Source organism: Sander vitreus, chromosome 9 (genome assembly GCF_031162955.1).
Source record: "Sander vitreus isolate 19-12246 chromosome 9, sanVit1, whole genome shotgun sequence".
Lineage (NCBI taxonomy): Eukaryota > Metazoa > Chordata > Actinopteri > Perciformes > Percidae > Sander > Sander vitreus.
Window position 1 is genome coordinate 29,715,630 of NC_135863.1, and position 136,199 is coordinate 29,851,828.

General features: G+C 42.9%; 10 protein-coding genes across 14 annotated transcripts; 3 read left to right on the forward strand and 7 right to left on the reverse strand.

Annotated features, from left to right (window-relative positions):
* Positions 1–15,815: 15,815 nt before the first annotated feature.
* Positions 15,816–19,988, reverse strand: ahsg1 (alpha-2-HS-glycoprotein 1). Its single transcript, XM_078258092.1, has 6 exons — positions 19,941–19,988; positions 19,708–19,792; positions 18,722–18,891; positions 18,229–18,345; positions 16,652–16,729; positions 15,816–16,431 (listed from the first exon to the last, which is right to left on the reverse strand). Exons 1-6 carry the CDS (start codon positions 19,986–19,988, stop codon positions 15,919–15,921), a joined length of 1,011 nt encoding a protein of 336 aa, XP_078114218.1. The 3' UTR covers positions 15,816–15,918.
* Positions 19,989–20,432: 444 nt separating this feature from the next.
* Positions 20,433–21,884, reverse strand: LOC144522846 (antihemorrhagic factor cHLP-B-like). Its single transcript, XM_078258093.1, has 2 exons — positions 21,687–21,884; positions 20,433–20,555 (listed from the first exon to the last, which is right to left on the reverse strand). The coding sequence occupies exons 1-2, from the start codon at positions 21,882–21,884 to the stop codon at positions 20,433–20,435; spliced, it is 321 nt and encodes a 106-aa protein (XP_078114219.1).
* Positions 21,885–29,779: 7,895 nt separating this feature from the next.
* LOC144523757 (leucine-rich repeat-containing protein 24-like) lies at positions 29,780–44,060 on the reverse strand. Its single transcript, XM_078259585.1, has 8 exons — positions 43,593–44,060; positions 40,521–40,705; positions 39,843–39,929; positions 39,186–39,377; positions 38,850–39,018; positions 38,115–38,377; positions 34,010–34,585; positions 29,780–33,159 (listed from the first exon to the last, which is right to left on the reverse strand). Exons 2-8 carry the CDS (start codon positions 40,686–40,688, stop codon positions 32,737–32,739), a joined length of 1,878 nt encoding a protein of 625 aa, XP_078115711.1. The 5' UTR covers positions 40,689–40,705; positions 43,593–44,060; the 3' UTR covers positions 29,780–32,736.
* Positions 44,061–54,225: 10,165 nt separating this feature from the next.
* dohh (deoxyhypusine hydroxylase/monooxygenase) lies at positions 54,226–62,654 on the forward strand. 3 transcript variants are annotated; one of them, XM_078259586.1, is made up of 6 exons: positions 54,226–54,326; positions 55,108–55,309; positions 57,142–57,309; positions 58,365–58,441; positions 59,823–60,078; positions 61,847–62,654. In XM_078259586.1, exons 2-6 carry the CDS (start codon positions 55,204–55,206, stop codon positions 62,155–62,157), a joined length of 918 nt encoding a protein of 305 aa, XP_078115712.1. In that variant the 5' UTR covers positions 54,226–54,326; positions 55,108–55,203; the 3' UTR covers positions 62,158–62,654. The 3 variants fall into 3 exon arrangements, with proteins under 3 accessions (XP_078115712.1, XP_078115714.1, XP_078115713.1); XM_078259588.1 differs by having other exon boundaries at positions 55,203–55,309; XM_078259587.1 differs by having other exon boundaries at positions 54,231–54,326; positions 55,134–55,309.
* Positions 62,655–62,753: 99 nt separating this feature from the next.
* Positions 62,754–71,116, forward strand: rsph4a (radial spoke head component 4A). Its single transcript, XM_078259589.1, has 7 exons — positions 62,754–63,561; positions 66,013–66,235; positions 66,896–67,165; positions 68,830–69,279; positions 70,107–70,251; positions 70,597–70,714; positions 70,823–71,116. Exons 1-7 carry the CDS (start codon positions 63,473–63,475, stop codon positions 71,052–71,054), a joined length of 1,527 nt encoding a protein of 508 aa, XP_078115715.1. The 5' UTR covers positions 62,754–63,472; the 3' UTR covers positions 71,055–71,116.
* A 2,502-nt stretch (positions 71,117–73,618) lies between these two features.
* On the forward strand, positions 73,619–87,624 carry lonp1 (lon peptidase 1, mitochondrial). Its single transcript, XM_078259590.1, has 21 exons — positions 73,619–74,202; positions 74,883–74,971; positions 75,314–75,433; positions 75,526–75,691; positions 76,651–76,764; positions 76,878–76,939; positions 77,402–77,531; positions 78,026–78,109; positions 78,191–78,259; positions 78,759–78,910; positions 79,244–79,382; positions 79,470–79,648; positions 80,136–80,223; positions 81,891–82,013; positions 83,124–83,240; positions 83,428–83,568; positions 83,951–84,116; positions 84,245–84,331; positions 84,457–84,584; positions 84,832–84,996; positions 87,013–87,624. Exons 1-21 carry the CDS (start codon positions 73,681–73,683, stop codon positions 87,166–87,168), a joined length of 2,997 nt encoding a protein of 998 aa, XP_078115716.1. The 5' UTR covers positions 73,619–73,680; the 3' UTR covers positions 87,169–87,624.
* Positions 87,625–95,256: 7,632 nt separating this feature from the next.
* faslg (Fas ligand (TNF superfamily, member 6)) lies at positions 95,257–97,575 on the reverse strand. The gene is made up of 4 exons (XM_078259591.1): positions 97,201–97,575; positions 96,563–96,605; positions 96,391–96,450; positions 95,257–96,299 (listed from the first exon to the last, which is right to left on the reverse strand). Exons 1-4 carry the CDS (start codon positions 97,483–97,485, stop codon positions 95,887–95,889), a joined length of 801 nt encoding a protein of 266 aa, XP_078115717.1. The 5' UTR covers positions 97,486–97,575; the 3' UTR covers positions 95,257–95,886.
* Positions 97,576–101,947: 4,372 nt separating this feature from the next.
* Positions 101,948–106,749, reverse strand: LOC144523762 (uncharacterized). Of its 2 annotated transcripts, none has more exons than XM_078259594.1 (5): positions 106,571–106,749; positions 105,370–105,410; positions 105,215–105,289; positions 104,934–105,123; positions 101,948–103,265 (listed from the first exon to the last, which is right to left on the reverse strand). In XM_078259594.1, exons 1-5 carry the CDS (start codon positions 106,719–106,721, stop codon positions 102,703–102,705), a joined length of 1,020 nt encoding a protein of 339 aa, XP_078115720.1. In that variant the 5' UTR covers positions 106,722–106,749; the 3' UTR covers positions 101,948–102,702. The 2 variants fall into 2 exon arrangements, with proteins under 2 accessions (XP_078115720.1, XP_078115719.1); XM_078259593.1 differs by having other exon boundaries at positions 104,934–105,144.
* Positions 106,750–108,990: 2,241 nt separating this feature from the next.
* Positions 108,991–113,706, reverse strand: caiap (CARD- and ANK-containing Inflammasome Adaptor Protein). Its single transcript, XM_078259597.1, has 4 exons — positions 112,138–113,706; positions 111,802–111,985; positions 110,746–110,968; positions 108,991–110,655 (listed from the first exon to the last, which is right to left on the reverse strand). The coding sequence occupies exons 1-4, from the start codon at positions 113,315–113,317 to the stop codon at positions 109,906–109,908; spliced, it is 2,337 nt and encodes a 778-aa protein (XP_078115723.1). The 5' UTR covers positions 113,318–113,706; the 3' UTR covers positions 108,991–109,905.
* Positions 113,707–116,911: 3,205 nt separating this feature from the next.
* On the reverse strand, positions 116,912–119,028 carry jun (Jun proto-oncogene, AP-1 transcription factor subunit). 2 transcript variants are annotated; one of them, XM_078259596.1, is made up of 2 exons: positions 118,837–119,027; positions 116,912–118,587 (listed from the first exon to the last, which is right to left on the reverse strand). In XM_078259596.1, the coding sequence occupies exon 2, from the start codon at positions 118,534–118,536 to the stop codon at positions 117,655–117,657; it is 882 nt and encodes a 293-aa protein (XP_078115722.1). In that variant the 5' UTR covers positions 118,537–118,587; positions 118,837–119,027; the 3' UTR covers positions 116,912–117,654. The 2 variants fall into 2 exon arrangements, with proteins under 2 accessions (XP_078115722.1, XP_078115721.1); XM_078259595.1 differs by having other exon boundaries at positions 116,912–119,028.
* Positions 119,029–136,199: the final 17,171 nt, after the last annotated feature.

Below are 136,199 nucleotides of genomic sequence, written 5' to 3' on the forward strand. Positions count from 1 at the left end.
TCAATGAAAGTAGTTGTTTTGTTGTACTTGCGAAGCGCGTTGTATGGGATCATCCATCCATGTTATTTTTGGGTAATTAAAATTAGGTAGTTAAAAAGAAACCCATATTTCTGAGATAGACATTTTGAGAATGGGTCAAATTTGACCCGAAGACAACACAAGGGTTTGTACCCCACCACAGCCTAAACACACTACCCCCATTCAAAATGAATGAAAAGACCTGTGTGAATGCGGCTTGAGAGGTGAATCCAATGTTGAAGCTCCTTAAAGCTGCATTCTCTGTACTTTACAGCAGGGGGCGACTCCACTGGCTCCATAAAGAAGTCTGTTTCTATAGAAGGCTATGAGAAAATGAGCTTACTTCTCACTTTAGTAAACATTTTCATAATGAGTTTATGGTCTCAATTGCTAGTTTCAAGTCTTCTTCAACACAGCATGATGTTCATTTATTTCCTCTGCGCTGAGGCAGGCAGGAAAGATTGTAGCTGATCCCTCTCACCCTGGACACATACTGTTCTTTCTGATTCTGTCCATTTTTTCATCTTGAACTTTGACCCTCTGTGTGTATGTCTTGTTCTGCCAACCAAGCTAGCTAGCTACCGCTAGGGTTACCTGTTAACTTAAGGGAAAGTTTACAGATTTTCTGTTCTGCTGTACATGCAGATTAATGTCTCCAGTACCCTTTTAGCATTTAGCTTAGCACAGCTCCATTGAAACCAAACGCAACAGTGGCTTGGCCAACCTAGCTCCATCCTCTCGTCCAAACATGTTCATTTCTGGCTCCAAAATACCAAGATGGCCAAAACGCAAACTCCCGTCTCCCAGTCCACAAACCACTTGGTGACGTCACTGATGCTGCCTCTAGTTTGGTAGGCCATGGATGACACACAAACACATTCTTAGATAGCTCTTTAAAAAAAAACACTTCAGTACACTGAGATGTATGATAGAGACACAGGTATGTAGAATAAAAAGTACAATTCCATTGACTACAATCATGACTACGTACCCAATTTGTATAATTTGATATTATTTTTGTTTTAAAGCTGATTTAATTCATCAGTTTATAGCAGTTTTTTTTTTTAGATGTATCGATTCATTGATGATTACACTTTAACATGGAAACAAGTCTAATACTCCTATGGTACATTCCAGCACTGGGTTGCACCAGCTATGTGTACGTTCAAACTTGGACTAGTTTTAATGTTGGCCCGACGAGGATGCCGTCGGAGGACAAGGAGCAGCGGATGTGGGGCGCGGATGTGGGGCGGAGGTCGCTCAAGACGGTGTGGTCACCGAAGCAAGCAGCCATCTTCAGACGCTAACAAAACAGCGGTTGGGTGAGTCAGTTTAACAAAGCACAATCCCTCTAGAAGTAGGAAAGACACACTCATATAGGCCAGTTTAGGTCTCACGTTAAATGCAACATGCAGGGAAAGGAGACACTACCATTAATGAGCTAGGTTAGCCTTTAGTAGCTATGTGTCTTTGTTACACGAGCCCAGCTTAGCTTTAGCCTTGTAGCAATTAATATAATAATGATGATAATAATAAACACTGCGTCAAGAATTGTACAGATTGGATTCCTGACAATATTCTGGTTGGTTGACTTTACGCCACTGTAACTAAGATGAACCTCACGTCTCTGTGGTGCAACCAAACATCGATACAGCTTTAGTGTCAAACTAGCTGGTTTCAACGTTCATTGTACATCGTTTAGTGTGGACTTTACCTTAAAAGAGAACTTACTATACACAAATGCTGCTTTAAAAAAATATATTAAGAAAGCTTTATGTATGAGCTGATCAAATTCAAGCCATTCTGAGCCGTGATGTCTGCACAAGGCAGGTCAATGAAAGAAGTTTCATCACAGAAATTTACACCATGACTGTTTATTTGACATGTTTAGTAATATGTCCTATTTCTCGTATACATTAGAGACTGTTACAGAATTTTTCTGGTAGACTGTCAAACAGTTATGGTTGCCTAAGTGTTGTGTGGTGTATCTCAGTCCTCGCCTCTGGGGCTGGGGCGGTGCCAAGGACGAGGCCAGGGGCAAATGGGGTGGAGAGCTGGGTCCGATCCACGGCAGTGATGGAAGGCATGGAAGTGGTGCTTGGAACCGAATGGGGGCCTATGATGCTGCTTTTCTTGGTCAGGATGGCCGGCATGATGGTGGCCACCGTAGCCATCGCTGTCATGATGGTGGTCAATGCGGGCATCGCTGTCATGATGGTGGTCAATGCGGGCATCGCTGTCATGATGTTGGCCAACGTGGCCATCTCTGGCATGGGGAGGAGGGCCACCGTGGCCATCGCTGTCATGATGGTGGCCAACGCGGGCATCGCTGTCATGATGTCGGCCACCGTGGCCATCTCCGGCATGGGGAGGAGGGCCACCGTGGCCACCGCCTCCATGTAGACCAAGGAGAGGTCTGCCAGCGCCTATATAGGGAGGATGGCCACCCACATGCCTGCATACGGGCTCTTGCTCACCAGGGCCAAGGGCAGTTGTGTTCTGTTCAGAACAGAGCCAACAGAGTTATTTGAAGTGTATTTCTTCATAGTATATTTGTATATAACTGCACATTTCGAAAAAATATGGGTAAAGGACTAATGAACAATGTAAAGTATAGCAAGACATTCCAAAAGAAGAACTGGAGTTTTGGAAAAATAACTACATCAGTCTCAGCATGAAGTAGATTAAGTGAATGCATATGATTAGGATGTGGACTCACCGATGGGGGATAGAATTCACACTCAACTGACTGGAGTCCGGTTGACCTGAAGTAAGTTGACTTGCAGAAAGCATGATGCTTTGAAGAGAGGAGAGAGAGAAACTGATGAACTCAACATCACACTCAGTCGTATTGTTACTTGTCCTTCAAAACAACTCTGATCCTGGACTCACACTACTGTACAGATCCGTCAGACTTTGTAACGATAAGTAATATGATAAATGTTAAGTAAGAAAAAACATGATTGTCAATGTTTTTTTACGTACTTTGACAAAAAAAACTCAACTCAAGGTCCACATTCTAGCTTTTTTCAGAGATTTCAACCACACATCATGATCTTCATCAACTGATGGAGAGTTCACATGACAAGTAATAGGTGACATGATAATGTTTGGAGATGGTCACCTCTGTCTCCGTTCAAAGATGGTCTCTGGTATCACATGTGAAAGTTCTGATCTTTCTCCAGCTGTCACACACACACAGCTCCGCAAGTCAGTGCATCTAATTTCAACATGTTCGGCTTGGAGGACTGGCCGATCAGCTTCGCCTCTACCAACATCTGCATGATTCTTCATTTACAGATCGCAGAGAGTCAAACAGCCTTAAATAAGTGGTCTGGGAGAGACACCACACAGAGAAAAGAAGAAGCATTTTACTTTGTGTGGAAAAACTTGAGAGATCGTTTTGTCAAAGCTAAAAAAACCTCTTCATGGGAAGAGTGTTCTTAACAGTGTTAGAGGCAGACATTAGTTTAGATTTGGAGATAAACGACGGTACGGCGGTGTTTATCATGAATGTGTTTCCTGCTGATGCCAGGCAACCTGCTTTCCTTATTACCTCCGCTCTCTACTTCTCTGCTACTTCTTGCTTATTCACAGACTATTTTGTTTTTAGGCCCCCTGGTGTTTTGGAGAATACTGCAATGATCAATGCGTAAAGGATAAACATCTCCGTGCATGCTCGTAGTTCGTGCACCGTCTCCAGAGGCCCGCGCCTTGGTGGCCAGGCGAGTATAAATGAGGTTTAAGAGACCAAGAGAACCAAAGGCAACCAGAGCTCACTCATCAAATCTCCCCATGAAAGTAAAGCTCAACATATCATAGTCTCTTTTAAATTCAGTACATAACATGTCAAATTGTGGCTGTGAATTTTTCCAAAGCTTTTGTGTGTGTGTGTGTGTATTCTTGTTTAACTATATTCGTGGGGTCCAAAAACCGGGAATACAGTATACTTGTGGGATCCCGACAGCTTTGTAGGGCCAAAATGCTGGACCCCACAACTTTAAAGGGCTGTTTGAGGATTAAGACTTGGTTTTAGGATTAGGGTTAGAATTAGGTTATGGTTAGGGTGAGGGTAAGGGTTAAGGTTAGGCATTTAGTTGTGATGGTTAAGGTTAGGGTAAGGGGCTAGGGAATGCATTATGTCAATGACAGGTCCCCCACAAAGATAGTGAAACGCACTGTATGTGTGTGTGTGTGTGTGTGTGTGTGTGTGTGTGTGTACTTACAGCTCTGTCGGGGCAGAGGGGTTTGCATGCCTCTGGATTGATTCTGCTTCCCATTGGACAATTAGTCTCCACAAGGGCAAACTCAGCATAGTAGGCCATCCCTGCAGAGAACATGTACTGAGCCAGGACGAGAAAGAGAAGGTGAGATGGGAGATTACAGACATTACTGAGCAGCATTAATTCACAAACATATATACAAACTAGGGCTGTCAACGCATTAACGCATGCGCTGAATAAAGCGTTATATTTTTATGCAAAGTAATCATTTTATCAAGTTTGACCCCAACCTCTTCCCGTTAATCACAGCCCGTGACTGTGATTAACTTTTTTCAGTTTTTTTTTTCTCGATTGACAGCCCTAATACAAACATTTATTTTGTGATGTTTAGGCTGCTAGAACCCGTCTCTCTGTTATATAATGACACAAAACAGAAGAGTGTGTGTGTGTGTGTGTGTGTGTGTGTGTGTGTGTGTGTGTGTGTGTGTGTGTGTGTGTGTGTGTGTGTGTGTGTGTGTGTGTGTGTGTGTGTGTGTGTGAGAGAGATTCTCTCTACCCCAAGTCTGATCCGTCCCACTTCCTTCAGGATGTAGTAGTGCTGGTTGGTGGTGTTCTGGTTGAATTTGCTCACAGCTTCATTAACATACTTCAGACCTTCAGTGCTGTTCAGTGGTTGCAGTGTGGGACAGTCAGGACAAATCCTCACCATCTCCAGGTTGGGTTTTTTCTACAATACACCCACACACACACACACACACACACACACACAGTTCTTGTTATGAGAGGCGTGCTCTGTGGCGCTTCCAGTTTAGTGCTAATTATTTAAATCATGATATCCCTGTACAGAACATTGCTCTCACTGTACACCAGAGCATATAAATATATATGTATATATATATATATATATATATACAGTCAGGTCCATAAATATTGGGACATTGACACAATTCTAATCTTTTTGGCTCTATACACCACCACAATGGAGTTGAAATGAAACAAACAAGATGTGCTTTAACTGCAGACTTTCAGCTTTAATTTGAGGGTATTTACATCCAAATCAGGTGAACGGTGTAAGAATTACAACAGTTTGTATATGTGCCTCCCACTTTTTAAAGGGACCAAAAGTAATGGGACAGATTAACAATCATAAATCAAACTTTCACTTTTTAATACTTGGTTGCAAATCCTTTGCATTCAATTACAGCCTGAAGTCTGGAACGCATAGACATCACCAGACGCTGGGTTTCATCCCTGGTGATGCTCTGCCAGGCCTCTACTGCAACTGTCTTCAGTTCCTGCTTGTTCTTGGGGCATTTTCCCTTCAGTTTTGTCTTCAGCAAGTGAAATGCATGCTCAATCGGATTCAGGTCAGGTGATTGACTTGGCCATTGCATAACATTCCACTTCTTTCCCTTAAAAAAACTCTTTGGTTGCTTTCGCAGTATGCTTCGGGTCATTGTCCATCTGCACTGTCCAATGAGTTCTGAAGCATTTGGCTGAATATGAGCAGATAATATTGCCCGAAACACTTCAGAATTCATCCTGTTGCTTTTGTCAGCAGTCACATCATCAATAAATACAAGAGAACCAGTTCCATTGGCAGCCATACATGCCCACGCCATGACACTACCACCACCATACTTCACTGATGAGGTGGTATGCTTTGGATCATGAGCAGTTCCTTTCCTTCTCCATACTCTTCTCTTCCCATCACTCTGGTACAAGTTGATCTTTGTCTCATCTGTCCATAGGATGTTGTTCCAGAAATGTGAAGGCTTTTTTAGATGTTGTTTGGCAAACTCTAATCTGGCCTTCCTGTTTTTGAGGCTCACCAATGGTTTACATCTTGTAGTGAACCCTCTGTATTCACTCTGGTGAAGTCTTCTCTTGATTGTTGACTTTGACACACATACACCTACCTCCTGGAGAGTGTTCTTGATCTGGCCAACTGTTGTGAAGGGTGTTTTCTTCACCAGGGAAAGTATTCTTCGGTCATCCACCACAGTTGTTTTCCGTGGTCTTCCGGGTCTTTTGGTGTTGCTGAGCTCACCGGTGCGTTCTTTCTTTTTAAGAATGTTCCAAACAGTTGATTTGGCCACACCTAATGTTTTTGCTATCTCTCTGATGGGTTTGTTTAGATTTTTCAGCCTAATGATGGCTTGCTTCACTGATAGTGACAGCTCTTTGGATCTCATATTGAGAGTTGACAGCAACAGATTCCAAATGTAAATAGCACACTTGAAATGAACTCTGGACCTTTTATCTGCTCCTTGTAAATGGGATAATGACGGAATAACACACACCTGGCCATGGAACAGCTGAGCAGCCAATTGTCCCATTACTTTTGGTCCCTTAGAAAGTGGGAGGCACATATACAAACTGTTGTAATTCCTACACCGTTCACCTGATTTGGATGTAAATACCCTCAAATTAAAGCTGAAAGTCTGCAGTTAAAGCACATCTTGTTTGTTTCATTTCAACTCCATTGTGGTGGTGTATAGAGCCAAAAAGATTAGAATTGTGTCAATGTCCCAATATTTATGGACCTGACTGTATATACTGTATATATTAATGCTTGGTGTAAATAGGCCTAGCCACAGTTAATCTGATTTGCATCAAGAGCAGCCAGATATGGTTTGAGACACTGCAAACAAGCTTTCTTCCCCCAGGAGTAGGGCGGGCCGTAGAGGAAATATTAGTTTAATAGACTCATGTTGTCAGCTCAACCAAAAGATCAGATTGATTCTAAAAGCCTCCATCTAACAAAACATCCAAGTATATCATTGGCTGCTTCAACCATATTTTTTGACCATGCCTGATGAAGATCTCTGTTAGACCGAGGTATTGCTCTATCAAATTAAATGGTCTGGGAGGGAGCTGTCAGCACAGTGCTCAGATTTTTGGATGGACCTCTGCTGCAGTCATATCACACTTTGTCTGCAGTCCTCCCCAGGCCATCAGTAAAGTAAGCAGTAACCATTTGCCATAGCCTAACCTTAACCATGCTACAGATGCCAGGTGCAGATATCGTAGAAATGAATGATTGTAAAAAGGTACACTGGATGTGACAAAAAGAAAAACCCCATCCAAGGTCCAGGGTTTCTGCAAAAGTGTCCATTATCAATGTTCTGTTTGGCAATAAAGTCTGATACATGACAGAGAAGCCCACCTTGTCGTGTGTCACACTCATACTTGGTGATGTTGGTGTCAGTATTTCTAATGCTCATCTTTACGGTACAGTTAGCCATCACCGCCTACAGAGAAACAGAGACAGACAACATTTCACTGTAGAACCTCACTTCTTCTCCATTACAGACAAGATGTCAAAATCAGTTTGTCCACCATCTGGCTGTAGATGAATGTGACACAGGGCTAATAGAGACAGAGCACATCACGTCATACTCTGAACGCCACGCCCACCGTGGAGGAAAACAACTCTCCGTTCTCCAACTTTTTTTATAAGCTGCCGACCCGAAAAACTGAGCTTTTATGAAGACAAAAGTGGAAACAGATGTGAGGAATCAGCAGGGACAATGGGGAGACTGGGGGATCCTGACACTAATCTAACGTTATGTCCGACGTTAACGTTTGCAGCAAGCATGTTGTTACCAAGTCAAATATCCCAATGTCAGTTTTAGGCTAACTATATGTCGGTAAGTTAAACTAAAACACGTAACGGTCGACATATCGTAAGCTTAGTGTCTCCCCATTCTCTCTGCTGATTCCTCACGTCTGTGTCCACTTTTGTCTTCATAAAAGCTCAGTTTGATCATGTCAGCAGCGTATAACAACTTAAGTAATGGGCTCTAACTGTATAAAAGAAATGGATTAAGCAAACGTTTGTTTAGCATTTACCCGCTGACCCTCTCCACGGATCTCACAGTCCTCAAAATGTTTGGGGTTGATGACGTGGCACACTGTCTCCAGAAGCTTCAACTGCAGCTCGCGGTTACAGCCTCCGTCCACCTGCAAACAACAGAGTAAGAGCGTAATCACATTTATTGAGGCGTTATGATTAGCCTGCTTTAATTTCCCCACACCTCCCTGCTGCAAGCATCATGTCCTGTCAGGCAAAGCTGAAATCATGTAAACATATGGTTCTTCTGCCCGATTTAAGACCAGATAATAAAATGAGGCATCTGGAAATGACTTTATTACATTTAAATGCTGACAATTGTTAACTGAAAAGAAACCTGTAGTAGCAGTAAAGCCTGACCACATTGCTATGTCCGATTGCCAAATTTCAAATTTGCTTAAATAACTTTTGCTTTGTCTCAGCGTGCAGTCCAGGCTGTGCATGTACACGTGCACGTCGGACAAACAGTACAAAACAAAATAAGACAAACACAGAGATATGACTTGTTTTCTGGTTGTTTTTTGATTACCCATTTCAATTATACCGTATATTTGCTATATATTGTACTATTTTTTATTATATATTATACTCATACTACTGTATATTCATACAATACTATATTTAATTTGACATTTTACATATCATTCACACACACAAACATTTCCCTGTGAGCTGTATTTTAAGAATATGAATAAAGTCTTCCAAAATGGAAATACTCCGTTGGACTAATTAGCCAACCTGATCTCACAGAATTCTGTGAAATGAACACGGCCCCTTGAGTTAAGTATAAGGTCGTGGGTGGGCTTACGTTGCCTTGACATGCGGGACAACAATGGCACGGTTGGGTTTAGGAAAAAAAGAACGAGATGGTTGGGTTTAGTAAAAGAAGAAAGTGACGGTTGGGTTTAGGAAACGTGCCACGCGGGACACGATCCCCAGTCTCCTAGGTGAAAGTCCTGTGTTGTTTGACCCATCCACCAACCCAACCAACCTCCCTATGCGGATTTTCGGCCTTTCATACTACTCGCTACCGTAGTCGCTCTCAATGCTACATCATCTTCTCATTGACTTTACATTGGCATTGTTTTCCGTGGTGGCCACACAGAATTTTCCAGTTTCCAGTTGTTAACAGTTTGTGATCATTTCACGGAATTCTGTGAGACCAGGCTGAATTAGAAGAGAAAATGTGCTCAGTCACTGCTCTTTTCTGGTTTCCATACCGTTTCCACTTTGTTGCCTTGGATCTCTTGGAGTCTGAACTTGTAGCCGTGGCCATGGTTCTCGTTGATGCGGACCAGAGCAGTGCAACTGAAACACACTTTTTATCCTGTCAACCTTTTTCTGGCACTATACAAACAGCAAGCTTAAAATATGTCAGGAAATGTCAGCTGCATCCCAGCTTCATTTCATGAACATGGTCTACATAAGAGCACCAGTACAATGAATGAGTCATTTTGGCTCGGACATGATGGGACAAGATTGTAAGATTTAAACAAATTGAAAAAATTAAAGATATTTTAATTTGTTTAAAATCCGCTGCCAATTCTACGGAAGTCTCCGTCCGCCCTGCTCATGTCCAAACATGGGCAGGTACCAACATTTAAAGTGACTTCTTTTACAAAAGGCTTTATAGTTTATCAAATAAATAGTATTATTTTTTAATCAATGATAGCTCATAGACTACATTCTAATCTAACAAATCTATAAGTCTTAGAAACTGTAAATATGTTTAATATCTTTCTAAGCCATTTCTCTTGTGTTGTTCTTTCACATAACTAAGACTATAGAAGTGTGAGGCTACGTCCCATTATTCCAAGGCACATGCTGTGTGTCCACAGTGTTTGCAGACTGTAGTTGCAGTTTTGCCTGAAGCGTTTTGGAGGAGCAACACTTAGGTTTTAATTTGTGATCTCCCTGCAGGGGAAATGGTCTCTAACATGTTCAGTTTGAACTTCAACTTTACTCTGCAAACAAAAGTGTATTGGGAGCCTGAAAATAAACAACAAGAACTTTGCTATTAAAATGTGAAAAGGTGAAGTGAAAAACATGCTGCTGTTACTTACATCTATTCTGAATAAAACCAAAGGATGCAGCCAATGGCCAAGTGTGACTTTGCTCAAGATGCAAAGATTGCAAATATTATACTGTCAGCTATTCCATCAATCAATAGATAATCTCTCTCAAGGGTTAAAGACGACACAAGGGTTAACAAACAGCCATATATATGGGCTCTTTCAGTTTAACGGGAGAGAGGAGCAAGAGGGGTTAGGATGGTGACCAGCCTCTGACGAGCTGTTACAATCTCCATCTTCAGCGAGAGAGGACATTATTTCTTCAGCTTCTTCTTGCGTTGTCACCCCGGCAGGAGGTGTGCTAACAGGGCTTGCAGCAGGTGAATCGGTCGTGCTATTAACGTCATCGCTACACAATTTTTTAGTAAAACCAAAAGCAATTAAACTGCCTTGTTTTCTTTTTGCCATGGCTGTATGATGCTAACTACAGAATAGATTTCAAGGACTTTGCACGCCGATTAATGGCCTCAACGTTTATATTTTTTCTACGAATCTGTGAGTTAACATGTATTAAACATGAGTTGAATTTGCACCGAAGCGCCACCACGCCTTGATGCTCATGACAAGAATAGCATGTATAGTTATCTTTATTGAAGTGAATTAGGTTTAAATCGCCGTCATGCATGAATTAATATTGTCGCAATTTTACACATAATAATCCACGATGATCACATTACACAAAACTGAAATTGCACGTCAAAATGACACACTGTTAATATTTTTAGAGACCCCTCCAAAATTTCACAAATCACGTTTTCAGGGGAGCCCATGTCTTATTAAGGTTCGCCCCCTGCAGCTTCTCTTCAAAGAGCAAACCTCAGGAGGCCATCATGTGAAATATATATATAATGTGTTGTTCACTCATGCATTTGTAAATGATGTACGACTGAAATTGTATGTGTTAGGCAACCATAGTTCAGGTGTAGGTAGCTGTTCATTCAGTAATTGACACTATCATGGTATAGGATGCAGTGCTTTTGAGACATTTTTGGTGTTTTAAGCCCCCAACAGGCAACGCTGCCTTCAAGTCAACGGTTGCAGTGCTGCCTTCAAGTCGACATTGGGAGCTGGGCATGTAGCCAGTGTGTTCACACTTTACACAAACTACACAAACACTCTAACCCACACAGTGGGGGCACATGCACATATACTTTAGTAATCTTATCAGTTATTTGTTTTTTGAAATGTCCATGTAAGCAGGACACCCTGGTTAGTTTTTCTGGGTAAGGGGTTACAGATTAGGCACATTTCAACAGAGAACAGAGAGCAGCAGCAGCAGCACACTGCCAGCCAGCATGTCTGCAGCGATAAAGACACTGTGTTTGTGTTGAACTTGAAGGAATACTACACTTTATATTATATTTGTATTGAGACAGGCAGGAACTCTGAGCAGACTTTTAAAACGTTGTCTTTAGGGTGCTGGAGGGTTGAATGCAGCTGTTAGTGACCCTGAAAGATCTTCTGAGACATGGACCCATGGCATCCTTTGAGGACTTTGATGTTGATTTTGGTGGCTGCCTTATCAAGGTCCATTTTGTTAAACATTTGATTTTGCGTCCTGTACGCCTCCAGGACGCTGAGGCGGGCAGGAAAGATTGTAGCCGATCCCTCTCACCTCGGACACACACTGTTCTTTCTGATTCTGTCCGTGTTTTCATCTTAAACTTTGACCCTCTCAATGGCCTTCATTTATCAACCTAATGTAGAAACCAGCGCACATATAGTGCAGAAATCATCTTACGACAGGCTTCACGTGTGATTCATGAATGGTATCACACCAATCAGAGCGTAAAAATGGTCGTACATTGATAAATGCAGCGGCTGGAAACGATCTCAATTTAAATATCACGCCCCAATATAGTCTTGGTTTTGAGGCCTCACCCCTACAATTTACGACATGGCGAGACGTAAACCAGCTAAGAAGCGGAACTTTTCAGAGGTGGAGATTAAAACCCTGATATCTCAGGTTCATTTGCACTAACGTGTGTACTATTTGGCAGCCTGAAAACTGTTATTAAAGGCTGTAGGAAGAATGCGGAATGGAAAGAGATCACTGATGCAGTCAACAGTGTTGCCGTAGTAAATCGGACTCCAGCTGAAGTTTATTTAATTTATACATCCTTGACATATGTATGCTATAGTCCTAACAGTAATATACAGGCTTATATTGCAATCTCTTAGGCCTACATGGTTTATGTATATTTAAATAAACACACAGTAGCAGAGTTTATGCAGTGTCTTTTTATTTTACTCGTGTTTTTTTCATGAGTCAGAGCCAGGCAACAGCTGTGAGGGAGAGCGCGAATAAATGAAAATGTTGTGCATCGTCATGTTTCCTGTATTGAATATCATTGCCAAACATAACACTATACCTTTTAAAAGTGAGGAATAATATCCTGTCTCCTTCGTATAGCCCCAGTTGGGGCTGTGCTGGACACTGCTCTCTGGGTATTGGGGTCATCTGGCCCGTGCGCGTACGTGTACACTATTGTACCGGCGCATAAAGGTCTTCTAAAAGAGCCAGATCTGCCATTGCTGATAAGTGATCAACTGATGACTTTTCCTTCTCCTGTTAAACTTTTTATATGCTGCACCGCAAGTCCACACTGACTCGACAACTTGCATACACAAGTTCAGACCAGACGTGAGATTTTATCGCAGCCTACGCTCACGTTCAAATTGATAAATGCCTTGCTTTGCGTAGGAATCGTCGTACGCCCATCCTACGCCTGTTTTAGGTCGTGCGCACGTTTCATAAATGAGGGCCAATGTGTGTATGTCTTGTTCTGCCAACCAAGCTAGCTAGCTACCGCTAGGGTTACCTGGTAACTTAAGGGAACGTTTACAGATTTTCTGTTCTGCTGTACATGCAGATGAATGTGTCCAGTACCCCGAGGTCTGCATTTATCTGCCGGTAAATCTCCACTGGATGACTCACTTCAGAAGGGTTGAAAATAAGCAACTTTCCCTTTTAGCATTTAGCTTAGCACAGCTCCATTGAAACCAAACGCTACCAGTACACTGAGATGTATGATAGAGACACAGGTATCAGAATCAGAATCAGAAAAGCTTTATTGCCAAGTACGTTAAAAAAACTATCCTTGTGACGTGAGGTTTTGGTCCTGATGGACCTCAGCCTCCTGCCAGAGGGGAGTGTCTCAAAGAGTTTGTGTCCGGGGTGGGAGGGGTCGGCCACAATCTTTTCAGCACGCTTCAGAGTCCTGGTGGCATAAAGGTCCTGGAGCGGCGGCAGATTGCAGCCACTCACCTTCTCTGCTGACCGAATGACACGCTGCAGTCTGCCCTTGTCCTTGGCTGTGCTAGCAGCGTACCAGATGGTGATGGAGGATGTGAGGATGGACTCAATGATGGCTGTGTAGAAGTGCACCATCATTGTCTTTGGCAGGTTGAATTTCTTCAGCTGCCACAGGAAGTACATCCTCTGTTGTGCTTTCTTGACGAGGGAGCTGATGTTCAGCTCCCACTTGAGGTCCTGGGAGATTATAGTTCCCAGGAAGCGGAAAGACTCCACAATGTTAATTGTGGAGTCACAGAGGGTGATGGGGGCAGGTGGGGCTGAATTCTTCCTGAAGTCCACAACCATCTCCACTGTCTTTAGAGCATTGAGCTCTAGATTGTTTTGCTTTGTATGTAGAATAACAAGTACAATTCCATTGACTTCAATCATGACTACGTACCCAATTTGTATAATTTGATATTAGTTTTAAAGCTGATTTAATTCATTAGTTTATATTATTTTTTTTTTTTTTTAGATGTATCGATTCATTGATGATTACACTTTAACATGGAAAAAAGTCTAATACTCCTATGGTACATTCCAGCACTGGGTTGCACCAGCTATGTGTACGTTCAAACTTGGACTAGTTTTAATGTTGGCCCGACGAGGACGGCATCGGAGGACAAGGAGCAGCGGACGTGGAGCGGAGGTCGCTCAAGACGGTGTGGTCACCGAAGCAAGCAGCCATCTTCAGACACTAACAAAACAGCGGCTGGGTGGGTCAGTTTAACAAAGCACAACCCCTCCAGAAGTAGGAAAGACATACATACATTTTTCGTCATACATTTCATACAATTATACACCACATTCCTTGTTTCAGTTTAACTTAATTCCCACATTTCCTCCTTCGAGTTTAATATTGTTTTGTTTCATCGTTTGTTCATTCATTCATTCATACAGCAGGCTAAGCTAGTGTTGTAGGGGTGAACTAGCCAGCTAGCAAACTGCACACAATGGCAGATAATGCTAATATTGTCGACCTGATTTTGGCAAAGCCTTCCTTACGAGGAGAAACTTAGAATTAAACAGCAGGGCAGATCAACACCTAAGATTGATTTAGTGCAAAAGATAGGGCAAAGTAACAGGTCTTTTCAGCTCTCCTGGTATGACAAAGTTAGCTGGCTGACTGGAAGTGCTGTGACAAAGAAAATGTACTGCTGGCCATGCCTCTTGCTGAAACCATCTCACAGATATTATAAATTATTATAATAATAATTATTATTATATTATATTATTATTATTGTATATTATTATTATTATATTATTATTATTATATATATTATTATAAATAAATGGACAATTTTTATGATGTAGGCCGAAAATGAGCTTCCCTTCTTTGAAAGACGAGCAGCCGCCACTTACCATTAATGAGCTAGGTTAGCATTTAGTAGCTATGTATCTTTGTTATATGAGCCCAGCTTAGCTTTAGCCTTGTAGCAATTAATATAATAATGATGATAATAAACACTGCATCACCCAACTTTTGTATTCATGAAAACAGCCAAAATTTCAAAGTGGCTTGATTCAACCAGTTCATGTGTCGAGTTTGTTATTACCCATTGTGCTTTGTTGAATGGTCTCAGTGTTTTATTTCATATGAATACTAGTTTACTAGAGGAGTAACTTATTATTTAAAGTAATGCAGTAATGCAGGAAGTGTGCATTTAGATTCCATGCTTATTGTGTTTCCACAACAATGTTAGTGAGTAAATCTACTGAAATGGCCACCATAACAGTGGAATGTGATGTGTAAGAAAAGCAGCAGAGAAAGCAGAGGAAGTCATTTATGTCATGGCAGTAAAAAAACAATGGGCATCTGTACATCTTTGCCAAGTGCGAACCAGTGCAGAAGGCATCAGTAAAATGTTAAGGAGGGTCATGCTTCTTTTCCCAAATGTATTGCTGGCGAAGGGAGGGTCAAGTCTATTTTGATGAAAGATCCCAAAACTCCTCCGGTGACCCCTTAAATAAATAACAAACAGTCCCTTAGTTGACTTTATGCCACTGTAACGGTCTTTGGTGTTTTTTGCCCCCAACGTCTCCTCCCAGGCAGCTCGGCAATGGTTGTGTTTAGGGTTAAGGTTAGCGTTAGCTGCCTGGAAGGCGCCGTTGGAGGCAAAAAACACTATCGAGCCACTGTAACTAAAATGAACCTCGCGTCTCTGTGGTGAAACCAAACATTAACACAGCTTTAGTATCAAACTAGCTGGTTTCAACATACATCGTTTAGTGTGGACTTTACCTTAAAAGAACTTACTGTACACAAAGGCTGCTTTAAAAAAAAATATATTAAGAAAGCTTTATGTATGAGCTGAAGGCAGGTCAATGAAAGAAATTTACACCTTGACTGTTTATTTGACATGTTTAGTAATATGTTCTATTTCTTGTATACATTAGAGACTGTTACAGAATTTTTCTGGTAGACTGTTATGGTTGTCTAAGCGGTGTATCTCAGTCCTCGCCTCTGGGGCTGGGGCGGCGCCAAGTACGAGGCCAGGGGCAAATGGGGTGGAGAGCTGGGTCCGATCCACGGCAGCGATGGAAGCGATGCCAGGCATGGAATTGGTGTTTGGAACCGAATGGGGGCCTATGATGCTGCTTTTCTTGGTCAGGATGGCCGGCATGATGGTGGCCACCGTAGCCATCGCTGTCATGATGGTGGTCAATGCGGGCATCGCTGTCATGATGTTGGCCAACGTGGCCATCTCTGGCATGGGGAGGAGGGCCAACGTGGCCAACTCTGGCATGGGGAGGAGGGCCACCGTGGCCATCTCTGGCATGGGGAGGAGGGCCACCGTGGCCATCTCTGGCATGGGGAGGAGGGCCACCGCCTACAAGGGGAGGATGGCCATCGCCGCCACGGGGACCAAGGAGAGGTCTGCCACTGCCTGCATGGGGATGATGGCCACCCACATGATGCCTGCATACGGGCTCTTGCTCACCAGGGCCAAGGGCAGTTGTGTTCTGTTCAGAACAGAGCCAACAGAGTTAGTTGAAGTGTATTTCTTCATAGTATATTTGTATATAACTGCACATTTCGAAAAAATATGAGTAAAGGACTAATGAACAATGTAAAGTATAGCAAGACATTCCAAAAGAAGAACTGGAGTTTTGGAAAGATAGTCAGATCAGTCTCAGCATGAAGTAGATTAAGTGAATGCATATGATTAGGATGTGGACTCACCGATGGGGGATAGAATTCACACTCAACTGACTGGAGTCCGGTTGACCTGAAGTAAGTTGACTTGCAGAAAGCATGATGCTTTGAAGAGAGGAGAGAGAGAAACTGATGAACTCAACATCACACTCAGTCGTATTGTTACTTGTCCTTCAAAACAACTCTGATCCTGGACTCACACTACTGTACAGATCCGTCAGACTTTGTAACGATAAGTAATATGATAAATGTTAAGTAAGAAAAAACATGATTGTCAATGTTTTTTTACGTACTTTGACAAAAAAAACTCAACTCAAGGTCCACATTCTAGCTTTTTTCAGAGATTTCAACCACACATCATGATCTTCATCAACTGATGGAGAGTTCACATGACAAGTAATAGGTGACATGATAATGTTTGGAGATGGTCACCTCTGTCTCCGTTCAAAGATGGTCTCTGGTATCACATGTGAAAGTTCTGATCTTTCTCCAGCTGTCACACACACACAGCTCCGCAAGTCAGTGCATCTAATTTCAACATGTTCGGCTTGGAGGACTGGCCGATCAGCTTTCGCTCTACCAACATCTGCATGATTCTTCATTTACAGATCGCAGAGAGTCAAACAGCCTTAAATAAGTGGTCTGGGGAGAGACACCACACAGAGAAAAGAAGAAGCATTTTACTTTGTGTGGAAAACCTTGAGAGATCGTTTTGTCAAAGCTAAAAAAACCTCTTCATGGGAAGAGTGTTCTTAACAGTGTTAGAGGCAGACATTAGTTTAGATTTGGAGATAAACGACGGTACGGCGGTGTTTATCATGAATGTGTTTCCTGCTGATGCCAGGCAACCTGCTTTCCTTATTACCTCCGCTCTCTACTTCTCTGCTACTTCTTGCTTATTCACAGACTATTTTGTTTTTAGGCCCCCTGGTGTTTTGGAGAATACTGCAATGATCAATGCGTAAAGGATAAACATCTCCGTGCATGCTCGTAGTTCGTGCACCGTCTCCAGAGGCCCGCGCCTCGGTGGCCAGGCGAGTATAAATGAGGTTTAAGAGACCAAGAGAACCAAAGGCAACCAGAGCTCACTCATCAAATCTCCCCATGAAAGTAAAGCTCAACATATCATAGTCTCTTTTAAATTCAGTACATAACATGTCAAATTGTGGCTGTGAATTTTTCCAAAGCTTTTGTGTGTGTGTGTGTGTGTATTCTTGTTTAACTATATTCGTGGGGTCCAAAAACCGGGAATACAGTATACTTGTGGGATCCCGACAGCTTTGTAGGGCCAAAATGCTGGACCCCACAAATTTAAAGGGCTGTTTGAGGGTTAAGACTTGGTTTTAGGATTAGGGTTAGAATTAGGTTATGGTTAGGATGAGGGTAAGGGTTAAGGTTAGGCATTTAGTTGTGATGGTTAAGGTTAGGGTAAGGGGCTAGGGAATGCATTATGTCAATGACAGGTCCCCACAAAGATAGTGAAACGCACTGTGTGTGTGTGTGTGTGTGTGTGTGTGTGTGTGTGTGTGTGTGTGTGTGTGTGTGTGTGTGTGTGTGTGTGTGTGTGTGTGTGTGTGTGTGTGTGTGTGTGTGTGTGTACTTACAGCTCTGTCGGGGCAGAGGGGTTTGCATGCCTCTGGATTGATTCTGCTTCCCATTGGACAATTAGTCTCCACAAGGGCAAACTCAGCATAGTAGGCCATCCCTGCAGAGAACATGTACTGAGCCAGGACGAGAAAGAGAAGGTGAGATGGGAGATTACAGACATTACTGAGCAGCATTAATTCACAAACATATATACAAACTAGGGCTGTCAACGCATTAACGCATGCGCTGAATAAAGCGTTATATTTTTATGCAAAGTAATCATTTTATCAAGTTTGACCCCAACCTCTTCCCGTTAATCACAGCCCGTGACTGTGATTAACTTTTTTCAGTTTTTTTTTTCTCGATTGACAGCCCTAATACAAACATTTATTTTGTGATGTTTAGGCTGCTAGAACCCGTCTCTCTGTTATATAATGACACAAAACAGAAGAGTGTGTGTGTGTGTGTGTGTGTGTGTGTGTGTGTGTGTGTGAGAGAGATTCTCTCTACCCCAAGTCTGATCCGTCCCACTTCCTTCAGGATGTAGTAGTGCTGGTTGGTGGTGTTCTGGTTGAATTTGCTCACAGCTTCATTAACATACTTCAGACCTTCAGTGCTGTTCAGTGGTTGCAGTGTGGGACAGTCAGGACAAATCCTCACCATCTCCAGGTTGGTTTTTTCTACAATACACACACACACACACACACACACACACACACACACACACACACACACACACACACACACACACACACACACACACACACAGTTCTTGTTATGAGAGAGCGTGCTCTGTGACACTTCCAGTTTAGTGCTAATTATTTAAATCATGATATCCCTGTACAGAACATTGCTCTCACTGTACACCAGAGCATATATATATATATATATATATATTAATGCTTGGTGTAAATAGGCCTAGCCACAGTTAATCTGATTTGCATCAAGAGCAGCCAGATATGGTTTGAGACACTGCAAACAAGCTTTCTTCCCCCAGGAGTAGGGCGGGCCGTAGAGGAAATATTAGTTTAATAGACTCATGTTGTCAGCTCAACAAAAAGATCAGATTGATTCTAAAAGCCTCCATCTAACAAAACATCCAAGTATATCATTGGCTGCTTCAACCATATTTTTGACCATGCCTGATGAAGATCTCTGTTAGACCGAGGTGTTGCTCTATCAAATTAAATGGTCTGGGACGGAGCTGTCAGCACAGTGCTCAGATTTTTGGATGGACCTCTGCTGCAGTCATATCACACTTTGTCTGCAGTCCTCCCCAGGCCATCAGTAAAGTAAGCAGTAACCATTTGCCATAGCCTAACCTTAACCATGCTACAGATGCCAGGTGCAGATATCGTAGAAATGAATGATTGTAAAAAGGTACACTGGATGTGACAAAAAGAAAAACCCCATCCAAGGTCCAGGGTTTCTGCAAAAGTGTCCATTATCAATGTTCTGTTTGGCAATAAAGTCTGATACATGACAGAGAAGCCCACCTTGTCGTGTGTCACACTCATACTTGGTGATGTTGGTGTCAGTATTTCTAATGCTCATCTTTACGGTACAGTTAGCCATCACCGCCTACAGAGAAACAGAGACAGACAACATTTCACTGTAGAACCTCACTTCTTCTCCATTACAGACAAGATGTCAAAATCAGTTTGTCCACCATCTGGCTGTAGATGAATGTGACACAGGGCTAATAGAGACAGAGCACATCACGTCATACTCTGAACGCCACGCCCACCGTGGAGGAAAACAACTCTCCGTTCTCCATTGACTTGTATTGCGTGAAGGTTTCCTCCTCCACAATGTAAGAACCCAGAACTTTTTTTATAAGCTGCCGACCCGAAAAACTGAGCTTTTATGAAGACAAAAGTGGAAACAGATGTGAGGAATCAGCAGGGACAATGGGGAGACTGGGGGATCCTGACACTAATCTAACGTTATGTCCGACGTTAACGTTTGCAGCAAGCATGTTGTTACCAAGTCAAATATCCCAATGTCAGTTTTAGGCTAACTATATGTCGGTAAGTTAAACTAAAACACGTAACGGTCGACATATCGTAAGCTTAGTGTCTCCCCATTCTCTCTGCTGATTCCTCACGTCTGTGTCCACTTTTGTCTTCATAAAAGCTCAGTTTGATCATGTCAGCAGCGTATAACAACTTAAGTAATGGGCTCTGACTGTATAAAAGAAATGGATTAAGCAAACGTTTGTTTAGCATTTACCCGCTGAGCCCTCTCCACGGATCTCACAGTCCTCAAAATGTTTGGGGTTGATGACGTGGCACACTGTCTCCAGAAGCTTCAACTGCAGCTCGCGGTTACAGCCTCCGTCCACCTGCAAACAACAGAGTAAGAGCGTAATCACATTTATTGAGGCGTTATGATTAGCCTGCTTTAATTTCCCCACACCTCCCTGCTGCAAGCATCATGTCCTGTCAGGCAAAGCTGAAATCATGTAAACATATGGTTCTTCTGCCCGATTTAAGACCAGATAATAAAATGAGGCATCTGGAAATGACTTTATTACATTTAAATGCTGACAATTGTTAACTGAAAAGAAACCTGTAGTAGCAGTAAAGCCTGACCACATTGCTATGTCCGATTGCCAAATTTCAAATTTGCTTAAATAACTTTTGCTTTGTCTCAGCGTGCAGTCCAGGCTGTGCATGTACACGTGCACGTCGGACAAACAGTACAAAACAAAATAAGACAAACACAGAGATATGACTTGTTTTCTGGTTGTTTTTTGATTACCCATTTCAATTATACCGTATATTTGCTATATATTGTACTATTTTTTATTATATATTATACTCATACTACTGTATATTCATACAATACTATATTTAATTTGACATTTTACATATCATTCACACACACAAACATTTCCCTGTGAGCTGTATTTTAAGAATATGAATAAAGTCTTCCAAAATGGAAATACTCCGTTGGACTAATTAGCCAACCTGATCTCACAGAATTCTGTGAAATGAACACGGCCCCTTGAGTTAAGTATAAGGTCGTGGGTGGGCTTACGTTGCCTTGACATGCGGGACAACAATGGCACGGTTGGGTTTAGGAAAAAAAGAACGAGATGGTTGGGTTTAGTAAAAGAAGAAAGCGACGGTTGGGTTTAGGAAACGTGCCACGCGGGACACGATCCCCAGTCTCCTAGGTGAAAGTCCTGTGTTGTTTGACCCATCCACCAACCCAACCAACCTCCCTATGCAGATTTTCGGCCTTTCATACTACTCGCTACCGTAGTCGCTCTCAATGCTACATCATCTTCTCATTGACTTTACATTGGCATTGTTTTCCGTGGTGGCCACACAGAATTTTCCCAGTTTCCAGTGCCACCACCACGTAATGCGGTGTTAACAGTTTGTGATCATTTCACGGAATTCTGTGAGACCAGGCTGAATTAGAAGAGAAAATGTGCTCAGTCACTGCTCTTTTCTGGTTTCCATACCGTTTCCACTTTGTTGCCTTGGATCTCTTGGAGTCTGAACTTGTAGCCGTGGCCATGGTTCTCGTTGATGCGATGCATAGTCAGCCGTGCAGCCACAGCTCCACTGTCCTTGCTGCATGTCACCAGCTCCAGAGCCGGAGCAGCGCTGACCAGCAGCATGGCCGAGGACAGCAGCACCACGATGTGAAATCCCTTCATGGTGCAAAATAGAGAGGTAGAGGATGGGGACAGGGTTATATAGACCTGGACAGGGAGGTGGAGTGCAAAACAAGAGGAGGGATAAAGGATAAATGTGATAAGAAACTGAAGAGGCATAGCATGAGGACAGAACCGCAGAGCTGCCAAAGTAAAGAACAAACAGAGACTTTAACCAGAGCAGTGCAACTGAAACACACTTTTTATCCTGTCAACCTTTTTCTGGCACTATACAAACAGCAAGCTTAATTAAAGGAAATGTCAGCTGCATCCCAGCTTCATTTCATGAACATGGTCTACATAAGAGCAGCAGTACAATGAATGAGTCATTTTGGCTCGGACATGATGGGACAAGATTGTAAGATTTAAACAAATTGAAAAAATTAAAGATATTTTAATTTGTTTAAAATCCGCTGCCAATTCTACGGAAGTCTCCGTCCGCCCTGCTCATGTCCAAACATGGGCAGGTACCAACATTTAAAGTGACTTCTTTTACAAAAGGCTTTATAGTTTATCAAATAAATAGTATTATTTTTTAATCAATGATAGCTCATAGACTACATTCTAATCTAACAAATCTATAAGTCTTAGAAACTGTAAATATGTTTAATATCTTTCTAAGCCATTTCTCTTGTGTTGTTCTTTCACATAACTAAGACTATAGAAGTGTGAGGCTACATTAGTAGCAAGTATAACATCTTGCATCTTGAGCAAAGTCACACTTGGCCATTGGCTGCATCCTTTGGTTTTATTCAGAATAGATGCAAGTAACAGCTGCATGTTTTTCATTTCACCTTTTCACATTTAAATAGCAAAGTTCATGTTGTTTATTTCCAGGCTGCAACTCCCAATACACTTTTGTTTGCAGAGTAAAGTTGAAGTTCAAACAGAACATGTTAGAAACTGTTTCCCCTGCAGGGAAATCACGGACTAAAAACCTAAGTGTTGCTCCTCCAAGACGCCTCAGGCAAAACTGCACCTATAGTCTGCAAACACTGTGGACACACACCACTTTGTTCAAATGCTAACACGCTGCTGGCAAAACGGTTAACCCTTGTGTCGTCTTTAAAGATATAAATGATGTTTGTGTATCAATAGATGATGGCTCTGTGCACAGCTGGAAGTCCCTTGTCTAGATCTGAAACAGAAAAATATAGTAATACATGCTCAACTATTCCAGCTTCTCTTCAAAGAGCAAACCTCAGGAGGCCATCATGTGAAATACTGTATATCATGTGTTGTTCACTCATGCATTTGTAAATGATGTATGACTGAAATTGTATATTTTTAGCTAACCATAGTTCAGGTGTAGGTAGCTATTCACTCAGTAATTGACACTATCATGGTATAGGATGTAGTGCTTTTGAGACATTTTTACTCCAATCAGAGGAGCTCTAACTGACAGGCACGAATTATCTGGGAGGAGGGAGAACAGCACGACAGCAGTTACAGTTTAATGGTTTAGAAAATTGGCCATTTTGTTTAAAGATGAGAGGGAAATAAGCTTGGACACATCCACACATGATTGTGTTAAGTATTTCAGCCCTCTCACTCTCAAAAGAATTTACTGTTTACTGCCCACAAAATACATAATTATATAAATGCCTTGTCAGAAAGAGGTACTCTGGTTCATAAGTATTGTAAATGGACTGCATAGCACTTTTCTAGTCTTAACGACTACTCAGAGACGTACAGGCACCATTCACACACTGGAGGCCGAGGCTGCCATACACGGTGCCACCTGCTCGTCAGATAAACATCACTCACATTCACACAGCGATGGAGCAGCACAGGAGGTTGAGATATGGGGTCCAGGTTTATAGGACTGCCTAGTTGACTCTAATCAAGTTGATGGCATGTAGCCAGTGTGTTCACACTATACACAAACTACACAAACACACTCTGAACCACACAGTGGGGGCACATGCACATATACTTTAGTAATCTTATCAGTTATTTGTTTTTTGAAATGTCCATGTAAGCAGGACACCCTGGTTGGTTTTTCTGGGTAAGGGGTTACAGATTAGGCACATTTCAACAGAGAACAGAGAGTAGCAGCAGCAGCACACTGCCAGCCAGCATGTCTGCAGCGATAAAGACACTGTGTTTGTGTTGAACCTGAAGGAATACTACACTTTATATTATATTTGTATTGAGACAGGCAGGAACTCTGAGCAGACTTTTAAAACGTTGTCTTTAGGGTGCTGGAGGGTTGAATGCAGCTGTTAGTGACCCTGAAAGATCTTCTGGGACATGGACCCATGGCATCCTTTGAGGACTTTGATGTTGATTTTGGCGGCTGCCTTATCAAGGTCTATCTTGGTTAAACATTTGATTTTGCGTGCAGGTCTTTGGCCAAAACTAATATGAACCTGGATCTTTAAACACAAAAAATATCTATAGGAAAGTTAGCAGTAGGGCAAGGATCAGCATGTCAAAACAAAAAGCCTTCACACCTAAATGACTTTCAAAATGACCCATATGTTCTACCATCTGCTATGTTTATGGTTAAGGTTTGGTTTGGTTAAGGCAACTAAACTACATGGTTAAGTTGAGTTTCAAAGTTTGATTTTGGCAAAAACAATCATCATCATACCTTGAGGTGGGTTTGTTTTGTCAAGGCAAAGGTTAGGAAAAGAGCTGTGGTTAAAAGACATTGTGACACCACTGTCACCAACCCCCAGAGTACCTACATGGACTCATCTACTGTTCAAATGTGTTCTGTGATTGGTCAGTGTGAGGAAAGCTGCTCAGAGTAAAATGTTACATGATGTCACAGTGTAAGTTTTATCTTCCTTGTATCAATACGTGTTTTGGTCGGCGCTCCTAATTATAGAACTAGCAGTCACCAGCAGATAGCAGTGTTCCTCACACAGCGACAGAGACCCACACTACCACGAAGAACAGATGTTTGAAAATGTCTTATCACATGGAGAGAAAATCCAGGGTCAATCCCAGTACCCACACAACATTCACATGGTGGAACATGTCATCAAGGAATTGTCATGTTTGATTAAGTGTGACTATAATCTATTGCTCAGATGGCATTTTTTATAATGTACATACAAACCACATATAAACAACTTATAATGAACCATTTCATGGCAAATTGACAATAATGCTTAGTAGCAGTACAAGGTTTATTCACACACTTCAGTTACATGGTAACATATGTTAGTTCACCCAAGTTCCCGCGATGACAGCGACAGCTCCTCTACTTTAAACATAGTAAATGTAGTGGTGTGTGTGTGTGTGTGTGTGTGTGTGTGTGTGTGTGAGTGTGAGTGTGAGTGCAGGTCTCCAGGTGTTCAGCCTTGCACTCTGTTGGCTCTTGAACGCCCCTCAATAAGACACAAAAGGTCATTGCTAAAGAGGCTGGCTGTTCACAGAGCTCTGTGTCCAAGCACATTAATAGAGAGGTGATGGGAAGGAAAAGATGTGGTAGAAAAACGTGTACAAGCAATAGGGATAACCGCACCCTGGAGAGGATTGTGAAACAAAACCCATTCAAAAATGTGGGGGAGATTCACAAAGAGTGGACTGCAGCTGGAGTCAGAGCTTCAAGAACCACCACGCACAGATGTAAGCAAGACATGGGTTTCAGCTGTCGCATTCCTTGTGTCAAGCCACTCCTGAACAAGACACAGCGTCAGAAGCGTCTCGCCTGGGCTAAAGACAAAAGGACTGGACTGCTGCTGAGTGGTCCAAAGTTATGTTCTCTGATGAAAGTACATTTTGCATTTCCTTTGGAAATCAAGGTCCCAGAGTCTGGAGGAAGAGAGGAGAGGCACATAAACCACATTGCTTGAAGTCCAGTGTAAAGTTTCCACAGTCAGTGATGGTTTGGGGTGCCATGTCATCTGCTGGTGTTGGTCCACTGTGTTTTCTGAGGTCCAGGGTCAACGCAGCCGTCTACCAGGAAGTTTTAGAGCACTTCATGCTTCCTGCTGCTGACCAACTTTATGGAGATGCAGATTTAATTTTCCAACAGGACTTGGCACCTGCACACAGTGCCAAAGCTACCAGTACCTGGTTTAAGGACCATGGTATCCCTGTTATTAATTGGCCAGCAAACTCGCCTGACCTTAACCCTATAGAAAATCTATGGGGTATTGTGAAGAGGAAGATGCGATGCGACAGACCCAACAATACAGAAGAGCTGAAGGCCACTATCAGAGCAACCTGGGCTCTCATAACACCTGAGCAGTCCCACAGACTGATCGACTCTATGCCACGCCGCATTGCTGCAGTAATTCAGGCAAAAGGAGCCCCAACTAAGTATTGAGTGCTGTACATGCTCATACTTTTCATGTTCATACTTTTCAGTTGGCCAACATTTCTAAAAATCCTTTTTTGTATTGGTCTTAAGTAATATTCTAATTTTCGGAGATACTGAATTTGGGATTTTCATTAGTTGTCAGTTATAATCATCACAATTAAAATAAATGAACATTTGAATTTCAACAGGGGGTCCAGGACCCCTAAGGTTACTGCAGGGGGGGCCTCCAAATTGTTAATTCTTTGAAAGATTTTTCAAAAATTAAAATGTGAATCCAACATATTATTAGTAATTATCTTTGTAGTATTACCTATTTAAAGCTAATACTTGCACTTACTACTTGTTGTCTGGAGTTTGCACCTTCAAGGTTGAATGCACTTAATTGTAAGTCGCTTTGGATTAAAGCGTCAGCTAAATGACATGTAATGTAATGTAATTAGCCTATTTGTAAAGAAAAAACTCACTGATGCTTGGCCTACTGGCCTATAGGTATGGTAGTCACTAAGGTAGTCATCCACATATACAGTTCATCCTAAGGATTCACTGGGCCACATTTAACAATAAAAGATCATTTATAAAATCATGCCAACAATTATTATTTTAATAGCTTAATATTCTATCCACTAAAAAGATGTGTATAAAGGCTTAAGGCGGCCCTACAGTTTAATATGCAACTTATTTTATACAATATACATAGTGGGGGGGTCCCTGATCTGTCTCTCTTTCAGTTAAGGGGTCCTTAGCTTAAAAAACGTTGAAGACCCCTGCATTAGGGAGATCGTAGCTATCAGCTCTGTTCATGCGCAGCACAGAAATAAACAAGCTTTGCCATTTGCAAGACGCTCACTTTGGTCTTCTCTCTATCGATTCACAGATTCCCAGTTTCCTGGCTTATATCTGGCTACGCAGTGCTTGCTAGCCTGTGTTACCATTGCTGCAGGTCGAGATATCCCCTAGGTCTGCTGACGGTATCACCTGCGGCTTATAAAGCACAGAATGGCCCTGGACCAAATTACATGCCAGATTTATGAGTTCCCAATGAAGCTTCCAGAACCCTCAGATCTTCCGGGACAGGTCTGTTGTGTGTTCCCAGAACTAGGACCAAACAAAGTGAAGCAGCGTTTAGTTCTCCTGCAACCTCACCTGTGGAACAAACTCCCTGAATCCCTAAATCAGGGCTGAAAACATTCTTGTTTATTTGTCCTGTGTGGCGCTAGTGACGGTTCTCTCTGACCAATCAGCTGTCTGCGGTGAACTCCCCCTTCTAGTATCGGCTCAGCCCACTTGGAACCTCGACCGAGGTGATACCAAAAAAAAGGACCACAACTTTTGCTATTTGAAAACCGAGCCGTACCATGCAGTGGAAGTGGGGCAAAAGTGTGAAGTGGAGCCTGACGTTGTATCATTCCTTTAGTCTGATAGGTGCTAATTTATTATTATGTAACCAAGGACTGCAACATCCAATCCTGTGCATTTGAAAAATGTCCACATGTCTGACAGTAACAGGGACTTCTACCAGGGGCCTGTATCACGGTGCAATATTAGTGTTATAGCCAGCTCATCTTTGATCTTAACTCAGGTTTATCGATATCATGATGTAGGCTCACTTTAAACTGGGGTAGATCACCATGGTAACCAGATGTTACCCTATGCTCAGGGGCATCGGACTGGAGGTTAAAGGGGGACTGATCATACAGGGCCCTTATGTGTTAAAAGTGAATAGATGTGAATGTGTGGAGGGGCCTATGTACAGGGTCCAGAATGTTGCGCTACACCCCTGCCTATGCTGCACGGTTCCAGAACATGTTAAGATCATAGAATCATACACCAAAAGAATATGCAGTGGTTTTGATTCTTTGCCAAGAGGTGTAGAAATATAGTACAGGGGGTGACTCTTCCCCTAGGGAGAGAGTGTTGGGGATTCCCTGTTACGGGGAAGTGAACTGACATACAATATGGTTGGCTGCTGATAAATATTGTTTTAATAATAAGGTAAAGAAAGTGTCTTTAGAATTTTGCACCTGATACACTCAGCAAAACATGTGCAGGAAGGGTTTAGACTGGATATTGATATCCTTGTGATTCACGTGGAATGTATTTACACAAAAATATCCTGGATGGTGGCCGGGTTGGCTCGATGGGTAGAGCAGGTGCACATATATTGACCGACCTGTGGTGGTTTCCTGCATGTCTTCCCCCTCTCTCTCATCTAACTGTCCTATCAATTAAAGGTGGAAAAGCCCCAAAAAAATAATCTTTAAAAAAAATTATATATATATATATACAGTGGGGCAAAAAAGTATTTAGTCAGCCACCAATTGTGCAAGTTCTCCCACTTAAAAAGATGAGAGAGGCCTGTAATTTTCATCATAGGTACACTTCAACTATGAGACACAAAATGAGAAAAAAAAATCCAGAAAATCACATTGTAGGATTTTTAATGAATTTATTTGAAAATTATGGTGGAAAATAAGTATTTGGTCACTAACAAAAGTTCATCTCAATACTTTGTTATATACCCTTTGTTGGCAATGACAGAGGTCAAATGTTTTCTGTAAGTCTTCACAAGGTTTTCACACACTGTTGCTGGTATTTTGGCCCATTCCTCCATGTAGATCTCCTCTAGAACAGTGATGTTTTGGGGCTGTCGCTGGGCAACACGGACTTTCAACTACCTCCAAATATTTTCTATGGGGTTGAGATCTGGAGACTGGCTAGGCCACTCCAGGACCTTGAAATGCTTCTTACAAAGCCACTCCTTCGTTGCCCGGGCGGTGTGTTTGGGATCATTGTCATGCTGAAAGACCCAGCCACGTTTCAGCTTCAATGCCCTTGTTGATGGAAGGAGGTTTTCACTCAAAATCTCACGATACATGGCCCCATTCATTCTTTCCTTTACACGGATCAGTCGTCCTGGTCCCTTTGCAGAAAAACAGCCCCAAAGCATGATGTTTTCACCCCCATGCTTCACAGTAGGTATGGTGTTCTTTGGATGCAACTCAGCATTCTTTCCCCTCCAAACACGACGAGTTGAGTTTTTACCAAAAAGTTATTTTCCAGAGGAATTTGAAAATAAATTCATTAAAAATCCTACAATGTGATTTTCTGGATTTGTTTTTCTCATTTTGTGTCTCATAGTTGAAGTGTACCTATGATGAAAATTACAGGCCTCTATCATCTTTTAAAGTGGGAGAACTTGCACAATTGGTGGCTGACTAAATACTTTTTTGCCCCACTGTATATATATATATATATATATATATCCTGGATGGACACCAGATATTATTTAAGGAGGAAGACTGAGCAAAGGATCCATTTGAAGGAAAAAAAGACTTCCTTCTTAGACAATGAGATGGACAAAGATTTTATTTTCTTTGTACAATTGGTTTAAAAATGGGAAAATGTCACATACACAAAAAGAAATGGAATAACTCCAATCTGAACTTTGGACGCTTTTGTCATGGGCTGTCTGGAATGGGATAAAAATACAAAGGAAAATAAATATATTTTAGTTAAATGTGGTATATGCACATCATTTAATTAGTTAGTTTATTAAAACAATGTGTGCATATATATATATATATATATATATATATATATAAATTACTTGACAACCATATCCCTGGTATAATCTGAGAAAATAAAAAGTTCTAGTAAAGTCGTCATTCAGGATCCTGACATGGACAAAAGCTAACCTGGTAGTTAAGGGAAGGGTGATATTTAGAATATAAATATTGAATATTTGTATGCTCAATGTTTGTGATTTTGAATTAAACACATGCCCGATGTAGCCTTTTTATTGGAAAAAATCATCCATGCACTCACAGTGATTTGTTTTTGCAGTTCGGTCGGATATACCTTATTAGGCATTCATTTTTCTTCTATTCTTCAAGCCTTAATTTCAGTCTGTTTTGAAGTGAATTGAGTTTAATCATCTTGACGCCCAAGAAATCAGATCATGTTGCTGAGTATTTAATAAGTCCTATGGCAGCACTGAGAGTACTGCAAATCCAAAAAAACATCTTCACCAGTTCGACTACACTTGCACAGCATTTAAAAAAAAAACTCTCCAAATACAGAAAACACAACCATAACAGAAACACACTGCAAGTAGCGCACACATGTGATACACATGGCTGGGATCGGTCAGTGGTACTGGAAAATTAGCTGAAATGTCGTTACATTGTTTGGTTTGTTGTAACATTGTGATCGCATAATTCAGATATTAAAAAAGGTTTTAGGGCCCTATTTTAACAATCTAAGCGCACGCCATGAAGCACGTGGCGCAGGTGCGTTTAGGGCGTGAACATATCCACTTTTGCTAGTTTAACGGCGGGAAAAAAGGGTCCGTGCGCCGGGCGCTTGGTTCAAAAGGGTTGTACTTAGTGTCTTCATTAATCATAGGTGTTTTTTGGGTGTAGCATGCAATAAGAGGTGGGGCAGTGGATATGACACGTGCCTTTGGTGCGGGAGACCTGGGTTCAGTTCCCACTGCAATACATCCACAAATGTGTCCCTGAGCAAGACACTTAACTCCTAGTTCCTCCAGAGGTGTACGACCTCTGGCATATGTAGCAGTTGTATGTCTCTTTGGATAAAAGTGTCAGCTAAATGTAATGTAAACCAATCAGAGTGTCCTCTCCCATTCCTTTTAAAAGTCAGGCGCGTTTGTGCCTTGGCGCATTGCTATTATGATGCCAGATTTGCACCATAATGTTTTTTTATCTTCTGCATGTTTGTGTGCTGCTGCACAACCCTGTGTGTGTGTAACAAGCATAGTAGCCTAGGCACATTTTACTAATGAGCTGTTAAAATAACAATGAAATGCTGCTTTGTCGACTTTAGACCAGGTTTTTGTTGGTCAATGGCCCCATCACTTTCCGCTGCCTCAAGATAGTAATACGCCAAGAATGCACCTGAACACACCTCCCTGTAAGACCAGGGCGCAAAGATGGGCGCAGGTGCATTTGCTATTTAAACGACGTGGGCGCTGGATGGTGTATTTGCAGTGTGTTTCTGTATTTGGTTGTGTTTTCTGTATTTGCAGTGTGTTTCTGTATTTGGTTGTGTTTTTTTTTTTGTTTTCTTAAAGCTAGAGTGCAGAGCTACATATAAATGAACGTCCGTTACTTTCAAGCCATGGCGAAACTAGTTCACACGATGCTGATGAAGCCCATCGCTGCCAGGGAAAGCTCTCTGTGTTTCTCAGTACACTGGAGTTGTGGTGTGTGGTATCTGTGGCTACATTCCCACGCTGCTGGAAGAATGCCGATGCAGTGTATCTGTACTCAGAACGAGTACTAAACAGGAGGGCAAGACTGGATGTATCACGTAACATTACCTGTAGTTTTTACTTGAGCTAGGCTATAAAGAAAACACAGTTGTACTGGAAGCGGTGCACAGAAGCGTCTTCATGGTTACCACGCTTGCAGCGTCTGATGTTTATTTGCAGGGCGCTTGGCTGCCTGTCTCTTCACATGAGGAGCGACGTCTGATCCCGTGGATCCAAGCGGGTACTCCACAGTTCTTCACAGCGTAGCTGCTTATTCTGGCTCTCTGATTTATTACACGGTACTTCAGTCTTCCTGTACTACCCAATACCTTGACAAGCAGGTGGGGGGTTGTCATTGATCCCACTGCTTTTCTTAAGCACGTTGACTGTGATTGTGTATTTACTCTCACTGCCAGAGGAAGGAGACAGACATTCTGCACTCCAGCTTTAATTTGCAGAATTTTGAGCTCTCAGAGCCACCGTACTATGTAGTCATGCCAACAATTTATGTTGGCCTCACTTTTAATATTTAAATGCTATTTCTTTCTACAGTTTCTTATCTTTTTCAGGTGTGGGACTATATTCTATACTGTTGGCCGTGCTGAATCCTTTCTGCCCCTGCAACAGTCCCAATGTGTTAACAGTTTCATGATTTAAAAAAGACAGAATCTTCAGAAAGTTCCATTCTCTGTGGTGATTTAAGCCATTCCCCAAACATTTAAATAAATAATTACAAAATTCAGCTGTTGCTGTCCCACCCCCACTGTACTGCCTTCAGATGCTCAACAGCCTGTCCAGACATTAACAACAACAACAACAGTTGTAAAACACACTTTGGTTCCTACATGCTCATGAAATGGAAGATTCCATGATGTCCCCCTTTCGTTATACTCATTCTGCAAACTGGAGCCTTCAGAGTTCTTGAGCGGACAGATGTTAACTCCTGCACAGCAATGATGCTGAAAGGTTTCTGGTGTGAAAGTAGCTCTGATAAATGCTGAGCCAGATGTTCATGTACAGGACAGTTCTGTGCAGCTCAGCTTCTACCTGAGCCCAGTTAAATGGGTCTTTGACTGTAGGGCATTTGAATAACAGTCTACCCACCAGCCTACTGACCACTGCTGTTTTAGCGTGCAAGGTCACAGTATGTTCATTCAAAAGTCTCAAGTGCTGTTGATGTAGTAAACCCGATTGTGAGCTGTGCCAGGTATGTAACAATTCTCCAATAAGAGTCCGTCACTGTGGGGGAGTAATAGAAAGGATTCACACACAAAGCCTCTGTGTTGCAGTGGATTCTCTCCGCTTCAGCAGTGGATCTCGTAGGCGATCTGAGAGTCCATGAACAGACCTGTGTGATTAAGAAACATCCCTTCTGCCTCTGAAGTAATCACAGGCTCAGCTTCCCCTCCCTCCCCCGCCATTCTCCTCATGGTCCGTATGTCGCCCTCCTGCTGCTGCTGCTGCTGCTGCTGCAGCTTTTTGTTGGGGGCCAGAGTGGGGCTGGTGGTCTGGCCCGGCCCCGAGGACAGGGTGTGGCTAGAGGTGTCAGATGGAGCCGAGCAGCCCAGGTTAGTGGTGGAGACAGCTGTGGGGGGGGCAGGAGGCAGCACGGGCTTGGCCCTGTTGAGGACGTACATCTCATGGCCGCGCTCGTCCCGGTACTCCTCCAGCTGGGCGAAGGTGGTGGGGCCGTCAGAGTAGTCATTCACGTACAGGATGCTCTCCTCCTGCAGGTTACAGTTCACCTTCATCACCTTTATAGTACAGCAATATACAATACAATGGAAGAATTAGAGGTTGTAATACTTTACAACTGCACTGAATGGCACACGTTTTCAATGTAATCAGTGTAATTCGTGGAGCAAGATGATGCTGTGGATGGCAGCCTCTTGTGTGGTGCTCTCTGGTACTTTTCTGCTCTCCCTCTCTGATTATATTCACCAGGGAGGAACCTTTGAACATCCAACAAGTAACTTGTCAAACTTTTTCACTCACCGTGAATGTTCTACAGCGATTTTAGAGGGAGGAGCAGCAGCTGTTTATGGGATTTGTAGCAGACGCTCACAGGGGAATGGTGCCGGAGCGCTGGTTAAACTGTGAAAGGGATTTTAAACTGGGCTCCAGTCACGTTGCTCTCCGGCAAATTAAATTTTAGAACTGCCGCTTCTCAACAGAGGATGAACAGACTTTTCCAGATCTACTTACGAGGCTGCAGGGTGGACATTTGAATTCAGCGACACACAGGCTAATACTGTTGTAGTTTTTACTGGCTACCATCACATGCTACTAAAGGCTCCATATTACTGACTGTTTTTTTATTTTTTTACTTTAGGGACTCCTACTTTACAGCAGTTTATTATCAGATAATAATTAATACATCAGTTCCAAAGGAAAGGTTTAGAGTTTTAACTTGCCTAACCTGCTTTCATCTGTGTAGTGTGTCAGAAAACAATTTGTCGTGTAACACATTCTGTGTTGCTCCAAAAATAAATCTACCTCAAGCAGTTCCTCTCGTTTACCAGGTTGGAAAATAAAACACTGTTGACACCATTTACTCTAGTCCAGACTGACACACACCTTCTCGGCTCCATCAGCGTCCTTGTCTGGCTGCTGCTGGCGGCTGTAGATCATGGCGAGCAGCAGCAGAGCGGTCAGGGCGAGCAGCGAGATGCCCACAGCGATGGCCGTCTGCGTGGCTGCTCCCAGAGCGCTGAAGGCCATGCTGCCCAGAGCGTAGAGCGGCTCGCGGCTCACATCGGAGCCCACAGCGGGGCCGTGGCTCCTTAGCCGGGGCCAGGCCGGCGAGTACGGAGACGACACCTGGGACCACGAGGCCCAGATGGAGGAGGAAGAGGAGGAAGAGGAAGTGGAAGAGTTGATGGCTAGCTGAAAGGTCACTCTAGCCACACCGCCAGCGTTCCAGGCTTCACACTCGTAGAAACCTGCGTGAGCCACAGTCACGTTGCTGAGGAACAGCATGCCGCTGCCGGTGTCGGGGTCGAAGCGCTCGCCCGCAGCCTTCTGCAGACTGACACGGCCTTCCTCGGACGGCTCCTCTGCCACCCCCACTGCCCCTCCTCCAGCACCCAGCTCCTGCACCAGGCCTCTGGGAGAGAGCACCACCTTCCCCTGGGATGCCTTTCTCCACGTCACCTGGAAGAGCATTCAGAGTTTCACGATCAGCTGTCTTGCTTCTCATCACATAAAGAATCCAAAGGTAGACATGACATGACATCTGCTACCAACCTGATTAAACATGCCATCATGGTTTTACTGTTGAATCTACTTTCATCATCTGTTTTTGAATTCACATTTGCTGAAATGTATGGACATTGTTACATTCAAAACGGCACAATTTATGTTTAAAGTTAAAGAAAATAATTTACCATACGCGCAATGTTTAATGAAAGAGACGGGGGATATCATCTAAGAGGACACTGTATGTTCAAACAGCCTCTTGTGCGAACTGCTGTTAAAAGTATGTGTGTTCCAGTTTGTGGAATGGACTGAACAATGACATCAAACATTACATAATATCAGTAAGTTCAAAAATACATTAAAGAAATCAATACTTGACCAATACAGAATAGAATAGACCGAAACATAGGAATGGAATTGTAATGTAAAGGTATTGTTGTATATTGTTGTATTGTAAGTTATTGTAAGACCTGAAAGATTGTATGCTGTATTTGCATATCTATTTGTTTTGTAATACTGTAATATGATATTGTGAAGTAGGGGCAGGACCTGCCTGCTCCTTCTCCAACTTATACTTTTTTATTATTTTGTTTTTTGTCTTTGGTAAATTCTGATTGTTTGCATAGAATTACTTTTTTTGCAGCATTGTTGATTGTTCGAGATAAACAAAAAAATGAAATGAAATGACATTTTGTTCACTAAAATAAAGAGAACTAAAATGTTTTTGTCTCAAATTAAAATAGATAAGATCATCAAAAGGAAATGAAACACTTTACACAGTATAGGCTGATTGTATATAGACGGATTACTGAACCTGGGCATCAGGGTCAGGACGCTCTTGATGGACAGGTTCTGTCAGTGGCCATATGAACATTGAAACAGTGTTGCTTATTATTATAATCATTCCTACGGTGGCCGACAGGGGCAAACACCCTGCAACTTAAGAAAACACACGCAAATAGACAAAACACAAGCAAATTAAGAAAACAACTTCATTCATTTGACAACACATGCGCAGCATTCAGCAAACGAGCTGCAAATACACACAACACAACCAAATACATAAACGCGATGCAAATATGAAACGACGCAAAAAGAAAAGCACGCAAACCCAGAAAACAAATGCAACAAAAAAACGCAGCATCCAGATTACACAACGGAAGTTCTCCAGACCTCTAGAGGGAGCAGCTGGTGGAACAGCTGGATTTTCAACCCCACGGAGAGAGCGCTGTGCCTTTTTTATTAGAGTCAGGTATGACTACAGCCTGGAGAACTCCATAGACTGTATATTAAATTCATATTATTATTATTAATACCATAATATAATATAGTAATAATATACAGTCTATGCTCCCGTCTCAAGCCCTCCTGGCTGGTGCCGTCCCCGAGCTTCGGCTTTTCAAAATAAAAGCTGGCATCTGGCCCGCTATGTTTTCGTACTTGGGTGTGTTGGATGTTTGTGAACTCAACAGTAGGCCTACGGCAATCATGCTAATGAATACAATAACTTTTTCAGCAGATGTCTTACTTACAACACGATGGAGTTAGCAAAGCAGTTTTGTGTTTATATGTGCCGGCGAGATTTATTCAGTTTGATAAATCCCACGGTAATTCGGCTGGTTTACTAAACAGGGAGGGACTAGAAATCCTGTCTGTTTTTTGTATTTCAAGAGCAAATTGCTCCACAATATGAATACAGACTGATCACTTATTTTGTGTAACCGTTGTTGTATAATCACAATACTACACTTCAGGAGGCCTATACTATACTTCAGTGATGCGCCTTTCGGACCTCGAAATTAAACCCTCTGATGTAATATGGCTTAAACAAACGTCAACGTTAAACGCTGATGCAGTTTTAAATGTTTTATCACCACGAGTTTACAGACGTCTCTGCTGATTGAGTATCACCTGTGACCTGAGCCGAGACACCAAACGAGAGAAAACAAATCATAAACATAAACTTAATATTTACAGCCTATGCAGTTGCTCTCTCTCTCTCTCTCTCTCTCTCTCTCTCTCTCTCTCTCTCTCACACGTGGGGTCTAAAATCCAGCTGTTCCACTTAGCTGCTCCCCCTAGAGGTCTGGAGAACTTCCGTTTTTCTTCTTCACGTTTATGTATTTGGTTGTGTTGTGTGTATTTGCAGCGTGTTTATGTATTTGGTTGTGTTGTGTGTATTTGCAGCGCGTTTGCTGAATGCTGCTCACGTGTTGTCAAATTATTGAAGTTGTTTTCTTAATTTGCTTGTGTTTTGTCTATTTGCGTGTGTTTTCTTAAGTTGCAGGGCGTTTGCCCTTGTCGGCCACCGTACATTCCTTCTGTCCATACTGACTATTAATAATCCTTCATATGCACTTACACAAATTCACAGTCCTTGTTCTGTGTAAAAATTTATTCAAAGTTTATGTTAAAGTGCCCATATTATGAAAAAACAATGATGTCACAAGCCGAAACGAGCTGGCTAACCGCAACCGTTAGCTCGTAGCGTTAGCATACTAACGCTAGCATGCTACCTCGTTCTCACTAGCAAAGCACTGCAACAACACACACAAGTTCACCATAATCTACAAAATAACTACTTACATGTGCGCCCTCATTTAGAAGTCTCCCAGCTAATCCTGCCTTGTTAGAGAAACAGCCTTTCTTTTACTGTCTATGGAGCTAGCTAGCTGACATGATCTACATCTGAGCTACTGCCCATGTGCGAGTGCAATCAAAGATAGTACAGAAGAAGAAGAAAAAAAGAGGTCTCACTCTGTAGCTAAAACAGAGACCAGGTGAAAAGAGGATCTGCAGCAGTGAGAGAGAGCCGTGCAGTACAACAAAAATATGGTGTTTTTTGAAAATTAAAACATGTAAACCTATTCTGGTACAACCTTAAAATACAATTATGAACCTGAAAATGAGCATAATATGGGCGCTTTAAGACTCAGTAGTCTAAGTCAGTCAAATCAAGGGGAGCTCTCTCACAGTTCCTGATGATTGTCTCTTTTTGTCTTTCCTTGCTGAGCTACAGCAGAGGGATGGAAACACTTCAGATAAGCTTTGAAGTAGGGGTGCACGATTCAGAAAATGTCACGATTAGATTTTTCATGATTCTCGATTCAAAAAACGATTCACAGTATGTCAATGTAGTTACTTTTCCCATGTGATTGCAGTAGACATACAATTTAAAAAAAAAAATGAAGCAATTTTTGGAATTATATGAATCAATTTTGAATCTGTAGAGCTTGAATCGCAATACGAATGTAGTCCTTTCGATTTCAGTATTCAGAAATCCGTGCAATATAAGCATGAAGCTTTGACAGCACCCTTAAGTTCAGAATTTCTGAAATAAGAGTTCTTTTGCACCCTTCGCATCCTGAGCGAGTGAGTATTCTTCAGGCGATGACATGCAAACTGCTGCTGGACTATTTTGGAGGCTGAACCAGTGTTGTGGAAACTGCTGGAAGTTCTCCTTATTGACTCTACGTATCCCTACCTGTGGCCGAGGGTAGCCCGAGGCATGGCAGGACACCCTGAGGCTCTCTCCCAGGCGCACAGCGAGCCTCCTGGGCTCCAGCTGCACCAGTGGAGGGATACACACCAGGCTATTGAGGGGGACCTCCACCAGGCTGAGGTGGGAGAGACGCGGTGGCTCGGTGCAGACCAGGCGACGCTCTGCAGAGCTGAGCAGCCGCTGGCCCTCCTCATCGATCCAGCTCCGCAGCCAGTGCAGAGCACAGTCACAGCGCCACGGGTTGTCTGTCAGAGAGAGGACAGGAAGTCAGACAGGAGGCCTCGACGCTGAGCCAGTCCAGGTCCCAGTCACTGGAAGAAGACTTTTCAGAGTACTGAAAGACAGTGTTTGTTTTGTGATGAGTACATAAGATGATCATAAGGAATGTATATGTATTTGACAGGAGGGTTATGAATGGTTTTGGACTGACCTATGGAAAACCAGGAAACTTTACCTTAAGGCTTTGGGAGTAACCATAAAAAGAGAGAAGAATGCATTGACTGCATAAGGAATAACTGCAGGAAGAATGTGAAATATAAAGGATTCAATCAAAAGAAATAACCCTTGTTGAGTGGAGAGGGGTCTGCCTGCCTGGTTCAGTCTACATCAACCACATTGCTTTAACTTAACCCTTAATTTGGTAGGACACTCAATCCAAAAACAGCAGTTTTAAGAAAAGTAGAAAGACAAACCAGGCAACATGTAGTCCAGTCTCACCTGTGATGCGCAGCACCTGCAGGCTGACCAGAGGGCGCAGAGACGCAGGGCCAATGGTGTGAAGATTATTCCTGCTCAGGTCCAGCAGAGCCAGAGAAGTCAAACCAACGAGAGCCTGGTCTGCTAACATCTCTATACTGTTGTGCTGCAAATGGAGCTCCTGCAGGCGCTGCACATGGTTAGCAGGGTTAGCAGAGGCTGACAGATGGAACGCTACATATCACTGATGGAGCCTCATACAGGAAGGAAGATCTGCTGTGCTGAGCATAGCTCTATATTGAGTTTATTGTTGAAATGTGTGAACGTGAAATGGAATGGACATACATGTGCTCTTACCTGTAAGCCACGGAAAGTGTAGTCCAGCAGACGGGTGATGTCATTTCCTGCCAGGTAAAGAATGCGGAGATGTTCGAGTCCCTGGAACATGTCAGCTGTCACCAGGTGGACCCGGTTCCCATTCAGAGCCAGCTCCAACAGCTGGCCCTGGTTCTGGAAGGAGCCCGGCTCCACTGCTGATATGCTGTTGTTCTGGAGACAAAGGGAACACAGCAGGCTAAATGCTGTTGCTGCTGATACTGCTGATCGGTTCATTAAAACCTGTAACTTTACTGCTTTGGTATCGTTTCTTCTGTTTTGTTCCATTCCTGCGGGAACAGACATCTGACTGGGTTCCATCTTGGTCCACATTAATTTTTCATTTACATTTAGTCGATCTAAACATGGAGTTGCTGTTGCACTCAGACTAGAAAGACTGCTGTATATCTTTTTGTTTTTCTGTGTTTAGTTTTTTTATTTTGTTCGAGACTAGACAAGCGGTTAAGAGATGTTAAGATTCCAATGAATGAGGAAATGCTTGATACAGTAGAAGCTCAAACAGAAAACCACAAAACATTTGTAAACCCACGTGTTACAGTTTTTGCGATTGCTAACCGACAGCGGTCACAGTTACAGTTTGAGTTCCAAAAAAATCTTGTGTGCATGTGTGTGTGTTACCTGCAGGTACAGGTAGTGCAGGTGCCTCAGCAGAGTGAAGTCATGTCGACGGATCTGACCAATCACATTGTCCTGGAGGAAGACGGTCTGGACAGAGAGAAGACACGATGAAGACGGACAAAGGCAGAGTGTTGGTCGGTGAATGTTTCAAAGAAGTCTGACTTGGTGGTGAACTGTTTATCTTTGGTTCTTTCATTCTGATGTCAATTGATGTACCTGTGTGGACGGAGGGACATGTAATGGGACGTACCTGTGTGGACGGAGGGACTTGTAATGGACGTACCTGTGTGGACCGAGGGATGTGTAATGGACGTACCTGTGTGGACCGAGGGACGTGTAATGGATGTACCTGTGTGGATGGACGGACGTGTAATGGGCGTACCTGTGTGGACGTGTAATGGGCGTACCTGTGTGGAAGCAGGGACGTGTAATGGGCGTTCCTGTGTGGACGGAGGAACATGTAATAGCCGTACCTGTGTGGACATGTAGTGGGCGTACCTGTGTGGACATCTAATGGACGTACCTGTGTGGATGTGTAATGGGCATACCTGCGTGGACCTAGGGACGTGTATTGGGCATACCTGTGTGGATGAAGGGACGTGTCATGGATGTACCTGTGTGGACGAAGGGACATGTAATGGACGTACCTGTGTGAGTAGGAACGTGTAATGGGCGTACCTGTGTGGACGGAGGGACGTGTTTAGGGATGTCCCTAAGGCCAGTGGAACCGCACTCCACAGTGAGGCTGTAGCAGCGACAGCTCACAGGGCAGGACGGAGACGCTGTGCTGGGAGTGTGGAGGGACAGGAGAAGCAGGGACAGAGGAAGCACCGGGGACACAGCCATCACACCAACACACAGGGCTGAGGACAAGGAGGACGAGAGAACACACGGCTCAGACAGTACTCATCAACACAACCCTACCCAAATGGTCTCATTCTCATCAGAGGAGGACGCCTCATAATCAGGGAGAGAGTATAAAGAGAGAGCACACAGAGAGAAATGGTTCAGAAGGCGGTTCAGTATCAACGTTGTCCCTCCTCTGTGTTGTGTGAGCTCCTGTTTTATCTTGGCTGATAGCTGATATTAGCTTATCACAAATATGTTCGGACTATCACTACCATATCAGCTGATAAAGAAGAAGAAACAAGAAATGTTAATATGTTTGAGGTCGTAGAGAAACAGAAACCTGACAATGTGAAATGATCCAAAACCTACATATCTTGGTCACAATTTTTCTTTTTCTTTTTTGATGGACACAAACTTAAAGAGTTCTGGATCAACAGTCAAAAACATGCAACAAACCAAAAAGTTACAGGATATAAGTGTGTGTGTGTGCGTGTGTGTGTGCGTGTGTGTGTGCGCGTGTGCGTCTGTGTCTGTCTTATCAAAGATGTTTAGTTATGTGTTTCTGTAATATCATGAGTTCCTGACCACATTATCAGATGTTTAAATCTCTCACATATGGTGATTGGCCTCCCACACAGTGTCAGCCACACACTGTTGCTGTAGCGTTTCAGTGGAGCTACAGGCTGCTCAACACTATCTGACTGGATACATCGCTCTAGAGGTAAGGTGAAGCAACCATGTGCCATTCATTTTTGGTTTCAATTACTGGAAAACATGCTTTCCGTTTGCATTCAGTGGCTTTTCTGCACATACGTTTTAGACCATTTATCTTTACAGTGTGCACAATTATGTCTAGGTTAATACAGATTCAAAATCTCATATTTTCATGTCCACATGGAAACTAAAATGAAATGCAGCCACATTTGGACTAAAGTAAGTAAATGGACTGCAAGCGCTTTTCTGGTCTTAAAGACTGCTCAAAGTGCTTTCACACAGTACAGGAACCATTCACACACTTGTTAGGCTGCCATACAAGGCGTAACCTGCTCATCAGGTAAACATTCACACACCAGCGGCGCAGCATCAGGACTAACTCTGGGTACAGTGTCTTGCCCAAGGACGCTTCGACATGGGACTGCAGGGCCAGGGATCGAACCACCAACCTTCCCATTGAAGGTTATCCCACAGATAACCTCCAACCTACTGTAAGTTCACACAGACATATCACATGGAGAAGTCATGTGGAAATCGATCAAATATTTGCAGGAGAAGAGAAATCTGATTGACTGGACATGTAGCTACTGAACCTTGGATCTGTTCATGCCAGGTGTAGGTGTCAGGTAAGTGCTGGGACTTTGTCCAAATGTCAGCATGGCATGTATTTCCCAACCTTTCTCCCTTTGTGAGGTGAGAAAAGCAGTGTGCTTTAAACATCAAGGTGCAGAGAATAGCTCAGTGACAGTGAAAGCGTGCTGTCACAGCAGCTCCAAGGGATTATGTCTTTATAGAGGAACACTGAGGACACCGCCACAGATTAAAGCTCTTTTGGATATATTCATGTCAGCTGGTGAATCACTGTCACCATAGTAACCATCCATGCCATATAAGGATCCATCATCGAGGCTTTTCTTTGTTTCTCCTTTGGCTGAAAGTGCAGCAGTGGATGCTAACAGGAGCAGCAGAGGAAAGGTCTGGAGTGAAAACATATATGGAAATATGAGAGCAATATGAGGATGATAATCCACGAGAAAACACAAAACATGTATTAGAAGCACGGGCACAATGAATAACTTTCTTATTTGATTATATCTTTATTTGTTTTCATTTTATTGTTCCTATTCTGATCGTCGTTTATCTGTGTGTTAAATACACTTAGTGGCCACTTTATTAGGGACACTTGAACAGTATAATATGCAACCTAGTCTCGCTTTGCCAGACCCTCCTCCGAAGCACGCTGAAGGAGGGTCTGGCTACTCCACATACCATTCGGGGATGGGAGGAAAACGTACTCTGGTTTAATGGCATTTCTTTAAACCAATCAGAATCGTCATGGGCGGTGCTAAACTCCGTACAGAGCCCAGCCGCTGCAAAATAGTCGTGCGAGAGAAAACTCAGATTGGACAGATAGTCTAGCTAGCTGTCTGGATTTACCCTGCAGAGATCTGAGGAGCAGTTAACCATAGTCCTCAGAAATCCACCAGAGTTTAAAATTCCAACACAAAGAAAGCGGAAGGAAACGGAAAATACATGCATCCGGAAGAATTTCCTGCAGCACCGGAGCGATCCTGGAAGTGGACGAGAAGGATATAGACTAAATGCAACCCAACAGTTATTCATGTTGCGTGATGTTTGAGATCATAGCTGTGTAATCCAGCACAACACCTCCATTCAATAATATGCTTCTGACTGAACTTACACCTCTCTAACAATGTTCAAAACTCAACGTTACAAACTTGGTAATGGAAGGATTTATGGCAGAGCTGTAGGGTTGAGTTGCAATAGATGTTACTGGTGTACCTAATAAAGTGGCCATTGAGTGTATATGTAGTTTCCATGTCTATCAGAATATTAACTCTGTTCATGATGTCAGTTATTATATTATTAACTATAATAAGTGACTCTCTTTATATTTGAATGTATTCTACAGTGTTTCCAGATGTTGAGAGCTGGGGTGGTGTAGTGGGTGCAGCCGTGTAGTCGTGCAGCCTTGCAGCTGTGCAGGTGGAGCTGTGATGGACAGAGCAGTGATGGAGCCATGTGTCCAGTGGGCTGCAAGCTGAGCCCAACACAGACCATAATATGTGCTCCCTGCAGCTTTGAACATGCAAACAGTGTAGAGCCGAGCACAGCCTTCCAGATGTTTCTGTCTAACACATCAGGACTCCTATTGTTGTTTCATACCTGACAGAGAGAGGATGGATGGGTGTCCGACACCGACGCTGCCTGCACGACGCCTTATTCCCTCTGACTTATATAATAATAATAATAATAATAATAATAATAATAATAATAATAATAATAATAATAATACTAGCGTATATATGATCCGATTAGTCCGATCGATTCTGGTTGTTGACGCTCCAGCTGATCGATGTTTTCACAGTGCGCAGAGCACCGCGGGCCCGTCGCATCCTCCAGCACAGGCTCCGACACAAACAGGATAGAGGGGATCAAGCGGCGGGGCGGACCGTCGAATAACGGCGGGCCGGGCCGTGCCGGGCCGGACGGTAGACTGTGCAGCACCGAGGGTACACCGGGCGAACGGATCAGTTAGATCCAGCACTGGCTCCTCTCATCCTATCAGTTCCGCTGCTGCTGCTCCAGAGGACCACAGTCAAGTCACAGATCCGCCAGCAGCAGTAAGAACAACACTTCCGCCCAGAAATATTCACAATAAAAGCCTTATCCCCGAGCCCAAACTGCTTTTAAATGTATATGTGCACATTTGCTGCTATTCAGTGTCAAAGTACTCCTCTTATACTCTTACTTAAACCAAAGAAAAAACTGTCGAATGCAGAATCAGCCTATCACATACAACATACCATGGATAATCATTTATGTAGCCTATATTTAGCATATTTTGTGCTTGTAATTTGTGTTATTTATGTTATTAAATATACATGTTGAATCCAGTCTGCATACAGTGTCTGATCTAACACACCAAACTTAGAAAGAACAACCTAATTTCTCTTGCTATTTTTTAAGTTGGAACAACGTCACAAAGTAGACTACAACTAAACTTTAAGTAAACTTAAAAATAAAGTATAAGACTACCAGTTATATTTACTTTTTCAGGGCAATTGATTTAAGTAAGATCTACTTATGTAGATTTTACAGTGATATGCATGAGATGAGTAAAGTGTCCACTGTATTTTGGGGAAGAAAGTGATCAGTTTGATCCTCCTCTTTCCTGTCCAGACCTTCCGCCGCAGCTCTGTGGAGGAAGGTCTGGCTATCCGAGACTAGCCTCACCAACTCCATCTCTGTCAGATGTTTAGAAGTGTGTTCGTATGAGGTACTTCTATAGTCAGTGCAGGGTTAAGGTTAGGTAACACAACTGCTGCCCCCGTCCACAGCAGGACATTGCTTAGCTTCATTGTCGGTACTCCTGCCTGCTTCTCCATACTGGGGGCCACCCACCACTATCTACTGTAACTACCTCCCTCAGTGCTTAAAAAAAACGATTATATTCGGGTTGAGGCAAATAACCCAGTTTCTCAAACACCATGTAAGCTAATTACCAGGGTTTAAAATCTGAGTTCTCATACCTTGGTTAACAGAGCTAGATAATTCCTTTAGTAACCGGGGTATGCATACATGTTACACATCTGCACATGCTCCGTAGGTTATGTCTGCCCCATTCCCACTCTGCTGCGGTGGTTTCTGACCCGGAAATTATCATCAGCGCTGTGGAAACAGTTGCTATGATACAACAAAACACCGGATCGGCAGTGGAGCACAGAGTCTGAGAGTGGAGCGTCCGTCTCTTTCACTCCCTGCCGAGACAGCAGCGGACACCGGGAGATGGCTCAACAAATTGTCTATCTCCGGGGCTGTCAACGAGGTGTCTCAGCAAAGAAGTGGAGGGACCTAACAGCCCCCTCTACAGCCGCTGGCTAACTAGGCTAACTAACTATGCTTTCCTACGCTGTGACGAAGTGAAGAGTGTGTGAATGAAACATAACGTTGTTAAATTAAAACAAATTTAGTGTAGTTTTCTGTTATAATTTTGACATAGGTCAACCGGAAGAAAAAGTCTTATCTGACCAGTTGCACGTTGGCAGAGCGCCACCTACTGTACCAGAGATAGTTATAGTACGTGTCCACTGTCAGCGTCATTTCTGCTTTTCCCATTTATTTCTATGGGAGCAGCCGTGCAATGCATTCTGGTAGCATCGCAGGGACTTTGGAAAAGTGGGGCATTGAGTTGCCCGCTCCTCATTTGCATAAAGTTGAATCCAACCAACTTTATGCAAATGAAGATCGGCCAGCTCAGCTCGCCGCCTCTCAAAAGCTGACAAAAATCTTTTAAACTGACCTTTGTCGAAGACAGATTCATCAGCTGCATGGCCAAATACAAAAAGCTCTGGCAGGCTCTTCTTGTGTTACAAGACCGGGGAAGCTCCTTTAAGGAATAGCTCGGTGGTTAGCCTGTAGCCTACGTGTCGGAGAATACATCAGCAGTTTACCTGTTAGATGGTAGTAAATGTACAGTGTAGATTTCCATTTCCGTTTTCTCTGAATAAATGCTCCAGAAAGCAGTCAGTTGAAAAAACTCTGACACAGAGAGAGGATATGAGAGGACGGGGAAGCCCGTCTACAAACCAATCAATTATAAGTATCTGGAGACGCAGCTCACGTATGTGATGACGGCAGGATGTAGTTTTGTCACATATCGATCTTTAGTGCGCTTGCATAACTGCAGTGTAAAACCAAAACTAACCGGATCAAATGTAAACAATGTAACAAAAACATGAACCTTGGTCTGGACCTTGGTTCGGACTTTCAGGTGTGAAAACGCCCTGAGAGTCCTGGCATCCGGTTTCCCTCGAGCTCGTTCGTGCTTCCTGTTTCCGCTTTGTTGCGCGCTGCTGACAAAAATAGAGTGGTGCGCGCCCTCTGGTTGCGCAGTCAAAATCCTGCCGCGCCAGCGAGATCTACGTCATTTTGACGTCACATTGGCGCGCGCCAGCTCTCATGTTTTTGTTACACACTACACAGTGCTTGCTGAGACCGATCATTTCGTATGTGATTAGTTAAGGAGTAGGCTACTATAAAATCCACTTCCTCTCACATATCACAGCAATAAGGCTGCACAAATTAAACCAGGTTACATCCTTTACTGTCAAACTGAGAAAACAACAAATACAACGGGATAAAGAAGGCTAGTCTAAACATAAATGTTGCATGTAATAAATCTCTTCTGATGTTATGTTTGTCAGGCTAGGCTACTTATTAGCTACAGGGCCCTACAGTGTAATGTAATACAAGCATAACCTGCTTTTCACATCTTGACTTTTGCAGGCCAGAGTAGCTGGAGATATTAGCTGAAGCCTAAATGTGGGGATGTTGCTAGCCAAGAAAATGCTGAGTAGTGCACAGGGTGAGAAGGAGGGAAATGAAGAAGGAGAAGGCAGTAAACTGGAGAGACCAGGCAGGAGAAGACCACAGAAGGAGATGCAGAAATAAGTGAAAGTGAAAAGGGAAAGGAAGACTTGACTGTGAGCGATGAAGAGGAGGCTGCAGATTCAGAGAGAGGGACAGAGGCAGGGAGTGATCAAGAGGTAGATGAAGATGACAGGGAGGAAGAGGCCTGCAGTTACCCATGGATCATATGGTATGTTTATATTCTTCTTCAATATAAATTGCAGTACACTAGCATAACATGTCATATCACTCAGTGAAATGACAGAGACAAAGAAAAATGGAGACTCTCAAAGCCTCCAAACATTATTTCTAGAAGACAAGAAATTGTCAAACCTTATTTTTTAGCCCTGTGACAGGTTCTGTTTCCTGTTTCCAAGAGCACTTGTCAGATGTATTAGTGAAATCAAACAGTGTGGAAAAAGTAATATAGTGTGATGTATGTAAGGCATTTAACTATCAGCTGTACTTTGTGTAAAAGCGTGTGTCTTCTAATTGTCTGGTTCAAATAAAAGGCTTTAATACTGTAGATGTAAGACATTTTGACTTTAGTCTGAATCCCAGAGCTCATGTCCTACATGAAATGTACTTTGTGGTTAATTTGTGTCTGAAGGGATGAGATGGAGTTGATTAAAATCCTTCATTTCTCATGTGAGTGGTACTTTCATAAAAAATGTAGATTTATGGGGCACTGTGATTTAGGATTCAAAGACAACTTATTTGTGTTTATGCCCATTTTATTGCACCACTCTCTTCCTGTTTAGATAGATGTATAGATTTAGGCTATAGATGAGGCTAGGCTTAGGCTATAGACTAACTGACTAACTGTCAGTTAGTCACTCTAAACTCTAAATCCTTAAAGCTGCACTGATCAATATTTAGTATTATTAACTATGGAAAAAATGACTAGGTATAATGAAAAAGGGGTCGCTCGTAGTGACAAACAAATGTTGTTCAGTTCTAAGAAGCGTTTTTAGCAACTTCCAGGTCATTTTTTATGTTTCGTAGCCTACAACTTTACTGTTTTGGTTCACTCTCACTGCTCTCTTCAGCACAATTTCCATCAGCAGCAGGAGGCTGTTTTAAGTAAAAAAAAGTTCTGATAAAGCCACCTAACCAGCACCAAATGACTGAGAAAAACAGTTACAATTAACGGGTGAACATAGTTGAGCTTTCTGAAGCTAAAAAGCCAGATATTGCTCTCACGAGTAGGCCTGTCGCGATAGTCAATACATGGACTTATCGCACGATATATGGAAATGAGCTCGGTAGCTTTTGGTGATAATTTGTATAACCGAAAATAAAGATGTATTCATTTTGACATACAAATGAATGTTACCAACATTTTAATCGTAGATCATCTGCTTTCTGTGTCGGAGGAAGAGGCGGGGCTCAGGCATATCATTAAATGTGCAGTAGGTAAGCCTTATAAAACTAACTTTCTGTCATATTTGCTGAAACTGACCCTATGTTCCAGTAAAACTACATGAAGCAGGTCATTAAAAAAAAACTCTGGCTCCTCTGGCACCACCAAAAATCCACCGCTCCCTGTTCAGATGCACCAATCAGAGCGAGGGGGGGGTGTCTAACTGCATGTCAATCACTGCTCATGCACACTCATTCATTCGCCCTTGTTGGGGGAGGGGCTTAGGGGAAGGTTTTGGGCTTTAGCAGAAAGGGGGGAGGGACTGAGAAGTTGTTGATGTTCAAATGTTTTGGCTAAGTTCTGGATCTTCCCAATCCTACCTACAGCACCTTTAAACCAAAACTACATGTATTAAAATCATAGGATTTATTGATTATTCCCAAAACAAAAAAGTAAACTCATAATTGATATTTAGCAAATAATTCAAGTTTGTAGCTGATTTGACAATAACCAGTGTATATTCTAAAGCATAAAGTCTAAAGCTACATGAGACTCGTAGTAAACCTGCAAAATGTCCCTGAAAGAAATGCTCCTGTGTTGTTAATTTAATTATTTTCTTTGGATGACCAACATGTACCTCCAGACAAAAACCTATATTTAGTATATTATATTTAACATATAAAATAATTTGAGTCAACTATATTTTGGGGGTTTAGGATGCAAATGAACGTTTGTCCCCTGATTTATACATCAAACTATATTACACATGACTGTAGTGCAACTTAACATTTAAACACCAATAGACTAGCTCTAAACCAAATTGCCTCAACAGCAACTAACTAGGATTAATTAAAGAAAACCACAAACAAGGTCCTGGTTTTATACTCGCGGCAAACGAGCCCCCAACTTGTTACGACCGGCTCACAGGCCACAACAAAAGAGGGAGATGCACAGCAACGTAACAATAATAAAGTGACATTTATTAAATAATGATGCAAACAAGAGAACGATGAGGTGTGATTGTCAGTATCAGTGAGATTAAGGTGATGGTGTGGGTGCGCAGACCTCATTCCCACCATCTTCACTCCTACCAGATGGACCTCCAGTGGTGTGAGGGAACCCATGACGACCTTCGTCTGGCTGGAATTGCAGGGGGCTGCCGGTGGTCCGGTCAGTTGGACTCCGCCTGTGTCTGTCCCCAGGTGCAGGTTTGTCTTCGGGGTTTGCTCCCCTAGCCACTGTACCCTCCCGAGTTAACCCACGTGGCTGTAGGGTTGCCTTCTTCCGCCTTCCCAGCCGTCGTGGTGGTTCTCACACCACCATCTTCCGCCTGTGCCGCCATTGGGGTCTTCACTATTTACCCATAGCTGGGGCTATTTACCCATAACTGGGACAGTGGTTGACGGGCATCAGGGCATTTTCACTCACCAATGGGCCTGCATGCCACGTCTCTGGGGCCCACTGCTGCTCCGAGATCCTGTACAACTTAGTCTGGAACCACAAGGGACCAGTTACCATGTGTGCCACGGGGAGGCGTGTACGAGATCTTGGCAGTGGAGAGGCTATGTACCGGCTGAGGAGGCTTACACACTCGGCTCCTCTTTTTGCCCCTGAAAACAAAGGGCTATCTAGCTGAAAGCAGAGAGTGGCAAGCAGAAGCAGCATGCAGCATGCGCTAACTACAGGCACTACTACTCCAACACTACTGCACTGACGCATCACACGCCCTGTGTGCAAACACACACACACACACACACACACACACACACACACACACACACACACACACACACACACACACACACACACACACACACACACACACACCACCACACACACACACACACACACACACACACACACACACACACACACACACACACACACACACACATACACACACAGACACACACACACACACACACACACACACACACACACACACACACACACACACACACACACACACACACACACACACAATGACCCAAACACACACAGACAGACCCACACAAACACAGACAGACAGACCCACCCACACACAGACAGACCCACACACAGACACACCGACAGACAGACCCACACAGACAACCAGACAGACAGACACACCGACAGACAGACCCACCCCCACACAGAAAGACAGACAGACAGACCCACATAGACAGACAGACAGACAGACAGACAGACAGACAGAAACTATACAAGTACAAATGCGTTTTCTTTTCCTCAGCCAGGCAGAAGTTTTTTGTATCACTTCTTCTTCTTTGGCTTTGTCATTATCTGGCTCTGAAGATCTACCAGCTGGGACCTCATGGTACTCTCGGTCCTCTCCCACTCCTGCTCTTTATCGTGCTGAGTCAGCTTCAGGCTTTCTGTGGCCTGAAGGAGAGATGCCTTATCCTCCTTCCACTGGTTGAGATTACTCTCCAGCTGCTGCTCAGTCTTCTTCAGAGCAGCCAGGAGGCAGTCACTCACAAAGCTTTGCTCATCATTCTGATCCACATAGGAGGCTCTTGTTTTCTCGCTCTCCTCGAGCAGGGAGGTTTTCTCCTTCTGCCATAGGACACGCTCACTCTCTAGCTGATGTTCACACTTTTTCTCAAGAGCAGCCGTGAAGTTTTTGTTGCTTTTGTCCTGTATCTCCAGCTGGGCTCTATGGGAAGCCTGGGATCTTTCCATTATCTGCTTTGCCTCCTCATCCTGTTTTAGGAGAGCTTCCTCCATCTTGTTCAATGTATCCTTCAGCTCCTGAGCTTGAGCCCTCTCAATCTCCAGATAGCTCTCCAACGTCACGTTGGTGGTCTTACCTACCGCGAGCATCTGCCTCTCTTTACGAAGCTCGATCTTCTGAGTCTCCACATTATTTTTAAGGTCCTCCTTCTCTCCCTTCATCTGCTCCAATTCGACTTTCAGGTCTTCAGTGATGAAGTACTGCAGGTCGAGACCTTTTTGGGCTTTTCGCAGTCTGTTGCTGAATTTTCCCAGCTGGGATTTCAGATACTCTGTTTCCCCGGGTGGGGAGTGGACACGTTCAGCCAGAGCCTCATCCAGCTGGGCTCTATGGGAAGCCTGGGATCTTTCCTGTATCTCCTTTGCCTCCTCTGCCTGTTTTCGGAGAGCTTCCTCCATCTTGCTAAATGTATCCTTCAGCTCCTGAGCTTGAGCCCTCTCAATCTCCAGATAGCTCTCCAACTCTAATTCCACGTTGGTCTTAGCTACTGCGAGCGTCTGTCTTTCCTTACAAAGCTCAATTTTCTGAGTCTCCACATTATTTTTAAGGGCCTCCTTCTCTCCCTTCATCTGCTCCAATTTGACGTTCAGGTCTTCAGTGATGAAGTACTGCAGGTCGAGATCTTTCTGGGCTTTTTGCAGCCTGTTGCTGAATTTTCCCAGCTGGGTTTTCAGATACTCTATTTCCCCGGGTGGGGAGTGGACACGTTCAGCCAGAGCTTTATCCAGCTGGGCTCTATGGGAAGCCTGGGATCTTTCCAGTATCTCCTTTGCCGCCTCATCCTGTTTTAGGAGAGCTTCCTCGATCTTGCTCAATTTATCCTTCAGCTCGTGAGCTTGAGCCCTCTCAATCTCCAGATAGCTCTCCAACGTCACGTTGGTGGTCTTACCTACCGCGAGCATCTGTCTCTCTTTACGAAGCTCGATTTTCTGAGTCTCCACATTATTTATAAGGTCCTCCTTCTCTCCCTTCATCTGCTCCAATTCGACTTTCAGGTCTTCAGTGATGAAGTACTGCAGGTCGAGATCTTTTTGGGCTTTTCGCAGCCTGTTGCTGATTTTTCCCAGCTGGGATTTCAGATACTCTGTTTCCGCGGGTGGGGAGTGGAAACGTTCAGCAAGCTGAACTTTCAAGTCACACATCTCCCTCTGCATCAGCTTTTTGTCATGGCTCAAAGTGCTGCCCTCTCTCTGTTGTTGGAGCTGATCGAGGACATTGGCCAGCAAGTCCTCTCGGATTATAAGGTGAACTCTTCCCTCAGATTCACATTGGGTGAGCCTCGCCTCGCTGTCCTTCAGTTCACGCCGTACTTGTTCTTCAAGTGAACTGAGATAGAAATTCATTTGCGGTTCAATCTCTCTGGAGTGGAATTCCATGTTTTCCAACTTGGTATTCTGCTGGACCAGTGTCTTTTCTCTCGTTGCAATGTGCACCTTTGAATTGTCACAGTCAAATGACTCTCTGATACAAACTGCTGTCTGAGTGAATTTGTGTCAGAACTAAAGTTGGGTCCCAGTATTCATAGTGTGTCGTTATGACAACAACAACAACATGTATTCTTATGTTTTCAATCCAAATGGTTATTGATTCTACTCCATTCTATCTTTGATTCTATTGTTGCTATCGTATACCAGTTTGTTTATGTTTGAATATACAGTATGAATGTAAGGATTTCTGATGATTCCTAAAATATGGCAAAGAAAGAACACTTTAAGAAATATGGAAAGGAAAAAGATGGATGTCTTTGCACAAGAGCAGTACACACAAGTATGCGCCAGTTGGGATGCCATTTTCTCTAACTCCAATAACCATGTGTGCTCAGCAACTACCTATTATTTAAGATGTGCATTTACCACAATAAAAAAATTTTTTTTTAACTTTTATTCAAACTGTCCAATACTTTTTATGGATTTGAAAAGCCGTTTAGCCCCTGCTCATGTTTATCTTGCACATGTTAAAAGTTGTCGTAAAGGAAGCGAAATATGAAGCTATCCCTATCCCTCGCTGCTGCAACAGTGAGAATTTCCCATTTGTGGGAATAAAGGGTTTTTCACACGGGGAGCGACACTTTGCCTGCGTAGTCGCGTGGATCCACGGGATCTCGCTCCTCATGTGAAGGACAATTCACAAACATGTCATGTCATTGAGTGGCATGACATGTTTTCAGTTTTTAGCTATTTCTATTTCTATTCTGTTGTATATGTTATAAGGTTAGATATGTAAATATGTACATCCATCCATCTTCGTCCGCTTATCCGGGGTCAGGTCGCGGGGGCAGCAGTTCCAGCTATATATGTACATACAGTATATAAATAGATTATCTAATGAATATCTAATGTTTCTTTTGTTTGACCTTTTGTTTGATCATAATAATTGATAAAATAAGACACATTCTATTCTATTTGTCTTACTATATCAGTATGATCAACCAAAAGGTCAAACAAATGATAGAATTATGTTATGCAGTTTTACAGTTTTTCTTCTATTTGCCACACAAGCCATTTACATATGGGGGTATCCGTGTACCGTCTTCCAATGCCAACCTGCCAAGACCTTTCGCCACCCCTTTGCCACCCCATGTCAAATTTTCTAGATCCGCCACTGCTGCATACTCTGCTAACAGTTACACGTGTTAGTGGACTTTGCATGTGTGCTTTAAAGCGTAGAAAATAATAATACAAGACAACATAGGGGTGAAGAAAATGAAATAAGAGTTGCCTGTCTAACTCATGCTTATTGAGCATGAACATGGCTTACAATAGAACTTGTCCCTTACTTTTAAGAATTTAAAATGGTCATTGTATTGTCTTTAGTCTGTCATCTTCTAACCCATCCTTCTATATACTGTCTATGAACCCATCCATAGTCAGATGAACTGATGCTGTGATGCATTCTGGGTAGTTTTCCCTATCTCCTTGTTTAATAGATGACTAGAACATGAGGCATATCATTTTATGTTGGCTGATAAACAACAACGAGCTGGTATACGTGCAGTTTAGTGTCCCAAATTCCCCATACAATGTCCTTAATTAATTTTGAACCTGCTAAACCACCTGTGCTACCCTAAACCTACCCCTACCCCTAACCTTAACCCTAACCTTAACCTGTCTCAAATAAGACCCTCATCATTTGGGACACTCCGTTTTTGGAAAATAATTTGTGACACTAAACTTTTTTTTTTTTTTTTTTAGAAACCACAGTCCTCTTATTTGTTTATTTTACTTTTAAGACTTTTTAAATATATTGTGTGTTTTCTGTATTTTATTCTGAAAGGTTATTCCGGAACCTGGTCCTGCCAGCGGAAGTTGCAACAGGACGCATACGTGCAGCCGCGGCACCGAACACACTCGTGGTCCCGCAGCAGCTGTTTCTAACCTCACCTGTGGACCCAAAGGTTAGCCAGAGCCCGCGCGCGCGCGTGTGCGTGTGTGTGTGTGTGTGTGTGTGTGTGTGTGTGTGTGTGTGTGTTACGTCAGCTAGCTGTGAGGGAGAGTTAGGAAGTTAGGAGACGGAAGCTAACAGTTAGCTTCACCCGGGCTACTGTTTTCTGGATTAATAAACTCTATTAGCGGTTCTGCACATGCGCACATACGCTTACAGTACACATGGATTGAGTCTTGGTGCAGCATAAATGATTTGGTGTCTGATTTGTGTTCTGTAACCACGGTTGTTGACGTCACGACCCCTGTGACGTCAGCCTGAAACGTGGCTGATAGCCCAGATCGATGACAGTCGGCCTGTGTGGCTCTCCCATCAATAGATCTGGATCAGTAGTTTGATGAACTAGGCGATGATTTCATATTATCTCTGAGCAACTTTTTGTCTGATGACATTTCAGAGAAAATATGTGTAAGTTTGAATTGGTGTTAGTCCTTCAAATGTTTCACCAGTTGTTGTCTGTCAGCTTAGTTTATAAGCTCACTTCATCATATTCTACTGTGGTCTCTCAGCTGGATAACCACGCAGACCTGCCACTTTACCCACCTAGTTCAGAATGGAGTTAAACTGTGATTCCTAGTGATGTCATCAAATGTATTGTTCTGATCAACAGTCCAAAACACACCTATTATCAATAAGTATATATAATAATAATATTAATGTATGTTAGGATGAGGAAAAGCAGCACAACAAGATAATGTTTTGGACCTTTTTTCATTTGATCCATTTGTCTGCAGCTTCACATCACTAATCAGCTCAGCAGTTTGAAACATTTTAAAGGAGGAGTGTTTCAGACCGAAGACACCCAACTGTGTGTCTCCCTGTGCGGCAGAATGGCCAGTGTGGACCAGGTGGCGGCGGTGGGACAGGTTCTGGTGGACCCTGGAGTGGACCTGACCCGGCGCTTCAGAGCCTTGTTCACCCTGAAGAACCTGGGAGGTAACACGTGTCCAACAATCCAACACACATCCATGAACATGGCTGAGCATTTCAAAATAAGAAATAGAATGAAGGCAGTCCAATTAGAGCTGGGCAATATATCGATATTATATCGATATCGTGATATGAGACTAGATATCGTCTTAGATTTTGGATATCGTAATATGGCACAAGTGTTGTCTTTTCCTGGTTTTAAAGGCTGCATTATAGTAAAGTGATGTCATTTTCTGAACTTACCAGACTGTTGTAACTGTTCTATTATTTGCCTTTACCCACTTAGTCATTATATCCACATTACTGATGAATATTTATCAAAAATCCCATTGTGTAAATATTTTGTGAAAGCACCAATAGTCGACTACAATATTGTTGCGGTATCGATATTGAGGTATTTGCTAAAAAATATCGTGATATTTGATTTTCTCCATATCGCCCAGCCCTAAGTCCAGTCAGACTCCTCAGATCATTTATAGGGGTCCCCCTACTTTATACTAGCCTGGCTCCGCCCTCCTACTTACTTCCGCTCAATTTTCATTTCCCTTCAGTACTCCGTCTGGGTTTGCGGTATATTCTTGGGTTTTCTTCGGTCAAATATTTGTAGGTCCAATCAGCGAACAAAGGGAGTGGCTGAGAACGATGACGTTGAGGACGTGCACTAGAAAGATGCGAGCGAAGCCATTCGGTCCGTTGTGGCAGCAATGGCTGCCGAATATCCAGAAGTTAAAGCCCGAGCAAGAACAATCTTTGCTGAGTTGTGTTGGTGGCCATGATGTTGTGGCCCTCCTCTCCACGGGGTTCGGGAAAAGTTTGATTTTCCAGCTCGCTCCGTTAGTGGTGAAGGAGGCTAACGCTAACGCTAGCGGTGCTAATGCTAAATATAAGCCGATAGTTGTTGTCGGTCTCCCCTCTTGTTGCACATGCAAGGAAGTTAACACTTGTCAACGGAGAGAGGCCAGACTCTCTGGACAAATGAAATGGACCAGAGTCTGGTAGGACCAGGCTAGTGTACCAGAGTCTGGTAGGACCAGGCTAATGGACCAGAGTCTGGTAGGACCAGGCTAATGGACCAGAGTCTGGTAGGACCAGGCTAGTGTACCAGAGTCTGGTAGGACCAGGCTAATGGATCAGAGTCTGGTAGGACCAGGCTAATGGACCAGAGTCTGGTAGGACCAGGCTAGTGTACCAGAGTCTGGTAGGACCAGGCTAATGGACCAGAGTCTGGTAGGACCAGGCTAGTGTACCAGAGTCTGGTAGGACCAGGCTAGTGTACCAGAGTCTGGTAGGACCAGGCTAATGGACCAGAGTCTGGTAGGACCAGGCTAGTGTACCAGAGTCTGGTAGGACCAGGCTAGTGGACCAGAGTCTGGTAGGACCAGGCTAACTTTTTACGACCCCTGGGAAGAAAGGAGTCAAATCTTTGAATGAACAAATGTCTTTTAATGAAACCAGGGTTGAAATGTTGAATACCCTGTAAACAAAAAAATGTCACTCAAATGTAGATTTGTAGGATCACCTGCTTCCAAAGCATTTATCCTGAGACGTATTAATAGTGAAAGTTTATTAATTATTTTACCTCTTAATTCGAGCTATTTGCTTTTATCAGGATCTGTGGCAGTCATTACTGAAACGCACACACACACACACACACGCACGCTGTTCTGTGAAAACACATTTAACGTGACGCACATGTGGTCAAATCAACCAAACCGAGAACAGGGAGTGTGTGTGTGTGTGTGTGTGTGTGTGTGATGCATTGTGTTGTGTGAGCTGATTGGTGCTGTAGCCGGTGTTGGCTGACTGCTGCGAGCTGATTGGTGTAACCTGTGACTCAGGAGCTGAAGCTGTAGACTGGATCAGTAAAGCCTTCACTGATGACTCGGCCCTGCTGAAGCACGAGCTGGCTTACTGCCTGGGACAGATGCAGGACGCCCGGGCCATACCCACTTTGACTGCGGTCCTCAGAGACACACAGCAGGAACCCATGGTCCGCCACGAAGCAGGTAAACGTGTGCACTAATGGCGTTTTTCCACTTCATGGAAATGTACCGGAACCCGACCATAATTTCGAAATATCTGTCCGAACCCGGCCCAGCCCGCCGGGACCCGTCGGGCTCGGGTCGGGTATCCATGCCTTAACACACATACACACACACAGAACGTCAAATGTGTGTTGTTTTTGATTCTCGGCATGTGGCTGTTGCCGCAGCCAGAAGACACATTTTGTTAAAAAAAAACCCGCTGGCTAAACTATTTAAAAATGGCGTGTTTGTTCACTACACCCCCGTCTGTCGCTAGCAATGACGACGCAGTGATTAGTGACGATTCTCCCCGACCAATCAGCAGTCTGCAGGTTTTCACGTCACCTTTTAGTATCGCCTCAGCTCGCTTGGAACCAAGACGGAGGTGATACTAAATGAAGTACCCGTTGGCAGGTACCAGGGACTTACTTTCATAACGGAAAACCAAAAAAAGGCGAGTAGAGTCGAGGCGAGATCGAGCAGGCACCATGTAGTGGAAAAACGCCATAACGCTGCTCAGGCTTTGTTCCCGTAACACACTAACACACATACGTTCATCACACATGGTACATAATAACACTCTGAACACACTAACACGTGTGGCTGAATATTCAGATCAGGAGGTTGGTGGTTTGATTCCCGCGCAGCCTGTTATTGATTCAAGCTCAATGCATTATCGTGTCTGCACGGTGATAAATGGCCTATAGTCGGGAGAACTAGCTGATGATGATGATGAGCGCGTGTGTGTGTGTGTGTGTGTGTGTGTGTGTGTGTGTGTGTGTGTGTCAGATTTTACTCTTTCACCTCCTGGAAGTCATAACTCTGAACATACAGACATGAAACACACATTGATGTCCTTCAGCGTGTGTGAGTAGACTGTAATGTTCCTCAAATTAAGAGGTACACACTCAGTATGTGTGTTTGGTAGTGTTCAGACTCTTCATACGCACCATCACATCTCATTACAGAACACATATTTTACTCCTCAGTGATTGACAGGATACTAACCAGGTTACTTCTGATCTGTGTGTCTGCAGGGGAGGCTCTGGGAGCGATCGGTGATCCTGTGGTTCTGGACCTACTGAAAGAGTACAGTCAGGATCCTGTCATAGAGGTAGGACATCATACTGAGCCTGGTACTAGCAAGGCAGCATTGTCAGCCAATAAAGCCCTCAATAAAACCTTTTGAGTGTGGGCGCAGAATGGCTCTGGATTTAACAGGGACCTCAGAACGTGTTCTAGGGAAAAGGGAACTGTAATGGGTTAAGATGGAAACAAACTTGAAGGCTGTGAAAAGTTTTAAAGCTTCAGACTTCATTCACACTAGGGGGAAACTGTATGGCCGGCACCAAAAGATGTGTGGTTGTCAATATATTATTTCTGGGGCGACCTCTAGCTCACCCAGTAAGAGCGTGGGTGAGCTCTAACCTCACCCACGCTCTAACCAAAGCTGCACCACTCACTCCGACCTTGTCTGGATCCTTGTACAGCTCTCAGCTTTCTCTGCTATCAACACTATTTTATAGAACTCCAGTCAAGCCCAGATTCAAACTACTGGCAGGACATCTCTCTCACTGGGAAAACATGTGGCTGCTACACTTTATTTATAAGAGTGTCATACACGTTTAATGTGTCTGTATGTTAAAGGTATCCTACTCCAATAATATGGAAATGCACATTGTGGATTTTATTTGATAGACCTAATAATGTCAAGACTGTGTCCTATAGCCTATCTCTTCGGCTATAGGACACAAATTAGACCTCATGAGGCTGGGAGGACATTTCATTCCAGTTACTTGACCTCTTCCCATTTTAATTGAATACAGAGGGAAACTGTATGGCTGGCACCAAAAGATTAAAGTGATTATCAATGTAAAAAAATATTATTTCTGGGGCGGCCTCTAAGCTCACCCAGTAACAGCGTGCGCCCCATGTAGGCTGAGTCCTTTGCAGCGGCCTGGGTTCGAATCCGACACGCGGCCCTTTGCTGCGTGTCGTCCCCCATCTCTTTCCCACCTTTCCTGTTAATCACAATTATATCGAAATCGCAATATGGACTAGTGCAATATCCTAATCGCAGGGGCGGGGCAATATTTGTTAAAGGCAAAATGTGTGTTAAACCATTCTGAATGAAGTATTGTGGTGCTGCAGGGACGTCCCGACTCCCGGCCTACAAATCCTATCCTACAGACTAAAGCTTTTTGAGAGGATCCTCTCAAAAGTCGCACTATAATCATTTTCATTTTAATATTTTTTTAATGAAAATGAGAATAATGAAACAAAAATGACCATTCCCTCCAATATCGTGAATCATATCGCAATTGCAATATTAGTCCAAAATTAGATATTTTCCTCACGTCGTGCAGCCCTAGTTTCTGAGCTCCACATACTTTCAGAGCTGAAGTCCAACAACAACAGCAGCAGCAGCAGCAGCACGGACAATCAAAACCTGCTTGGAACCCTGTGTAATTGAAGTGTGTGTGTTCTCTCTGCAGGTGGCGGAGACATGTCAGCTGGCTGTGCGGCGGCTGGAGTGGCTGCAGGCTGGAGGAGACACACAGCTGGACGATGGCAGCACCGATAAGAACCCGTACTGCTCCGTGGACCCGGCCCCTCCAGCCCTGAGGAGGAGTGTGCCTGAGCTGCGCTCCATCCTTTTGGATGAAAGTCTGCCACTGTTTGAACGCTACCGTGCAATGTTTGCCCTGCGTAACCTGGGCAACGAGGAGGCGGTGCTGGCACTGGGAGACGGTAGGATACAGCACCATCCATGCAGCACACAGTGCAACTTCAGCTCTCTCTCTCTCTCTCTCTCTCTCTCTGTTTGAAGCCAGTTTGAGGTTTCACTGTTTTTTACAGTGACAATGAATTTCATGATCACACTATGAATTATAATCCTGGGCCACCATTTCAAGGAGCTCAGTCATTTCAGTTACTGAGCAGCTCGTGGCTTTATTGGAAGGGAATCTTTCATGGTCTGAAATAAATGTTTCCGTGTTACTTTGCACACGTCAGACAAAGCTGGTGCTGTCCTTAAACTAAGACCAGCGCCCAACCACCTACCTCCAATTTCGACTTTCCCTGAGTCTTTCCTCATGAATGTGACCCAGGACCATGATCAATAGTGGTCCAGGGTTCCCTGGACCATTATTGATCATGGTCCAGGGTTCCCATTTTACAAAAGCCATATGTGAGCACTACTTAAAATGTTACTCATAAAATGCATATCAATGTGAGAACTCTCCAGCAGGCTTTAGTGTTTGTCTGTATTCAATTAAAATGGGAAGAGGTCCAGTAACTGAAATGTCCTCCCAGCAAGGGTCCCAGCCTCATGATGTCTAATTTGTGTCCTATAGCCGAAGAGATAGGCTATAGGACACTCTTATAAATAAAATGAGTCCTAGCGCATTTTAAGTAAACCGAATCTTCAGAATAAAATTAATAAAAAGTGTAGCAGCCACATGTTTTCCCAGTGAGAGAGAGAGTGAGAGTCCTGCCAGTAGTTAGTTAGTGAATCTGGGCTTGACTAGAGTTCTGTAAAATAGTGTTGAAAGCTGAGAGCCGTACAAGGATCCAGACAAGGTCGGAGTGGGTGGTGCAGCTTTGGTTAGAGCAGGTCACTTACTCCATGCTGTCATCTCTCTCACGTCTCTCTGAGAGGCTGCTCTCTCTAGCCATCCGTCTACTTAGCAGCGCCCATTACTGTAAAACATGTCAGAATGAGCAGGAGAGGAAAGGATCTCATGCTGCAAATCACAGCTTGCGTGTTTTGCGAATACGCCGAAAACGAGAAGTGAGGGCACAGACACACAGAGAGACACAGAGGAACAGAGACTAATGAGCAGCCATTAGATTCCCGATCCAAAAACGTGAGGGATTCGTATCAACCTATGGGTGGGGCTAACATCAGGTGTCATCCACTGACTGTTACTGACGAACATTTGGACTGACGAATCTCGTGTCTGATCATTCCAAGAAGGGCCTGGCAGTGATGTCACATCAACAACATGAGTGTGATTCAGGCAAGCTAATGAGCAAACATAGAGACTGACTATTGTTGATCATATTTTAGTTACAAAAATGTGAAAGTGCAGGTGTACTCTGGAATGATAGATAGATAATGAAGTAATGTGACAGTCCTACATGTCATACATGCAGTGAAGCCTACAGTTGTCCTGTAACTGTCTCTGTGTCTGGCTGTCTCTTGTCTCTGTTCGTCTGTGTCTCTCTGTGTGCCTGTCTCTCTGTTGCTCTATGTCTGTGTCTCTCTGTGTGTCTGTCTCTCTGTGTGTCTGTCTCTCTGTGTGTCTGTCTCTCTGTTGCTCTATGTCTGTGTCTCTGTCTCTCTGTTCCCCTGTGTGTTTGTGTCTCTGTTCCTCTGTGTATCTGTGTGTCCTGTGTCTGTGTCCTCTGTGTGTCTGTGTCTCTGTGTGTCTGTATCCTCTGTGTGTCTGCGTGTCTGTGTCTCTGTGTCCTCTGTGTGTCTGTGTCCTCTGTGTCTCTGTGTGTCTGTGTCCAGGCCTGCAGTGCTCCAGCGCTCTGTTCCGTCATGAAATCGGCTACGTCCTGGGGCAGATGCAGCACCCGGCGGCCTTCCCGGCCCTGCGCGCCGCTCTGGAGCGCTCCGGGGAGAACCCCATGGTCCGACACGAGGCGGCAGAGGCTCTCGGCTCCATCGGTCGAGAGGAGTGTCTGGCTGTGCTGCAGCGTTATCGTGGAGACGGAGAACGCGTGGTCAAGGAGAGCTGCGAGGTCGCTCTGGATATGCTGGAGTACGAAAACAGCGAGCAGTTCCAGTATGCAGACGGACTGGTCCGGTTACAGGGTTAAAGGCTCCGTCAACACGGCTGCTACCCCAGCCAGCAGAGAGAAGAGCTTTGCAATATGAAAGATACTTGGCACACAAACGTGCGGCAGGCGGTGAGAGCGTAGCACCTACGCTCAGATTGAGGCTGGAGGTAGGAGAAGTGACGGATCCATTCACAGGCTTTTCCTCTGAAGGCGCGTTTCTGTCTTGTGTTTGTGTCTGAGCTGAGTGTGATCATACAGTCCTACAGAGTGGACTCAGAGAGAACTAAAGGTTCTGATCCAGGCAGCTGATCACTTCTTTCTGCTCTCACACACACAGATACAAGCCAAAGATCTATCTGGATGTTGGTCCATTCTAAACTTGTAACTGCTACAGAGATCAACAGCGTAAACCATTAGTAAAACCTCATTCCCTCATGCTCCTCTGATTGCTTGGTTACTAGATGACTGCAGGTTTTTGTATCTTGTATTCAAATTGATCCTGTTAGTCGAATTAAAAATGATGCTGTATATATTCATTTTATTGTCAAGTCTTTTTATCTCTTCAGTCCCGCAGCTCCGGTTCTCTTTGCAGCGTGACGTGACAATCTCTGAGGGAGCTGATTCTCTGTTTGTCCCAGTTAACGACTGCGTACATATGCTCAGAGATGTTTCCATACAGGACATGAGGGCTTGCTGAATGGTTTGATGCTACCTGATCTCAGCTGAACACTATGGAGGAGTTTGGAGTCAGCATCAGCACTGAATGAGGGAACATCTCTAGGAAGCCGTGTTCGCCCCCACACAGTTAGACTGACCATTGTCTAATATTATTCTAGAATAATAATGCTGCTGTTCTCTGATCAGTGACAAAGGGTTTACAGTTTGGGACAGTTAGATTTATCTTCAAACAGCTACAAACACATGGTGTGCCCCCACCCTCCATATCTGTCCTGTTTCATTCACATCACGGCCACGTTCAGCCCCGACAAAACGTAGCAAAATTTTTTTTAAAGAACACCAGATACTATTATTTAATAACAGCAATAATAAATGTATCCACATACTTACTTACATTTCCAGTTTTCTTTTTTTCTTTTTTACCAATATTTTCTTTTCAAGAATATTTCTCCCCTTTAACCCTTTAACCTTTATCCTAAAAACAAAAACCCTCCAGGCAGGGGCTCCATGGGCTCGCGGTGCTCTTGTAGCCTGGCAACCGTTGTGTTCCCGTGACCATAGCAACGGTGCAGTTGGCGTGCTAACAGAAGTTGTTGTGGCTTTCCGTTAGCCGGTGTGTGTGTGTGTATCGAAGCTGCTGGAAGACGAGAAGAGAAAGAAACGGAGGAGAAGACAGATGGAGTCCGAGGACAGCCGGCGGCTGCAGTCCGCGGCCGCGCTCAAGGCCTTCCTGCTGAAGAGCAGCACGGAGAGCCACCTGAACCTGTGAGTAGCTGGGTTAGCTCTACTCAGCTAACGCTAGCTCGCTCGCTCGGCTGGCTTCGGCACATTCCGTGATCCCCGCTGTAGACTGCGGTCAAGCCCACAGTTGGGTTTCGTTGCGCGTCTACTCAAGAAATTACGGTATCGGTGCCAGCGCATGTAAAGAACCTCAAACCGCTACATGTCACAGACCGACCTAATGAAACCATGTCATACGATATATAGAGTTAGAACAGGATTACTTTTACATCTATTTAAATACATTTTACTGCAAAATAAGTAGAAAGTCACCTCCATTTTATATGGAGTGAGAATTAAACCTAGTGTTTTTTTTACCTAGCTAGGTTATAACAAAACAATTATTAAACAATTCCATAAGAAGTTTGCTGAGAATCCCACTGAATGAGATTCTAAATTATTTGCGGTGGTAGCTGACCTGGGGGGTCATGCACGGAAAGAGTTGCAGAATTCTTATATTAATTGTACTGCAAATATTTTTGCCCACAGTCCCATCCTCAAGTCTATAAGGGTGCAGGGGCAGTTACAGCACACAATGAATGTAATCTTTCAACAACAAAAAACAAACGTACATTTTCTCTTTGACAAAACAAAAGATACCACGTTGTAATTCTGTTTAACAGTCAGATGCTGTTCACCTCTTTGTGACCTTCGGCATGCAAGACAAAACAAATAAACTTAAATGTTACTGTATATGTTGTTAACTTGTTGAACATGAACAAAATGTTTGCAACTTACCCAATTTCTCTACTGGGGATTGTTTTGTGTCTCTTACACATAAGTCGATATTGACTAGATAGATAGATAGATAGACACTTTGTTCATCCTGAAGGATATTTTAGGCATCCAGTAGCTTAGACAACCATAACACAACAAACGCATATACACACATATATCACACATACATAAAAATAAAAATCACTCACAGAAATGCAATGACCATGATAAGGTGCTATGGTAGACTGTGTGCAATGGTGGTAGTGCAACAGTGAACAGTGCAGGGATTGAACAGTGCAGTAGATTATTATTAAATATTAACTATAAAAATATTAACATAACATATTAACTGACTGATTAAGTACGAATAAGAACAATATATAACAGGGAATAAGTTATAAGATGTAGACAGTTGTACAGCAGGCAAAGTGATATCATTTTAGGGGCTGAGAGAGACAGGCTCATGCTGAAAAGTCCATTTCTCCCCTCCCCCTTTGTGTGGTGGTACACATTAACCTTAACTTGAATGCATCCATGTTGGAGAAATTGTTCTGAGGTGTTCATAATACTACGGTTTTTCCTGGCTCAGAATAGGCCTTACACATATGAAGCGGGGGGGGTCTGTGGGTCCTCCCCCAGGAAATTTTGAGCATCAAAAACCTAAAGAGCATATACGTCAGTATGTGGCGGTCAACATTGATTGTGCGGCGGGCCGCCACAAGTATATCAATGTATGGGAAACACTGCACATGGACTTCTGCTTAGAATATATTCTATATTATATAATATATAACTCTGCTAAAATATCTGAAAACATTTGATGCCATCACCGTTTTGGAGGACAAGATCAAATTGTGTAATTTAACATATTGAAAATAATTCCTGTTGAAATTTTTTTTTTTAATATAATATTTATTTAATAAAATATTTTGTTAAAGGTGCTCTAAGCGATGTCACGCGTTTTTTAGGCTACAACATTTTTTGTCACATACAGCAAACATCTCCTCACTATCTGCTAGCTGCCTGTCCCCTGAACACACTGTAAAAAAAACGCGGTCTCTGTAGACAGCCCAGGTTCTACAAACGCCAACAAAAACAAACTGGCCAACCTGCACCACCAAACATAACAAACAGTATTCCAGCCAATAACTGACAAGAAGGAGTTGGGGGGTGGGGGGTTGGGGGAGGTTAGTGCACGGAAGCACGGAAGGGAGGGGGAGGGGACGGGATGAGGAGGAGGGAGGGGCGAGCTAGCCTCCGTTTTGTTTGACAATACCTTGAACGTCAACAAGAAGTGACGTCACCCAACATTGCTTAGAGCACCTTTAAAGGTTTGCTGAAATGTTCAAAAGATTCCTGTTGACCGTGACTTATCAATGAATTGACTAAGCTAATCATTTCATGTAAAAAGCAGGAAACCTGATGATTGTCATCAGTGAGGGAGAATGTTTCAGTTCCACATTGTGTCTGTGAAGAAAGCTCTCAGTGGGTCTCAGGTTTATATTGAGACCAGAGAAAGAGTCCTAAACAGGAGCAAGCCATGCTGCCGCTCAGTAAGGAGAGTCATATTTGTAATATATATATATATATATATATATATATATATATATATATATATATATATATGTATATATATATCGTGTTTATGGGTTATGTTATGTTTATGTATCAGTGTCTGAGATGATGGATGGTCCAGACGTTTTTCTTCCTGCTTTCCAGCTATGACCACCTGACCGGGCTGCTGCTGAAGGTGATGGATGAGCATCCTCCCAACGTGGTGGATGTGATTGAGGACATGAGCCGCGATGTGAAGCGGGCCGCATTAGGGGAGCAGCAGAGCAGCCTGAGAGAGCTCCCAGAGACCAGCGCTGCTGAGCTGCTGGCGGAGCAGCAGCGCTCGCTCTTCAGCCAGCCGGAGGACGCCAACCAGGAGGACGAACTGGTACTGTCGCACGCACCAGCGCACAAACACACACATGCACTAGGGTTGCAGCACAGGTCTGACTGTTAGCATCACATGCCTCATTACCTGGACATGTACCGAACCAACATGGTGTGGCTATTCAGGGTTCATACGTTTTGAAAAAAACTGGAAAAGTTATGGAATTTGAAAAATGCCAATTCCAGGCCTGGAAAGGTTTTGGAAACATAAAAAGACCCAGAAAGTTTTGGAAAAGTCATGGATTTTCTTTTTTAACACAGTATAATAACATGTGATTAATAAATGTATTGTCATGTCGTCCTAACCTCACCGTTCTATTCGGGGCGCGATATTACGACTCCCACTATGAACCACATAAATTGTCATTTATTTTATTGTTAAACCTCTGAGGGTAAACTTTAACACAGATTTTTATTCTTATTGTATAATGTCGACTGACATTTTCAGGAATACATAGTCATGGAAATTTGCCAAAAAGTCATGGAAAAGGTCATGGAAAAGTATTGGTTAAAATGTGTATGAACCCTGGCTATTACTCATATAGAATATGAATAATACTCATAGAGAATATGAATAAGAGTGTTAGCTCATAGAGAATATGAATAATACTCATAGAGAATATGAATAATACTCATAAGACTGTTTGCTTGGTGTGGTCAGATGGAGACGCCCCTCCCTAATGTGAGCGAGCTGGGCTTCTACCTGGAGCAGGCGGGGGTGGGGCTGGGCCGCGAGGAGACACAGAGGCTTTTCCTGGCTCTCAAGCAGCTGGTGGAGTCGCAGGCGCTGCTACGCTGCCGGCTGTGGGGCAAGGTTCTGGGCACAGAGAGCAGCTACATCGTAGCTGAGGCAGAGTACAGAGAGGGGGAGGAAGAGGAGGAGCCCAGCCTCGATGAAGACGAGACAGAGCCGGAGACGGAAGACACCGAGGTGAGGACACAGTTCATCTGCTTCATTTCCCCTCCAGCTTCAGACGCACCCAGGCTCCTGCTCTAAAGACACGCCTCCCTGCTCTCTGATTGGCTCCTGTTTTAATGAGCAAACTCAGCACTTCCTCAGGACCTTTCTCCTTTCCCAAATTTGTACCTCCTCGACTCCTCGACTCCTCGATCTTCCGGCTTGTGACCTTGAAATTATTCTCAGCGCGTCATGTCGAAGGGCGTCCCAGTTCCTAAAAGTTCTGTTTCCTCTGTCCAGTTTGTAACAACGGATAGTTTGGCTGCTTAAATGTCCGCTGATGATATAATGATAATAATAATGATATCAGCTGTAGTGACATTAGTGCATCATGGAAACGTTTAAGTAAATCGTTATAGATAACACTCATACATCATTACAATACATCATTTAAAAAGCAACGCTGCCTTACAGGGACTGTAGAGAAGTATCCATGCGGGTCTCTGAATCGGAAAAAAAATTCAGGTGGGGGGAGGGAGGGGGTGGTTTTAAGTCTACACGCAGATTGAAGATGAAGAGCTGTTCCACGCATCAATAATATATCGATAGAGTGAGTTTTTGTAGCTATATAATACTGCATATATTTGTAATTCTTTTCATACAAACATTTGTATAGCCATACTTTGTAAGTAGGCTTTATAAATGTATAAATGTGTGTGTGTGTGTGTGTGTGTGTGTGTTTTAAATACAACAAATAATAATATACAACATCACTACATTTTTATTACACTATGTCACGTTGTGAACTGAATTCAATGTAAATATAGAAGTTGTCATGAACACTGTTCTTCTCATCTGACAGAAATCATAAAATACAGTTCATGACAAAACAATAACAGCCAATGCAGCTGTGCTGCACGTCATATTTAATAGCCTGTGGGCGGGACTAATGCTGCGTTCCAGGCAACTCGTAACTCGTGTTTTCACAACCTTCTACCCATGAAAGTGCCCTGGAACGGCAGTCAACCCCGTAACTTTTTAGCTACTACCCGTGAACTCGTACCAGATGGTTGTACTCCCAAATACAGTTTTTGACGTCACACACACATAAACAACAATGGCGACCTCTGTTGATGCTGTACAGACGCTGGTGACTAACAGTGAGAAATAGAAATAAATATACATAAATAGGCAACGTAAAGTCATTCCACACATTGTAATCAAAACAATACACATAGGATTATGTACTACTACAGGTTATGTTTATTAAATGAAGCCCAAAATATGTCGGCGACTAGAAATCGCTAGTATCAGCTAGCGCAAGCCAACGTCAACGTTAGGTAGCCGCTAACGCTAGCTAGAAGGGTTTGTGGTGACCTTGAACGCTACCAAGTTGTGAGTCGTGACTTGAAGTCGTAACTTATGGGCTAAAAATTGTGTCTGGAACGCAGCATAAGACGCCAGGAGAGGAATCGAGGGGAGGAATCGAGGGGAGGAATCGAGGAGAGGAATCAAGGATGTACAATTTGGGAAATGAAAAAGGCCTTCAGTCTGATGTTCATGTCTACTGCATTACTGCCATCAGTGTGACACAGCACTGTTCCCGCTGTTTGATCATCCAGAGAGTCTCTTAATCTCTTGGAGGGACAGAAGTGACATTAATTACGTTTCTGGTCTTGTGCTGGCTTTGCTTTCAGACGGACCCTCTCCCTCAGTCGACCTATAAACCCCTCCCAGAAGTGCCGAAGGAGGCCCTGGGCACAGGGACGAACAAGTATGTTTATTATGTGTGCAAAGAGCCGGGTCTTCCCTGGGTGAAGCTCCCGTCAGTCAGTCCTGCGCAGATCACCGCTGCTCGCCAAATCCGTAAATTCTTCACGGGGAGGCTGGACAACCCGGTGGTCAGCTACCCGCCTTTCCCCGGGAATGAAGCCAACTACCTGAGAGCACAGATCGCTCGCATCTCCGCCGGAACACAGGTCAGCCCCCAGGGCTTCTTCCAGGCCGGGGAGGAGGAGGGCGATGAGGAAGACACGTCTCCCCGGGACAGCTACGAAGCCAATCCTGACTTTGAGGGCCTTCCGGTTGTTGAGATGGCGGAGACTCTGTCCAGCTGGGTGCATCATGTTCAGCACATCCTGCAGCAGGTACGGTCTGATGGAAGCATGCAGCCATCTCTCAACTCAGGGCTTTGTTACAGGGGCGCTGTGCAAGTTTGGCAATTTCTTCTCTGTTTTCTCGTTTTTTGCTCGCAGGTTTCTCTATAGAGCTCCCCCTACAGTTTCGGAATAGATATTTGGCAACACTGTTGGCGAAAAAAACTCGTTGGCGACTCTCCCCCCCTCCCATCTTCTCCCTCTGGTCATGTGCATTTGTTTTCAAAGAAGCCGGTGAACGCACGGAGCCACGTCCACTGAGGTGGACAGCATACCTGCCAACAGTTGGTTTTCAAAATCTGGGAGATTTGTGCGGGGGCATGGCGGCGCGACCGGGGCTGGGGTTGGGGGTGGGGGGTGTGGGGGGTGGATTGTGTGAATAGGATGCGTTTCTTACAAGATCTGGCAACTGGTCAACATTAGACAAACATATTGGTCCAATTATTTATAAAGGAGTTTGGGCCATGCAAATTACGGGAGTTTCCCGGGAGAAATATCAAACGGGGAGGGGTCCGGGAGATAGGGCTAAAAAACAGGAGAAACCCGGGAAAAACGGGAGTGTTGGCAGGTATGGTAGACAGCTAGCTAGCTAGTAAGCCCATAACAGACAGCGAAAAACCTTTACAGACAATAGCAACAAAGTTGCACGGGTGGTTTTTCCGCTCACAGACGCTAGGGGGGGAAGCAGGACGAACACCATTCAACCCGAAAAAAGTCATAGAACCATTCCAATGACTCCTAAGCTGTTCAGTTAAGGTAAATTAAGCTAAAAAAAACTGCACAGTTCCCCTTTAATGTGTGGATGTGGACTGCTTTAGGGCCGCTGTACCTGGGTGAACCTGGCTGTGAAACCAGGAGAAGACCCTAATGAGGAAGGTGAGGCAGAGGAGAAGGAAGAGGAGCCCGATGAGCCCGAGCCAGAAGTCGGACCCCCTCTGCTCACCCCCCTCTCCCAGGATGCAGGTCAGTCTTTGACTTTACAAACCAGTGACGGCTTCCAGCCGCCAAAATCCAGCTAAGAGTCAGGAGGTGATACAAATGTTGATAGGCTAGAGTCAAGATTTTAGGATCGAACAACAATCAAGAGAGTTCAGGTTCTTTCAGGCGCCATCTTCGCCCATCGCCCTCACCTGTCTGATCCTCCACAACAGTTGACATTATCTCGTTTGTTTTTGGAAAGTATGATAACCAATTATTGATATAAACCTATACGTATCTAAATAAAATAGCATACCAGAGTTAGTTTTTTTGGTCCATAGAGCCATGACTTTATGTCCTTGAAGTCTTTTTAACATTTGTGTGTCTCAGAAATGTTCAGCACTCCTCCCTGGACCTCCAAGGTGTCCTCCACTCTCACCTCCCAGCATGCAGTAGCTGTGCTGCGCTCTAACCTCTGGCCGGGCTCAAGTGCATATGCTTGTGGAAAGTAAGTCAACAGATCAGAATACTCTTGACTTCTTCTGTTGGATCTCTCACAGTATCCTGAAGGCAATGTTGCAATTTACAAACAACCATTCCCTGTCTCTTCATTCAGGAAGTTTGGGAACATTTATGTTGGCTGGGGTCTGAAGTATGCAGGGGAAGGCTACAGCCCGCCTGTCCCCCCGCTGCCACAGAAAGAATACCCCAGCGGGCCCGAAATCACCGAGGCCCTGGACCCGTCGCTGGAGGAGGAGCAGGTGCTGAAAGAAGCTTTGGATGAGCAGCAAGCTGCCCAGGAAGAGCTGCAGGACTCGGGAGACGAGGCTGAGGAAGATGACGACTGAGAAAACACATTTTATATTTCAAGTATTTAGTTGTGAGTCAGTGGCCAATAAATCTGTTTACTCAGCAACATGGCGTGGTGTTGTAAGCACAGGTAAATGTACTTCTGTATGTCTGAACAGGCTGCAGTACAAAGATGAGGCAGTGCTTGTTCTCTGAAAGGTGTCTTGTGGAGTTTCAGACCACGAACAGCACCATGGAATCGTGTTTTACGTCAAGACCACACCCCCACCCTCCACCTTGCCCCCCTTCTCTCATCTTCAATAGCATTTAAAGCTACAGACACAGAAATGGCACATCCTAAGGAAAGCTCATTGTGGGACTGGCTCTAGTGGCTGTAATTCTGCACCAAGGCTGAATTTTGGGAAAGAGACTTCAGATACAGTATTAGGGGACCACTAAGGCCTGTATAAAAGAGACTTCAGATACAGTATTAGGGGACCACTAAGGCCTGTATAAAAGAGACTTCAGATACAGTATTAGGGCACCACTAAGGTCTATATAAGAGACTTCAGATACAGTATTAGGGGACCACTAAGGCCTATATAAAAGAGACTTCAGATACAGTATTAGGGGACCACTAAGGTCTATATAAAAGAGACTTCAGATACAGTATTAGGGGACCACTAAGGCCTATATAAAAGAGACTTCAGATACAGTATTAGGGGACTACTGAGGCCTATATAAAAGAGACTTCAGATATAGTATTAGGGGACCACTAAGGCCTATATAAAAGAGACTTCAGATACAGTATTAGGGGACCACTAAGGCCTATATAAAAGAGACTTCAGATATAGTATTAGGGGACCACTAAGGCCTATATAAAAGAGACTTCAGATACAGTATTAGGGGACCACTAAGGCCTATATAAAAGAGACTTCAGATACAGTATTAGGGGACCACTAAGGCCTATATAAAAGAGACTTCAGATACAGTATTAGGGCACCACTAAGGTCTATATAAGAGACTTCAGATACAGTATTAGGGGACCACTAAGGCCTATATAAAAGAGACTTCAGATACAGTATTAGGGGACCACTAAGGCCTATATAAAAGAGACTTCAGATACAGTATTAGGGGACCACTAAGGCCTATATAAAAGAGACTTCAGATACAGTGATGAAAGAGTATAAGGCCTATATAAAAGAGACTTCAGATACAGTATTAGGGGACCACTAAGGCCTATATAAAAGAGACTTCAGATACAGTATTAGGGGACCACTAATGCCTATATAAAAGAGACTTCAGATACAGTATTAGGGGACTACTAAGGCCTATATAAAAGAGACTTCAGATACAGTATTAGGGGACCACTGAGGCCTATATAAAAGATACTTCAGATACAGTATTAGGGGACCACTAAGGCCTATATAAAAGAGACTTCAGATACAGTATTAGGGGACCACTAAGGCCTATATAAAAGCATCCAAAAAGCAGCATGTCATAAGACATTTAATAATGCAGGGTTCAAACTTTTAAGACAATGTTTCATGAGGAGGGAAATGCACTCATGCACATCACACACAACGCTGGCTGTAACCAGAAGGACATCTGTGACATCACAGAAAGAGATGTGAGATACACGAGTCTCAACAACATAACACAATACTTTAGAATTAGATTAGAAGCTTTTCTGATCACAATGAAAAGATTTAGGTTCAACATGCACACCAAATATGCGTCAACTTCTGCAGAACAGTGTCTTCTGCAACGACTTTCCTCAGTCCTTATTGTGTGACGTCTGATAATGACAGTTGTAGCAACAGCCCTTACGGATATACAAACTCAGCAGAGAACTACAGTAAGTATGAGTTAGGCTTAAATATAAGAGACCAAGACAATAACATCTGCACAAACAGGCACGCACACAATTTGTCGTGTCCAATAAATGTATGTATTATTGCTTTTTTTAGTGATTGCTGGGAGTTTACATGCAGATAAAAACTTTATGTTTATAACATAGATGATATGTTTTCATTATGAGAAATAGAATTAGGATTTAAACATTCAATGGATAAAGGAACAACATGAAACGTAGAAAGAAAAAACTTTCATGTCATGTAACACGAAGAAGCAGGTAAACAGCAGAACATTTGATTTCTGTGGTTCTTGGCAGAATATTCAGTTCACTACACTGCGTTTATGTTTTTGTTGTAGAAGAAGAAAATAAATGGAATAAAATATCGTAAATAAAAAAAAGAAGAGAAAAAAGTATTTTCAGACTAATAACGTTTATTGTGCATACTCTATTTATTTTTGAATTAAATGTTAGTTAAAATATCACATTAAAATAAAATCAGTCTGCAGAATATATGACGACATTTCTAACAGAAGGTTCATAATGTTGGAAAGATTCTCCAACCCTAACCAAAGATAGCTTAAGGTTAAATCATATCTGCCCCAACCTCTGGGGCATGTGTTGTAATGGATACCACGGAACTTCTAGGCAAGTCCCGCCCTACGAAGCAGCTCGATTGGTTGGGGTTAGGGGTTACGATGCCTGGCCAATAGTAGTGTGTGAATACTATTGAAGGGCGGGTCTTGCCTAGAAGTTGCGTGGGTTCCTTACTACGTCATCAGACGTTGACGGAAGAAGGTCGGTCACGCCGTAGAAAGCTCCAGATCAACATGGCGACCTGCTTGAAGATGCTGTGCGCTGCTCGGCAGCTGCACAGAAACTCGACTCTGCTAGTGAAAGTAAAGTGTTCCTCCATGGTGCTGAGGACCGGCAGCAGCCGGCCCCTCCTGCCCGACACAGCGGCGCTGAGCCGCCTCCAGACGCCACGCTTCTACACCAGCACCGCGATGACAGCTGGCTGCTGGCTGCCCGCCAGACCTCACCGCTGGATGCGGGTCGGAGCCGCCGCTCTCCGGGGCCAAACCGAGCTCCTTACACCGACCTCTCGACCCTACATGGTTCAGGAAAGGATGTTCGGGAACCGGGCCAGCGGTGCGGGCTTCTCCGGGGAGGACGGCGGGGACAGTGCGGGCTCTGGGGGAGAGGAGTCTGGGGGAGATGGGGGAGCTCCGTACAGTGGACCCCAGATGACGGCTCTCACCCCCATGATGGTTCCGGAGGTGTTCCCCAATGTGCCGCTGATCGCTGTGAGCAGGAACCCGGTGTTCCCCCGCTTCATCAAGATCATAGAGGTGAGGAGGATGAAGGACACGGGATGATGCAATCACACAGCAACACTGTGTTGTCTCTTTAGACACTAAGATACACTACTGTCCCTTTAGACACTCTGAGAGACACTACTGTCCCTTTGGAGACACTCTGAGAGACACTACTGTCCTTTTAGAGACACTCTGAGAGACACTACTGTCCCTTTTTAGATACACTGTGGCGCTGGTTAGTTGCGTTAGCGCTAGAGCTGCTCTAACACATGTTGTCCAGTCTAACACATGTTGTCCTCTGTGTCTCTGGACGAGCTGGTCAATAGCCCTGATGATGTCACAGTGATGTCACCAGGGTTAACTTAGCTCACGCTCACGTTTCGAAGTCAGAATGTTTTTAAATTCCACACACGAGTTTCCTTAAATATGGAAACTGACAACAGATAAAATATAACTGTGTATTAGGTAACGTACCCATTGTCTTTAATCTGGACTGTTCTAGAAGCCTCTACAGATGTGTAACATCTGTCTCCACATCCTCTGCTGCACTGATAGCTGATTGGTGAAGTGTACAAAACTCGATTTCTATTTCTCCTTCCTTTTGGAGAGCCCCTTGCAGGGAAGGATTGATTCCGGGACATTTTCTAGCAGGGTGAATGTGATATTTCAGGACAAAGAGCAGAGCTCAATGTGTCTGTCCTTGTTCCTGTCAGGTGAAGAACAAAGCGCTGATGGAGCTGTTGAGGAGGAAGGTTCGTCTGGCTCAGCCGTACGCTGGAGTCTTCCTGAAGAGAGATGATAAGTGAGTGGTTTCCATGCATGAGGTCTGACACTGCATGCTCTCCTTCACTGTATGGAACACAAACTCCAACGTTGGTTGTTGTTGCTGCTGCTGCTTCACATTAAAAGCCTTCCACCGGTGTGCCAATGGGAGACTTTTATTTTGAAGCAGCTTCAGGAAATGAACGTAATTGTCACTGAGATTGGTGGGGCTTTATTAGAGGTCTTATTTTTCCCTTGACGTGGGAGAATGTGGACGGATGAGTTTAAACTCTGTCAGCCTTCGCGTGTATCTGCTGATGAGCTTTATACGAGCGCAGTCATCTGGAAGTGACCTGCTGCCTGCCGTCCCTGTCTCCTGCAGTAATGAGTCCGACGTGGTGGAGTCTCTGGATGCCGTCTACTCTACAGGGACCTTTGTCCAGATCCATGAGATGCAGGACCTGGGGGACAAGCTGAGGATGATCGTCATGGGACACCGCAGGTTAGAGACGCCGAGAGAAAGGAGAAGACGCTGCTGTCCATGCCGCCCCGCAGCCTGTTGTTACCTCTGCTCTGTGTTCTCTGCTCTGTCAGGATCCGGATCACCAGACAGCTGGAGGTGGAGCCTGAGGAGGCAGCGACGTCCCCCGCGTGGTCCGAGTCGGAGTCCGAGTCCCAACACAAACCGCCACAGAGACGCAAAGCCAAACGCAGCCGCAAGGACCAGCCGGGGTCGGTGACGGAGGAGCTGGAGGACAAGGTGTGTTACATGTCATGTAGACCATTACACACACACACATGCAGACGCGCAGCACACGCACACACATACACATACACATGTAAACATGAGCACTCTAAATGGCCCCAAGTTGATTTCCTGTTGCAGTGTATGTGAATGACATCAACTGACTGGAAGTTAACAAGGGGCCAGGCTGATGCCGAGCAATGGTATTCCATTGAAAAGGTCTACATCGCTCTCAGACAAACACACACGCACACGCATCCCGTTCATACGGCCAAGTAACACTCACACCTTCTTCTAGGCTGTGTGGTCGTTATTCTCCTTTTCTGGGCTAGTAGTGAGTCAGCACACACTGATACTGCTTAACTATATCTATCCAAACACTGGGAATGCAACACAGCTCTTAGGCAGAACAGGAACCCTAACCCACCAGAGCCTCAGATTCCCAGGAAAAGAACCAGGTCCACTGATGTCAGCTGCTTTAGGTAAGCTGAAAGATAGCTGAAGAGTTTCACCACTGAAGTACATGAACTGTGGCCAGGCCCTGCATGGTTAGCTGATGCTGTGGCCCTGTCCTATAGAGGGAGGACATGGAGGATATTTCTAAGTGAAGTTGTGTGTAAAGGGACTCGGCTCAGAGTCAAAAAACGAAGCTGCACCGCTGTGTGTATTTACAGCTACATACAAAATGCAACGGGGGTGGTAGGTGGGGCCGGGCCGGTTAATCCAGATCTGGCTGAATCCAGTTATCAGATGTGCCCCGAGTATTTGAGCTCACAGTAAAGACACACGATGAAGAACAAACAAGAGAAGTTCTAAAGATGTTTGCTCTGACCTCCTTCACTTTGGCACCACTGTGCTTCTCATGTGAATTACAGATATAAGAGAAGAATAATGTATTCATCCAAAAGTTGAACTGTTATTGATGAGCAGTTTATAGACATGGTGATGTGACGTGTGTTGTTGCTGTTGGTCAGGTGTCAGAAGCAGATCTGAGTCCAGAGCTGCAGCCTCTGTCCTCCTCCAACATCCTGATGGTGGAAGTGGACAACATCCAGCATGAACAGTTCACCGTCACAGAGGAGGTCAAGGTACAAACACCCAGTGCTGAAGGAACAGTAGGGGGCAGTAGAACACTGCATTTCATTCACAACACAGAAAGCTCTAATGTGTGTATGTGTGTGTATGTGTGTGTTGAGAGCAGGCGCTGACAGCGGAGATAGTGAAGACCATCAGAGACATCATCGCTCTGAACCCCCTCTACAGGTCAGTCCCAGTCCGTCCTCCCCCCTCGTCCCATCATCCCGCACTCCTCCTGCTCTTTACGATACAGCATGCAGCGCACACAGAGCCTTTTAGCTCTGCATTAACAGTCAGATGACTGCTCGCTCAGTGTTACAAACAGGTTCCCTGTAATATTTTACATTGTGTTCTGTAGTGTTGACATCCTTAATCTCGCTTTAATTTCAAGGATTTGAGCTCTTTTTTTGTCTTCAAGTAATTGAGAACTACATGACTCGAGTTCAGGAAGCAGTATCGCTTTTTATATAAATATATTCACTGGTGTGAAGAATCAAGTCTTTATATCACGCTGCATGGAGGGGAGGCATCTGAATGCAGTCCTCGCTAGACATTCAGAATCTTTTGCCTTAAATATCCTCAAGGGAATAATCCTAAATCTACAGTCAAAATGTTCATTTGTGTGTCATTTGTCTGTGTGTCTGTCAGAGAGTCGGTCCTCCAGATGATGCAGGCTGGTCAGAGAGTAGTTGATAATCCCATCTACCTCAGCGACATGGGAGCAGCTCTGACGGGAGCAGAGTCGCAGGAACTACAGGACGTCCTGGAGGAGACCAATGTGAGCAGCCTGTATGGGGGGGGGGGGGGGGGGGGGTTAGTCCTCATCCTTCAAGGCTCTTCTTTGAACTGAAACCAGCTATTCAGATGACGCACATGTTGTATGCCGTCTCCTTCGCCTCATTCTGATGTGCAAAGCCAGAATGGGATAATTGGCACCCGCTGAGGCAGATGGCCCACAGGAGCTACGGTTGGTGTGACCCCCAGTCATAGTGGGTGTTATTTACCCCATCAGCTGTACCGGAAAGTAAAAATTATGACACAAAGCAGGTTTGGCAACATGAAGGTTGGAGTTATTGCTGGTATTTTCAAACAGTATGTCAGGTACAAAGATGAGGACTAAGTGTGTGATTTGGCAAATGGACGTCTGGTCCCGTGATGAAGATGGGCACACAGACGCCATATATATATATATATATATAGTCATATGAAGGTGGTGGCAGTGATGAGTTGAAAGTGTTCAGGCCTTTGAAACGCGCCGCTGTCTCTCCGCAGATCCCGAAGCGTCTCTACAAGGCTCTGTCTCTGCTGAAGAAGGAGTACGAGCTCAGCAAGCTGCAGCAGCGACTGGGCCGAGAGGTCAGAGGTCATCTCCACACGTAGCAGCTTTTGCCACTCATCACGCTCAGTCACTGATCCCTGTCCCTGCTCTGCTCACAGGTGGAAGAGAAGATCAAGCAGACCCACAGGAAGTACCTGCTGCAGGAGCAGCTCAAGATCATCAAGAAGGTACGACACACACACACACACACACACACACTGACAGACGTAGACAGACAGACAGACACACACACACACACAGGCAGACATACACACAGGCAGACACACACAGACACTGACAGACAAACACATGCACACAGAAAGACAGACACACACACTGACAGACAGACACACACACACACACACCCCAGACAGACACACAGACAGACACACAGACACACATAGATAGACTGACACACTGCCTGTCGGTCACTGTGTCTGTCAGTGTGCGTTGTGTCTGCATTGTGTCTGTTGTTGTGTGTGTGTGTCTGTCACACCAGTGTGACCCCCACAGCATGGCTGTCGTACTGGATTAGCACGATGTATCCAGCAGCTGCAGCATATCACAGAATATCAGTATTATACAGCATACAGTGTGAGATAGTATATTTACAGAAGCTGTGCTTCTGTGTCCATCACTGACTGTGTGTGTGTGTGTGTGTGTGTGTGTGTGTTGTTGTTGTTTCAGGAGCTGGGTCTGGAAAAAGAGGACAAAGACGCTATCGAGGAGAAGTTTAGAGAGCGTCTGAAAGAGAGGACTGTCCCGCAGCACATCATGGACGTCATCAACGAAGAACTGAACAAACTGGGACTGCTGGACAACCATTCGTCAGAGTTCAAGTTGGTCTTGTGTATTTCCTGTCCCACTAGCCTGAGAAGGCCTTTGAGTTATGATCCCTTGACAAATACTAAACATAGTGGCATAACATTTATAATATGTACACGTACAGTATATACATTTTAATATTCAGCATCTGTGGGAAATGATTCCTGATGTCATAATGAACCATGAGCTTTTTCTTTATAGTGCTATATTCAACACCATTTAGCTAGTTCTGTTGATATATCAGACCCATTGTACACTGAGGATACTGAAATCATTTGTTTTACACTGCAACGTGTGTGTGTGTGTGTGTGTGTGTGTGTGTGTGTGTGTGTGTGTGTGTGTTTCAGTGTGACCCGTAACTACCTGGACTGGCTAACCAGCATGCCCTGGGGCGTTAACAGTGAAGAGAACCTGCTGCTGGACAGAGCCAAAGAGGTTCTGGAAGAGGACCATTATGGGATGGATGACGTTAAGAAGCGCATATTGGTTAGCACACACACACACACACACACACACACACACACACACACACACACATAATTACTGTATCCTTGACTTCCTCTGTCTCTGCAGGAGTTCATCGCAGTGAGCCAGCTACGTGGCTCCACCCAGGGGAAGATCCTGTGTTTCTACGGTCCTCCGGGTGTAGGGAAGACCTCCATCGCCCGCTCCATCGCCAGAGCCCTCAACAGAGAGTACTTCAGGTTTAGCGTGGGAGGCATGACCGACGTAGCGGAGATTAAAGGACACAGGTGTGGAAGTGTATACTGCCATTATCACAGAGGGGCCTTATGATAGTTCCCAGCGTCAGTAGCACATCCAGGGCTCTGTCTCTGGGCCATGGAGGGAATCTGGATAGTACTAGAATCAACTGCACCCCGGTGTGCTGGGTTACAGCTGCACAGGCACTCGTATTGAATTTCAGGGCTGATAACTGATCCATTATAACCAATGTGAACCGAACAAGTAAGGTTTATACTTTTGTTTTTCTAATTTAGAGAGACTTGGCCATCCCTATAATAAAGAATACATTTAATTATTGTTAACTTGTTTGTAATAACCTTATTCTATGTTTCAATATATAGACTAATGAACACCAGACTTTGCATGTATAGGCTCAGAAACCCATAAAATGTGGGATAAATGTGCATCACACAATCAATCAACCTGTGTGTGTGTGTGTGTGTGTGTGTGTGTGTGTGTGTGTGTGTGTGTGTGTGTGTGGCTCTCTCTCTTCAGGAGAACATATGTTGGAGCGATGCCGGGGAAGATTATCCAGTGCCTGAAGAAAACCAAGACGGAGAACCCTCTGGTGCTGATAGACGAGGTCAGTACGGTGCTAGTCTCGTATTGCCAGATCTTCCTCCGCAGCGCTGCAGAGGAAGGTCTGGCTAGTCCACACCACATACCTGGATGGGAGAAAAAACGTGCTCTGGTTTATTGGCATTTCTTTAAACCAATCACAATCGTCTTGGGCGGCGCCGTGGCTCCGTCCACCGCTGCAAAATAGCATTGGGAAGGAACTTGTTTTGGTGGAACATGTTTACGTTCAAAAGTTGTTTTAGTCGTGTGAGAGAAAACTCAGATTGGACAGCTAGTCTAGCTAGCTGTCTGGATTTACCCTGCAGAGATCTGAGGAGCAGTTAACCATAGTCCTCAGAAATCCACCAGAGTTTAGAACGCCAACACAAAGAAAGAGGAAGGTGACGGGCATCCGGTGGAATTTCTGGCAGTAAACGTTGATATAGACTAGTATGGTGCTAACATGCTCACGTTAGCATGTTAACAAGCTAGCATGTTGATGTTTAGGAGGTACAATGTTTACCGTGTTAGTTTAGCCCAGGGGTGTCAAACTCAATGTCACCAAGGGCCACACTGGAAAAGGAGAATCACATCAAGGGCCACACTGGAAAAGGAGAATCACATCAAGGGCCAGACATGTATAGTTTATTGACATGCTTTTATTTCATCGAAAAAGTAAAATATCTTTGACTCAATTATTGCATGTCTCATATAGCCTTCTCACTTACGGTTTGGTCCACATAAAGCCCTGGAAAAAGTGAGCAAAAAAGTTCCAAAGCCATCCCAGAATTTAGCAAATCAAGCAAAACCGTGATTACATTTTCTAAGTAGGCTACCACACAGCTGACTCACAACAAGCTCTTTCACAGCCGGAATATGCAAACTCTCTGCTTCTGGGGGAATTTCTGAGTCTCATAGTCGGCAAAGTTGCCAAATTCTGCTCTGAGTGTCACGTAATCGCAAGTCGAAAAACCGTTTCCCATGTTTTTGGTTTGGCGCACAACTAGGTGGGCCAAAATGTATGTGTGAACCTAGATTGATATGCGGGCTGGATCAGAATTTGCGAGGGGCCGGATTTGGCCCGCGGGCCTCGAGTTTGACACATGTGGTTTAGCCTGTTAGCATGCTAACATTTGCCAAGCAATAAACAAAAAGTACAGCTGAGGAAATGTTTTCCGAATGAAATGATTTCAAACCATCATTCATTGGATGTCCCCACAGTGTTGCATGCTGGGAGAATCCCGTGTAAACTTGCTGGATGTTAAATTAGTTTTCCAGTCCAGAACAGCGTCGGTGAGCCTGGATCATTATGTCGGGTTAGGGTTAGTTCGGTTGTTGCCCTGTGCAGTCTCCTCAGTGGTCAGATGAAGGGGTTTAAACTGGGATTTGTCAGTCCACAGTATGTTCAACAGTGCTAACCCTAGACTATCCTGTTTCTGTTGTGAAGAAGCTAAATGTTAATTCCAGCCCGTTAGATGCTGACCTTACACTGAAACTAGCTTCCAGTTTGTTTACCAGAGACTGCTGATTGTTTCTCTTCTTCCTCGACTGTTGCTCAGAGGGATCTCTGTCTGGACACAATCAAGCCCTGTGGCAGCAGATTGCAAACTTTTCGACATGAGTTTGTGTGTATAGGTGTGTATATATTTAAATGTGATTCTAATGTGTCTTTCTGTAACCTGCCATTACCAGGTAGATAAGATGGGTCGCGGTTACCAGGGCGATCCATCGTCTGCTCTGCTGGAGCTTCTGGACCCTGAACAGAACGCCAACTTCCTGGACCACTACCTGGATGTTCCGGTGGATCTGTCAAAGGTGCGTTATTATCGATCCCACTAGGGATCGACCGATATGGATTTTTTTAGTGCCGATACCGTTTTTTTTTGTTTTTTTTCATCAGCCTTAGCCGATGACCGATGCTGGCTGCCGATTTTCTTGAGCCGATACTGCTTTTGCTCCCTCAATTTACATCATCAAAATGTAAACCCTGCCACACTGGATTTGTTTTCGGAATGTGCTCTGCCATTTCTTTAAAAATAATAAGCACAGATCAGTGTCACTTCTGCAATCATCTTACAGTCATATCACCCAAATGATGATATGTGCAATGTGCATCATATGGATGGGTGCACTGCATATGGTTAACTGTGCATGGGTAAAAGGCTTTCATCAACATCTACAACACAGCCTTGGTGATGCATTGTCTTGCTGACATATTATAAGACATTATGATATAATCAGGTCATCACAAAATGTCCTTTGTCAACACATTTTAAATAATTTAAGAAAATGATAAACCTGAAAAGTAGCCACTGAAATATAAAGTGCTTGATTTGTGATTTAAGACTGCCATGGTGCTGGAAGCCTGCACTCTGCTAGTGGGGGAGGGGCAGTGCATGGTCTGCACGTGAACTGCAGCATCTCCAGCAACACAGAGCTGTCTGTGGACGCCTGTCTGTAAATAATGCCGGGAAAAAACTATCAGCGAACGCAGCCGCCACGTATCGGCCGATACATGTAAAAACGCAAATATCTGCTCACTAGATCGCATATAACTTCTAGGCAAGTCCCGCCCTACGAAGCAGGCCGATTGGTTGGGTTTAGGCATTTGCCTCAAGTGGTTAAGGTTAGGATAGCCGACTGGTCAGGGGATAGGACCTGTACAAATCGGGTTACGTAACCTAGCGTAAGCATGGACGCCTGGCCAATAGTAGTGAGTGAATGCTATTGAAGGGGCGGGTCTTGCCTAGAAGTTGCGTGGGTTCCATAATAACGCGTCAAAGGTAGGAGAGTGGGTGTGCTCTTTATGAACATTTCCACAGGCCTCTACCGCTTCCTGTGGCGTTCTCTTCTAAACAAAGTGAACATTGACATGTAAACTGCAGTGTATTTAAGCCCCGCCCATCTCCGTCTGCTCCAATAAAGGTTTTGTTTATCTGTACGGCCAATGTGATTGATACGATCCCAGAGCCTCTCCGGGACAGGATGGAGATGATTAATGTGTCTGGATATGTGGCCCAGGAGAAACTGGCTATAGCTCAGGTAACGCCACGTCTACCTATGCACTTCTTACATCATATCCTGAAATACCTTACAATGTGTTGTTCATTTTGCGTTGTTTTTGAAATTGTGCTGTAGAAGTGTTGTTTTTATGAATATTGTTGCATATTTGCAATGCTAGTTGTTTTTCAAACTGAATATGCCTTGCTCTCCATGGTCTGCGTGTCAGAATTACCTGGTCCCTCAGCTGCGCTCCCGCTGTGGTCTGACGGAGGAGAAGGCCTCTATCTCCTCTGACGCCCTCAGTCTGCTCATCAGGCAGTACTGCAGGGAGTCTGGAGTCAGGAACCTGCAGAAACAAGTGGAGAAGGTAAAATACTACACACACACACACACACACACACACACACACACACACACACACACACACACACACACACACACACACAGACAGACACACGCTGAGGTGAACTAGCATCTCTCGGGCTGTTTGTTAGTCAGAGGCGCGTGCAGCCGTTCCTGGCCCAGACTCTGATGATGAGAGCCGTGTGGAGACAGTCCCAGCACAGACTGAAATGTTTTCAGTATTCCAGTACAGCTCCTTTTTAAAGTCACGTTATTCATTTGGAAACCAATAACTCTGAAATTGAAAACCGTGTCATTTCTCATTTGGATGGCACGCTGCAGCAGAAAGCGGCACATCCTCCTTCAGTTTGTTTTTGGGCGTAATCCCTTTTCCGTCTGTCGTTCAGGTTTTTCGCAAGGTGGCGTTCTGTATCGTCAGCGGTGAACAAACCACAGTGACTATTACGCCTGACAACCTGCAGCTCTACGTGGGTAAACCTATTTTCACAGTGGATCGAATGTATGATGTCACCCCTCCAGGAGTGGTTATGGGGCTGGCATGGACTTCTATGGGTAAGACACACACACACACACACACACACACACACACACACACACACACACACACACACACACATGAACTAGTATGGATAAAAGATGCAACATGCTGAAGGCCTGTCTGCATTGTGTCCTCTGTGTAGGAGGGTCCACGCTGTTTATCGAGACTTCACTGCGCCGTCCTACTGGAGGAGCAGAGACTAAAGGAGAGGGCTCACTGGAGGTGACAGGTCAGTCTGATATCTTCTCCAGATAGTGAACACAGTGCGAGGTAAAGGTGTTGGTGTAGTCGGTCTGATATCTTCTCCAGATAGTGAACACAGTGTGAGGTAAAGGTGTTGGTGCTCCTCTGCAGGTCAGCTCGGCGATGTGATGAAGGAAAGTGCAAAGATCGCGTCAACCTTTGCCAAAGCCTTCCTGATGACCCAGGAACCAGATAATCACCTACTGGTCAACTCCCACCTGCACCTGCATGTCCCTGAGGTAACCATGGTGATACAGTGCTGTATCTTAATGTGATACTAATTACCATTGCGTCATCTTTTCTTTTTTTTTTTCTTTTTTTATAAATCCTTTTTACTTATTCTTCACTAGCTACTAAACGTTATGCAAGAGAAAGTACGTTTTCATTTGTGTAGCATTTTTCCAAACGGAACAGCTCAGAGCCACTCTGCGTAGATCTGAAAATGTCCCGCTTGCTTTGTGCGTCTATAACGTTGCTTGTTTCTAGGGGGCGACTCCCAAGGACGGACCAAGCGCTGGCTGCACCATTGTCACAGCACTGTTGTCCCTGGCAACCAACCGACCGGTGCGCCAGAACGTAGCCATGACTGGAGAAGTGTCACTGACAGGCAAAATACTGCCAGTAGGAGGAATCAAAGAGAAAACCATTGCTGTAAGTACAAGACACACACACACACACACACACACACACACACACACACACACACACACACGTCAGGGATGATGTAGAGCGAGTGTAGAGGGTGATGCAGGACCTGGAGGTGGTAGGATGATTTAGTAAATTTAAGAAATTTAAAGCAACACTATGTAACTTTTCCAGCTTCGGCCCCCCTACAGGTTGGAAGGGGAATTGTCCATTACATTACATTGTCCAGTTCATTCAAACTACACATCCGCTACCCGATCTGGCAAACTTGCATAATGTAATGTAATGGACAATTCCGCTTCCAACCTGTAGGGGGGGCCGAAGCGGGAAAAGTTACCTATTGTTGCTTTATGTCTAGTCCAGAACTACACCAAGATTCCTGACATGGTTTAAAGTGTTAATGGCGCCTCAAGCAGTTGGGGATTCAGTGCCTTGCTTAAGGGCGCTGGAGGTGAACTTGCACCTCTCCAGCTACCTACCAGGCCACACTCCGTACTTTGGTCCATAGGGGTACTTGAACCGATGACCCTCGGGTTTCCAAGCCAAGTCCCCACGGACTGGGTGAGGTCTCAGACTTTTGACACATGGCAGCTCTGAAATTGCACGCAGGCCTAACCCTAAATCAGAAAAGCTACAGGTAAAGAATCTGGGTTCAGAAGGTGGCTTTGGAGCTGATAACACTTTCAAAATGTGCCATCTCTTAATTAAGCTAAAACATGTGAAGTTTGTCTTTAGAGGAAAGGCCATGGAGTAACTACAAGTATAAGTGTGTATGCTCAACAGTCATTTTAGGTTGCCTGTTAAATCTTCATATTTTGTTTGCCCAAAGATCTTTTTATACATGATTACCTTGATATAGTAGCTGGCGTTGGTTTGATAGTTTAGGCTGAGGATAGGTTTTCATAATGTCAAGCAAAGAAACATATTGAAACTATTAGTGTAGTCATTTGTTGAAGTAAAACGTTACGTTGCTCTGGAGTTAAGTTATTGGAAATGTTTGGATCAGATCCGCTGTGCCGGTGACTCGGCGCTATGCTAAAAAATAGCTGCTAACATTTGCGTGTCAATTTCACAGACATACGGGAAGTAAATCTGTCGATAGAAACATTTGCAGCAGATATCTAAGTTATAGCAATATTGAGCTAGCTAAGCAGTTTGTGGTTTATATGTGCAGGATTTATTGAGTTTGGCAAATCCCACGATCTCTACAAAGCTAATGTTAGCTCAATCTGCCTGGCTGACTAACGTTAAACAGGGACAGGAAATCGTCTCTGTTGCTTGAAGTTTGCGGACATATTAGCTAAATCTATCCATTTAAAAAAAATATTTTTTTTAAGCAGTTATCTGAGTAACAACTAGATTGAGCTAGCAAAGCAGTTTTGTGTTTAGAAGTGTTGTATTTATTGAGTTTGGGAAATACTGCGATCTCTACAAAGCTAACGTTAACTTAAGGCCCTGACAGGCAGAAAAGGCAGTCGGACTGATCAGTCGGCTCCCCGAGGTCCAAAAAGTGCCTCGGAACACACCGAAGCGACGCCGACTTGCGCGAGACGTAATGCAAAAAATGAAAACCGGAAATGACGAACGCGTCACGTGGGTCTGGCTTCTCCAGCTGACCAATAATGGCGGCTTATTCAAAATACGGTCTCGTATTTTACGAAAATAGTTCACTGAAACGTGTTTCTGAAAACATTTTAAGCGAGAAATAGGCCATGCGGTTGCTGAATCTGTCTTCATTTCAGATCGACAAAGGTCAGTTTAAAAGATTTTCGTCAGATTTTGAGAGGCGTTCGTCACTCATCCCGCGTGACGTCCCGGGATGCCAGGCAGATTGTACTAGTGTGTTTTGCGAATCTTCTCGTGTGTATCGCTTATCAGTCTTATGGGTTGCTATGCTGTGACCGGACACAAACATGGAGGCGCCAAGGTACCGTGACCTCAGGTGGTCCCTATGAATAGTTGTTTTTGTAGAAGTCCTTGTTAAATAAATGTCTAATTAATGGATTTTCTTGTGTCCATTAGGCCCGTCGTGCTGGTGTGACGTGCATCATCCTGCCCAATGAGAACAGGAAGGACTTCTCCGACCTGCCGGACTACATCACCGAGGGCCTGGAGGTCCACTTTGTGGATCACTACAGACAAATGTACCCCATCGTCTTCCCACAGGACCAGTCTTAACAAGCTTTAACTACAGCGCTAAAACCAAGGCAAGGTGGACCAAGACTTGTTTTTACACTACTTCAGAACCTGTTTAGTTACCACATTCTGTTGTAACATGCACTTTGGTCCTGCTGTGGAGATTGGCGCCTACACTATCTGTTCCAAAATCCTCCCGAGGAACAGCTGGACATAGAACGCAGTTTCAGCCGCTGTAGGAGGACCGACGTGTGACAGAAGACAACTGAAACCACGCAGCCGACTGTGCCAATGATGTCATACGTAATGAAGTCAGGTGATGATGAGCACTGGCCGCTCGTCACAGGATAAGACATCATGGATGAGCAGAGGTAGAGGCGGAAGCTCTCTTTTATAAAGGGCTGTGGACGGACTCTTTCACAGTTTTCTTATATTATTATATATTGTTATTGGCCAGATGTGATGATGATGTCGAAATAAATTAAATAATAAACACAACTCTACCTTTACTAATCAAGGGTTCTCAACCTGGCAACCCCCGTGAACCTGGAGTCTCGGGGGGCTGTGTTTTGAATTTGGACTGCAGTAACCATTGTAAACGCTAGCTAGTTATTAATTTCCAAATACACAATACGCTTGACTGAAAAAAAAAAAAAGCCCTAAAGCCCCGCCCCTAGCAGCTGACAACTTAAACTTTTTCAACTTGTATTGTGCATTAGCTTTTATAACTGTTAATGTTTCACTGTGAGTCGGAGACAAGAGTGAAGTTCTCGCATGAACCGGTTGATTAAACCACTCAAACAGTGCCTTATTATTATTATTATTATTATTATTATTATTATTATTAGTAGTAGTAGTAGTAGTAGTAGTAGTAGATGTGTTTCAGTGTCTCACAGAAAATCAAATGTACGCACGCTGCGTACAGGATTACTGGGGAATGAACTACAGGGCCAGAGTTTGCACTGGCTACTTTCTGGTGCAGTGTAAACCCCTGAACCACCACAATATAAAGTTAGTTGAAAAAAGTCATAGTATATAGTATGTTGAAAAGTGATGAAAATGTCATAGTATAGTATGTCGAAAAAGGTCATAGTATAGTTTGTAAGTTCTAGTATAGTATGTCAAAAAAATATAGTATTTTGTAAAAAGTGATAAAGTCATAGTATAGTATGACGAAAAAAGTAATAAAATCATAGTACATCATGTTGAAAATAGTATGTAAAAAGTCTGGATAAACATACAAACTCCACACAAAAGTCCCAGCCCAGACGGGGGAATTGAACCAAGGGTCAGAGTCTGCACTGGCTACTTGCTGGTGCAGTGCAAACCCCTGAGACCCTGTGCCACAATATAAAGTTAGTTGAAAACAGTCATAGCATAGTATGTTGAAAAAAGCCATTAAAAAGTCATAGTATAGTATGTCGAAAAAAAATGATTAAAAAATCATAGTATAGTATGTCGAAGAAAGTGATTAAAAAAAGTCATAGTAAAGTATGTCATAAAAAGTCATAGTATAGTATGTTGTAAAAAGTGATAAAGTAATAGCATAGTATGTCGAAAAAAGTCTTAATTTCATGTAATAAAAAAAAAAGTCATAGTATGTTTAAAAAAAAAAGTGATAAAAAGTCAGTATAATATATATAAAAAAAAAAAAAAACCAGACTGGGGATTGAACCAAGGGTCAGAGTCTGCACTGGCTACTTGCTGGTGCTTTGCAAGCCCCTGCGTCACCGTACCACAATATAAAGGTTGTTGAAAACAGTCAGAACTGCATGTAAAAAAAACAGTATAGTATGTACTGTAAAAAGTGATAAAAAAAAAAGTCATAGTATAGTATCACGAAAAAAGTCATAAAATCATAGTAGAGTATGTCGAAGAAAGTCAAGAAAAACATACAAACTCCACACAAAAGTCCCAGAGCAGACGGGGGAATTGAACCAGGGTCAGGGTCTGCACTGGCTACTTGCTTGTGCATTGAAAACCCCTGAGCCACCGTGCCACAATATAAAGTTAGTTGAAAACAGTCATAGTATAGTATGTTGGAAAAAGTCATAGTGGGCTACAGTAGGTTGAAAAAGTCATAGTATATCAAATATAGTATGTCGAAAAAAACTTTCCCTCTTGCCATGCAGCACTCAGTCAAGTTGTCACTTAAGTAGAGATTTATAATGAACTTAGAAAAACTAATTCCATGTGAACATTTATTAGGAGGATGTACGTAGTTAAATTCAAAAGGTGTTGTTTTGCATTGGATGTTTGGATCTACACATTTGACACAGCTGGATTTGATTTTCAAAGGGGACAAAAGGTTCAAATGTGAAAAAAACAGTGTCCTTGACAGAGTGCCGGTTGGGGGTGTGATGACCAGTGGCAATAATAGTCACATAATGGAACTATGACTAGAAATAGTAGTTGTAGTAGTTCATGGCGTAGCAGGGCACTGCCAGGCGTTACAGGGTGTAGCAGGGCACTGCAGGGTATACCAGGGCGTAGCAGGGCAATGCAGGGCATAGCAGGACACTGCAGGGCATAGCAGGGCACTGCAGGGTATACCAGGGCGTAGCAGGGCAATGCAGGGCATAGCAGGACACTGCAGGGCATACCAGGGCGTAGCAGGGCACTGCAGGGCATACCAGGGTGTAGCAGGGCAATGCAGGGCATAGCAGGACATAGCAGGGCATAGCAGGACGTAGCAGGATGTAGCAGGATGTAGCAGGGAGTATGAGTTGCACAATATCCATGATGATGGAAAACAAGTAGGGTGATGTTAATATATATGCGTTTTGTTATTGTTGACAGAACATCACTACAGTACCCAGGAATAATTTATAGTTTAGATAAAAGGTGTTTTTTCCCCACTTATTGTCTTCCTTTGTCTTGTTGCAGTCACATTAAATGCAATTCATTGAATATTTGATAGATGGAGCTAAAGACAAGATGAGAATGATACTCAGCATTTTGTTTCAGTTTCCTCTCTGTCTACTTAGCTTTTCCCTATCACAGAGGCAGAACATGGGCCAGTATCATCTGCAGCTTGTCAGACTGGGGGACTCTCATACAGCGGTGGAAAGTAACTAAGTAGGCTACATTTCTCAAATACTGTACTTATTAAATATATACTTTACTTGAGTGTTTTTAATGCTACTTTTTACTTATACTCCACTACATTTTAGAGGAACCACAAGGGCACTCGGAGAGAGCTGACCTCCGCCAAGGCATGCCGTAATCTCACAATGTTAATGCAGTGTGAATTTTCCCTGTCAGGAAGTCATTTTCTTTCCGACACCACGTGAAAGAAAATGAATTCAGCACCAATACCCAATCTCACAATGTTAACAAAAGTAGAAAATCATTTTTTGTATTAGTCCCATGATTTGGATCCAAAATGTAATGGGTTCTTTCTTGGCCCGTGTTAAGGCAGATTTATGCTTCTGCGTCGAATCGACGGCGTATCCCCGCAGACCCCTCTGCGTCGCCGCGAACCCCCCTCCGAGCCATCCGCCGTTGCTCGACGTGCACCTCCAAAAATTTGTAACTTTGCGTCGAGGCTACGCAGACCACAAGGACTGTGATTGGTCAACTGGTCCTGTGTGTTGGAAGTCAGTTTCAAGCAGCCTACTGTGGGGAGTAGCAACATGCTAGTTCACTGACATAAGCTTTGCAAATAAACTCAGACATATTTTGGTTACAATGACGGGGTTATCCGTTTGTAAAGTGTCTATATGTCAGTAACGTTTTGAAATTAGCACTTCGCCAGCAAGCAGTACTTTGTGGGCAGCTGTGCTAAAGTTAGCTTGCTAACATAACATAAACTGGCTGGCAGACAGCTCGCAAATAACCTCTGACTTATTTTTTACAGTTAGTAGTTACAGTAACTAGGTCAATGGATTTTACTGTGTCTATTTCTAGATACTTTTTTACAAAATCTAAGCAAGAGAAGGCCAAACAAATAACATTAATATGTTAGCACGACACTCTATGGCAGCAGTGTCAAACTCCGTTTCACTACGGGCCCCACTGGAAAATAAGAATCTCGTCAAGGGCCAGGCATTTTTAGTTTATTGACATGTTTTTATTTAATCGAAAAAGTCAAACATCTTTGACTGTATTATTTCATGTCTCATATACTCTTCTCACTTACAGCTTGGTCGACATAAAGCCCCCAAAAAGTAACTGCAAACGAAAAAAGCAAGGGGAAAAAAGTTGGAAAACGCGCCAGAAACGTTGGCAAAAGTTGCAAAAACGTTGAAAAAAAGTGCCAAAAGCATCGACAAAAGTGACAAAAACTTCCAAAAAAGCAACAACAAATGACACTTACTGACAGAAGCATTATGTCATAAACGTTTATAATGTTTATGACACGTTCATGACAGTGTCATGTCACTCTTATGTAGATACCTTCAAGTAAAGTGTAACCCACAATTCTTTATGGACCGGGCTTTGTGTACAGGGCATTGTCATGTTGAAACAGAATAAGCATCTTTCCCAAACCAAAAAGTTGGAAGTATTCCATTGTCTAAAATATGACTGTATGATGTAGCATAAGGTCCTTACCATTTATTTTCTCAATCACCTTCTTACTACCAGTGACTACACAAAAACACTATTTTCCAACACAGTTGGATCAGTTTTTCTAATTTACTATCAGAGAAGTCTGTGTTTTTTTCTCTGAGCGCTTCTCGCTGGTGTCAAGTGGGCTGAGCTCCATTGGAAAAAGGTTATGTCACGTACTTCTTGAGTCAGAATGTGATGACAGTTGGTGGGTTGCTTGGTCACTGTCAATCAAATCTGATGACACCATAACCCACACAGTCCTGATTATCGCAAGAACTTTTTGATTTTTGTTTTTTAGAGAAATACTTCCACTTTTAACTTAGGAGGATAAGTTAAAGATTTTCAAGTGTGCCTTATAACAATACACACATGCCCTAATACCCCCACCACTTTGCAAAGGGACTGGGGATGCTGTGACATGTCTCCTTTAGCTTTAGCTCTTTCTTACACACTATCCAACGCTACCAGATGATCAGCAAACTCCACCATGTCAACGTCCCCCCCCTCCCCAGATTTGACAGGCCTTAGGGCCTTATTTTAGACATAATTCCTTACATAATCCCTTACACTAGGTACACAGTTTCCTCAGTAACGGACTCTAAGCCGTCAGGGTGTGCACCAGCGTCATCACCAACACTGGAGCCCCCCCCAAGTCTCCAGGACAGGAGAAGGGAACTCTCAGTCAGTTGTCCCGGGCCCTGCGGACTACTCAATGGACTCATGATCCTGTGACTTTATTATGTTCCTTGTGGCTATGTTTTTTGTGATTGATTCCTTTAATTGTTCTAATTTGTACAGGCTGAGAAAACTAATTTCTTCTAACAGAGAACACTAAATAAATGATCTATTATCTGTCTGATGAAATTCCAATGTAAGAAGTAGAGGACAAAATCTGCAGTCCTCATTATGTGCAAAAGTCCATTCCAGTCCAACCGCACTTAGGCTGCAGTCTGAGACAAAGGAAGTGGATATCTTAGCAAGTTACGTTAAACGTTAAAGGACAATTCCGGTGCAAAAATGAACCTAGGGGTTAATAACGCGTGTGTACCGAGTCGACCGTTCTCTGGGATTTGTTTTCATGCTAATCGAAAGTGACCAGTTTTAGCGCAAACCGCTAATTAGCTTATAAAGCTAGTCATCGTGGCATGGGTAAAGTAAAAAGAAATCTCGATTTCTATACCACTGACAAGGCTCAAAATAGCATCACACTTCCACAGTAGCATAATGAGGGTCCCTACATGTAAACCGAAGCATGGAGAACTTTGTAAGTGTACAGACAGTTTATTAAAAAGATAGTTTAGAAAGACAGTACCGTTTGGTATACAGGCAGGCGCCATCTTGGGAAAACAGTCACGACCAGTCGAACGACGAACGCCGTGCAACCAGTAACCAGTAACATAGCTCAAGCACGGCGTTCGTCGTTCGACTGGTTCGACTGGGTTTTTTTTACGAATTAACAAATTCCCTCTTTATTTCGTCATATTAGCTTTGTTTAATAGACCTTGATCTCTTACATTGGATTTGTATTAGGAAGGGACGCTTCAGGGCCAGTATGGACATGAGGAACAATTACAGTAACCAATAACCCTTTGAATGTACACATGGGCAGGCATGTCGGTGTTAGACCGTGAGCCAACTTTCAATTTTTTTTTTTATTGTCGCATTAGCTCATGCATGACTGTGGTGAGCAAACTTAAATTTCATGTTCAGATGCTTTACGTGATTAATTTCCAAGAAAGGAAACAGGAAACAGAGCGGAAGACACGTTACATGATATATTAACCATTGATTTGATTTGTAAAGTTTTGCTTCTTCTTATTTGCTCATTTGCTGGTGGAAGAAGTATTCAAATAGAAAGTAGCAATATACTACTTGTAAACTTTGTAAACTACTTTGTAAAAAAAATACTCTGTTCAAACTTCTGCATTCAAAATCACACTCAAGTATAAGTACAAAAGCGTGAGCATCAAAATATACTTAGAGTACTGAAAGTAAAAGTTATGCAGAATGGCCTATTTCAGAATCATATACATGATATCACTGAATTATAATTAGTGATGCATTAATGTGTTAATCACTTTAATGCTGAAGCTGGTAAAGATGGGGCTTATTTTAATTATTTTATATATTGCTCAGCAGCTCATTTATTAGTTCAGTGGTTCCCAAACTTTTTCACATCAAGGACCCCTAAACTGACACAAATTAGACCACGGACCCCCATTTGATCAGATTGTGTCCCAGTGTCTCCCACCTTATTTTTTTTGCCTTTTGATGTTTTATTACAAAAAGGGTATGAAACCCATGACCAAAATAGTCATACATTCTGCCATTGTATTACTTATAGATGGAATTATAGTGAAATTAAATGATTCCCCTTTTTGCTGGGGACCCCTGGGAGTCCCCCGACCCCACTTTGGGAACCACTGTATTAGTTGATTCTGTTATTTTGTTTTAATAATCTAAATCTGCAAAGTAACCAGAGCTGTCAAATAAAGCAGAGTGAAGTAAAGAGTACAATAGTTGACTCTGAGATGTAGTGGAGTAGAAATATAAAGTAATAGCATAAAATAGAAATACCCAAAAGTACAAGTACCTAAAAATTGTATTTAAGTACAGTACTTGAGTCAATGTACTTAGTGTTGGAACATTCCACCACTGACTGGAGGTCCACATAAACAAGAAACAATGGATGCACAATATCCCTCATCAATCAACTTGTTGCATTAACATGCTAATGGGAACCAGTACACAAAAAGTCAATTTCTGCTTCTGCTGATCAGTAACCACTGAGATTCTGTGAGTAATTTGGGGTTTAGCCCAAAATGATGGAAACATAGAAGTTTGTTCACTTTAAAGAGGATTGTTTGTCTCTTGTTTCAAGGCACACCAGGTCTGGAGACAGTAACTAACACGTTTAAAGTTAGTCACATGAATAAAAGGAAGCACAAACTCACAAAAATCGACCTGCACAGAAGTGAGACCCTCGTCATGCTCACACAGGAAGGAAACACGCCTCAAACCCGCCACTGTTCAGTCCTCTCATCTGTGCCCAGCACGCATATCTTGTCACACTGCACTGACATGAATGTTTGTGGTGTACTGAAGAAAAACCTTGCAATGAGGGTGTTAAACTGCAAAAAAACCCAAAAAGAAAACGTACCATTGCAACGATGCAGAGCACTCTTACTCTTACAGTCTGTAAGTTAAATGATAAACTTTTCACTAACCAGGAGAAGTATTTCTTCCCCCATTTCTGCTACTTTTGGACTGTTAAACTGCATCTTTACTGGAATTTACTGGGAATTACTGGAATTGTTGGGTCTTTGTAAATTATAGAGTGTGGTCCAGACTTAGATAACTCTTGTTATGATTTGATACTATAAATAAAATTGAATTGAATCTTTCAAAAAATACAAACCTGCTTGTCTCAGACTTCTGCTCTACCTCAGTGGAATATATGGAAATCTAGTTCATTATAAGGAGCAAGACCACATTCGAGTTGGTGTCTTATCTAAATACTTTCCAGTGGTCATAAACAAAACTCATGTGGGTGTTCATAACATGGCAGACAATCACTTCTTTTTTTCGTTTTCATTTATTAAAGCATTTCTCTATTTCACCAAATGAAAATCAACTTAAATGATATGTTTATTTACTTCCAAACAACCATTATAATCACACATTTAGACACCATCCATGTCAGATCCACACTAAAATAAATATTTAAGTGGCCGGGTTAGCGCAGTTGGTAGAGCAGGCGCACATATATAAGAAGCTTACTCCTCGGTTTACTCAGTGGGCCCTGGTTCGACTCCGACCTACGGCCCTTTGCTGCATGTCATTCCCTCCCCCCTTTCATCTGTCCTGTGAAATAAAATGATCTTCAAAATAAATATTTAAAAAAATGCTACCACTAAATCAGCGTGTTAGTGTTAACTGATTCAACATTTATAAAAACTTGTTTATGTACATGTGTGGAAATTGCTTCAATTAATCTCACTGCCAACTTTAAAGCTGGCAATTAAAACAATGTGCGATATTTCCCCTGGGTTTTAACATTGCAAACCATTTCATATTATGCTATTCAGTGCAGTTATTGTAGGCTATAGCGATCACATTCAACATAGGAATCAAAGTGATGAGTAAGATTCAGAGACATTCAGGTTTCCATTCTTTCAGTGGAGTAAAATCATTACACTAAAGCCTTCAGATCTTGTAGAGACCAAAGAAATTGGCATAATAAGCATGACTAAGGTAAATAGGGTGTGATACATTCACAAAAACTCTGTCGGATTTCTGCAGCTGCAAGGCGGAGCCGAGGTAACTGTCTGTGGTCCAGGAGTGGCCCTGCTGCTGAGAGCAGAAACCCCCTCTGTGGGCCTCCATCAGGGTCAAGGGCGAGGGGCGCCCTGCTCTCCTCACAAACACAGAGTGAACGAATGAGGACGAACAGTCCTTAAAGATCAACTCCACTCGTGAGTAAACGTGGTAGAGTCCAGTCTCATTGACTTGCAGGGCACCATCTTCAAACCTGTAAGCCACTGCTCCGGATATGAACGCCCGGCCTGCCTGCGACTCCCATCGCAAAGTCTTAGGGAAGTGTTCTTTTTCAATCCGCCCTGCAACAGAGGAGAAAGGCTGTTATAACTCGTTCAGTCCTATTTAGGATAGAGAATCAGAGTACCGGTTACATTTTTATTATTATGTTACCTATCACATGTGCTGCAGGTCTGTTGTCTTTGTCTTTTCCATTGAACTCGGGTTTATGACCTGAAAGAACCATCAGATAAGAGTCACATCACCCCCTCTTTTTCTCCTTTATTGGGAACATTTTCACTTTGTTGGGAATCATTCACGTGTGGTGAGAGTTGTTTATATTTACCAATTTGCTTCTGAGGTGTTTTAAACTCAGTCACGGGTTGAACCTTATTAGCGAGACAAAAGAGAAACAGAGAAATGTCAATACCACATCACACAAAGACACTTGCGCCTCCGTGCTTTCTTCTAGAAGCCTTCTCAGAGCTAAAGTCAGAGAGAGAGAGGAAATCCTGTTTGACTGGACCACAGATGGAATGATTACATCCATGGTTTGCACTTTTTAAATGTCAAAAGCAGAGCTGAGATACATTAACTCTTCACATGATGGCAGTAAAGTGAATTCATTATTAAACGTTGCAGTTAACTTTCCAGATGTGTTCCACTCTCCCACCTTACACCTCTCCATCACCCCCTCTCTATGCAAAGGCGAGAGAAGTCACACCTTTTATATTTGCAGCTTTGCCCCCATTAAAACAGTACAAGAAGCAATATTATACACATTCAAATACTAATAATATTGACATTATTTCTTGACAACTGCCCAATTACTTACTTTGCGGTCACATTCTACAACCTCAAAACTATATTTCCACATACTGCTGCAGTCATCATTACCAATATTAATACAGTAAAAGCTCACTCTTTTTTTTTTTTCACTCTCCATGTTCACTTCCACATCCATCACGTCTTGCGGCCCCTTACCGTTCTCAACTCTTTCAGTTCTTGCTGCATGTGGTTAATCTGGTAGGCTTCGAACCCCAGGGCTGCAAACACAAGCAGGAAAAGAAACAGCACGACCAGGGCCAGACCGGGGCTGACTCCCATGCAGCCCCGACTCTTCTCACGGCTCCGAGTCCTCTCCTGGGCCGGCGGGAAGGACCAGCAGGGTACAAGACTGGGTGGATGGACGGAGTGCTGCGGACCTCCACCTCCACCTCCATCTACGAGGAACACCTGTGGGAACGGATAGCTCTGGTCATGGGTCATGGTGCACGTCCTGTGGGGAGACAAACTGTGTGCATCTATTGCCTCTGCACAAAAGAGGTGTATACCTTTGTCTGAGCACCTCGGTCTTAAAAAAAAGAAAAATCAAGATCAAGGCATTCACCACCCACAAACCCCTCCCACAAAGAAGAAGTGCACATGACTTCTCATTAACTTACACAAGCCAAGAAACTATCAAACCATCCATTTATCCCTCTCCTCTGGTCTGTATTGATGCTTACTATTTATTTATTTAGTACTTGTTGCATAATTACTGACTTCATTGAGCTTTATCACACAGTTTGGGTTATTTATTTGCTCACTAGTTCAATCTTGTCTTTGTACTTCGCGTGTAGAAAAGTAGTGTAGCTCAGTCTGAAACGAAAGGAAGATAGAGGTTTCAGCTGACCCACACCTCACTAACCACCCACAAGTCATCATCAGAAAGATGATATGTTTCTCACAAATTCCACGAAAGGAAAGACTGAACAACCAAGACGAGTTACCTGCCCAGCATTTTATATGAATAGCAACAGGTCTTTTGGCCTAGGGTAACATCTATCTAATAAAGCGGGGCACCTCTGTGTGTGTGTGTGTGTGTGTGTGTGTGTGTGTGTGTGTGTGTGTGTGTGTGTGTGTGTGTGTATATATGTATGTATGTCTCTGTGTCTGTCTTTGAAATATCTCATGAACCATTCATCCAATCAACTTCACACTTGGTTTCCTGGGTACCCAAAGCTTTTTTTCACCTTTGTAACATTGCCAAAATTAGGCACATCCTGTCTCAAACGATGCTGAAAAACTAGTCTGTGCATTCGTTACTTCCAGGCTGGACTACTGTAATTCCTTACTATCAGGTTGCACAAATAAGTCCCTTCAGACTCTCCAGCTGATCCAAAATGCTGCAGCGCGTGTTCTGACAAGAACTAAGAAAAGAGATCATATTTCTCCTGCTACGTCCTGTTACGCCCTGTAACGCCCTGCAGTGCCCTGCTACACCATGAACTATAACTACCATTTCTAGTCATAGTTCCATTATCTTTATTGTGACTATTATTGCCACTGTTCATCACACCCCCAACCGACACCATCAGACACCACCTACCAAGAGCCTGGGTCTGTCTGAGGTTTCTCTCTAAAAGGGAGTTTTCCTCGCAACTGTCGCACTAAATGCTTGCTCTTGGGGTAATTACTGGAATTGCTGGGTCTTTGTAAATTAAAGAGTTTGGTCTAGACCTACTCTATCTGTAAAGTGTCTTGAGATAACTGTTGTTATGATTTGATACTATACATAAAATTTAATTGGGACTGCGGTTCACATAACGTGTTCAACATAACATGTTTGCTGGATATAACAAGCAAACTTTTCTTCATGTTCCTGGAGCACGAGCGGATAGCTGACAGGAACATCGCAATTGTTGTTGAATAAGGGTGGGGGGGGAAAAGGGCGCTACGTAACACTGGCTTTTCCGTGTCTATTATTTCGCTAACAGAAAACTCCATAAAAAGCCATTTGCCAACACTAAATATCAAACAAAAACCAGACACTATATCAATTCAATTCTATGTATAGCATCAAATCATAACAAGAGTTATCTCAAGACACTTTCTTGATAGAGTAGGTCTAGACCACACTCTAATAATTTACAAAAACCCAACAATTCCAGTAATTACCCCAAGAGCAAGCATTTAGTGCGACAGTTGCGAGGAAAAACTCCATTTTAGGGAGAAACCTCAGACAGACCCAGGCTCTTGGTAGGTGGTGTCTGACGGTGTCGGTTGGGGGTGTGATGAACAGTGGCAATAATAGTCACAATAAAGATAATGGAACTACGACTAGAAATAAAAACAGAGAAGAGAAAGGGTGCCGTGTCTGAAGCTATACACCCTCCCCTGCCGGTCTAGGCAAACGCTGCAACTCCTCACTCCCTAACTGTAAGCTTTATCAAAGACGAGAGTTTTAAGTTTACTCTTAAATGGGGTGACGGTGTCTGCCAACGATAATACGATATTGTTGACGAAAAAGACAACACTAAAATTCTCTCTCTCAAGTAGCCAACACTGTAAGTGAGTAGTAGGGTATACAGTGGAGTTGCATATTAAGTTTATTAAGGTTCGGGGTCCTTCTGTAAGTTATTTTGGGGTACAAGTTGGTTCTGGAGAATTCTAAAACCAGCAATACCACAGGCCAAGCAATCAGCCCATTCCAAACAGGCACATTTTCAACTGGCACTGTACTAGTACTTTTAACATAGGTGGGGATTCCTTTTTTGCACCCTTTCACATCTAAACCATGTCCTGAATATTTATCTTTGGTATTCCACACGTTTAAAAATGCATTAATTATTAAAGTTGTATTACTTTATCAGTCTTTATGAGACACAGTGTGTAAGTAAACATTGATACAGCAGTTTCAGTAGAACAGCGTATTCTTGGTGGGAAGACACTGCTGCCACATGAAAAGGCCATATGTCTCTACATTGGCTTTCCTGCATGTGAAAAGCTAGTAGTGAGAGACAGCGATACTTCACTGGGGGTGAGAATTAACCCCAACCACTACCTCAGAGATGAGCTTACAGGAAAGTCATGCACATAGCCCTTATTCCTCTCCGCTCAGTGAAAAGTTAATGCCATTGTGGTCTTTCTGCCACTTTTCGGGTTTGTTACTTAGGATTCAGAACAATCACCCTGCATCTTCATTGTGGTTGCAACCGTTTCCATGAGTGGGTTTTGGTGATTTTTGATAAAGGGCATCTTTTTGACCTCATAAATGGAATTCATTGCAAGAAATTAGCAGCCTTGTAGTGCAGAGCAGGGGGCCTAAACAATAAAACTTTGTTAAACTGCTTTGTTATAATTGACATCAATTGTAAAGCTAAGCCAGTCTGATATACTGTATTGTCTAACTTAGTCTTTGTTTTGTGTGTATTTTGGTACCCGCACAGGAAGCTTGGAGGCCTCTGCCCTGTCCACTGTTGCAAAACTTTCATTTCCTTTCTCCAGGCCCCTGCAGAGACAAAGGGAAACCCACCTTGCAGTGTGCATACAGAGCTCTAACTAAAAGGGTAACTACGTCAAACTAAACCATCAACTTCACAGGGTGTCTGCACTCTCTGAGCTGATGTGTCTGTTTCCCAGAAGTGTCATGCAGTCCTCGCAGCAGCAGCATCTGCAGAGTGGGTTATAGTGGTAGGGTGGGGTTGTGGGGTCTAATCAGGTCGTGCTCTGAACTGCTTCTCCAGTTAGTATAACCAGGCAATGACAATAAAATGAATCACTGAATCAGCAAGTCTATTACCGTCTGTTTCTCACAGCCTGCTTTCTGTTGCATAATGGAGATGCTTGTGGTCGTGATGACTGATTATGTACCTAAATGCAGTACTGCTTGAAAATGACAGAATGTATCATGCTGAAATGAATGACAATTACCCTTGTCATGAAAACATACCTTTTCCCTTACGCAGCAGGTGTTGTGAGTGGGGCTTTAATATTCAGATTTTCTGTATACCAATTACATGTCGAGGTATCGCCGTGATGCAGTCCTAGTCATTTTCAATTCAGTTCAGTTCAATTTAGCTAAAGACAAAATATTTACACAATGAGCTTTTTGATAAATAATCATCAGTGATCGTGGATATACTGACTAAGTGGGTAAAGGCAAATAATAGAGCAGTTACAACAGTCTGGTAAGTTCAGAAAACATCACTGCACTGTAATGCAGCCTTTGGAAACCAGGAAATGGACAACACTTTGTGCCATATTACGACATCCAAAATCACAAAAGAGGCGATATCATAGTCTCTCTATCACGACATCGATATAATATCGATATATTGCGGCTCTAAGAGGAGGTGTGGTTGAAGGTGAAAGAGGGAATCAGCATTATCAGTAGAGGCTGCACAATGTGAGAGAAAATATGCGATAACGTTGTTCTGTTGAACACCACGATAACGGTATTACTTGGGATAAATAAACAGTGTAGTGTGCACACAGTTCTGCACTTTCTCTTGCTGCTTTCTAGTATACTGCTGAAATACAACAAAAGTGCTTTGTTAAATAAACAATTAAAAAAAATCCCTGCATGCCTTATATAGAGCGATGTGTTTATATGTTTTTATATATATATTAGTCTAAGTCTCAACCCTTGTGTTGTCTTCCCATCGACCACATCACTTTTTGTTTTTTTCTGGGTCAAAATTTTAAATGAAAACTCAACATTTTGTTGTTCTTTTTCGACACTTTACCCGATGTTCTTGTTGATTTTTTCCAGGTTTTTTTGTCACTATTTCCGACGTTTTTGTCGATTTTTTAGGGATGTTTTTATCGATTTTTTCCAGCAAATTTTGGGATGTTTTTGTGGATTTTTTTCTCGCATTTTTGAAGCTTTTTCCAACATTTTTGTCATTTTTTTTTCCCTTTCTTCAAATACAATAAAATTAAATAAAGCACCCAAATTCAATAAAAGTAGTGAACTGATCATTTATTTTACTTGTGAAGAGTAATGGTTGTATGGAACCATCCACGTTTTTTCTTTGACAAATTTGGTTGAAAGAAACCCCAAATTTCTGAAATGGAAACTTTTTTTTTTTTTTTTTTTTTTTAAATGGGTCAAATTTGAGTAGGGTTAAGGAGCTCAGTATACTCTGAGCAACATGATGAATGCTAACGTTAGCTGTTAGCAGGCAATGTAGCACTGTAAAGAGGAGATGACTAGTTCTAAGGATTACTCCTAGTCCCTACATGCAGCACCTTAGCTCATTTCCTTCTTTCATTTCAACCAGATGGAGTTAATCTGTGAGTTAGCATCATTGTCAGTTAGCTAACATTAGCTGTCCGTACAGCAAGGTGTTTTTATCGGCCAAATATGAATGGCAGTGGATGTTATTGCTACTAGCTGCTTGCGCTTACCGTCTCTCTCTTTCTGAAGCCACAGTCTGTTCAATTTCCCTTGTTGTTTCTCCTCGTTTCTTGCCATTTCAAACTTTACTACTACTCCGGAGTCTGCAGCAAACAGCGGCTTAATACAAAACAATGTCACGTGACCCATAGTAGCAGTCATGTGATGCTAACATGCCGCAAGAGCAACTCCCAACACAGATTTGTTTTTCTGAAAGATAATCCCCATACTTTAAAGGAAAGGAAGCCATTGAATGAACCCAGAGCACTCAAGATGTTCCATAGAATACTTCATTGTAAAAATGTCATGATCACATAAAAACGTTACGTGTCACACTCCTCATCAGAAGAAGAGTAACATTCTAGTCCCAGTACATGACCTGTCCTCTCCTCTGTTGTCCCAGTGATGGATGATTTCCCAGGTACCCTTTCTGCTGCTTCACAGTCTGACTTACAGTCTCGGACAACACTTTTCTGTCCAACGACCGATCCCATCGCTGCACCGCCATCATTCTGCGTGTCTCCGCTCTGGGTTGAAAATGTTTGCCTTAATGAAGCGTTAACGAGGTTTGGCAGGCCACACTGCAGTACTCTGGCTAGGCTCTGTGTTTGAGAGGAGCCTCGCTGAACTGACGGTCCTCTGAACGCAGCAGTGGCCACCGCCAGCCTTGTATGGTCGAAGGAGAGGGGCTGGTCCTGGTCCGCACAGACGGCCTCTGAGGTTTCGGAGTTTGGCTTGGTGGGGACAGGGGTTTGAAACCTGGTTGCTGAACGTCTCTCAGGGGCTGAGGTTTTGTGACATCCTGTCCAATTGTGGGCCAAGTCACTCTCACTTCCACTTAACTGACCGCTACCATCATATGACTCACAAGGCCGAGGGTTCTTAACTGTAAATGAAAGTGAAGATAGATCGAGGAATGAAGGTGAGCTACTGGTGTCTTGAAGGAATAGTTCACCCAAAATGAAATTGAGTCAGAAACAAAGTGTATTAGACAAGTAATAGCATATTAAGATTATACCGATTTATGTCTGTCAAAGACTGGACATTCCCAAAAATAATCAGCAGCAGTGAGCAGGTAAAATCCATCCCCGAGGGGATACGGAATAGAATGTAGAAGACTTGATACAGTATCACTGAGTTATGTAATGTGTATAATTTACAAAACATACCATTTTTAATATGGCAAAGAAGAAAGGAGCTAGGGCTGGGCGATATGGAGAAAATCAAACATCACGATATTTTTGGCCCGATATCGATACCGCAACGATATTGGTGCTTTCACAAAATATTTACACAATGAGCTTTTTGATAAATAATCATCAGTGATGTGGATATAATGACTAAGTGGGTAAAGGCAAATAATAGAACAGTTACAACAGTCTGGTAAGTTCAGAAAACATCACTTTACTGTAATGCAGCCTTTAAAACCAGGAATGGACAACACTTGTGCCATATTACGATATTACGATATCCAAAATCTAAGACGATATCTAGTCTCTTATCACGATATCGATATAATATCGATATATTGCCCAGCTCTAAGAGGAGGTGTGGTTGGTGAAAGAGGGAATCAGCATTATCAGTAGGGCTGCACAATGTGAGGAAAATATGCGATAACGTTGTTCTGTTGAATACCACGATAACGGTATTACTTGGGATAAATAAACAGGTATAATTGTGTACTCAGTTCTGCCTTTCTGCTGCTTTCAGTATACTGCTGAAATACAACAAAGTGCTTGTTAAATAAACAATTAAAAAAAATCCCTGCATGACTTATATAGAGCGATATGTTTATATATATATATATATATATATATATATATATATATATAAAAAAAACATTATTGCACAAGTTGATATCGCGATGGCGATAGAAAAACGATATATATTGTGCAGCCTGCCTGGTTATTCAGAGTTCTAAAAGTTCTGGAAACTACCATAAAATGACTATTATTACTTATTAAGTCTAACAATCACACATTGTCCAGAGTCCTATTCTGACTAAATCTGACTCACTCCCAAGGTTCTACTGGTCCTACGTGTGTGTGTGTGTGTGTGTGTGTGTGTGTGTGTGTGTGTGTATGTGTATGTATGTATGTATGTATGTATGTATGTATGTATGTATATATATATATATATATATATATATATATATATATATATATATTTATTTTAGGGGTGCAAGATATATCGACTCAATATCGTTATCGCGATATCATGTTACGCAATATTATACCGAAAGTGACCCCAAACATTTGACCGGTAGTGTATATACTGTATCCATTTTTTGTTTTTAAACAATTTCTACTTTACATATTGTTTTTCTACCTCTCTGTTATCTATGCTAAACATGAATCTGCCCCAGCCAACTCGCAATGTGCTGCCATAATGCACAAGCTTCACCTGTTTTTTCCGCTAACATTCTGGAATAAAATATTCTTCACGAGAGTCAGTCAAAACAAGATGATGAATATATCTCTAGAAGCTGTTAGCTAATAAGAAAACATGCTTATATTGCATGTGAGAGATTAGTCATAAGCTTTGACACACTGACCTTTACTTGGAGAGTCTTGTGTCTCTGCTCTTCGTTTGCAGTATGCTCGAGGAGTCCATGGCTTATGTTTGCAGGTGGGGTCCAGAACTCGTAGTTTGGCAATGAACCTTTTGTACTCTTTTTCTAAAGCCTCAATGTGCAGTTGGAACTCGGCTATCTTCCTCTCTGGGTAATGAGACAGCTGGGATTGCTGAAAGGGAAAAGACAAATACTGATACTCAGAGTCATTAGAAGCCATGTTCTGTAGAATCAATTTGACACATTACTGACAATTCACTTACTTGCAAATAATATTCTATTTCATTCTTGATGCCGGGGATCCACTTTTTCACAGAGGAAGTTGAATTAAGAGTAGACTGCAAATAAAAGAGTTGGCTCAAACAAACTAGTCCAAATAAAAGTGAGTTAAGGCGAAGTGTTAACAATTCTTTATTACCAGCTTGGGTCTCCGCTCGTGGACATCTTTGAGGCGTCCCTCTGTAAATGATATATTGAAAGTGAAATAGGGTAGACAGAACAGAACACAACAGGAAGGAAGGGAAGGAGTGGTAGCCACTCATTCATTCACTGTGCAATACATTAATAATCTACTCACATACATACCTGGACACTCTAACTGCTTTTAACTGCTAATTTATGCTAAATGTCATTTATTTATTAACTGTATAATAACACAATACCATACACAGTCCTATATATTTATCTTTATTTATCTGTAGTTTGTTTTTTACTGTTTGTTTACTTTTTGTAAAAAATATTTAGGTTTTTATTTAAAGAGTGTTTTGTAAGCTGCTAAAATCTGCTGCTGGAAATCTAATTTCCTTGCGGGAGTCATCCCAAAAGGATCAATAAAGAGAAGTCTAAGTCTAAGTCTCAACCCTTGTGTTGTCTTCCCATCGACCACATCACTTTTTGTTTTTTTCTGGGTCAAAATTTTAAATGAAAACGTCTTTTTTTTTTCAACATTTTGTTGTTCTTTTTCGACACTTTACCCGATGTTCTTGTTGATTTTTTCCAAGTTTTTTTGTCACTATTTCCGACGTTTTTGTCGATTTTTTAGGGATGTTTTTATCTATTTTTCCAGCAATTTTGGGATGTTTTTGTGGATTTTTTTCTCGCATTTTTGAAGCTTTTTCCAACATTTTTGTCATTTTTTTTCCCTTTCTTCAAATACAATAAAATTAAATAAAGCACCCAAATTCAATAAAAGTAGTGAACTGATCATTTATTTTACTTGTGAAGAGTAATGGTTGTATGGAACCATCCACGTTATTTTCTTTGACAAATTTGGTTGAAAGAAACCCCAAATTTCTGAAATGGAAACTTTTTAAATGGGTCAAATTTGAGGAGGGTTAAGGAGCTCAGTATACTCTGAGCAACATGATGAATGAAAACGTTAGCTGTTAGCAGGCAATGTAGCACTGTAAAGAGGAGATGACTAGTTCTAAGGATTACTCCTAGTCCCTACATGCAGCACCTTAGCTCATTTCCTTCTTTCATTTCAACCAGATGGAGTTAATCTGTGAGTTAGCATCATTGTCAGTTAGCTAAACATTAGCTGTCCGTACAGCAAGGTGTTTTTATCGGCCAAATATGAATGGCAGTGGATGTTATTGCTACTAGCTGCTTGCGCTTACCGTCTCTCTCTTTCTGAAGCCACAGTCTGTTCAATTTCCCTTGTTGTTTCTCCTCGTTTCTTGCCATTTCAAACTTTACTACTACTCCGGAGTCTGCAGCAAACAGCGGCTTAATACAAAACAATGTCACGTGACCCATAGTAGCAGTCATGTGATGCTAACATGCCGCAAGAGCAACTCCCAACGCCATCACACGTGCGCTTACCTGTACAACCATAGACTGTAAAAACACAGTATTATAATACTTATTCATAATATATTTATTATAATATGCAGTCTATGTGTGCAAAGAAAGAAAGAAAGTGTTTCTGTTCCTCTGGTTTGTATGTATTAATTAGCCTACATATGAGGCAATTATTAAAATGAAAAAGAAATTAAAGATACAGTTTAAAGGTGCTGACTGAACCAATGCCCTGTTATTATTACAATAGATTCACAGATTTGTTTTTCTGAAAGATAATCCCCATACTTTAAAAACCCCAGAATATTGTTAACAGAGTCCTTAATTAGCCTACACTTCTAACTATGGTTGCAATGATCCGATACACTGCATATATTCAGCTACATTCACTCATTTAGTTATTGTGGGCCAGGCCCGGTTTTTAGTGCCACAGCAATCCCTGGCCTCATGTTACTTACCTTATATAACACCTATTCAGTGGCTCGATGGTGTTTTAAGCCCCCAACGTTTCCTTCCAGGCAGCGCTGCGATCATTGACTTCAAGGCACCTAACTCTAACCCTTACCCTAACCATAACCATAACCACAACCATTGGCTAATCAACTTCAAGGCAGCGCTGCGACCGTTGGCTTCAAGGCACCTAACCCTAACCTTCTCTTAGACCTCCAGCTACTTTTTTTGTCTAATTCTACTTATTTATGTTGTTACTTCCCCTATGTCTTTTCTCTATACTTACCTGTCTCTTTTCTATCCATAGTCCCATTCCAGTTAAAACTCTGGCGCCCCTTCCATCCCCTCCCAAAACAGACACTCGGACCTCAACGCAGCCCCAGACCCGTTGTTCTTCCTCTGTCCTGCGATACGATGGATGTGCCTTGCCTGGGGTTCGCACTCCTGTCCCCCGGGTTCGGGTTGCCTCTATACTACCAACCCATCTGCCCACTGCTCATTAGTGGCCCACTCGACTCCTCCATACCTCCATCTACATTTTCATCAGATCAATAGGCCAGTGCCATAGAATTATAACCCTTAACCACAAACTCCTAACCCAAACCCTAACCATAACCACTGGCTAATCGACTTCAAGGCAGCACTGCGACCGTTGACTTCAAGGCACCTAACCCTAACCCCTAACCCCTAACCCCTAACCCTAACCATTCCTTCCAGGCAGCGCTGATAAACTATTCACTGAGTCTCAAACAGTGAGGTAGGCTAGAACAGGTTTTACATTTGGGCAAAAGTGAGCACTGGTATCGGCTCAGTACTTGCCTCGGTTTCAGCAGACACCCTGAGTGTCGACATAAGGAGAGAAAAAGGTTAGATCAGTGCATATTTCTAACCATCTGGAATAAAAACAAACAAAAACGATTTCGTCCACTGTATCAACATTAATTTACAAGTTGCAACTCGATTTTCTAATCCAGAATCCTAATATCTGCACTGGATTAGACTAACTGCAACTGCTGATGCCTCATATTAGCTTCAGCTGAACTTAAGAAAGTAAATTGTAACAGACACAAAGTTTTAAAAATACATTTTTATATATTTTTTACATTAAAGTTGCCTACAGGTTTTGGATTTTATCTGAGATACTTATGTCTAGTATGTCTATATCTGTTTCCGCTCAATATTTTTTGCATTTGCTCAAAATATGTTTTACATAATATCATTATACTTTTTATACTTTAGGCCATGTTGAAGTGAAAATGTGTCAATCCATTATCGTGACAAAGTGTTTTCTGATGCAAGAGTCACAACAGCAATACAATGGAAAAGTGATGTGGGGGGAATGCAACATATTTACCGAAACTGGCAAATGTGAGGAAACACAAAACCATAAAAAAAAAAGGTTCTCCAGTGGTTTTGGTTTTGCTGTCAGCCGCTTGCCATGTTGGTCTTTTTTACCAAGAAACACATCCTGAGGCAGATGTGAATCACTAGCAGTTATCTTTATCAGTCTATAATCACCCAGCACAACTTGCACCTCTGTTGATATTTTGCAGATAAAAGGTATATGGAATAAAGAATAATAGCCTACGTCTTTAACGAAATATTTTTTTTATTCTAAACTAATGCAAGGACACATAGCAACCACTGCAAAATCTCTTTTCAACAACAATTAAAATAGAAACCACAGCACCGAACATCACAACAGACCCGACCAATGGGCCGAGCAACAACGTTAAAGGCTCAGTATTGAACTTGTATTAAAAAAAAAAAAAAAAAACACTTTGTCATATTTGCTGAAACTGTTACTATATCCTGACAGGACTTCATGAGATAGATAATCTGTGAAAAAAAAAATCATATTCCTCTGCCTCCTCCTGGTGCTCCGAATGGCATTTCCAATTTTCACTGCGCCCGAACATAAACAACCAATCACAGCCAAGTGGTCTTTAGCTACAGTCTTTAGCTACAGTCTTTAGCGAGTATTAATTACAGCTCGTGAACTGCAATCAAACTGTCAAAGTAGGCGAAGAAAAGAAGAAACATATTTTAGTGTAGCTGTGAGAAATAGGCAATGCAGTAACAGAATCTTGATTAATTCATGATCAGTGCTGCCTAGACATTTGGAGATATAGAGATCGGAGTTCACAAGCAGATTGACACTGCGTTAGAGACTCCTCGCCTCTAACTGGTTGTTTCCTTATGCCATTAGGTAACAGGTGGAGGCAGAGGAATGTGATTTTTTCACAGATTATTTGTATATTATCTGTCATATTAACTGTAAACCAACTGTAGCTTTTATGTACTAAATATCAGTGTTTTCTTTTATAAAAGTGGCCATCACGTGTCTAGTCTACACATACTGACTCAAAAAGAAAACTCTCCTTCCACTGAGGTCTTAACTGGGACTTTATTTGGACACGGGAAAGAGGGATTTCATTACCACGTATTTGCTTCATTACCAAAAATAAAAGCAACCTTTGCAGTCTATTCTAACATCCACACAAGAAATACAGTGTTGCATGATTTTATTTCTGTATTATTTTTTGTTTCTATTGCTATTTTATGCAAAACGCATGTCCTCAATACCTTTCACAGAATATGACACAAGATTTTTAGATAAAAGATGAATAGATAAAAAGATAATATCATTAAGCTGGCTTTATATTTTCAGTTCCTGTCGTTTGCTCTCTGAACTCATCTCCCTTTATTTGATAAGAAACATCTTTCTCCCGAGTAAAGTTGCAATGCTCTCATGTTCTGGTGTGTCTCCACTCTTTGCCACCTGCAGTGGTGTCTTCCCCACATTGTTGGACGCCTGAAGATTCACCTTCTTCTGCCGCCCCATGTGCCCAGCTTGGCCCCAGTTTACGAGCCTCTTCACTACCTCATGGTGTCCACCTCGTGCAGCACAGTGCAGAGGAGTGTCTTTACTGTGATCTGTGCTGTTGATCTTTGCCCCAGCCTCCAGGAGCAGCACCGTCACACTATCATGGCCCCTCTCAGCTGCAGCATGAAGCGGCGTTTTCCTCCATGTATTCCTCTCCTCTGTCCCTCTGTTGTTGAGTAACTGTAGAAGAGCTGAAACCACGCCGGCATGCCCACCAGCTGCTGCGTAATGGAGAGGTGTGGAGCCGTCCATGTCTTTAGCCCCTCCCTTTGCCTTGTGGGACAACAGTGAGGTCACAGCATCTACTTTCCCCTCCGCAGCAGCCAGGTGAAGGGCAGTTTTTTTCTCCTTATCAGTGGCGTTTGGGTTGGCTTTGGCCGACAGCAGCAGGTCTACCACACAGCTTTCTCCCTGGGAGGAGGCTGCCCAGTGCAAAGCTGTCCTCCCCAGCTTGTCTTTGACGTCTGGGTCTGCCTTGCCTTGAAGAAGCTGGGTCACTGAGTCTGCATGGCCCTGTTGACTGGCTATATGCAGAGGGGTCAGCCCATCCTGGGCTAACGCATTTACCTAAAGAAATGACACACAACTCTCAGTCTCCACAAACATAAACACACATCTACAAAATGGACACTAATGACCAACTGGTTTGACAGTTACCTGTGCTCCAGCTCGTAGCAACACATCAACTAGTTCTGGCCTATTGCATTGAGCTGCCAGGTGTAAAGGGGTTTGGCCTTTAGGTCCAGTTATGTCGGGGTCTAATCCCTTTTTCAGCAACATCTGCACCATGGGCACACTGCCACCGTAGACAGCCAGATGCAATGCTGAGGACAGGTCGGATAAAGTAGCATCCAGTTTGGCCTGTTTTGCTACCAGCACTCTGAAATGAAAAAATAAGGTCACTGTTTAAGATATACAAATAGTTAGTCTATATCCATGACGTTCCACTTCCGGGATTGCTCCGGTGCCGCCAGAAATTCCGCCAGATGTCACTCTTTTTGGGCAGGATGTCCGTTAGCTTACGCTTTCTTTGTGTTGGAATTTAAAACTCTGGTGGATTTGTGAGGACTATGGTTAACTGCTCCTCAGATCTCTACAGGGTAAATCCAGACAGCTAGCTAGACTATCTAGCTAGCTAGACCCTCCTCCGCAGCGCTGTGGAGGAAGGTCTGGCTATGTGAGACTAACAAATAGCAAATAAACCGGAGAATACAGAGAAAGGACTGGCTCAAAGTAAATATGGACTCATTAGCAGTAGCGAGTATTGCAGTAACAAGAAAGAGCTGTAGTAATGACTATATAGAATATGATTTGGTAGGAAGAAGAATGTGGACATTATATTGTATGTAGCCTACTGTGTGTATTGGATGTTTTAGTTATGTTTACATTCTATGTTCTGTTGTAGACATGTCATGGTTTGTTAATTGCTGTCTGTGTAAATCTGAAAAAGCCCCTACAACAGCAAAATATAAAGCTACAATGTGTGAAATTGAACAATATCATACACCAGTGCACCCTAGTGGGGGTTAAAAAAAGAAACCTGTGGCAGTCAGCAACCTGTGCAGCTGACTGCACACGTTGCTGGGGACACGTTGCAAGGTGACCTATGAAGTCACAGATAATAATCCCTCCTATAGGATTCCCTCAATGTAAATGTGTAGAACAACCATGTCAGTTTACTTTAGCAACATTCAGTCCTTGTTGGAGAGTTACCTGAAGACCTCAGTGTGCCCCAGCTCAGCTGACAGCAGGAGAGGAGTGTACCCCTGTTTGTCTAACATGTTCACTTTTGCTCCACTGTCTATGAGAGTGGTTACCAGTCCATCATGGTTCTGTTCAACAGCTGAGAAGAGAGCAGAGCTGAGGGCTTCTTCACTCAGAGCTCCTCTGGGATTACCTAGAGTTTAAACAAGATACAGTGTTAGCTTGTATAGTTGCAGCTTCATTCTTTATTTATGTACAATTAACATCTCCAAAAAGAAGTCTAATGCACGGGGATGTAGGTTACTAAATAACATAGGCCTGAATATCACAGGGGAAAAGACTCACCAAGCAGCAGATGGAGAATGGATTCTTCATTGAGCTTAATGGCTTCATTTATAACATCATAGTCCACTTGAGCCCCTGCGTTTAAAAGGACAGTCACCGTTTTCTCATTGTTCCTGGAAACTGCGTGAAAAAGAGCTGTTTTTTTACTGTTGTTTCTGGCACCGACAGCAGCCCCGCTCTGCAGCAGCAGCTCAGCCAGCCTCCAGTTGTCTTCCATGGCTGCCGTGTGAAGAAACATGTCCTGCTTGTGGCTCTCACACTGCTTGGCCTCCTCCTTCACCAGGAGTTTCACAGAATCCATGTGCTTATTGTCCGCTGCCAGGTGAATGGGGGTTTTGCCTTGTAGATCCAGAGTGTAGATGGGGGCCCCGGCCTGTATGAGGGCCCCGACTATCTCAGTGTGACCCCTGATGGCTGCTCTGTGAAGAGCTGTATGACCCTTATTATCCTGCAGGTCCAGTCTGGCTCCTTTACGGATCAAGAGCTCAATGATGGACAGGTGACCGTGCTCAGCAGCTACATGTAAAAGAGTCTGATTGGAGGAATTGACAGTGTTAATATCAGTGTCTTCTAACAGCTCCTCCAGCAGTGCTAGCTCCCCGTCTGTAGCCATAATGTGGATGAGATCTTCTGGTTTACTTTGCACTGGTTTGTGCTCCTCTGACTTTAAAAGTGGCACAGTGCTTCTGTCTTCCTTTTCAGGGCTAGATTTCTTAGTTGCTTTGGGGGCAAATAAAATACGAGTCTTCTGAGTGACAATTCTATGTGTAATTTCCTCCGTCCCCTCCTGCTCCCTCTCCAGCAAATATCCAATCAGCTGTCTCCTTGTGTCTCGTATACGTTCATTTACACCACCCAAATAGGTTTTGATTCGCAGGTAGAGGTCGGGTTCTGCCAGCATAAGACACGGATGAAAGAATTTGCGACACGCCCTTTCACCTCTGGCCTCCAGGATGTCCAGGACCCTGGAGTTTTGATCTTTGCGAGTCCTGATGGTCAAGACAATGGATCTCTTCGCTGCTGTCATGACCCCCTCTGTGACGAGAAGATCCAGTAGATCCTCGGTGTGTGAGATCCCATAAACTAGATCCCTTCTCTTTGCCCGGATCACATCCACAGCATAGGGGTTGATGTAGGTTGATGTTGCTTGAGCATCAAAACCCTTGAGTATATCGAACATTTTAAATACGCTGGGAAACTGAAGATTTTCTTAGGTTTTCACATGCAGCAAGTCATTGTTATAACTTGGGCTGTGTGTATGTGTGTGTGTATCTGTTATTGCTTATTGCTAAGTGAAACACCTCTATCCTAGCAACAAAATACTGCCATTCAGATCTGTCCAGCTCAACCTGCTTTTTAGGAGATTAGGTGACCAAATAACATTGCTAGTTGTCACTAGCATTTCTGCAGCATAGCAGTTATGATAGCCATCACATAGGTTATTAAAATGTGTAACTTAAATAATATTACAGTGTTTCTGAGCGTGATCTGTGTAAAATTCTTATTTCAAAAAAATTTGAATACAGTTTTTAATAAACAGGTTTTGAAACTTAGCTGTTTCAAGATGTGTGTGTGTGTGTGTGTGTGTTTGTGTGCCTATGTGCATTTGCGTGAGAGAGGAAATGCATGAGTGTGCATTACTAACCGTGTGTGGGTGCAGAAATGGGGCACTCCCTGGAGAACCCCATTCTGCCTAATATCTGAATAACTCCTAAGCCTATATGTGAAAAGTCAGTGAGTGTGTCTTATAGGCTAATTGAAACATCATTTGTCACGATTGCGTGCATGCCATTTTGCACCTAACGCAAGCCAAACATTTTCTATTTGTGTCAGATGTGCCACATGCAGTCAGTAGTGGAGGAAGTATTCCGATCATTCTCTGAAGTACAGTCAAGTAGCAATACAAACACAACGTCTGCATTCAAAATCTTACTTGGTGAAAACCTTTTTTTTTTTTTTTTTTATAAATCAAAATATAATTAAAATATATATATATATATATATATATATATATATATATATATATATATATATATTTATAGGCTAAATAGGCTAGGATTGAGTTGTAGTACTTAATTATTATTACTGATGCATTAACATGTACGCAACATTTTTATATTGTGCTAGTTGAAGTAGTTATAGGCTACATTCAACTACTTTATGGTTATATATTTTGTCTGTAAAATCTTAATCTGCAAAGTAACTAAATATAACTGTTATATAACTATATAATAAATGTAGGCTAGTGGAGTAAAAGGTAGGCGACAATATTTCCCCTAAAATATAGTAAAGTAGCATAAAAGGGAAGTATTCACCTAATTGTAGGATACGGTAGGCTACTTGAATGTAGTCTTGACAACGTCATGTTTGCAGTTACAAACTACGGATATATAGCTGGTCTTTTTCTTTGTTACTTTGTTGTTAATTTCTACATACAATAGGGTAGTTCGTTTTTGCCGTTGTAATATTTTCATTGAGTGTCCCTCTTGAATAAATTCTTAGGGCTCACCGTATTATGGCGAGATTACAGAGTCCAGGCACTTCCCGTAGTACACGCCTCCTCCTTCGTGACGTAGATCTTCCGAGGGCTCCCTCTCCTTATATGGTAGGAAAGGACTCCCTTTCCGGGAAGGATGCCATGCTGCCCAAGTTTGAGAAATCCGAACACGTAGCATAGTAATAGATACATTAGAGTCCTCATTATAATAATATATAATAAATAACTATAATAGTTTATAACAAACAGATTAGAATAAACCCACCCCCAGACATCACGTTTTTAATAGGGTTATTATAACTTAATTGTATAACCTACAATAATTGATATTTAATTAGCCTAATGTAATTTCATTTGTTTAGGAATGTATTATGATAAACCCATTGACCATCAGTTGAATGAGCTGCATTGATGCGTCAAACCATGACAATCGTCCTTATGGATCTGTAAGAAAAAAAAATACGTAAAGAGAAAGAAAGAAAAGAAGGGAAAATGAAAAAATTGTAAAATAGTATTAGACATAATGGACCTTTTTTTCACAGCAGACATGTTGACTTGGCATAGTAGGAAAAGCACAGCTGAAACTGATAACCTTAACGATGGCTCAGTTCCATCAAGTGTCCCAGTAAACTATTTCAGTGAGTCAGCATGAACAATACCAGGACCTCTAAGTGGAATGCAGCCATCATTAATGGTTTTGAATACACTTGTGTTTTTCCTACTATGACATGTCAACATGTCTGCCGTGAAAAAAGTCTATAGGCCTATCTATTTCACATTTAGTCTTTATTGTGTATCAAGATATCCTTCAAGCCTTCATATCTAATAACCTGTCCTGTTTCTTTGACACCTGAAATTAAATAAAAAAAAAAAATGAAGTTAATTTAATTAAAGCAACAACTGATGAGCCAATACTACAAGCTACTGTGGAAGCATGAGGACTTTGAGACGGCAACATTTCATTTCATCTCTCAGGTAAATCAGTCTGTGTCGCCCTCTAGTGTTTCATGATAAGCAGGACGCACTGGTACCTTATGAGTGTTCATAATAATACAATATAACAGTTTAACCTGAGTGCCATATCTGACCTATCCTGACACATTCACCTGCTATAATTATGATGTTTGCTGGGTTTACTGTGGAAATTAAGCCAAATGGATGTTCCAATTTGGCCAGTCACTCAATAGAATGTTTTTGGCTGGTGTTGTGAGTGATGCAAATCTACCAGCCAGTTGCATATTTTACCAGCATTTGGCATGGTGGATGGTGCTAATTTTGAACCCTGCTTGTATACAGCCACAATCTATTGTTACTTCATAAATATATATTTATAGTTACACAACTGAAGGGTTAAAAAAAGCCAGTCAAAAAAACAAATTGGGATGGATTTACCGACATTACTGATGGAAACACACTTTGAACATCTTTGTCCTGTGTGTGTACATAATTTAAAGGTCTGTGAACTATCTTGTGTTCAGATTTTTTGCTATTCCTTTGTTTACATTTTTATTAGGCTATTATTTGTTCCTTTGAGCTACTTTTTCAGGAAGGAACTTACAGCATACTCATTGAGAGCAGCTACAGTATCTGACAATATAGGCTACAATGTATCGAGAATATACTCCCCCACAAAACAGTGGTACTTTTACCTTTTAATGAGTTGATATATCTGATATGTGTTATATGATGTATTCGTTTGCAATAGAAGGACCTGAGACTTTATCTGAGTTTGTTTTCGACATGCTGGGGCTTACTTAATTCACAACAGGACAGGAAGTATGTTGAATAACTGCATGGTGCAATAGCACAGAGGATGGCCTGTGATTTTCCTTTTATGTGTCAAATCAGTGACACCTTTAGATGTCTTCAATACAGTTCTATTGCTAATTTCAACCTGTTGTAACTCTGTAACAATGCTGTAGTTACAACATGTCCTCCTTTTCGTGCCATATAGTGTTAACACTGAGAATAATGGGAGGTTTTGTAGAATATGTATACTCAGTCTGTGTGTGCTAAGGTATAAAATGGAGATCACAGCCCGCAGTCTACAGGATTGGCCTCCATCTGTAGCCTAGTAAGTGAGCCTGGTCTGTCAGCTGAAACAATCACTTAGCCTGGATCAATACTAGCACTAATGGAATTAGCCTTGAGGTACTGGGAACTAGCAGCTCTTGCAACATGTTGCAACATGTTTTATTGTTTGAGCTCCTGACATGGCACACCCACTTCTTTTTTCCTGTCACACACACACTTACAAAAACACAGAGGCAATGTGGCTTCATTTGATCTGGTTTATTTTCTTAAATATTGATCATATTTCTGAAGTGCTCAGAAAACAAAACATAAAAAAAGAAATTATACAGTATTCTTATTACAAATGGTAAACATAAGTACTCCAAGTTGATCTTATATACATATAACAATGAGTGAAACCCCATTAAACAACTTTAGAAAAAAAACAAGTAAATCTTGAAGCTTTTTCTAACTGAATTTCTTACAATTAAGAAAAAAAAAAGAGTACATTGTACTGTAACTCAGGCAGCTTTTGTTACAACTTTTCAGCCATTTAGAGTTGGCCAACACGCCCATGTTTGAGGCCATTATGGCTACAGCAAGAAAAGTTTCTATTGTAGGTTCTTAAATCCTCTAATACTGAATGTCTCCTTTGATGGTCGTGATAAGGTCCATGCAGAGCTGGGTGTAAATCAAGAAAATTTCAGTCCTGTCCAGTTCTGTAAAAAAAACCCAGCACGAAACAGAAAGGTATCCTGCTCGCATACCCTCTCTGGTTCATGGCTACTGTCACTTTCCCCGAGCCCCTCTCTGGGACGCGCCACCAGGTAGCGCGTGGCACTCAGGAACTTAAGCGCGGCCCCCCCCAGGTCCTGTGGCCAGTGTCGCGCCACATCATCCCAAATCCCGTCACGATTTCAGGAGATACAGCCACTCACTATCACAAGACGCGTGGTTTCATTCATTCAACTATAGTCTTTTGTCTCTCCGCCGCCGCTGACACCACCTCAGAAGGTCTGGAGCTGTTGCGTTAACATGAGCTGGCACCCGCTGTTGACGTGGTTCATCACCTTCTGTTTCAGCTGCGCCACCTGCTCGCGCAACATGTTGGCAGTGGACGCGAGCTCCGAGTTCTGGGACTTGAGGTTCTTCACTTTATCCTCCAGCCTCGAGATGCGCTCCAGCTTCCTCTTCCGGCACTTTGAGGCAGCGATGCGGTTCCTCATCCGCTTTCTCTCGGCCTTGATGCGCTCCTGGTTCTCCATGTCGATTGGGGAGAGAGGAGGCGTCTCCCCCGGCATCTCAGGCACGGTTTGGGGCTCCTCTTTGAGCGCCGTGAGCCGGTGGAGCTGGCCAGAGGATGTCTGCCCGTAGATGGGAAGCTGCGGCGGGGCAGCAGGGAAGGACATAGTCGGGGCTGAGGTGGTGTAATTCGGTGCCGAGACGGTGCTGATGGCCGGGTTAAAAGTGTTCAAGTCCTCATAAACCGGCGAGTCGGAGCGCATGGCTGCGTTGTTGTTGTTGTTGTAAACGGTGGCACCGGCTACAGATGAAACAGGCGGCAGGGAAGTGTTGACACTGGTCTGAGGAGCCGAGGTGACACTCACATTAGTTGTGCCCGGCATGTGCTGGTGGTGAAGCTCCGCCAGGGCTCGGACAAACCCCTCAGCGAAGCCCTCCTGCTCGTCCGTAACGTTCTTGGGACACATGAACTGAGTCGGGGTCGGCGTGGTGGTGATGAGTCCGTTGCTGGACTGGATGATGAGCCGCTCCAGCTCCGGGGAAGCCAGCTTCAGCAAGCCCACATCGGGAGAGGTGAGGATGTCGCTGGCTTTGGCGCGGAGGTGAGGTTTCAGAGTGCCCGTCGGATCGCTCAGGTTCAGTGTCATGTTGTGTTTCAGCACTTTGGGGTTGCTGTATCCGTAGCCGGCGTTGTCTTGCTGGGAGAAAGCGTTGAGTGAGTCATCATAGAAAGTAGTTTCCATCTTGGTATACATGGAAGAGAAACCAAAGTAGCTAAAAAAAAAAAAGAAGTCTTCTACAAAACTACTTTTCGTCCCCCCCCCCCACTTCTCTTCTTCCTGGTTTATCACTTGACTGAAAAACACTGGTTTCCAAACAAACGTCCTCTCTGCGTGAAAACTTCCAAACTTTGAGCGCGCACGTTCTTGACAGGAATCAGGACTTACTTCTTTCAGCCAGTGATGGTCGACTGTTCAGTGCTGAGTGCTAATAGCTCACAAAGCTTTTGCTAAAGTATCCAGACTTCCAGTCTGTGAGTGGAATGAGCCGAGTGTCTCTATCTTTTCTTGTCCGGCACCGAGAGCGTCTGTGGCTCCTTCCTCTGCCTGGATGTGTGTATACTACTCCGAGCTTGCTGGAGGCAAACCTTATCTGCTGCCTCTGCCTCTCTAAAAATAGCCATGATGTCATGAAAGGGCTCTCCCATTGGTCGATGGGCGTGTCGCGGGGGCGTGGCCCAGCCCTCCGATAAGGCGCGTTGCCATGACGACCACCCAGAAGATTCTTAATCTCGCGGTGGATTGTGGGATGATGTAATGCTGTAAAGAGAGTGTAGGCGCGGTGCATTGTGGGATGACGTATTGTTTTTGAATATCTGGTTACCCGCTTTACTGTCAGTGGCGGGACAACCAGTGCTGCTGCTGTACGCCTCTCCTCTCTCTCCAATTATTTTGTTGTCAAACTGCTCTACATCTGTTTTCTTTTCATCTGGCTTTTATTTTGTAGGCCTACACTTGTTCTGTTTACTCAAACTTTTTTGGACACATAGAAGTCTTTAATTTAACATTAGAATCCCTTAAAAGTAGCCTACATTTGAACGATCTCTAATAGCCTATGCATTTCAAAAAAATATTTTGATCATAAAATCTATTTTATTCTACTGATACTTCTGATCTACTTCTCTTCTCTCTTACTACATTTGAAAAATACATCTGACCTTATAACACTAACAGTAAAGGAAAATAACCCATTCTTCTATTCTATTCTTCCATTCAAATTCATCATTGTTTATATGGCTTCAAAACAGCTACTGTCATACAGTAAAAAAAAATCTTACAAAATTTTATTCTATTCTGTTATCCAAGTTTATCTGACTTCAAAATACCATTTTGTGATACAGTAAAGGAACATGGCTCGTCTATTCTATTTTATTCTGCAAATAAAGTTCATTCACTTTCAACCACACTGCAAAAAGAGATGTGTTAAAAATGACACATCATGTGTAGAATTTTAACACATGTGGTAAGTGTGTTCAGGGACTACATGTGGACTACACACAATAGATGAGTGAGCTGTTTTAACACAGAATTTGTGTCAGGTAAATTTTACACACACACGCACACACACACACACACACACACACACACACACACACACACACACACACACACACACACACACACACACACACACACACACACACACACACACACACACACACACACGTGTGTGATATCAATACTTTTTACACATTAAAGATCCCATGATATGCTGCTTTTTGAATGCTTTTATATAGACCTTAGTGGTCCCCTAATACTGTATCTGAAGTCTCTTTTATATAGGCCTTAGTGGTCCCCTAATACTGTATCTGAAGTCTCTTTTATATAGGCCTTAGTGGTCCCCTAATACTGTATCTGAAGTCTCTTTTATATAGACCTTAGTGGTCCCCTAATACTGTATCTGAAGTCTCTTATATAGACCTTAGTGGTCCCCTAATACTGTATCTGAAGTCTCTTTTATATAGACCTTAGTGGTCCCCCAATACTGTATCTGAAGTCTCTTTTATATAGGCCTTAGTGGTCCCCTAATACTGTATCTGAAGTCTCTTTTATATAGGCCTTAGTGGTCCCCTAATACTGTATCTGAAGTCTCTTTTTATATAGACCTTAGTGGTCCCCCTAATACTGTATCTGAAGTCTCTTTTATATAGGCCTTAGTGGTCCCCCTAATACTGTATCTGAAGTCTCTTTTATATAGGCCTTAGTGGTCCCCTAATACTGTATCTGAAGTCTCTTTTATATAGGCCTTAGTGGTCCCCTAATACTGTATCTGAAGTCTCTTTTATATAGGCCTTAGTGGTCCCCTAATACTGTATCTGAAGTCTCTTTTATATAGGCCTTAGTGGTCCCCTAAGACTGTATCTGAAGTCTCTTTTATATAGGCCTTAGTGGTCCCCTAAGACTGTATCTGAAGTCTCTTTTATATAGGCCTCAGTGGTCCCCTAAGACTGTATCTGAAGTCTCTTTTTATATAGGCCTCAGTGGTCCCCTAAGACTGTATCTGAAGTCTCTTTTATATAGGCCTCAGTGGTCCCCTAATACTGTATCTGAAGTCTCTTTTATATAGACCTTAGTGGTCCCCTAATACTGTATCTGAAGTCTCTTTTAAATAGACCTTAGTGGTCCCCTAATACTGTATCTGAAGTCTCTTTTATATAGACCTTAGTGGTCCCCTAATACTGTATCTAAAGTCTCTTATATAGACCTCAGTGGTCCCCTAATACTGTATCTGAAGTCTCTTTTATATAGACCTCAGTGGTCCCCTAATACTGTATCTGAAGTCTCTTTTATATAGGCCTTAGTGGTCCCCTAATACTGTATCTGAAGTCTCTTTTATATAGGCCTTAGTGGTCCCCTAATACTGTATCTGAAGTATCTTTCCCGAAATTCAGCCTTGGTGCAGAATTACAGCCACTAGAGCCAGTCCCACAATGAGCTTTCCTTAGGATGTGCCATTTCTGTGTCTGTAGCTTTAAATGCTATTGAGGAGGAGAGAGGGGGGGGCAAGGTGGAGGGTGGGGGTGTGGCCTTGACCAACTGCCATGCTTCGCTTGTTTTCAAGCCATGATGTCTCTCTCTCTTTCTCATGGGTGGGCCAAATTCTCTGGGCGGGCAAAGCAGAGAAAGAGGAGGTAACCTTTCCCCTTATGACGTCATAAAGGGAAGATTCCAGATCGGCCCATCTGAGCTTTCATTTTCTCAAAGGCAGAGCAGGATACCCAGGGCTCGGTTTACACCTATCGCCATTTCTAGCTACTGGGGGACCATAGGCAGGCTGGAGGAACTCATATTAATGTTAAAAAAACTCATAAAGTGAAATTTTCATGCCATGGGACCTTTAAGCGTGTGAGACAATTTTACACTCAAATATGTAATTTCAAAACATGAAGTGCTGATTATGTGTAGCTGAAAATGACCAGAAACGACTAATAATGTGTTAACATTACCAAGCATATGTAATCATAAAAAAATAAAGGGAGACAAATGTCAAAATATATTTGCCATTTAATGAGTGCAAAGTACAACAAAAGCTACTGTAGTAACTGTAGCAGGATATACAGTGATACGAGTAATATCAGAAGCATGAATACATATTAAAAGATACAATCACACAGTTATGACTAATGGATGACATGTAACAAGATATAGCCTAACAGTAATATCAGAAACATGTTTAGATTTCTGAGATAATAATAACAATCGCCACATCAGAAGTGTTGTCAAAGTTGTTTAAAGTAAGTATAGTTAATCCGTATGAAAACCACATACTTGCATATAACATATAACACACAGTTATGACTAATGGATGTCATGTAAGCTTCAAGCCATAGGCTATTATATCTGACATTAATACATTTAAATTACCTCCACATTATTTTATGCTACTCTATTCTATTCTATTCTATTCTATTCTCTATTATATTATATTCTACAGTAGCCTATTCTATTCTATTATTTTCCAAATATCTACACAGCAGCTGAATTGGAGCTCTAATTTCTGAGGGAACTGGAGAAAGTTGTGAGCTCAAAAAACTTGGAAAAGTGAATGTAAACTGTTATGTGAAAACAAATTATATATTTTTCCGTGTGTGTGTGTGCTCTCAGAGTGGAAAGTCTTCTTGTTCTGACTGTCATTCAGTCTGGGACATCATGGTGGTCTCTGGTTGGTGGTCCCTCTATAAATTGTCCTATATAGCCCACATACACAAAACACTAGCTTTGATTAGTGGGAGCTTAAATTTGACACCTGGGCAGGTTAATATAAACACACGACGTATTTACTTATTTAAGAAATGCATTAAAGCTCTGTTATTTACCTGACGTGTAGAGCCAAGTCCATCTTATTGAGTCATGTACTTTGGTACCTACCAGTCTTTCATGCCTGCAGTCATTAGGAGACCTTAATGGGACCTTTTTTTTTTTGCTTTTTACCACTGCATAGACCACACGTCTGAAAAACTACATTTAAGACCTTTTATTTCTGCTGCAACTACAGATTGTTAAAGATAGATTTACTGACGTCTGTTCGTCCTCATAAAGAGCAAGTACATTTCCTATTATCCATGTCAGGGTGTGTAATTAGTGTAGTGCAGTCCATTGTCCCCTGGCCCCTGGTCAGAAATCACAGCTGGTTTAATGGCAGGAGGTTAACCGGTGTGTCTTACGTGTTCCCCTCTAGTCCTCCACACTCCCACTGTCTGGGTCATTTTCTGCCCTGCCAGCTTTACCGCCTACTATCTCCAGCACACCACGGCTAAATATGTCCCCCTTGTGTGACAAGTAAATCAGTCCCCTGGCGCTGGCTGGCTCAGAGAGGCACCTAAGGAGGCTGAACCGGATCATAAAACACCACCACAGTCTGACTTTTCATGGCTGCTAATGTTGTCTTTATGTACTGTTGTATATGTCAAACCATGGCGATCAATAAAGTCGGATATAATCTGACCTGACTGGTTGATTTAACTGATCTTGTGCAGTTTCTTCCTTGATTGAAATGCTTAAAAGAAGATTTCTTATCTCTACAGTTATGCACACATAAGGAAAGGTTAAGGTGGCTCCTAGATGCATTTATATTTCTTCTTCACTTTCTTTCATTTTTCCGGGTATCTTTAGATTTAGGTTAACAGGTACCAAAGCTATACAGTCTTTTTTTTATTTTCATTTTCTGATAGTTTCATTCACTTTGCCGTACATTTATATCTCTCTGGGGATGATGAAAAAAGCCAAAAGCAGAATAAGGACAAGTTGTTACGTTGCATGTTTACACTCAATGTTCTACTGGCACATTCTGAAATATTTATCCATTTTGGCTCATTCATCTATTCATGACTGCTTCTGAATTAAAGCACATGAAAGAATCTTAAGTAGGTGGTCTAGTGCCCCCCCCCGCCCAGCAGGGATCCTTATGTTGGACTTCACCCATTGCCCCAAATAGACAAATTAAGTTAGGATAAAACATATGATGTCATTCAAAGTTATTATCTCGTTTAAATTAAAGCTCTTTTCAGAGTCAAATCCCATAGCAAAAGTCAGACCTTGGTAAATTCTGTTTTATATATACTTTCAAATAGTGTTTGATACAGAACCCTTAAATGTTTCAATATGGCTTGAGCGCTGGTTGAATTGGGCCTGCTTTTCTTCCCTGGTCGCCATGCGTAAAGTTTAAAGGGGTAACCACAGCATGGTAGTTTGCCAAAGTAATTTTCTGTGTAGGAATGTATGGGAGAATCAGCATGGAGGAACCCTACTGTTTAAGTCACTTTCAACATGAGGTTGGTATATCCTGCTGCTGCCTTGGTTCAGGACATTTGGTCACTTCTGGTCACATGGAGCTCTTATTTGGCAGGGACTTCGGAGGGGAGAAGCCGATTGTTAACAGTGTTGAGAAATGTTGGCAAAAAGTAGCCACATCCAACTTATAATAATTCAAATAACAATTTCTTGTTTAGATTTTTGTAATAATCTGTCTCATATAAATGATATAGCCTACATATTCTAAGTCAGGCAGCAAACCATACTTGCTTATTTTAGCTGATTCACTGCCACCAGTGAAACAGGGACTCTTTTTATGAGACTTGCTCTTCTTATTGAATTATTTCTGGTTGGTGGAGCTAACTGCAGGCTCTCAGGACTTTGGAAAGTGAGGTTTCAGTACTGTGGAAAAAACAAACTAGGATAGATGGATAGGTAGCAGCAGACTTACTTATGTAGGGTACTTACTTCAGTACTTTCCATCTGTGAAAAATACAGAATCAATAATAACAATCTGGAGAGAAATATAGGAGTCTTGCAATCTTAATGACTCCCAAATAAGCACATACGGTATACAGTACAATGTATTTAGTTGTGCAGATAGCCTATGATGGCACTAGATTAAAAGTCTGAGGATCATCAATGTTATGAAAATTCATCCTGAGGGAGACATGAATGTGTGTACCAAATTTCATGGCAATCCACCCAATTGAGACATTTGACATAAAAACACAGATGTCAACCAAAGTCATTGGGGTACATCATCTGGGAACCATGATAGTCTGTATAAACCTTTGTGCCAATCTGCCAAGTAAATAGAGATATTTAACAGGATAAGTGAAAACTATGACATGCTCATTAGGATTCATCCTCTGGACACCATGACCATCTGTAACATTTCTTTAATGGAAATCCATCCAACTGTTGTTTAGATATCTTAACTTATCTTATAAGATATCCAAAACGTTTTTATACTATACAAGTAGTGGTGATTCAGCTCTTTTTCACATTCCTTTCCCTCCATCTGTGTTTTATTGTCAAGATTGCAAACGAACAAAGACAAACCTATGTTTTTCAAGCACTGTGTTCCTGCTCAGCTGCATCCTGACCTGAGGTGGTAAAATTGGGCCTTCTGAGTTGTTTAGTCTTTAGCCTTTCATCCGTCAATCGCTGCTTCTCAAACCTTTGTTTACCATTAGTTCCCCCTCCCTCTCTCCTGACTCTCACCTCTTTCACTCCCTCCATCGTGACATTACCTCGGCACTGTTTTTCCCTCTAGAGCCCAAATGTCCTCCACTCCCCACACACACACTTTGCCTTTCTCTTATCGTTCTCCTTCTCTCTCCCCCTCCCTCTCCCCTTCCCTCTCTCGTCCCTCTCCCTCTCATCTTACTCCTATCAGTGGCTGTCCAGACAGCAGGATTTCCCCTGTGATGGAAACAGGCTTTGGCCCAATTGTATTGTTTCAGCAGTCCTTTTCAGTGAAATCTCAGAGCTTTCTGTGTTTGTGTTGCTATCATTGAAACCATGGGCCAAAGCACTGTCTGCACAGTAGAAAGGACAAGCACAAGTGTAAAGCCAATGAAACATAAAAAATATATATATTTTTGGGGTCTTTACGTCAAACTGAACATCCCTTGAGGTTTGCAGGGTGAGTGAGAGGCAGACAGGGGGACGGACTGCTGAAGCTTTTGAAACAGTGCACACTCACACTGGTCTTACCATGTCAGAACAATTGTTGTTTCAGCTGTTATGTGAAGGGAAAAAAGCACCCAACGGTGTAGATTGTGCGTTAGACTGGCCTGTAAGCAAACTTGCACGCACAGATGTGTGTGTGTGTGTGTGTGTGTGTGTGTGGGGGGGCTTTCTAAACAGAAATTATGATTTCATAAAAAAAAACACACACACACACACCACACACACACACACACACACACACACACACAGAAACACGAGTCATCTATAACACCTGAACATCAAATTCTTTTTGATCGTTATTTAAAAATAATGGATAAATAGTTAATAGCTCACTAAGCATCATGTGCAAATGGTTAACATAACTACTAACTACTATGTAATAGATAGGCTAAATGGTTATCTAAAAGTTGGTTGTGGTGGTTAAAAACATAAGAGTAATGGATAAATAGTTGAAATGTTAGCTTTTGCCACTACTCCATTGTAGTAGTACGAATGCAAAATGAACCAAATCAACTTAAACTGTTCAGTTGTGCCGAGAGAAAAAAAAGAACATCCGATATTAGCCTACATTCAATTTTATATCATTAAAAGTGAAACAACATCCATTTTGAAATGAAAACACTTAGAATATGACGGACCGTGGTGTCGATGAAGAGGTACTGTGGTTATTCTGACAGAACTGTGAGCGTATGTCAGACAAGAAAGGTTGAGAAACTCTTGCCTATTGTACATGACAGAGACGGAATGGGAATGTGGACCGAATGGTCTCCCTTCACAGTGAGGTGTAGAGAATACGTAGCCTGTAGTTAGATTTACCCTCCCAGACAAAAATGATGATATCGATGCACCTACTATCAATTTCTCAAGTTTATTTTGTCAAAACGCCATGTTCTTTTACACCTCTTTGCTTTGATTATTTTCCCCTTTGTCCATATCCTACACCCCAGCTTTCATTCTTCCCGATTGCCTCCCTTTTTTTTTATCATCCTTACCTGAATTATGTGTAGTGTTTAATGAAAAAGCAAAGACGCAGCTAAATGACAAACCTCCCTCTTTCCCTTCCGGATTTACGACGTGTTGTAATAGCAGGAATCATTGTGTTTGCACACACACACACACACACACACACACACACACACACACACACACACACACACACACACACACACACACACAGTGCGTTTCACTATCTTTGTGGGGACCCGTCATTGACATAATGCATTCCCTAGCCCCTTACCCTAACCTTAACCATCACAACTAAATGCCTAACCTTAACCCTTACCCTCACCCTAACCAGAACCTAATTCTAACCCTAATCCTAAAACCAAGTCTTAACCCTCAAACAGCCCTTTAAAGTTGTGGGGTCCAGCATTTTGGCCCCACAAAGCTGTTGGGACCCCACAAGTACACTGTATTCCCAGTTTTGAGATGCCATGAATATAGTTAAACAAGACACACACACACACACACACACACACACACACACACACACACACACACACACACACACACACACACACACACACACACACACACACACAGTGATCTCCCTGAGTGATGTCTCATTGTTACGCCCTTCACCAAGTGTAGAATGAGTGTTTGATGTCTTTGACAGGGTTTTTCAAGCACTGTTTTAATTAATTTGCCCATAAAATGAACCATGATTCCCTGCAGCCTCTCTGGTGCCCTTAGCCACAAAAGACTTTATTAGCTTTGACAATTAATCGTCGCTAACTACCCAGACTAATCACATCTTAGATTTATTGGTCAGAATCATATGGAATATTGATTGTCTCTCCCTCATTTCGACCCTTTCAGCGCAACGTAACTCACCCAGCGAGTGTACAATGACATCATTGGGTAAGGGTGGGCGCACTGCAGGTTCTTTGACTTTACTTTTGCTTTTAAGGCTACAGATGCTGTTTTATCGCAGCTAAGAGTGAAGCAAGGCAACAACTCCAGTTAAAGGGTTACATAGACTGTGGTTTGTGTGTTTTTTGGGGGTGCTTGTCTTATTTGTTGTCTCAGAGTAATTTAATCTGTGAGAGTGAGTCTGGGCCTCATTATGTAAATTAAATAACCTCATCTAGAGAGAAAGGCAGAGTGAGCCACAGCAGGACTCGCTCTCTCTCTCTCTCACACACACACACACACACACACACACACACACACACACACACACACACACACACACACACACACTGTGTATACAGGCAGGTAAAGTAAATGGCCTTGTTGACACTGCATAGTAGGGTGTGTGTGTGTGTGCGCACACTCAGAGACCTGTATGAGTGTGTGAGTGTGTCACCAGGGACAATGATCGATAGCTATTAAAACCCACCAGTGCCTCGATCCAGATGGAGGACTATTTGTGTGTGTCCGTTTGTGTGTGTGTGTGTGTGTGTGTGTGTGTGTGTTTAGCCATGATCAAGCACTGTGTTTGTACAGGTGGGACACTGTAGGCAGCAGTGCTAACCTGTTCCACTCCATTTACCTCTGCAAGCTGGGGGACCTCACCAACCGCAGAAGGTGTGTTTGAGTGTGTGTGGTGTGTGTGTGTGTGTGTGTGCGTGTGTGTGTGTTTTAGTATTGGGCTGCATTTGTGTTTTTTGTGTGTGTGTTATGTGTGCAAGTGTGTCTGGGACTATGTCAGTGTGTGTTTGGACTTGCTGGTTATTCTAGCCTGGCTTTTCAGAGGCAATAAAAAAAGTAAAGGGAGAAGAAGGGGGGGGGGGGGGGGGGGTGTGACAGGGCAGAGCGATTGTTTTAAGTCGAGCAGCCGTTTCAGTCTGTGGCTGAGAGAGACCGAAAGAAGGAAGAATGAAAGTTTGTTCTTTTTCATTTACTGAAGAAGAGAGAACATTAACACGGGTCAGAAGAGAGAGAGAGAGAGAGAGAGAGAGAGAGAGAGAGAGAGAGAGGCTTTTACAAATAAAACATGACTCAGGGCCCAGTGAATCTTTTGCTTAAATTTTATTGGCTTTATTGGATATATGATAAGTATAAGTAAACTTGATCTTGCAGGCAGCAGTCCTATGAAATAAGAGACATGCAACTGTAAAAAACAGACTCCTCTCCCTTTTCTCTTCTTTCTTGTTCTCTCTGTCTCTCTCTCATGCACACATGCCTGTGCACTGTGCACACACACACACACACACGCACACGCACGCACACACACACACACACACACACACACACACACACACACACACACACACACACACACACACACACACAGATATCATCCTCACCACCCTCCACTGAGACAGCCATGCAACCTGATCACAGATCAATATTGAGTGGTGTTATGGTTGCAGGAGAGGGGGATCAGACTTGGTGTTTGTCTGGCTGTTGGACGAGGGATTTTATACCACTGTATACTAAGAATGAGTATACTACCATGGAAAATACTTCTTTGGGTGGCAGGTGTCAAATAAAAATACATACCTCAACACTGCATACAGTAATCACTGTTTTGAGTGTATTTTAAAGCGAGCCTCTGTTAATGTCAATGTGGCCATAAGCGACAATAATGGAGTAGTGGCAAATGTTAAAACATAATGGTAATTAGAGCCCGACCGAAGGATTTTTAAGGCCGATATCGATGCAAATATTTGGTGATTTAAAAATCCGATATTCCGATATATCGGCCAATATATATTTAAAAAAAAAGAAATATCCAGAAACACGTGACAAAACATAAACAGATTTCCCTAACATTAGTTATTTGTAGTTATTTATGAGTCCTCACTAAATAATATGATTATGCAGTTTAAAAATAAACTTAGTTTTATTGTCACAACAGAACAGAGGAACATCAAAATATATTAAAGTTCTGATAAATAAAATGTATAAAAATACAAACTTAAGATATGAAACTTAAAATGTTAAACACGAGTGTTGCCAACTAGAGGGTGACACGGGAATCAATTGTCGCTCCCATCCCATCCCAAGCCCACGAAAATACTCCCGATCACGTGACTGCCCCCCCCAAAGAAATCCTGTCCTGCAAAATCCCGAGAGAAAGACTCCTTTCCCGCTCCCGTTTTGTTCCCTATGTTGTCTAAAGTTATCAGACTCTGTCGGGGACTCCGTCGCGGACACGCGCTTCACACCGCGAGCAGGCTCGCACGCCACCCGGCGGAAAAGAGAGAAAGAAAAAGAGACGTTGTCTGTCGCTGTCTGGAGGATAACTAGCCAGTTGATATCGCGTGACACACACATGTCTCCGTCCCGCTCCATCCCTCCCGCCCGCTCCATTTGATTTCTACGCTCTATTCTATATTGTAGAGTGCCCTCTGCAACGCCAACACTCATAAGATGGTTGAAGGGTGTTTAGTCCGTTTTTATTTTATTTTTTAAATATTCATTTATCGGCCATTATAAATGCCGATACCGATAGTTTGGTAAATGCCTAATATCGGCCGATAATATCGGCCCGTCGATATATCGGTCGGGCTCTAATGGTAATAAAGTCAGAAACTTGACTAAGTAATGTCAGTTACACAGCAATATTTATCTAAAGTTTGTGTGCACTAGTCAGCCATAAGCTGCTGGTTATACCACACCAAGTAAGGCTTGAGTTAACAATAACTCTTTTCATTTGTAAGATGAAAAGTGTGTTATTTCTTCCTTTCAAACGTTACATAAACTCATTTTTAGCATTCAGTTTTCATAGGAGCCTATGGCCTGTATCAGAATGCCAGTAACCATAGCAACAAAACTGAAACTCAATGAAGATTAAACTAACAATTGGATAAATTAAAGGTACTCTATTTGTTTCATTTTCATTTTGGTAAGTTGCCATGGTGCCCCAATGCACTGTGCTACGTGTCTTATCAGATACTGCATATTGTTGACGCCAGAGACCTACGGGAGACCTGTGTTTGTGTGTGTGTGTGTGTGTGTGTGTGTGCGTTTGTTCGGCGCTAGGTTGGGTGAAGCTAAAGGGAGGAAGCAGCAGTACATAGTTGAGTGACAGTAGCTGATTCTGTTTAACTCGCTGCTGTGTCTACCTGAGTGTGTGTGTGTGTGTGTGTGTGTGTGTGTGTGTGTGTGTGTGTGTGTGTGTGGGTGTGTTGGTACGTGTCTCCACTTTAACAATGAAACAATGGATCTCATTCTCTGATTACTGCCCCCCCCCCCTTTTTTCTTTCCCCAACACATTTATTTTCTAAATGATAGACTTTTTCCCATATCAAAATCCTCAGTGTTTCCTCTCCCTGGCTCTCTGGTATCATTGTAAGGGATTAGCTAATACACGTTTGGGTTGTGCTGTTGCCGTGCCAACCGGGCAACAAATATTTGGAGCTATGTGGCACCTTCCACCAACATTCCAGGATCTGCTGTGTTGGAAAGTTCTTCTGTAGGTCCTCTCCGCCCTCCTTCACTATCCATCCAACTTTCAGCCCTTCCTCTCTCTCTCTCTCTCTCTCTCTCTCTCTCTCTCTCTCTCTCTCTCTCTCTCTCCCTCTAGATAAATGGACTCTTTGTCTCCTGGTAAAATGAACTTGAAAACAGTAGTTGGGACAAGTGGTTCTGTCTAACAGCAGGAACACACACACTATAACACTATAATAGTAATTGCTTTGTCATTGGAACTGGCTAATGCCCAGTCAGTGCTCCACTAAAATATTACTACTACTCCGCTAGTATACTATAAATACTGGTACTTAGTACAGTTTCAAAATGTCTTTTCTCTGACCTGTGTTGGAAACTCAAGTAGGGACTTATATTTTACTTGAATATTTCCATTTTATGCTACTTTATACATATGTAGTAACAACTCCAGATAGTGTCGTTTTGGGGCACTTGTTGAGACAACTAAAGCTGTCGTTTTGTCTTGGGAAGACAGTCTCCATGCAAATATTGCACAATTTATATATATATATATATATATATATATATATATATATATATATATATAAAAATAAATGAGCTCCATCTGTACCACCTACAAAAAACATTAAAAAGCAGCTTACGTTTTGATTAGGCAGTAATAATTATTCAATAACATAACTATAATAACACTTGAATGGACCATTTTCCCTAAAGAGAACTTCTACTTTTGTAACACAAATACAGTTTGCAGATAATATAAAAAAATTTGGACTGCAAACTTTTATTTGCGCTGAAGTATTTTTACATTGTGGTATTGCTATACTATCAGGATGTGAATATTTCTTCCACTGCTGTCTCTGACACTCTCTGTCTTAAATACTGAACATGTACAGGCAGCACTGTAATAAATGCGAGCCAGTAGAATGCTGTGGGTTTCAGAACCATACGACTGAGGTGACAGATAATAGCTTCCCCTTATTGACATGCCCCTTCGATTTCATTTCAAGTTTTCCTTCCTGTTCGTGCTTTGTGAATCTCAATCAGCGATCAGTGAATCCTCAGTTAATCATTAGATTAGGTTATGACTTGCCCGAGCTATCGCTGGGGCTGCTGAAAGGTAATCAATATTTTTTAGCTGAAACTTTTGACAAGTCCAACAGATTCTCACCCCCATCTCGTAAAATACAGACGCTTGGTCAGGTGCCTTTGTCGTTGTTATTGACGCTAAAAGTCTCCTTTAGCGTCATATCTAAAGGTGCTTCTAAACGCGCTTGGTCGGCACTATTGGCGTCACTTTGGACGCAGTTAAGTTAAGGAAAAGGTTGTGGGTGGGCTTACGTTTCCATGGTTGGGTTCAGGAAAACAAGAACAGGATGGTTGTGGTTAAGAAAAGAAGAAAGCGACAGTTGGGTTTAGCAAACTAAACCGGTCTTCTGGGTGAAAGTCCTGTGTTGTTTGACCTATCCCAACCAACCTTCCCATGCGGGTTTTCAGCCTAGTTGCTCTTAGTGCTACGTCATCTTCAAACCCCGTGTAGCTGCTGCTCTCCCTGGTGCATTCTACTAACACGCTGAAGTGCGCTTTTTTTCGTTGCTTCAGACGCTGACAGCCACTGTCCAAACGTCCGTATTTTACGAAGTCATATACAAGCAGTATCTGGGAATATGCCTGAATAGGGACTTACATGCAGGCTTGCACACACATATTGTCCGTGCACGTGCGTTCCCACACACGTCAAGTCAGTAGCTGTTGCAATGTGCAGTCCTGCAGCACGTCTGCATGCTGATGGAAAACCATAGAGCTCTGTGAGGCATCCAGCTCATCTGGTCCGACTCGTACACAGTTCATCTTAAAGGTTTACACCATGATGAGTGTGTGTAGGTAGATATATCTCCACAATATGAAGCACAAGTTATTGTGTTATCTGTTAATTATTAAACAACTTTGCTCCTCCTGTTGCTCCATTGATCACTGTACAGGCAAGAAGTATAGTGTGAACTTACCAAGAGAGACAGCGGGGACTGTTGTTGTAAATGGAGCTGGTTTAGCGTCCTGTAACTGCTCAGGGTGCAGAATTTATGAGATCAATGCTGGTATACAGTGTCTGATTTATTATCAGTGTTTCTGTCTGATGTTACAGATTCTGGTAATTTAATGCGTCCTTTGTGTTTTATGTGTGCTGATGACCTTTATATACACTTTAATCAGTAGGAGTAAATAACCTGTACGTCTCTGTGTAATCAGTGTACAGTGCGAGTGATTCATTTATTTCAGCAACAAGACAATTCAAAGTGCTTTACAGAAAACACCGAAGAGCAATTAAAAACAATTAAAACTTGTTAAGGAGAATAGAAAAAATAAAAAATAAGGCGGGTATAAAAGACAAGAATAAAAGTTACAGTGCAGTGTAAGAAATGAACAATAACCGGATTTAATAGACGGCAGCATCAAACAGAAAAGTCTTCAGCCTTGATTTAAAAGAAGTGAGAGTTGCAGTGGACCTGCAGTTTTCTGGGAGTTAGTTCCAGATATGTGGTGCATAAAAACTGAATGCTGCATCTTCATGTTTAGTTCTGATCCTGGGTGCTAAAAGCAGACCTGTCCTAGACGACCCGAGAGGTCTGGATGGTTCAGAATGTAGCGGAAGATCAGAAAGGTATTTTGGCCCTAAACCGTTCAGTGCTTTATAAACCAACAGTAGTATTTTGGAATCAATTCTTGTAGAGACAGGAAGCCAGTGTAAAGACCTCAGAACTGGAGTGATGTGATCCACTTTCTTGGTCTTACATGAACATTGTTTTTAAGGCTTGTGGCTGCGATCAGTGGCTGACTCTATGGAATGCACTTCCGCCCTCTCAACCAATCATTAATCTGTATTTACTCAGTGTAGCTCAGGGCACTCTGGCCATGAGAAATCTTTCCCAAATCGCTCTCTACTTTAGCACACATGCATATGTGTGTGTGTGTGTGTGTGTGTGTGTGTGTGTGTGTGTGTGTGTGTGTGTGTGTGTGTGTGCAGTCAGACTGGTTTGTCAAAGAGGAATAGAAAAAAGTCTCAGCCGAAACTGACACTGGTGCATGTACATATAGGCACATGCTCTCAGTTTGTCACACTCAAACACACACACACACACACACACACACACACACACACACACACACACACACACACACACACACACACACACACACACACACACACACATGATTGAGTGAGCGGTTGGAATCCTGTCTACACTTGAAGTCCTGCCTCTATCTCAGAAAGGGAACGGCTATGGCTCTTATCACATACTGAGACTGTGTGTGTGCACATGCATTAGCGTGCTCGTATGTGTGTGTTTGTATAACCCTGTGAACATGTGCGTGTGTGCATGTTTGAGAAAACACAGACAGGCACATGGGACTGCTCAGGCTGTGTGTTTTGGCTCTGTTAGGCAGACCATTACTATGCCGTCGAAGGTCAGGTGGTCCGGCCAGAAGGCCCACATATATTTGTATGTTTCAATTAGGTATGCAGGCCTGAATATGAATAACCTCTCTGGGAAGTTGATGTGCACTTCCTTAGTTCCCAGTGGGTTTTGTGGGATTCTCAAAACACTTCCCAAAACCGTGCATGTCTTGGTGTGGCTGTGATGAGACAGGCCACCCTTGAAGGCCACTGGCTTTAATACCTGGTACTGGTACGCCCTGAAATAAAGTATCCTTGAGCAACACTTTGATCACTCACCTGTGTCAAAGACATTACAAGCAGCTGTAGAAACTCTGGTGATATGCATTAAAATATGAACACGTTCTCAAGCCCATCCTCCTTTTCTCCATGACCAGGGAGCCATTATTGACTTTGGGCAAGCGCAACACTGTTGTTCAGCAGTGAAATATTCGGACTATCAAAATCAATACTATAAACTAACAATAATAATAATAATAGCTAATGCTACAAACTCTTCGGTCACATTGAGATAGAAGATAATGAAAGCTCTGTTTCCACTCAAGACTAATAGATGTGTGTGTTTGCAGACAGCAGAGAGTCGTCCAGGGAACCGTCCCGCGGGCCCCACATACCCAGGTTTCCTGAGGTCAACATGCGGCCAGGCCGACCCACTATCTTGCTTCTTCTCCTTTCATTGTCTCTTTCTCTTCTTCAGCACCTCCTCTCCTGCATCCTCAGTCTTTTTAATCAGGTGTCGTCATGATGCTCTTTGGCAGGCTGTTTGAATAATGAATGTCCAGAGGTCTCCGTTTCTCTCTTTTTGTTTCTCTCTCTTTGAATCCAGGTCAACAACCATGTAAATCCTGGGTAAGGGATCCCTCAGTGGTTCTGCGCAACCCTGGCCGTCTCCCTGGTTTCTGCACGCAAAGGTTATTGTGCAGACATAATCACACGTCTTCAACTTGACTTGGGCATTTGGATCTGTTTGGTCTGCCAATATTTTAAAATAAAGTTCTCACTTATTTGCTTTTTTGCTGACAGATAGATGAGGAAATCGATACCACTCTCACATAATCTGCACAGTAAATATGAAGCTATAGCCAACAGCCAGTTAAAGTGATGGTTCAGAGTAATTTCACCCTAGGATGCTTTGCACCTTGACCTCGAGCCAAACAACCCCCCCATAAGCTTTTTTCGCTTGTTATAACGTTGGTCGAGTTAGCGTTAAACGAGGCATTAGAAAGTTTGTAACTACACCAGAAGTATATTCAAATAACACTTGCCTGATGGATACTCCGTAGCAGTATCTGCTGCGGCTAGTGCGGTAGCAGCCGAGAGGAGTATCCATCAGGCAAGTGTTACTTAAATATACTTCTGGTGTAGTTACAAATTTTCTAATGCCTCGTTTTATAAGTACAGAAACTATTTGTACTACTGTAGAAGTTTGGTATCATTCCGGGCATTATTAGTGGGGTAATTTACGAGATACAAACGTGGATCCATTAGCGCCTGCACTAAGCTAACCAGCTGA

Coding starts and splice junctions, on each gene's coding strand:
- LOC144523762 (XM_078259593.1), bottom strand. CDS start 106,721: ATGACTGCTACTATGGGTCACGTGACATTGTTTTGTATTAAGCCGCTG. Junction 105,411..106,570: donor GCTTCAGAAAGAGAGAGACG/GTAAGCGCAAGC, acceptor TATCATTTACAG/AGGGACGCCTCAAAGATGTC. Junction 105,290..105,369: donor ACGAGCGGAGACCCAAGCTG/GTAATAAAGAAT, acceptor TTTTATTTGCAG/TCTACTCTTAATTCAACTTC.
- faslg (XM_078259591.1), bottom strand. CDS start 97,485: ATGACCCATGACCAGAGCTATCCGTTCCCACAGGTGTTCCTCGTAGAT. Junction 96,606..97,200: donor AACTGAAAGAGTTGAGAACG/GTAAGGGGCCGC, acceptor CTCGCTAATAAG/GTTCAACCCGTGACTGAGTT. Junction 96,300..96,390: donor ACCTGCAGCACATGTGATAG/GTAACATAATAA, acceptor CCTCTGTTGCAG/GGCGGATTGAAAAAGAACAC.
- caiap (XM_078259597.1), bottom strand. CDS start 113,317: ATGTTCGATATACTCAAGGGTTTTGATGCTCAAGCAACATCAACCTAC. Junction 111,986..112,137: donor CATTCTCCATCTGCTGCTTG/GTGAGTCTTTTC, acceptor TTTAAACTCTAG/GTAATCCCAGAGGAGCTCTG. Junction 110,969..111,801: donor GGGCACACTGAGGTCTTCAG/GTAACTCTCCAA, acceptor TTTTCATTTCAG/AGTGCTGGTAGCAAAACAGG.
- lonp1 (XM_078259590.1), top strand. CDS start 73,681: ATGGCGACCTGCTTGAAGATGCTGTGCGCTGCTCGGCAGCTGCACAGA. Junction 75,434..75,525: donor ATCGTCATGGGACACCGCAG/GTTAGAGACGCC, acceptor CTGCTCTGTCAG/GATCCGGATCACCAGACAGC. Junction 79,649..80,135: donor GCGGAGATTAAAGGACACAG/GTGTGGAAGTGT, acceptor CTCTCTCTTCAG/GAGAACATATGTTGGAGCGA.
- LOC144523757 (XM_078259585.1), bottom strand. CDS start 40,688: ATGGCTGTGTCCCCGGTGCTTCCTCTGTCCCTGCTTCTCCTGTCCCTC. Junction 38,378..38,849: donor GCAGGTGCTGCGCATCACAG/GTGAGACTGGAC, acceptor TCTCTCTGACAG/ACAACCCGTGGCGCTGTGAC. Junction 33,160..34,009: donor ACGCTGATGGAGCCGAGAAG/GTGTGTGTCAGT, acceptor TGTAACCTGCAG/GAGGAGAGCATCCTGTACGT.
- rsph4a (XM_078259589.1), top strand. CDS start 63,473: ATGGAGTCCGAGGACAGCCGGCGGCTGCAGTCCGCGGCCGCGCTCAAG. Junction 66,236..66,895: donor CCAACCAGGAGGACGAACTG/GTACTGTCGCAC, acceptor TGGTGTGGTCAG/ATGGAGACGCCCCTCCCTAA. Junction 67,166..68,829: donor CGGAGACGGAAGACACCGAG/GTGAGGACACAG, acceptor CTTTGCTTTCAG/ACGGACCCTCTCCCTCAGTC.
- dohh (XM_078259586.1), top strand. CDS start 55,204: ATGGCCAGTGTGGACCAGGTGGCGGCGGTGGGACAGGTTCTGGTGGAC. Junction 55,310..57,141: donor CACCCTGAAGAACCTGGGAG/GTAACACGTGTC, acceptor CCTGTGACTCAG/GAGCTGAAGCTGTAGACTGG. Junction 58,442..59,822: donor GTCAGGATCCTGTCATAGAG/GTAGGACATCAT, acceptor TTCTCTCTGCAG/GTGGCGGAGACATGTCAGCT.
- jun (XM_078259595.1), bottom strand. CDS start 118,644: ATGTATACCAAGATGGAAACTACTTTCTATGATGACTCACTCAACGCT.
- ahsg1 (XM_078258092.1), bottom strand. CDS start 19,988: ATGGAGAACGGAGAGTTGTTTTCCTCCACGGTGGGCGTGGCGTTCAGA. Junction 16,730..18,228: donor CCCTCTGCCCCGACAGAGCT/GTAAGTACACAC, acceptor CTCTCTTCAAAG/CATCATGCTTTCTGCAAGTC. Junction 16,432..16,651: donor GTGAATTCTATCCCCCATCG/GTGAGTCCACAT, acceptor TGTTCTGAACAG/AACACAACTGCCCTTGGCCC.
- LOC144522846 (XM_078258093.1), bottom strand. CDS start 21,884: ATGAAGGGATTTCACATCGTGGTGCTGCTGTCCTCGGCCATGCTGCTG. Junction 20,556..21,686: donor AAGGCAACAAAGTGGAAACG/GTATGGAAACCA, acceptor TGTTGTTTGCAG/GTGGACGGAGGCTGTAACCG.